Source organism: Labrus bergylta, chromosome 4 (assembly GCF_963930695.1).
Source record: "Labrus bergylta chromosome 4, fLabBer1.1, whole genome shotgun sequence".
Taxonomy (NCBI): Eukaryota; Metazoa; Chordata; class Actinopteri; order Labriformes; family Labridae; genus Labrus; species Labrus bergylta.
The window spans coordinates 28,150,746-28,294,924 of record NC_089198.1 but is presented as its reverse complement, the minus strand read 5'-3'; the positions used below and the strand labels follow the sequence as shown (position 1 = coordinate 28,294,924).

Below are 144,179 nucleotides of genomic sequence, written 5' to 3'. Positions count from 1 at the left end.
TGATCATGTCTCTGAGCTCGTCCTCACTGCCAGATCTGGAGCACAGGTTGTAGCCGATTGGCTGGTATCTCTGCCACCAGGGCCTCCAGGGACTGTCGAGCACAATGTGCTCATTGGGAGGGGAGATCTGAAAGAAAGAAAAAAAACACAGAGGGAAGACATTACAGTAATGATCACTTTCAAGAAGAATTGTTTGCAGATAGAGAGTTGATGGTGGATATGGTTATATTAAGTGTACTATTCTTTTATTATCATAAGGAGTACTATGTAGCCTGTGAAGAAGGTTGTAGCTCACTTTGGACAAAAGCATCTCCTAAATTAAATTGTAACATTGGAAATTATAGTTAAGTATTGTGAACAGTAAAATGTCACTCTGAAACTTTCTTAAATATGACAAAATCTCTAATGATGATGTCAGGTTTTGTAGTATTTAAGAGCTTTATTTTTTACATAGAGTTGGAATGAACTGTTTCTGATCTGAAAGGGCCATTTTTAAAACAAAAACTGCCCTCCATGAACTCCAAAATTAGAGAACTGCAATACAAACATTTCTGGACTACCTTTTTAAAATGAAGTTAAGGAGAAGCAACAGAAAATGCAACATATTTTAATTATGCCAACATTTGTAGTCCTTATTTATATATTATCACCTCCCTACTGACACTACTTTACTTATTTATTCACGCTAAAATATTTGTGTTTAAAATGAAAAATATTTATTCATAAAAACTGATGAAACTGAAGTTTAAATAAATATCTTAAACAGCTTACAACTGTTCTTGATAAAGGAAGATGAAATCCACTGTTACCTTTTAATATATGGTGAACTTCTCCTTAAAGAAAAATCTAATTGAATGAGTCTAATGCTTATTTTACAAGCAGCTTGACTATAAACCACATATTCTGAAAAAGAAAAACAATAAATGATCTTCCTTTTCCAAACCAAGAAACGATCCACCTGTTTGCAGACGTACCTGGACACCACCAAAGCCATTGGGACCCAAGAAGCGCTCACACTCTGCAGCGATGTCAGCCCAGCGCCACTCAAACAGGTGGACGATGGTTGTCCTGCCGTGCTTGGTCTGGGGGTTGTGCTGGGCGAGGCCCAGCCCGAACAGAGCCACCAGAATGAACAACTTCATTATTTCCCTGAATGAGAGAGAAAAACCACACTAACCTGCTGCCTCACCCCAAGTATTTATCCACCTTTTCTCGCTCTTCTCATCCAATGAGAGACCAGCTTTTAGGTTAAACAGATGGTTCTTTCTCACAAAGTTTTACCTTTTTTCAAAACTAGGAGAATCAAAAATAGCATTGAGGCACAGAAAGGTTTGAAACAGACTAATCTAAGAGCTTTAAGATACTGGATGCTAACATGGATACTCTCTTGTTCTTTTTACATTCTGACAGTAAACCATCTGTTGCATTGACTCTTATCCTGTCTGCAGTTATAAAAGGAAACTGAAACTAATGGATCACTTGGCAGACATTTAAACGGTTCAGCAGCAACGTTGCCCATATTAAACATTGTGTCCCAGTTTAAAAACATCATGTCCCTGTCTCTAACATCATACATCAATCATATCAGCTGTTAAGTATACACTAATTCAACTATTAAGACATACAAGCTGATATTTCAGTGTTCTTACCACTCAGAACACGACAGCTTGGGTCCATCCAGCTTTATTATTTGTTCACACAGTTCAATGCCACATCATGTTGTAATAGTCAGATTAATCAAACCTTGAGTTATAAAACTTTGAGTTGGAATGCAATTCGATTTTGGGAAATGCAAATAATTAACCTGAGGCTGGAAAATCCAGAATAATGTTTGTTGTATGATTATTGGGGCAGAGTTGGTCAACGTGGGAGGGCTAATACAGTCAACATTTAGTTTACATTTTTGTTAATGTATAAATAATTCAACACGTGAGTATGTATGTTATCAAGTGACTGTCCTTGACATGAAATAGTTTAACTGGGAATGTTTTCATGGTTGTTTTAATTCTAATTGTGACATGATGACTTATTTCTATATTCATATTTTGTCTTAATGTCGATGATATTGCTTATTCCAGTATTCATCACAGTGTGCAAAAATAATCTTTGGAAACAACCTGAACGTTTGAAGGCCTTTTGTTTTTATCAGGTATTACATCTGATTGATGTGTTCATACTAAGTTGTCATAGTAAGTTTTACACTGCTGTTATCACAAACTACAAAACACACGTCCTTGTGTAACTTCACCATGTTGTTATTCCTTCGTAATCGGGGAAAACCAATACAGAGATAAGCAGTGGAGTGTGGGGGGAGGAGGGAGGGGGGGGTTTAGGAAGTCAAACATGTTATGTGAAAAAAGTTAACTAACAAAGCCCTGACAAAACACAAGCTTTTTCCCATGAGGGGCTTCAGATATGACCCCCTGATAGTACCTGTAAGTAAAGGGTCAAGCTGCCATGTGTCAGGTAAGGGGATAGGCTAATAGGCTATACTGGTTATTACTCAAAATGGCTTTTAACACATTTTTGTATTGATTGGTACAGATGATTTACATAGGCCATTCCCTCCATTAGTTCATGTTGTAGATTTTTTTTTTTTTTAAATAGTAATGACGGACTTTAAAAAATAAATTAGAAATATTTAATAACTGAGATACTTTAGCTTCATTGAGTATTTCCATTTCATGATAGTTCACATTTCCTCTCAATTGACCTCAGAGGGCATCTGTATTCCACTTTATTGAACAGCTTCATTTATTAATTCAAATATCTTTTATTGAGCAATTAAATTGGACATACATTCAACAATATATTCCAGACTCATTTTCATGCTTATTACAGTTGTGCGTGTAACCTTGATATTAATTGAAGCTCAGATACTTTGATAGGTACCGAGGTAATTTTTAATTAAGAATAAAGTGCGATAACATCAAATGTAAAGAACAGAGAAACAAACAGAATACAAATAGCACTAAAATAAAAATGAACCCCACTGAGCTACATTTATTAGATGAAGATTTTTTTTTTTGTTAGTGAGATTTAAAGGATCAGTTCACAAAATCTGCAGTTTAAAGTATTAAGATCCCTGGCAGTATGTAAAGTCGCAGGCTTTGATTGGGCTGAGCATTTAAGTTTCATTCTCTGAGCATCAACAGGACGCGTGTCTAACCCTCTGTTGATTGAAAACTGAATATCGAGCAGGGGCGGGTTCAGCCGTGTAAAATTAAACAAAAGCAGTGTCAGCTGTGGTTCTCTGGGGTATTTAAGATCATGAGGCACGTTGAAGCGTCACACCTCATTGTGATAAGACCAAAACTGGGTAAAGACCAGCGAGTCCACTGAACCAGGAGATCTACTGCCTTTGCCCATATTGCATCTTGTTTACTGCCTAATGCATCATGCGCTACAAATCTCTGTCATTCATGAGAACAGAAAAAGACGCGCCTGTCATACAGGACGCAATCCTTACAACCTATCTCTGCTTAAGACTGCCTCTTCTACCCACCCTTCATTTACATTTGGCCTTTGGAAGTGTCAATCTTCTGTGAATAAAATTGAATTCATCCAAGCACTTGCAAAACTCCAGGCCCTCACTGAAACATGGATCCGTCCTGAAAACGCTGTGACAACAGCTGCTCTTTCTGCTGACACAATGCTTTCAAACACACCCCAGGGGTGGACGTGAAAGTGGAACAGGTATCCTCATTTCCAAAACCTGGAACTTTAATAACCGCTTCCAACTGAGAAACAACTCCTCACTTGAATATCACACAATCATGGTTACTGCTCCTATTCAAATATACATTGCCATCATTTGCCACCCACCAGGGTGTAATCTGGAGGATTTTGTTGTGTAACTGGACATGTCAATCTCAGATATCCCTGATGGTGGGACAATACTGATTATCATGGGAGACATGAACCACCACATTGATAAAGCAAAGACAACAGACTTCCTAGCGCTCCTTTCCTCACTGGAACTCAAGCAGGTCCCCATTCTTCCTTCCCACAAAGCACACACTGCTCTTGATATGATCGAGACTGATTTCAACAAAAACCAAGGATTCAAATGAGGATAATTCTTCATAAGAGTGGAGCTATATCTGTCTTAAAATACTTGCACCATCCCTAAAATTATAACTGCCAATCTTATTATGTGTTAATACTGCATATGAACTATGTGCAGCATGTCATAATGGTTATGAAGGGATGCTCTTTCATAAAACAATAGCTCCCCCAATGGTTCTGAAGAGAAACTGCTCCATACTGTTCATACAGTGCATCATTCTGTGTCACTTTATTTCCTATAACGACCAATTAAGTCTATGTAAAAAAAAGCTATATGTTACCTACACATCTTTCCTTTTTTTCATAATGTAAAATAATATTTTTTATTATAAAATAGTGGGAATAATTTAAAGGAAAAAAAACTCAAAACATGATTGATTTGCATGTTTTTTGCATTATGTACCATGTTGTTGTTGTTTAACATGTAATGCAGCATATCAATATAACAATAGTTCACAGCCTACAATACCAACAAAAAAAAACAACATTCCAGTTAAATTGCTGGAGAATCTAGTAAAAAGAAATAGGGCAGTGAAAGCCACACTGCCTGTAGGTTTGTCTAAATAAAGCCTGGTGTGCCTCATCCCACCTGCTCACTATCTGACCAAGCTCCTATCCCCCCCCCCCCCCCCCCCCCGGACAGCATGTCAAACGGACTTTCCTCTATTTCGTTTTAGGTCACTCCCCTCAGTGAGTGTGTGTGTGTGTGTGTGTGTGTGCGCGTGTGCGTGTGCGTGTGCGTGTGCGTGTGCGCGTGCGTGTGTGTGTGCGTGTGCGTGTGCGTGTGTGTGTGTGGGTCACAGGCTTGTAGAGGAGACGGTGCCCCCGACACGTTTGTTCTGGAAACAGTCTCTGATAAGTCATCTCAGTGCAGCCTGTGAGTGCTGACACATAAGGACTAAAGGGATAAAGATCTGATATCATAGAGCAGATTTTGTTCTTTTAGGTTGTGATGACCTTTTGACGGCAGCAGCAGCAGCACTGTTCTCTCTGGTTGAGAAGTGGTTCAGACAAGAAGAAAAAGAACACAAAAAGAGGCATCCAACACATTATATATTTCTCAAAATTACTTAAAAATTAAAAATCAAGTCATCCGATGTCTTCATGTATGTGGTGATAATAACTTTAATACATTTCCAGTCAAAACAACACTTGAAAATGTTTATTCCTACAGTGTTCTGTCAGGTAAATTCACTAAGTTTAAGCTCAGTCTTGGTACAACTACAAATAATATTTTAGACAACTGCTTTTTTTCGGCCACTTGGGAGCAGCAGAAACAAGTTACAACTCAAGATTGCCGTTTAAAGCTCCTGAGAGGAGTTTTCACCTGGTGATGAAACGGACTGAAATGACTATTGATGCATCTGTATGACCTGCACGACCAATAAAGTCCATCAGCATAAAGCTTGACTATTTCTGACTATTTTTATGACTATTTCTATACAGTTGTTTTTAATGTCTGTTACCGCTGATGCTGGGTAGGCGTCAAAATGAATTCCAGCACGCCTCTAAAACAGCCTTTCTTTACATTCTCCAGAGCAAAGACTGTGGACTGTTAAACCGCTTTGGTCACAGGGGGCTCCAAAATGAGTAACCAAATGTTCCTCACAGGAGCTTTAATGTTGACTTGAGACTTATATAAAGTTGTTTATTAGCAAAAACAAACAAATATTATAAAACAACAATGATATCAATCTATATTTTGTTTCTAACAAACTCTTTGGCTGCTAATTGATTTACTAGCTTCACAAGCCAGTTGGACAAAAGTGTCTTAGGTTTGGAACAAAGCAAGTTCTGTTTTAATCTACATTAACTTTTTTTATGAATTGTTGTAAAGTTCTGATAAAACCAAAGATCTTTCTGAACAAAATCTTTTAAAAAAAATAGCAAATCCTGACATTTAAGATGGTAGCAAGACAACTTTTGGCATTCTTTTTTACATTAAAATTACCAAACAACTAACACAATGGGAAGACAAATGTGTCATTTATTTATATACTGCCTTTGGATGATGAATCAACACATGATTTTAGCTCTACTCCTCCAAACTTGAGCTAAAAGTTGTCTCAAAAGTCTGTTAACAAGAGGTCAACTAAAGAGTAATGACATGTTTTAGATTTTTTTTGTTGACATTTTCAATTTCTAAACTATTTCTTAATTGGATGATAAGCCCTTTATGGTTTCCCCTTGAATCACTGCCATGAGGTTTCCATCCTGATGATGCAGCATGCTCTGTGGGTGGAGATGTCAGATGCAGAGTTAGGGCCCTAACTTGCTCATACTTTCCCATGGGCCCCCAAAAAAATTCCAGTCAGACCAAAGTCCTTTCCTGTACGGACAGCACAGGACATACCTCCAGAGGCGATGAAGGGTTCGGGGGACAAAGCTTTCTTTCACAGCTCCAGCTCTGAGACCAGGTGAAAGTAGACACGCTGGTCATTTGATTCCCGCCTCTGCTTCTGTCATGGGAAAGTGGAAGAGTCATAGCGAAGAAACGGGGAGGGTTTGACTGGAGACGGGGTGGGGGGAGAAAGTGAAGAAGGATAAGAGGGAGATAAAAAGACAAGGGGGAGGAATGAGGTCAGCAGGTTAAGAGTGAGTAAGAAGAAGAGCAGAGGAAGACAAATGAGGGAAATAAAAGAGGAGCGAGAGAGAGAGAGTGTATTAGATGGTGAAGGGGGGGTGCTGCTGTAGTTCAGGCCAAATGAGAGGAAACACAGAGGGAGTGAGTGGAAAAAGAGAAGGGGGAGTAAAAACCATAAAGGACGAAAAAAATAGAGTGGGGGGAAGGATGAGAATCTGTTTGTACCTCATCCTCTTACACTTCAGGAAGTCTTTAAGTCAGACAGCTCAGGTTTAAGAGCTGTTAGAGAACAGACGACACATGGCATGTTGAATTTAGAAATATCATAGTTGAGTTCAAACCTTGTCTTACTTGTACAAATGTTTTAACAGACACAAATCAAAAAGGGATCGCTACAATAGACGGTGCATTAGAAGAGGGTGTAGCCTCCTGGTTTCAAAGGTGAAACTAATGCAGAAGTCCATTGAATCTGCATTCTTTCTAATGGCCAGCAGGGGGTGGCTCAACAGGTTACAAAATAACATCAAATTGTATGAAACAGAAAATGACTCTTCACATAAACATAAACATTGTCCTCGTGACTTTGGGTCTCAAATTCTAGTCTGCTTCAATACAGCTTGATGTTTATTTTGTAAATGACTGCTCAACATGGAGCAAAATAGACGATTATACAGGGTGTATGCTTCAGGGCATGGTTACTATAGAATATATCACTAAAGTATTTAGTCATCCTGATATCACCCATTGGTTTGTTGACTACCCTTCTGAAGTTTTAAGTTCATCATTTTTGGTTTCCTGGAGCTTGTAGTAGCCAGCAAACCATATTTGGACGAGAGGCACTGGAGCGAAACGAGCGGTTGGAAAACCAGAGTTGTTACAACAAATCAGTCAGTGCCCTCAGTCAATTTACCAATTTACAAAAATAATTATATTCTATTTGTAACGGTGAGCAAAAGGTTTGTAAATTAATAAACCGAGTAATTTAATTAATCACTCATCTCACCACTCCTTAATTTTGATGTAAAGTTGTACATTTTTATATAGCCTTTCATGAGAAAGGATTTGCTTTTGGAGTGAGCCTCATGTGGCGAGTCATAGAACTGCAGTTTTCACACTTCTGTGTTGGCTAGATTTCAACCCTGGAAGTAACCTTGAAGGGTCATCTGGCATCTAAATCAAGGCAGCCTGAAAACTCAATATATTCACTCCTGGTTCTTAATAAGAAACAAGATGAACAAAAAAGCTACATTTTCGGTAAAAAAAAAAAAAAGGGGGGAGGTGGGGCTGGGCTGGGGTCACAAACCAATGAATGATGACATGGTGTTTGGGAAGAACAGAATGGGCAAATCTGCATCACTCACAGCTTCTGGAATCATAAAAATCTACGCTTGATTGGATGAAGAGGTGTCAAATGGAATCTGTAACCACATTTACGATGCGTTAATAGTCTGATGTTAAGCGTTTGCCGCTTCACCAGGCGCTGTAAAAATGTACTGCCCTTAACTTTGCTTGGCTTTTTTAAAGATCCCAGTAATGCCATCAAGAGCAATAACAAGTGAGTCACCACAATTTTACTTTACTGTTTGAAATTATCAGCAAATCTCAATAAATCTAATTTTGGTAACTTTTCAGGTTTCCTCAACTAAACTAAGAATTCCAGTGAGAAGCCGACCCGTAAAGTCAGATCCACGGCTTCTTCCAAAGGAAAGTTTCAGCCCTGTGTCCTCTCTTCTTCTTTTCTTTTTTTCTTTTTTTTGCCATGATGATATGTTGTGCAGATGTTGGGAAAAGTTTTCCATCTCACTGCAAAGAATAACAGCAGCAGCGGAAGTCCCCCAGGAGAGGTTCAGGCACTGAAACTTGCTACACATACACACACACACACACACACACACACACACACACACACACACACACACACACACACACACACACACACACACTTATGGACACATATGCACACTCCAAACCCTCAGACATGAACTCAAACGCCTTTACATCCTTTCATGGACACTGTCTCATCCTTTCTTTTTGCGCTGACAAACACACACACACACACACATCCTCCTCCATCCTATCAGAGAGGACATGTCATGTAGAGACACATGCTTCTCACATTGAGACATTAAACAAACACATGTAGACACTAATCTCAACCATACACGTTACAGTGTTTCTCAAATGCATCATGTCAGTCAGTCTTAAAACAGATCAAATACACTCAAGATAAAAAAAAAAAAACAGACGATAGAACTCATCTTTGAAACTTTTTCCAAAAGCAAGCATAAAAACACAATCACTCTAAAGTTCCAAGATCCCAGGCAGGAGTCCAATTTGTTCGACGAAAACTTTAAAATATGATATGAGAGTGATTAAACTCGCAGAGCTCCACAGTGGAAAGGCTGGAATAATAAAAAAAAAATGTCTGGAATTTGATCTGATAAATAACTTACAGATGCGGTTACTTTTTCTTTTACCCAGTCGAGACATCAGAAATTAAAAAAAGGAAAAGTATATCTAAAGTTACTGACATACAATCCCTTTTATAAATATAACACCTTTTAACAATCCACCCATATATGTTATATATCTTCAATGACCCTGTTTTGCTTTACAACTCTATTAGCTCTGTAGCTAATCACTTTGATCATCAGCTAGTCACCAAAACAGTAAAGTTGCACATCGGCAAAACCAAAACATTGAGCTAAAAGATAATAAAATACCTCATATTTACACTCACAAAGAGATCTTTCATTAATGATCCTGTGAGCAGTTTTTAGCTGATTATGAATGTATTGCTTATAATTTGTAATGCTTTAAACCACGATACCCAGAAGAAAACAGCCACTGTTTAACTGTTCACAGCAGAGATTTTCTATAAATGACAGGTTTGACTGTTAAAAGAAAGCAGAAGATTCTTTTATTCAGAAAACAACACAACTACACTTGTAGAGGAACACACATGCCATGATTATGCACATTTTTCATCACTGTCGGATTTAGCTCAAGTTGCCTGATTTAAGAGAAATCTATGTAAAGAAACTTTCTAAAAACAATAACCCTTACGTATCTGTCAGACATGCCATGTTGTACATGCCTTCAAGTGTATCTTAATAGAGCTTAATAGAAGGAATGCCGTCGTACTGCTTGTGACTGGAAAGTTGACCATAAAAATTACAGATGGAGTCAATTTTATGATCCTCTTTCACAGTAGTCAGCGGGAAATGAGAGCTTTGCTTTGCTTTCATGCTCTAAAGCTGAAGAAAAAAATCATGAGCTCCCCTGTACTGACTGCTTCTGAGGTGTTTGCACTTTCTCCTCCTCGGACATTTGTTACCTTTTATACAACAATAACAGAGAAATGAAGGGTGCAGACTTTCAGCTGTACTGCCTTTGGAAAAATACTCAGGGTCCACCTTTTCCTCGTTGTCTGCCATTCCTATAATTAGTATTTTCAAGAAAAACAATCCACACAGAAACATTGATGATTGAATGAATGTTTTGAATGCCACTGAAGAGGGGAATTCACAGAACCATTTCCAACCTGAGGAATAACTTTTCCTCAAAATCACATTTTGAGAGAGCAGCAGGAATCCCTTTGACTCCCACCCACACCTGACTGACTGTCAGCCTTTTCCATGATATCAACGCTGGCTTTGAGATACAGAGAGTCTCCTTTGTTTTGCAGCTCTCTGCTCCTGCAGCATGAGAGGGGAGGGAAGATGAGAGGCAGCGGGGCGAGGGGGCAGAGAAGGCAGACATCTTTCAAATGACACAATATGAGCCTCCTTTTATTAAAACACGTGATGGAGACCTGCGTCAACTCGGGGGGGGGGGACCTCTGGAAATTTGGCTTGCAATAGTGAATATGTGTATTTAGTTTGAACTTTGAGAGTCTTGTTTCCACAAAGATCTGAGAGAAAATAAAAGATCCAAAGATTGAACACACAGTTAAAAAATGACTTATTGGCTTTTCGCATTTCAATTGACATCTGCCAAGCCCCATGGACAGCAATGATTAATGTGACAATCAGTGTAGTGTAGTACTAACCAGTATGGTTCAGTCTGGTTCATTAACAGTGAAGAAAACCCTGCCAACTGAAAAATTACTTTAACCCGTTACTAAAAGGTGAGTAAGAAATGTTTTCTTTCCTAATCAAATTAAGTAGTAAGCACACAAATTAAATGTAAGCTAAGATGCCCCTATTTAGGTATGGGTGAAGGATACATCAAAGCTCTGCAGCTTTGGCTAGTGCTCTATAATCCCCAGCCAACGCTCAACAACTGTTGCTAAAAATAAATCAACAGCGGTTTCAAATAATTACAGTGGCCAAAATAGATCCACACCCTCCACATTGAAAACACCTGCAAATGTTAATATTTGCCCAGATGACCAAGCTAATGCTAACTGCCAAATGGCTGCTGGATGGCATTTTCCTTTTTACATGTTTGCTATTAAATGTGCGATTTTTGCAATCAATACTTGAGCATTATGACACTCTATTCAAACCCAATATCAGGAAAAATTACAATTACTTACATGGCAATATTTTTTTATGGCATTGACAGAAATTACTGATATTTGTTTAATTCTAAGGATTATTTACTTAAACCCTAAGTTACCTGGTTAGAAAGCCGTTTTAAGTTTGGTTTCAGAAGCATTAAGCTTTACTCTGCTGATTATCTCTGGTTTGTCTGAGGTTGGGAACTTCAGAAAAAACATCAAAGCTCACTGAATGTAAAGTGAGCATGAGGGACCACTGCTGTAGCAGCATAAAATATTTTGGTGAATGGAAATATGAGGGATTTGAAACCAAACAGCACCCTGAAACACTCACCATCTGAAGAGCATCCTCTCTGCTCTGCTGCAATGTGCGGGACAGATGTCTGTCTGTGGCACAGGAGGTAGCATTACAGCTCTGAAATCATCTCTTAAAAAACACTTCTCTCCCTCCAGAGAAAATAGCAACAAGTCTTTAAAGGGGGAAGACGCAGTGCTGTAGGTCTCAAGCTTATACTTAAAGAAGGATAATCACTGGTTGTATAGTTGGCACGAAGAGGGGAGACGTTGGCTGTAAAACATCGACCTGATCTCACACTAATGAGCTCTTTTTGTGTAAACGTGACGAGCCCCAGCCATTTGTTCTCTGCACACTTTGTTTTCAGTCGTAAACTATGTAGTCTAAGATAGTGTCCAAGTTGCTGTCTTCAGCTGGCTGCTTCTTTGGACTCGCTGCCACAACAGTAGTCAGGAACTGTACGGCACTGGCATAGACACACACACACACACACACACACACACACACACACACACACACACACACACACACACACACACACACACGTGGTGGACCAATGAGATCCATAGATAAAGATAGCCTAGTCTTACAATAGGAAAAAGGCTTGACTTAAACAAGGAACATTTCAGTTTAAGCAAACCTAAGTGGAGAAAAAAAAACATCCAAAATCTATAAAATTCTTGATATTCTTTAAGTTGTAATTGGTTTTCTGTTACTTAACTCTATAGACAAAAAGTTGCTGTGTATTTCCCCCTCCTTACAGACCATCTTTTAATGTCAGAAACCAGGCACAAAACTTTAAAAGTAAATCTAACCGACTCAACTACACTCAGAACACCACAATAAGCTGGAAACAACTTGTATCTTCTAATTGATGGCCTATGTGGGGACATCAGCAATAAATCTTTCATACATTGCACCTCCTTCAGTATTGTGTGTTCCAAACACATGGTGTATTAATTAAGAAACAATGCCCTCTTTCTCAGGGAGACACAGAGACAGACGGAGGGAGGACGAGGGAGAGAGAAAAGCAAGAGAGAGTGAGAGCTGAAGCACATCACTTTTCCATATTGTAATACGATTAACCTAGATTTTCATGAGAAATATTCAAACAGCAACAGGGTGCCAGATTTAAGGTAAAGACAGTGAAACTTTCTTCTTCAGCAAAAGAATGTGACATCAAACTGCGGATTCTTAGTCATAGTGTGAAAGAGTAAAATACAGCAGGATGATTAGTTTTGCTTTGTTTTTCCATTTCATACAGCAAAGTATATTCTAATGGACTCTGCAGAGAAACCCTTGTTGAAGTACTAGGTAGAGATTGAAGGAGGGGTATTGTAAAATGACACTTCTATTCAGGAATGTATTGGCCCACTGCATGCTGGGAGGTTTCCCAACACATCTTTCTTATGTACCTGAAATCAACCAATAAGAAGAGGGCTGGTCATGGATTCAACTCTATGATCATTTCCACCCCAATTAAACAAATAATTATTTAGAGATCTCAATAAACTAGCTGAGAATCGTTGTATCTTGATAACAGCATGCTAGCCTGGATTCATTGGCGGTATGTAAAGATTGAAAACACGTCTCCACCTTCTTCCATTGGGCAAAAGTGAATCCCCCTCTCTGACAGGCGTTGATATATTGAGTACAAGGCGCCAGGCGATAGGCGATAGGCGATAGAGGAGCTCTGGTATTGACCTACCGCCCCTTCCACTAACCAAAACACGTTTAACTTACCAGTCAAACTACAGAGATCCATCAGGTTGTGTAATGTGGTTTCCTCTCACCGTTCTTGTTCTATTCTCTTCTCCTAAGCCCTATTGGTCAACGGAGCCGTCAATCATGGGGCAAGACCCCTTTTTGTATCTTAAAAAAACGAATTAAACAAAATTTATCTGAAAAAAATAACCCCTCAAACATAGATCAGCATGATGAGTACTTACTATTATGATCGAAACCATGTTTGACAAAAAAATTTTGGGGTGTTTTTTTTAGTTTAAAGATCTATCCATGTTGCATGTGTTAACATGGAGGAGGCGGAGCTTATGTCCCATACTGAAGTCAGTCAGTAAGAGCTCCAAAAGATTTAACTTCACGTTTAGGGAGCTGTCATGTCATCCATCTTTTTAATGCAATCTAGGCCTGGATTAGATAAACCACCTAGTTTATTAGAAGTAAAAATATCTATATTTTATAGAACGATATTAAAGCAAAAGTTGTAAACAATTAAGCATAGTATTTTTTTCTGCTTTTTTCTTGTTAATCATTTCACAACCTTTCAAACTGATCTTGTGGTTTGTTGTTGGGGGTCCCACCCCCATGACTTTAACAATCACTGCATGTGTTCCTAACTCCCACTGTAAGACTATCACAATGATTGTGATCTGTTATCTTAATCTCTGATAATTGTTTTTCTTGTTTCTTTGACCCTTCACTGCCATTTCTGTCTTCTTTACACATGATTTGTCATTCATTTATTTTTCTTTCTACATGTATATTTTTTCTATAATACCCTGACAAGCACACACCGCCATCATAAAGTTGGCCAGAGTAACAGTTTGGTATGAGAATGGATGTAGACACAGAGGCCCTGTAGAGTATCCAGGAAGTTAATTTTGGAGGACGTCCATGAGGCATTCTGGGGAGTTTAACTTCCAGCCAAATCAAATTAGAGCCTCCAGAGTTGTGAGAGTTTACAGCTGAATGAGATTCACCCCGTCCAACCTGTCCCCGGGTGTCTATTTTCTATCTATTATCAGCTCATCCTGAAAACACACCGCAGTCACAGAGGCCCACACCGCACGCCATAAACACCACGCTTCATGCCTGTGAATGCATCTAACACTAGGGGTCTCTCTAAGGGTTTGATGAATGAAAGCCAAAGTGCTCAGCAAACAAACCAACAATTAGAAAAAAAAGCCCCGAGTTCCAAATTAAGCTCAACTCATCAAGCAGGAGGAGGAGACGTAATCCTGTGCTTGGTGACTCCCTCACTCCGGGCAGGAGGTGGGCAGAAAGTTTATTGACTCTTAAAGCTTTCAGAGGAGATATTTTTTCCCTGAGATTTCTCTGTTTCTCTTTCTCTCGCTCAATTTCAGTTTATACTTCACTCTGCTTTGCTGGCATACAATGTGAAATAAGTTGCCAAACCATATAGAAAAGAAGATTAGTGGGTGGGAAAAATTGTTAAATTTTTTGCATTGACTGCTGGTCCAAAAATATTTTGAGTAATGACTTACATACCTTCTTTTTTGTTATTACACATAGTCCTCAGTGATGAAAGGCTACAAAGGACACCTGATGTATGTCCATTTTGTACTACTTCATACTTCTACTCTGATAACTACCTCTAATACTGCTACACTTTTACTTTTCAGGAGGATTTTCATTCATAAAGGTTTGTTATATGTTTTGTATATTTGTCCTCCTGTCCCTTATGAGACTGTTTTAAAGCCTTGCAGCAGCAGAATGTGGACTGGAAAGTACCCCCTGTCTATAAAGATCTACAGTCATGTTAGTTTTCAGTAAGGCCGATGTAAATGTGCTATCATGCCAACAATGCTAATGTTAGCAGGTAAAACATTTTCATCTAATTAGTAAAGCTTATACGGATACTTAAAAGTACCAAATACAGGTTAATGGGAATGTCTTTAGGTTTGCAGGTGTTTGAGCAAAGCATTGGAAATATTGGAAATCTAGAAGTTGATGGTGGCATAGATAAAAAGTCAGGGGATCATGAGGATATTACAATGAATTCTGAGGGGAACAAGAAGGTCTGTACCAAATGTTAAAGCAATCTATTTTGTTTTTACCAAGATATTCCCTCTATTTCAAGCAAAAGAGGAACCAGAGAAGAACTCAGGCAAAAAAAAACCTGAGGAAACGTGACAAAAAACGGTAACATGTAACCACTTCAGTGGGTTATGTTAAATATGTGACATATTCTATTTGATACATACTGTATGCAATGTATGTAAATGTACACGTGCAACTTAAAAAAAGTAAACGTTGGGGCACCATTTGAGCTTAGAGGTTAAATCATGCGTCCCATGTACAGAGGTTGAGCTCTCAAAGCAGCAGTCCCTGGGTTTGACTCCCACCCTTGGCCATTTACCTCATGTCATCTCCTCACTCCTTCATCCCTGTCTCCAGCTCAATCCACTGCTCTGTCCTTTCAATACAGGAGTGAAAATCCCCCCCTCCCTCCCACAAAAAGATCTTTAAAAAGTAAGTTGAGTGTTGATCTTGGAAAAGAAATGGAACTTTAACCTCTCTTTGAGGTGGAAGCTTTGTGTTTGTTTGACCCACAAAATGACCCCCAACTCCTGCTTTATTGCTTTCTAAACTACGTCATCTGACTTTGTTTTTTCTCCCCCATCATTATTACTCTGGCCACCAGAGGCCATATGTCTATATATAGACATATTTATGGGTGGTAATTGGCTGTCACACATCCAAACCTAACAGAGGTCATTTTTCTTCAGACCGCATCACTATAAGCCATTCACCTTGCTAATTCTGACATTTGTACCCTGGTATTCTTGGTTTACGTTTCTGTTTTACAAGTACTTGTAACAGATCATACTTAAGTAATATCATCATTTCTGGACTTTCTTACCTTTCACACCACATCAGTCATCCCAGCAAACATGATAGAATGGTCAAATGCTGGCAGTGTATAACCAATCAACATTAGGTACAACCAATCAACATTACAAGCATGAAGCCAAATACAAGATAACTTCAAGTAGTGTTCAGTGGTGTGTTGTGCGAAATTTCTAGCACAAATCTGTCTACTTATCAGAACCTCAGTGTTGTTTGAAGTGCAGAATGAGGCAATAACAGTGGTCTGTCAGTCACTTGTATTTGCTTCTTTATTGAGTGTGATCAAGCTTTCACCAAGAGTCTGGAGCCAAAACTAAACCCAGACCATTATTAAATGTGTGTCTGTGTGTGTGTGTGTGTGTGTGTGTGTGTGTGTGTGTGTGTGTGTGTGTGTGTGTGTGTGTGAGAGAGACATATCTGGAGCCTGTCTGACAAAACCACCCAGTATTAGGAAATGTGGGTACCAGTTTTTAGTTTTTTTTTAACATTGCTGCTGAGGCATTGATGTGACATCATGTCCTCAATTACACTGAGATGATTGGGGGGCGGACGGGCCACTTGTCACATTTAAAAAAAATGGATGGCTTTGTGCAAACCCTTTCTATGTATTTTTTTTTCTCTCTTAAAAATAGAAAATAGTGTCTCAGGGAAGAACTGTGTCATGTTTTAAATATCAAAGAAGAAGATTCCTTCACACATATATCACTTCTGTCTCTTTTGTTATGCACAAAGGACACTTTCCAAACTCAAACCTTCAATCCCCTGTCTTCTTCCAGGCTTCTCTCCTCGCTGAACTAGTGCAACTTTTCTCAGAGACTGAACAATGTGCCCGCATTTCTCACCCACTTACACCTAAACAGGAACTTTCAAAGTATAGCTTTTTAACTTTGTGTGTGTGTATGTGTGTGTTGGATGTGTGCATGTCCATTCATGAGTGTAGCATGGGTGTGCATTTGCTTCACAGTTTACGCATGTATGTGATTTTCTACGTTATATTTGTTCCAAGGTATCAATTTTGTGAGCAGGGCTTGACTTGGTGGACAGTAATAAACTTCTATTCCAGTGCTGCCTGTGCAGTGGCTGTCACCACAGGCAACTATGTGGCAGGCCGCCCGTGCCACCACAAGGGGAGCCATACTTTAGACTGGTATGAGTCACTGCCCATTTACTAAAGCATTCAGACACAGAGCCACAAAGTGGCGCATCAAGATGTCAGGCTTCAAAGGAGCTTTGCATTTCAAGAGAAAAAAAAAATTGAGTGAGTTTTAAATTAGATTCAGATTTTTTTTTTTAGACTGGAACAAATCAATAAAATGTCCTAGAATGATAACACATGGAAAGCCATTGTGGGAATAACTGAATGTATACCGAGTCTAACAAATGGTTTGGCTGATATCTTGAAGCTCCTGTGAGGAGCTCTGAGCTTGTGTCCATTTTGGAAAACCCTGTGGTCAGATTTGTACTTTTTATCTCCATGTTGATTTTGTCATGCACAGGTTTAACTAGTGCTTTTTCTCCCTTTTATTGCGGTTAAATGTATTGCTCCCTCTATTTATGGAAAATATTACAAGCCTTTTTTTCACTTTGTTTGAAAAGTACCCTGCAGCAGAGGCTTCAGTTATTAAAAATAACCATAATATATTAACTTGTCACTTCAGATCTTATTTCCATTTGTAGGTCATTCATTTTAAATAAAAACTCTTCACAGCAGCTTTAAAGAGCCCAGACAAAGGAAAAAAATGCATTATCCTTCCCTAGTAATTGTGGTGTTTAAATAATGGATAAATAATTGGCTGTATAGAGTCCGCTCCTGTGGCGAAAAGAAAACGTAAATACATTAAACTAATTTTGCTAGATTTGTGAGTAAATGTGTACTGTGATCCTGTGATGGTGTTGTGTGATGATCATAATGTCACATTATAAAGTACTGTAAATGTAGAGCCGACTGTTTGTCAATGCATGTTTTAACCAAAAGATCTAATCAAATATCTACATCTTTTTTATAAAACATTTTTCAGGCCTTTATGCCTTGATTGACAGGACAGCTGACAAGAGACAGGAGATGTGGGGAGGAGAGAATGGAGTTGACATTAATCAAAGAGCCGAGGCCGAAGTCAAACACGCGGTCAATTCTTTGAGGGCTGTAGCCTCTGTCAATGGTATTTGTGTATCCAAAGCCTATTGCAACTGATTCCTCTGAGCCATACAGCTCATTTGTTGTCCAGAAACTATAAAAACACATGAAAGACTCACTCATTCATTACAATAAACACAGGCACTGTAGTTTATTTTCCGTCTGCTGCTGTAAAAGCTGAGGAGCACCAAATGTGTATTATTCCTCGGCTGAAAATAGTTCCACATACAGTAATTGCTCTATTTACACAACTTTTAACCTGCTGTTTTAGGAAATTACAGAGCCTTTATGTTAAATGATGAAACTACACTGTGACCTGCTTTTAAAGATACAGGAGGGAGCAGAGGGTTTGAAATTGAGAGCCGCCAAAGAAGTCGGAGAGAAACTGACAAGCACATCTTTGTTTTTGCTGTTTTCACGGGTTTTGTTTACAGTAAAGAGTATTTAGCATCAGCCTCTTTAATACTCTTCCCAGCAACTAATGTTATCCATACAGTATGCCTTTAATGGATTGACTATAGTGCCATGTGTTTCCCATTCAGTATGCTCTTAACAAAAGGTATCTTCGTTTCTCCAACGTTCGTTTTCTCCAGAAATTGCATTCCTCAGATCAAAAAAGTCATTACTTGGACGGCTCCTTGATTCACTCCCAGCATTCTGTATATGTTCTGTATAGCTGACAGACTTTTTTTTTTTTTAATATAATGGAAAAAAAAAACGCTACCTGAATCATGGTGAAAGCAGAGCTGTCTTTGGAAACAATGACACTCCTATTGGGAGGAATGATTCCACATGCAGGAATGTGTTCTCACTCTGTTTAAATGATTCCAGACACACCACTCACCCTATCAGCTTTACGCGGGTGCGCAGGCAGCAAGTGTTCACGTGCATGACAGGGGATAAAATACAAAAAGTGGACTACACACTCTCACCTCCATTTATTCATATAGGGCAACACAACCAGGTACTTAGTATGTGAGTATGTTGGCAGTCAGGGCTCTACTGATCCTAATGACTCGATAGCGACAGGTTATGGCATTATGCATGTCAGATCAAAAGTCAGCCGTTACTACAAAGATAAACCCATTTACACTGCCACCTCTGTGTTTCAGGCAGAGAACTGTAAGTGTCTCCACTGGAAAAGGCAATGGATCAACGTCACTCAAAAATGTCCATAATGGTCTTTAATGTTATTTCAGGTCCACCCAGTCTTCCTTATAGCCAGGATTTGGCATTCTTAGACAGCCAGATGTTGATCTCTTGGGTGGTGCCAACCTCTCTTATTAAGAACAGAGTTCAAGCAGTTAACAGCTGAGATGGGTTGAAGCGATGAAAATATTTCTTTAAGTAGCTAAAATACATACTTTTACATTAGCATGACTAAGGAGTTTTAAGTACTAAATAGTATGGACTTGTATAGCACTTTTCTAGTTTTCTGCCATTGACACCCATTCAAAGAGGCTGCTACGTAAAGTGTCCATCAATATTAGCTAATCCCATTCATACAAATGTACACCAACAAAGCAGCTGGAGCAACTTGAGGTTGAGTGTTTTACTCAAGACACATCAGACATGTGGCAATAAAACAGGGTGGCTAGCCCGCTGACTAACTGGCTTGCGGGTAAATGTCCTCCTCTTTCTCTTGGTGCAAACAGCCCTGTATCACTAAGAAACACACTCCCTCGTCCACCCCGGAACTACCTTCAGTTACTACCAAATACAGTGGATGCCTCCCTGATAAGCCCATATCAAGAACGTATACCCAGCTTACAGTATTCTAAAAGCTAATATCTTGACCACAGCAAATTTGCGTCAAAACCGGATCTTTCTCTAAGTCACATGCTCTTAAACCTTAACACAGGTGTAAGAAACATATTTTAGGGTTCAGTGTTACTCAGCACTTTTCGGGGAAACCAGTTTCTTCAACCACATTTCCATAAATCATCCTGGAAAAATAAACTCCTCATAGCTTCAGAACTTCCCTCAGAATGATCAGGTTCTTAAGTTTTCTTTAGGGTAGAAGTTATCAAGGTAGGATGGTTAAATATGTACAATTCAAACGTGAAGCTCTTATAACTAATCGGCTTACTTTAATCAACAGACAGTTTATCAAATTTTAAATAATTATTAATGGTGCGCAATTTGGAGTTCGCTAGCTTACTCAATGGGAACATTACACTTCCTGTTTACGTCTAAGAGACCCTTAATTATGGGAAATGTAGTTAGTTGATTACTAGCAATCAATAGGTGATCATAATGGGAGCTTTATTTGCCATGTAGCCAAAACCATATATATTTATTTAAGTATGTATGCTAATTTTGGTCTATGTTTTGTTTTACAAGTTGGCCTTTTCTTTTCTTACAAGTTCTCTATATCAACCTTAACATGTCATGTAGAGTATCCACTGAAGACACAAAGAAATCGTAAATAAAATGACTGTGAAACTCATTTATATGCTTTTTCCATCACCCTTCCACTCCTGTCCTGCCTTAAAGATTAATGGATTCTGATATGCTTGTTGCAGAAGCTTGTGGACACATCGGCACCACAGCTTACCATGCAATATGGAAATAATTCTCCATCCAGCTGGTGGTTGCTGAAACTGAAAACCACCATGTTGGAAATCACCCAATCCATACACTTTTGGGAAGTGATGAACATGGAAAATAGTGAGCGACTGCGGCTTCCACCTTTCCACTTTACTGTCAGTCTTAACCTTGTTAAAAGAAAATGGAACCAATGAAGAACTCCTGGACCAAGTTCATCGCATGCGTTCTACTAATTTTGCACATTTATTAAATCATTACTTCACTCAAATAATGCATTGTTACTAGCATCCATGAAAGATACAGTCTGGGTTTCATTTCTAGTGGAACAAAATGGCCCATTCATATTCTCAGTGTTGCGGGTGATATGAGCACAGTACTCAATAATCTATCTCATGTGTTTTTCCATATCTCCAGCCACAGTTGGGCCTTTGGTCATCCATGGAAGCACACACAGGAGTAATCAAGGAATTAAGTCAATGTGGTTTTTATTTCAACAAACGTTTTCTTATAACGTGGAATGGTGGAATTGTCTGCTGGCAGTTATCTTAAAGTGCAACAAATATAATTTGTTTGGCTGATAGTGCATGTTTTTTATTATTAAGTGTTTCTGTAAGCCTTTATGATCCATATCCATATAGAGTATGGCATATTATATTTGAATGAGCAAAGATGAAGTGAACACAAATCAACTGAGAACAACAGTAAGAGTAGTTGAGCAGGATTGAGCCTGAGTCAGAAAAAGTAAGGATACTATTTTAGCTATCTGATCCTTTATCTGCATACTTCCCTCAGTTAGACAACCTTTCAGGATATGACTAAGGACAAAACCATTGATACGCAAATGAGATATTTTGGTGCCAGCTCCAAACCTTGACTTCCACCGTGACTCACATTTCATTCTATTTTACTCAAATTCAATTTATTTTCAAGATGCAGGTCCTCTTAGTATTAACCACGAGGAAACGTGCAAAGATGTCAACTTCACTGAACATCACATAAAAGAGGTCCAGAAACATGCCTGAATGTGAAAAAGTAGGTCTTATTACGTTGACACTCATGCAGTATTTCACATAAGTGATTACATTCTTTTAAAACGCTAACAGCTTTGTGAGGCTGTACAAATATGATCAGGGGTACTTTGTAATGCTAATGGTAGCATGCTGACATACTCATCTAATACTTCCTTATTAAAACCAAAAGTAACTAAGTGTGTAATTTTTTTTTGAAAATTAATTAGAGTACTGGACAGATTCCAATTTTGACCTGATGTATTATGAAAGCTAAGGACCACTGAAGTTTTAACAAAGAATCCGGTGGGGAGCATCAATGAATATCATTTCACAGCAATGTACTGAATAGATGTTTAGAGTTTTCAACCCATAGGGACAACAACCCACAAATATCAACTTTGTGGTAGCAGTATAAATAGTCTGGACATTGCCAGAGTTCTTAAGCTTCATCATCTGAGAAACATGAATTGCTATGCAAATTCTATTCATCAAATGTGCAATCTTGGAGCAAAGGTCAATCTTTGGGGGCTTTAGGTTTGGGAAAAAGTACAAGCCAAGACTGTGAGTATGTTCATGATTACTGTGATACGGTGATATTTTGAATAGAGAACTGAGAAAGGAGAATGGAGTCAAGTTGAGAGACAACATCTAGACCAGACTGTTAGCTGCACTCATTTGCAGAGAGGGTTTATAATCATCCCATGAAGCATAAAGTTCTGTGATTGCCTTATAGCACATGCATTAGGTTTCTCTTCTCTCTTCTCATGGACAGTTCTATCTGCAATCGAGGACAACAGAAAAGCGGATGGATGATACTTCTTTGGTTACAAACAGACACCATGAAAGCTCTCAACACCAATCATCTTGTCCCATAGGTAAAATCTGCATTCTACCTATGGATGCATTCATATGTAGAATATAGAGATATTTTACTGTTTGGATTAAAGTTGTCGACTGACTGACAAACAGAGCAACCTTGCCAAACCAAGATGTGATGTCTTAACTTACAATAAAGAGTCTTTTAATTGCTTAATGAATATTCCACTTTCTGCCTAGCTGATATAGTTAAATATTGATGTATTCGTTAAATCAGTCCACTTATTCTTGCTTTCATTTAATTGCATCATACTTTCCTCTTCTTTTATTCATATAATACAAGTCATAGCTGTCCATTTATAATGGAGAAAATCCAAGACTGGTTTTCAAACTGATTTGAGAGGACAGTTGGACCTCAAACTATGTCTGGCTCATAGGAGTGTGTGTCCAAACAGTTTCAAGGACTGTAAATATTCTGCCAAAATTAGCCTAATACTTCAGCCCAGCACACAGCTGGCCTTGGTAAATATGCCTTTATGTATTTGTGTGGGACTGTTATCTTAAAAAGGGTGATGGCTGGTTGGAAAAGGAGTTTCTCCGCGGGCTGCTTTTATGACTGGAAACCCTGCAAGCATACCCACTCATTAAGATGTCAGAGGGAATATACCTGTTGCAATAAAAAGTTAGCCGGCAGACTTTTGCTTAGTCACTAAACTGTAAGCAGTGGATTCTAATTCCGGCATAAACTCTCACCCCTGACTGAGTATCTGGACAGTCTGCAGGAAAAACGTGGAAAGAATAACCCTCTTCCTGAATGTTAAAACTTTCCCGCGGGCATTGAACAACATTCCAGTTTCTAATTTTTTTTAGAAGTTTAGAGGTACTTAAAGAGGAAATGTTGGCCACTTGCGGTGCAATGGAGCAGTGTTTGGTTGAGTGGGTTCCTGTTTGATTTGTATCTTGTACCCACACACAAGATTGCAAAGACATGAATTTGGAGGGCAACAAATACTTCCCATGAGTAATGCCTGGTATGTATTTAGAGACTCAATGAAATTTCCCTTCTCTGGAATGTTTCCTTGCTGAGCTGAGATCGATTTTAGCCTAGGAAAATTGATTTGGCTGATAGGATGTATTTTTGAAGACAAAGATGACTTGGGGTTTGGTTATCTCTCCTTTCCATTGGTAACAGTTTTGGAAATGATTGGTTGTAAGCATGTAGGATGACGAGATAACATTTTTCAATAATTATTTAAATTAATTTGGGTATTTGACAATATTACCACAGTTAAACATAATTGAATCTATGCTCTACAGCTTTATAAATGACAAGTCAGCCAAAACATTATGACCACCTGTTTACTATTGTGTAGACGCCCCTCTTGTCAGGTTAGGGCCAAAACAGTCCTTGTCAGCCCTGACCTGACAAGACATCGACAAGACATTAGCAGTAGATCCTTAAAGGTATATAGGTTTTTTCAGGTAGGGTCTCCATGAATCTGAGACTTGATTGTCCAGAATGATTGGATTGTAAACAGAACAGTGTCCTTAACTGACTGCTCATCGGCTAAGCAGCAAATGTATGAAGACAAATTAAACTGCCATGCATTATGTGTTCTGAAACCTTTCTATTAGTGCTTTCAACACATGCACAAAACTACTAAAAACTTCCTGACGTTTTGCAGGATGACCTGCTTGTGTGAATGCATAAATATGATCGTAATGAAGCTGCTTCATAACGTTCGCCAGTATGATCTTCTTCTAGAAGTATATCAATGCTCAGACTACACAGAGCACTGATATACTTGGCTATAAAGGCAAAATTGTTATGATATGGTCATTTTCACACATGCACAAAACTCAACAAAAAAATCGCCTATGTGTGAGTGGGATGGGATGGTGACGTTTATTCCCTGCAATCAGTGCCAAACTATAGATTCCATGCACCCGACCGGTACAACCTCAATGCACGTTATGAAACTGCTGCATTACATCGTCTGTTCAGAAGTATGTTCTTATTTTTATGAAGGCAAATAGTGTCATTGTAGCGTCTTATAGTGAACTCTGTTGTCCTTTCCTAATTCTGTGTTACTGTAGTCTGGTCTTCATCAGTTAAAGAAATCAATCTTTGTCTAAAGCTTTCCAATGGTTTCACTTACATTTCTTCTTTGTCCATTTTAGACACGCTTTGTGCAGAAGAAAGTGTTTTCCAAAAAGCCCAATTTGGAAGATGTCTATCATCCATCTGGAGTTGTATTTCTGGCCTACAACTAATGTAAGTCCAATATTAAAATTTCCTTTTTGGCTCTTTCTCTGTGGTCGGTCTAAATCAACTCCCTAGAAGGAAAGATGTGTCTTTAACTTGATTGGTGTTCTACTAAATCTAACAGCCTTGCCCCATGCTGTTATGTTACAAGTGGATACTGACACAAAACAGTCCATAACTCTGAAGTGATTTTACATGCTATTCAAAATGGTTAATTACAAATGAACATAAGAAAATGTTTGAGTAATTTGCATTGAAACCCTTAACTAAGATCAGGTCAAACCAATTGGCTTCAGGTTAACTTGTGCATCTAAAAAGGGGGCAAGTTTTTTGGACTTCTCTTGTTTATCAATCAAACAGTCATGAGCCCAAATAAGTATATCTGAATGTAGGTTACATCACTGTTAAATGTGTAAAGGCCAAGGGGGGTGGATGCTTTTGCCAACTTTGTGATGTTAATAGACAGTAATAAGAAAGCATAAACTACACTGGGTTTATTTGAGCATGTTGACTCACTGTATAGAGCTGGTGAGAAGATTGAGATCAAATCATTTACAAGTTAGAAAAAAAGAAACAGACAGCTAAAACAGGCTATACAGCTCCAAATAACCTCTGAATATTAGATCAAATGTAAAAGATACAGATTAATAAACTCCACTAAAAGTTGCTGAGCTGCATTCACATGTGGGGATTTAACAAGGTTTCGTGATTTATTGTTTACAACGTTAGACTTTGCATAATTCCCAGACCCTCATCTCCCTCTTTAAAGACTGATCTACATCTGCACACACAAGAATGTTTGTAGGGATAATCTGTTTCAAAACAATTGCTATTGTACAAATGTCAAGAGTGTAACAAAATTCTCTAAATAAAAGTTTGTGTGCAGAGCTTCAAAGATGACACAGAGATTTACGCTTGACCACAACAAGCAGAGTAATGAAGAACATTCAAGGACTATAAAAACAGCAACTCCCAATGTGCTCAGAATCCAGTAAGGTTCATAAGAGTTCACGCATCTTCACTGCACAAGCCATGTGTCCTCATCTGCCAAGTTCTCTACTCTCTTCTCCTCTCTCTTGCTGTATCTCTCTGATCTCTGTTTGACTTTAACTATTAACTATTGAGCTAGATTCAACTTGAAGACCCCAGGTCAGTCAGTACAGTATATTTTACATTTGTACCTCAAAGTATGATGACATAAGTTGGGTTTAGGTTCTTTCTGTGGCTACACACTGAGTGTCAGTCAGTCCCTCTCTACTGTCAGATTTTACTGCTGACGACTGGAGACAGGACTCAGGGAGACTCAGGCTCATGAAATACGAGATGCTCGGGGCATGTTTAGATTATCACAGACCTCTCCACTTAACTCCCCATAACACTCTTTTCACTGCTGAAAGAAAAGACATTCATCACACACACTTGACAAGAAACATGAAAATATAAGACGGTTTCTTTTAATCTTAAACTCTACTGTTCTCTTCCTCTGGGAGTTTAGCTCTGTGATATCTGAACTCTCCTCTGTAACTGTACAGATCTACGTCTGTGCTGCTAGCTAGATATTGCTACATTTTTCATGCAGTTTTGTTCTTGTCAGTCTAAAGTAAACTGAATTTTCTCAGTTTACCATTGCAGCTAATGTTTACAAAGCTTGTATTCTCATTAGGTTTTTATCATAACATGTAAATCCATTGCTGTATTTTTTAAGTCCATATTTTTTAATATGTTTTAGCGTTTCAGTAAATGTACAACTTTGACCCTGTGTAGAATATCGACACAGATGCATGATTTCCTGGAGTGCCCAAAGAGTATGTAAACCACTCACTTTGGCAATACCCTGACTTTTCTCTCTGGGTTAAGTTACAAGTTTTATTTTAAGTAGTAGTATTTTAGCTGAACAACTATTGGATGGATTACCATGCATTTGGTACAAGGTTTTAGGCCCCCCTTTGGTTGAATTGGGGTCATTTGTGCTGTTTATTTCTAGGCTGTGTAAACATACTTAAATGAAAATGACAGCTATGACAAAGGAGAGACTAGACAAAGAGTGTTTGAGGGGCAGAGGAACTTTTAGCAGCCCAATAATGTGAGACTGCTGAAACATTTTTATGCAATGCATGCAATGGAAGTGCCTTGTATTTCACCAGTAGCATTTCCTCTAATGTCTTTATGCAAAAAACTTTAAAATCTAATTTAATTTGTGATAGGCTTTGCTCTGTTTTGTCTTTAGCTCAGATTATCCAGTTAGCATGCTGAAATATTTTACTGAACATGTAAATCTTATACCAACTAATCATTAGCATGTTGTCATTGTTAGTAAGTTATCACTCTGATATTAGCATATAGCTAAAAGCTATACCTAAAGAAAAGGGAAGTACATTTTCACCTTGAGTTAAATGTGTAAATACGACCACAAGAGCGTTTTTCAACAAATTTGTTTGTTTTGTTTTTTTGTTTTTTTTACCTCAGGGGAATCTCAGTGCTACAAACCTTTCATGTCAATATGTTTCATTCATTTTTGGAACATCTTCCAACACATGGGAGTACATGACTGTTACAGATTTTACATATTTGCTTCTTTGCATTGGCTGTAATAATGTTGCATAAAAAATTGGTTCTTGAGCCAACCGGAGAAGGGACTAGATTTATTTTGAATATATCTCAAATGCTCAGCTGTGGAGTTATGTCTGATGTAATGGTCAGTTTTTGGCGGGTTATTTAATCAGTACCTTGTTTTATGAAATGACTCATTGGCACATGCTTCAACAATATTGTCTCCTCTGGTGTTGATTTGTATTTTGTCTTCTGAAAACTATTAAAACAAGTGATCAAAACCAGGTCATTGAAAAGTGAAAGCATACCTTCCCACATGCCAACAAACTCCCACTAAAGGAGGCTATCTGTGTACCACATGCACCTTTAATCAGCGTGCCCAGACAACATACATTCCACTCAGTGGTTATGTGGTCTGCAGCGTCTAGTATGCATCCCTCTACTCCCTGAAGCTGCCACATACAGCCTTCTATCTGGATAAATCACTGTAATGAGTAGCTTTTGAGGTTTGATCTACTTATGATCTGGTAGAGCTTGTCTTAGTTCAGAAGACTGGATTGTAACTTTGTTCTTACTGAACATTTTGGTTCAACTAGAGACTGTGGGTCAATGGTTCCTTGACATCCAAGTGAAGCAACTGTGAGCGCCCACTGATTTTCTATGCGCTCCAGGGTTAGTGATATGAAGAGAAAGCAATTGAAGACCCATTTATATGTTTTTTAATGATTGTCATGAGGAGAATCCGTAAAAGAACATTTTCCAGACACTGAAAAGAGTTTGATATGCCTGAAAGTTAAATTTAATGAACGTATAGAGAAAAACAGGTTTGTCTTGCATGTAGGAAAACTACTATTCTTAAAGCAAAGCTCTTGAACCCAAGCGACTGTAAAGTTGCAGTGAGGTGTGTCAGTATAGAGTTACTGAAAAGCAGCAATAATTTTATTCCGAAACTTGAAAGCATGCAGATTACAAGCTGCCTCCTGTAGAAAAAACAGCCACCGGGCATCATTCGCAAGACATTTCTGTTTTTATAGCTGCTCTGGGCTGAGCCATGCAAAGAGGAGAGACCTATTATAGAATAATTATACAATGTCATCTTGGTGCACACTGGCAGTAAATGCATCAGTTGTAATCATACACTTCCAACTACAAAGAGGTAAGCTCTAAAGACAAGTCTTCTTGGAAATTGTAGACTGTCCCATACAAGGATCCATCAGGAGCCACCATCAGTACATTTTGACAGCTGTCCGAGTCCAGTCTGAAAGACAAACTAAAGGTTTTAGTTATAGTTGTTCAGACTTCATGTCTGCCAGCGCAGTGTCCAGTTCAACCAAACATTTTGGGCCTGAGTCCCAGGAACGCAACATGAACAAGGTTCTGACATCTTCTGCCAAACAACTTGAAACAAATGACAAAAAAAAACAGACAACTGCCAGAGTAACCAAAATCCAAGGGCAAGCTGCTTTAAAGAATGTTTTACTGCTAAGCATGCACAAGGTCATCACATCAGCTCATACAGTATGTAGATTAATCATGTGAGAATTAAGACTGCCCAACCAAAAAAGAACCTGCAGGGTTTGTACATCTCACCCAACATTTTCAGTGAAACATGTACGTAGTTTCTGTGAACCTACACTGGTTTCTGAAAAGGTGTTATGAAGACCAACGATGGCGTTCACCATTTTGGAAATGCTGACTCATACTAACTTCTCGCAATTTAAGGAGGGCTGACTGAAAATCTTATCTAAGTATTTTTAATCCTGCCAACCAGCTACCCATGTGCTCACGACTATAAAACATTTGATTTTCCAAGAAAAATTATACATATAAAATAAAAAGAGATTAGGAAACAGAGAAAAGGCAAAGGTACAAGACTGTGTACATCATTTTTTCTGGGAGTGAAGGGACTACACATCCCACATTGCCCCTTGATATAACTTGGGACGTTTCTATCGACTAATTTCTTTGTCACTTAAAGAGGTCATAATATGCCCTTTTTGGGGTTCGTATATTTAATCTATGTACCTACTTTTGTACGTTCACAATAGCTAAAGTCTGAAAAAAGTGTCTATTTTCATGTACTGCTCCTCCTTGCTCCCTCTCCACTCTGAGTCTGTCAGCTGCACTCTGTTGAGCCCACACTGTTAGACCCCACGTGGGCCAAGTCTGCTCTGATTGGTCTGCTGATCTGCTCTGTCGTTATTGGTCAGTTGCTCAGCACGCGTCTCAGAAATTTCAACATGAGCTGCTGGACCTGCCACAACGAGCCAATGGGCTTAGATCAGTGATCTCACACTGACAAATTTTTATCGAGGGGGGCTAGAACCGAGCGTTACATGCAGCTAATGCTACAGCTAACAGGAGGACGTAGGAGAAGCCGCGTTTCCGCGGACTTTGAATTTTTGCACATAGATGTGCCTAAACATGCAGGACACATGGAAAACACACTAAAGAGCATATAAAACCAGAAAAAGCAGAATATGGGACCTTTAAACAGAAATTTAAAGTCAGGCTAGTCGACTTGTCTAAAGTATAGAAAACACTCAAAACAATGTCAAAATTGAGCACAATTTATTGAGAAGGGCTAAACCCCGCAACACAGCATCTGTAGTAAAACAATTCCAAATTGGTTTGCAATGTGTGGCTAAGGTTAGCAGCTGGCACTGGAAGCCTTCAGTCCTCCCTGCAGGATAACGTCCATAAGCCTGTGCTGGTTACGCATTGCTCGTTAGTCTTGACACTTACTTTCTTCAACCCTACAGATCATGTAAGAAAACTTTGGAGGCAAAGGAACTAGTAGCTGCCCAGAGGCAACACATCTTCTGTTGTTCAGCCGAGCTGTTAAGTGACCAACAGTAGAAAACTGTGGTTATTCAAAGTAGAAACCAGATGTGAATTAGCTTGAAAATAAAAATGCTTAGTATATTTCTCTGGGTAAGTAAATGTTTAAAAATTGCACGGCCCCAATAAATCAGACCAGTGGTCCTGTGCTCCTCTGAGTCTGAAACAACTAATCGAAGCCACACTTACACGCACAACTACGTCTGGCTTTATTTTGACAGCAAGTCCAAGCATGTGGCCACCGTTTTTTGTTTCGACTTGATCCGTATTACACATGAAAAGTATTTATTCTTTAATTAGCCACACATGCACAGCGCTTTACATCACCTCAACATACTAATTATCTGTGAGGCCTATTATTCTAATTCCTGCCTTCTGTTAAAACACTTCAACACATTTTTTTTCTGTGACTGAAATGTGGTTTGTGTTTATGTGAGAATGGCTGCCATCACACTGATAAATCCTTCTTTCATCAGAACACAAGCAGAACCAAATCAAGGGGAGGACTCTATAGCTTCCACCTGTGCTTCCATTCTTTGTTCCAGTCATCTTTAACCATTAATTATTTTCAGGCCTCGGGAGTCCTGTTGTCCAAAATAAAAATCTGTGCTCCTTGAGGAAACTCCTTGAGTCTGGAAAACATTTCATCTTGGCCAATGAGGCTTTTATATTAGCCGTTGGCGAACGTATATGCTATTCAGCCTCTTTTCACATTCTTAAGCCTTCAGGAAATGTCTAAAATAACATCTCCACCCTCTGCTTTATTTGCATTAAGTGTGTTGCATTTAAAGCCTCTTGTGCTGTATCTCAAGCTTCTTGCCTGTTACTTAATACTTCCACTATTTTCTTCAAGGTTTATTTGGGGCAGTTTTACGTTTTGTTCTCTACATGTATATGAAAGAAAGAAACTTTGCTGGATCACATCTGAACTTAATGCTGCACTCAGTCCTGTAATTTGGTTCCACTGGTGATGCTCCGCTTGATGCTGCTCAGACCCTTTCCAAAGCAGAGGGGGCGGGTCCCGGGACAACTTTCCCGACTGGTGATTTGATGAACGGAGGATTTTCCAGTGTCAGTATCTTACAGTCGGTTCAGGTTCAGCGTTCCGGCGTTTGTCCAGCCTCCTGACGGTGCTCAACACTCAGGGAACCGAGTTGCTCTGCGCTTTTTTTTTTTTATGAAAGCCCTTTACCATCAGTCTGAGAGCTGGGCTTAAGGGGGAGCGGATCTGAAGGGCCCGGTCTGGCTGTGAGAGGCATCTTTATTCTGTCACACATGGCGCTGTAAAAATAAGGACGTTGTGTGGATTGTAGAAGGGACTGAATTTTGACACAAGTCGCCCGTTATTTGTTCTGCTGCGGGCGCTAATCATGGAGATGCAAAGGTGGGCCACCAGGTGGAAAACGAAAAGGTGGCTGTGGAATTCATCGCAAACCGCTGTCGTCACGTTAATTTTAATTCTACAAGCTGCCAATGTCAGAGCAGGTAAGACTCTGCATTTTGTTAGACTTGACAATAACTGTGCCAACTCCATCCCGGACAGGTCAAGCTTTTTAAGTGTGGCCGCCAGCCAGTAAGTGTTTGTGGGCTTAGAGGAGAACTAGCCACCGGCTATCACCTTTAATTTTCTACTCCATATACCATACCATACCATGTAAAGCTAAAAAAAGGCACTTTTTAGATCAAATAAAACAGTGATAAAGTCATGAGTTCAGACACTTTGTAATGTCCAGACTCAAATCCTTCTCTGTGGCTCAATAGATCCATTCACCTTACTTAAAGACAGATGTGTAGTTAATAATCAAGGTAATTTTATTTACTTTATCCTTGATTGACAAATTGAAACTATTTTAAATAAGCACACCTGCATCCGAATTCTAAGTATATTTTAAGTCCTGGTCATGAAAGATATGTCATAAGACTTTGTTGTTCCCTTTAAAGTTTTTTTGAAGTGCACCTTGAAGAATGATTAAAAAATCTGGCTGAGGTGTTTAAATGTGGATCATTTCCAGCTGTACTCATGTGATTTACGGTTTATTTTTGGACGAGACTTACGGAGATGCCAATCTCTCAAATTCCTCGAGCGTCAAAGAAGGCTAAGTCTGCCATCCAGGTGTGGTCAGCGAGAAGAGGCTGACTGTGTTGATTGCTTCTGACACAAATACTTGGTGGTGCGTAAAAAGTGTGTGTAATGCCTGTTTTATTTTATTTTATTTATTTTTTTTTGGGGGGGGGGGATATATTCCGAAGTTGAATATCTGCTTTATTGTCTTAGAATCTGAAGTCAAAAATATGTATTTATTTGTGTTTATATTCTACCCTACCACTTGGTAGTACGTTGGACTCACTGTAGGCTTTCACATAACTTTTGCGCACGACATCTGGTAGCATAACTAGTTCCTCACACTTAATGCTGTTAAGTTGTTTTCTCCAAAACATCAGTGGAAGTACGACAAAATAAGTCAATAAAATCATAAAAGCATCGAGTTGGCACAAATTCTGTGATTTGAAGCAGCCTACCTTATTACAGTATTATGACTCTTTGACAGCTGTCAACAGAGCTTATTGTGACACAGTGACATTTCAGGCACATAGGCTTTGATGTAAATATTGTGGAAGTTTAAAAAAATACAAGGCACGACTCCATGGAGTATTGGGAGTGAAATTCATACTCTGGCCTGAAGGATCACCATCTTTCCACATTATCTGGGCTCCCACTAAGTCCAAAAAGGGGCGTTGATGGAAAAAGGGGGAAAAAAAATCTGGAGTATTTTCTTTCCTTTAAAAGACAGATGTGGGTCACATTAACTTATTCTTTTATTTTTCCACAGAGACGCCCATACTGCGCTGTGGATTTAGCCAGGTTAAAACTTTACATCTCAAAAGTTGAAGCTCTTTTTGAATGTGTGTTGCTTTTTAATATTTGTGCTTTTGATGTCAGAGCAGCAACCTTTGAAATAGTTCTTGCCTTCCTGAGTCGGGAGCAAAAAGGAAACAATAATAAAGCTATTTAAAAAGTAGAAAATGTCATATGGCTCTGTGAAAATGTAGATCTAAAGTTGATATTGTATAATTAGTATAATGTATTGAATCCTTTCCAGACATTTCATGTCTTAGGTCCCACCCCTTTTGGATTTATGACCATCCTTTGTTTATACTGTACAAATCCTCTGATGCATAAAGACAATCATTCACAGTAGAGGGCAAATTTCAGAAAACTCCCCCAGAAATGAAGAGCCCATGAAAGCAAATACCACAGTGGCATGTCTTCCCCGTTCCCCATCTTTCCTCACTCTGACTGATACGTAAGCTAACCATAATTGCATGATGTGCTAGCAAACATTTACAGGCTTTCCAATGTATTATAATTGCTGCCTGTGCTGCCAGCTCTCAGTAGATGGCAGTGACACAGAAAAGATGCTGCTTGCTGCACGAGCGCTTGGCCACAGAGACATGAAGTCAGAATGTCACGGACTTAAACCTAAATCCCAGAGTCTAAACTTTGACATCAAAACATATGTCTGTGTTGAGTTACGAGATGAGAAGAGGTGGAAATGTGCGCCTGTTCCAGCTGAAAATGGTATATAAATGAATGAAGGTCTGCTGGTGAAAGTGCCTTAATGATTTTAACAGAGCTTTCTCCTGTCACTGCATGCTCCAACCGCCTGGGGGGAAATCTCACTCCTCTTGTCATGTGAGGAGCTTGTTCATATGGCATATAGTAGATCACAAGTCGTCGACAGGAGTCTGGAAGATGTGTCATTAAAAATCAGAGACTCTGACAAAATACCCCTCAGACAAGACAGACTAGACTGAAGCTGCGCCTCTCTCTTGTGGTTTTTCATCCTTATCATTAAGAATAAGGTTTATTTCTTTAACGGTAGAAGGATAGGAGCCTTTTTTCTTTTCAGGCATGCTGGCTCAAACTCCTGCGAGGCTGCAAAGCTTTTAAAAAGCCATGTCTATTCATTTGGGGGCTTTAATGGGTTTGGGATATTGCCTGTTTTTCAGGACTTCTGTGAAACCATGGCTGAGGAAGGAGAGAGGGGCTTAGGAGTCGGGGTGTGGGTTGGGAGTAGGTGGGGAAGGAGGTGGGGGTTCCTGGCCAATTCAGCACATCTGGAATATATGAGGCCTTGAGGTATGCAGTAATGCAGAAAGGCATTCTGAAACTCACAAAGAGACCTTTAGTCCAAGCTTTCTTTCTTTTTTTCTCTTTTTTAAGAACCAGTAGCTCTGTACTTTGGGACAATATTCAGAAGAGCCACAGACTATTTTCTTTTTTATGAGGCATTTGGTGAGAAGTTGAAACTTGGCGTTGGGTGCCTCGCATTCAAGTCTGAAGTCAGTCTGGTAAATTTGAGGAAAAACTAATCTTGAGTCTGTTAAATTGTGTCTAATTTCTCCCTATTTTTTGATAACGTTGGGCTGAATTTCTTGATTTTTGAGGAGGGCAGCCCGATGTTTATCTTGTAAAATTCAAACTCATGTGACATCTGATGATCTGCAGCCCATATCAGCATTGAGATGAGTCCATCCAGTTCTTTCCACCACTTAAAAATCAGATCTGCAGAACTTCAAATGAGCCAAAAAAAACCTTGATCCTTGAGCATTTGCCCGAATCAAGCTGGTTTGATTCACCGCTCAGGCTGTTATTTTTCTGGTCACAGGAGAAGCAGCTACAGGGATGGGGCCTTCTCAGTTTGGTCTCGTGTATGTTTTAGTTGTGGGGGGGGGGGGTTAAAGGGAGTGGTGCCAGGACTATAATGGGTTCAGCATGTGGACTTGTAGCTCCACCCATCGGACCCCCTCCTGGTCACAGAAAGTGAACCGGAAGTGCACAATCAGCACTTCTTGGCTTCACATGCCACATGACTTAAAAAACAGTAAATATTAAGAGAAAATTAGAATAGTTTTAAAATAGAATTTCAGTCGCATCTTTCAGAGTGGTTTTCAAATTTTTAGTAATTAGTGACGACAGAGAAAATTTGAAAAGCTAAAGTTCAGGGACTACATTTTGCATGAAAAGAACAAACATATGGTTCCTCCATTAACGGGAAAGAACGTTTATAAAACTAGATTCCTTTTTATTATACTCCCTCACATAACAGTGTGTGTTGATTTAGTCAGTCTATTGTTTCTTTACCAAACTTTCTTCTCAGTTCACACAATTTTACGGGGTTTTATACGGCAGCAGAGGATTTCCTGCGGCGTGAACTTTAAAGGCGGCCGTCTGTCTGATTCCTTTCACATCTTTTTCCCACAACGTTTTCTAGTCGCTATCAAACATATGGATCAAGGACGGGAGATTTTAAATTAAGCCTGTTATCTTCCATTCCATAAAGACCGTATCTTCACAGCTGACCATTCAGACTGTGTTTATCATAGCTGGCTCTTTGAAGAGGACACATCCTGCCTCACTGAAAAGACAAATGAGCAGTGTGATGTCTGGAGACGCTGGTGCTGGTTTTTTTTTTCCCCCTGCTGTGGTTTTTGTAACAGTAGCATTTAATATAAGGTTACATTGAGTTTGCTTTGGAGTGGAAACTTAACAGCTAAAACTTCTACTTTCTGTGTAGGACTTCTGTTAGCTTTCAATTCTCCATTCTCCTGTCTACTATTTAGATCTGATTTGTCATCAGGCCAACACATACTGTAGTGTTGATGTGGGGTCCTAACTTCTTTGTTTGTACTTCAGTGCAACAGTACAGAGATGTTATTGCATGTGGTTAATAGCGTTCAATTACAAGGCTGTTTGATCTTTATTTTTTCGAGGGAATGCCAGCAATTAAAACACAGACTTTAATTAAAGCACCCCTCACCCACATGGATGAGAAGATTTTTATCATAGCTATATTAATGACTGCTTATTTAAAGTGGGACAAACTTTGGATGAAGAAATATTTTTTGTCCCTATAACAAATACAAAGTCATTTTTCATAAGAAAGAAAAAACCTTTTGTAAATTCATCAAGTCAGTTTTTCAAACTAATATTTAATGGTGACTTATATTAGCTAGTGTTAGCATTTTAGTAGCTACTGCTGTGTTACATATTTTGGGGCTTTTTATGCCTTTATTTAGAGAAAGGAAAGTTAATAGGGACAGAGAGAGTGGGGAATGACATGCGGGAAAGGAGATACAAGGCAGATTTGCCCGCTTAGAGGACTATAGACTCTGTACATGGGGTGCTTGAACTAACCACAACTAACTATACTACTGGCATCACTATTACTGATATTTCTGATTCATTTGTCTTCATTTATCTCCAATGAGTAACCGTGTTAAAGCCATTTACAGATATTCAGATGTATAGAAATAAGTCATGTAATATTTCTGCGCCACAATATCAACAAAATAATGTCAGCTAATTGAAGGATATCAGGTATCGTATCTGGTTAAAGTAAAAAGTTCACCTGAAATGTTTCAGCAAGTTTTCAGCTTTTAAGATTGCCAACTGGTCATATCACAGGCAAAAAAAAAACAATCATGCATACTGTATGAAGATTGTTATTGGGTTTTTTTGTCCAAAAACTGACACTTTTTCAGTTTTTTGTTGTAATTGCAACACAGCACTGTTTTTTCATTGAGATTGAGCAATGAAGCAGTACTGTACATGTATTTTATAATGAATGGATTGGAATACATCTTAAGAGCTACACAGTCACAGATTGTAAGTAATAATGATAATCACTTCTTCATGACCATTTCTGAGTCTACAATCTGCCTTTTTGTCTTTCACAACCCTCGTTATGACCATGCATTTGCAGCCTCCTCGTACTGTATATTGTTAAGAAAATTCAGCCTTAAGCAAACAGCACCCTGTGCTGTACATCAACACTCCTGTTTATCGCTAGCATTAAACAGACTCTTATTAGGCTTCTTAAATCCCCCATAATCACACTGTAACTGATGGTGTGCCCCAGGGAATGAGACAGGAAGTGGGTTATATAGAAAAGTAGTTACAGAACTGGAACAGAGACAGCTAAGGAGAGTGAAGAGTAAAAGTCTCAGAAATGAAGTTAAAGTTGGACAATTGCAGAAGGGAAAAGAAATAAGAAACATTGTTTATGACTGCACAACTTTGAGTTCCAGGTTCATTGATAGAAAAAAGTCTGACGGTGTTAAGAGTCTAGTAAAGCTGCCCCCCTCTGCGCTCTCCTTATTCAACAGAGCCAGTGATCAGCAGCAATGAGTTTTATCAGCCCATACATGCTGTGGCTTTTGGCTGTGGGGGTAACAGTGGAGGAGGGGAGGGGGACAATTATGTCTTCTGAATGGTTGCTAACATTTTTACTGCTCCTTTGCCAAGCTAGCTCATAAACGAACAACTGCTCCAACTGACAGATTTGGCCAACAGTCCCTGCACAGGCGAGGGGGGTAATGGGTGTAAATGTTGACTTATCATCAAAATGCCAGATCCTATTACATTTTCTGTTAGCTTCTGAAATATGCTCCCATTATACTGACAAATAACATGGTGCTTTTATAGAAAGTATAATAACATACAATAATAAATCATTGTGAGAGGCATTTCTATCTTCTGTCTTAATCATTATTGAAATGGTTACATTGTATTCATTATTTTTAGTTTCTAATAAAATAATGAATATTGCAATTTGTATGGCTTTTTTTAACTAACTGATGCAGTCAGGCTGCGTTTTAAGCTAAATGAAAAATTGGTTTTATATTTACGCATTGACTGTGTAATCACATTAAGTTTAATCAATGATAATTCATGTTTTCCCATTTATACAACTGAACATAAATTCAGCTTCATAGAAAACTTATCAACAACCTACACATTGAGTTACATTTTCACAGATAATTGAAGTAATACTTTATTTAATACTTTTTTTTATCGACCAATTGAAAGAATTGGTCACTTTGATCACACAAGTGTCAAATATGTCTGTTTGTGTCCAGTTTCATTCATGGGAAACACCCAAATACACACTAAGTTATCCATACCTGGAGTGGGGTTTGAACCCATGTGGACACTGACCCATTGGATCTTAAGTCCAATGCCTTAACCTCGGCCATCCTGGTGTCAAATCATTGAAAACATCACCACCACAAGAAACATATGGGGAAGACTGACTCACCACTGAGTCAAAACTATAACAAAAAAAAAGCTTGTTGCTCTGCAGATGTTATGACATTGTGATGCAAAATATCGTTGGGTAATCTAATTCATTCTTTGTTCTGCCTCCTCAGCTGAACCAGTGGATGTACTTAAGGTGCTAGACTTCAAGAGCTCCCCTGAAGGAGTAAGAAAAACACCAGGCTTCTGCACAGTCCGGAGAGGATCCAAACCCGACATCGCTTACCGAGTGGGAAAACAGGCTCAGATCAGTGCTCCAACCAAACAGCTCTTCCCAGGTAATCTCACTCCTTCACCCTCTTTCCGGTATAAATACTGAAACGTTCGGTAATGACCATCTGTTTACCTGGGCAATTGAAGAACTCAATGACTACTTGAGATGTTAGTTTGTGTTTGCACTGTAAAAAAGCAAAACAAAGGTTTTAAACTAAAGCTAAATCTGTAAAGCTAGTAGGTTTGAAATTTTAATCTGGATAAGAGACACAGAGATATAGGTCAACGGAAAAATCCACATTGATATTTTCTGGGCAATACATGTATGTGATAACTAAGCCAGATATACGTCTGATATGTCTTGTCAAAAAGACAGTACTTCTATCTCATATTTTTCCAGTAGACACATGTTGTCTTGAAGAACATTCATCAATGTTTTTGTGAGTATTTGCAATCAACTTTTTCTTTGGTTTACGATGGTGTAGTCTGAAAACTCATACAACTCTAATCCCAGTGTACTTGTTTATCAAACATTGAAAGGACATGGCTTTCATTCAACATTATGAGGAACAGTCCATGTATGGTTGACAACTAAGTTTAAGCATTAAAATCAGTGTTGGGTTCAACACTAAATGCAAATTCTATACATTGTGTGCTTTATACTTATCTCTACAGTTCTTCTAAAAATTGTCACCCCTATTTAAACAAGTTATTGTTTAGATCAAATTGAAAGCTTCAGTTTAATGTCTTGAACCACTTAAAGGCATCACAAAAACATCTTCAAGATATTTCAATTGCTCAAGACTAAAGCTTAAAACATTATGAAACAATTTACTGCAAACACCTGTCTTCTTAAATTCAGTGCAGACTTTTCAGAAATTGTTTTTCAAAAGATGAACATGAATGCAGGGATGTTTGAGAAGGCCCAAAAAGCCTGTAGGGGATTGGAGTCACTAAGCACATGGTGTATGAAATATAACATAAACATGCAACTCAAGTTAAAAGGGCAACACCAGATATTTATTTGACTATTTTGGAAAACTCCAATATCAATGCTGACAGCTAATGAGAGGAATACTTCTTTTGTTGTTTTCTAAACTGATTTGAAAGTATCTGTTCAAAAGTTTGATTGCTGGCAGACTGGAGTTTCCTGTATTTGGCTGATATATTGAAATCTATCACGGTTTTCAGACTAAAGGTGCATTCACTGACTCATAGTCTGCTGCTCAGCTGTTTGTGAGTAATACAGACACATTGGTTTTATTAGGAAGTAGACACAAACGTTTTTTTATTGGGAAACCATTTGGTTTGCTTCTTTCTTACACTTAATGCTACCAGTGAATTTAAAGTTAAATAATAATTATAGAGGACAAGATCTTTGATGAATTCCATAAATCAACATCCCAACAGGTGTAAATTGCCTTTTTGTTTCCAATGTTTCCAATCTTGCCAACTGCATTTTTTTTTCACCTTAAATATAAATAAAATTGTATTTCAGCACAAATGTGACGCGTTTCAGAACATAACAATAAAGTTTCCACTTGATAACTTGACATTCTCTACATATGGGTAAAAATGTTCACAAAGCCACCAGTTTCTGTATTACTCCAAACACAATTGCCTACAAATTGACTGTCCCAGTCTGTGCAGCAGTAGATGTTCAGTTTGGCAGGATTTCAACATAAAAAAAATTCAATATACAGTGAAAATACCAGCCCAATAGTTATGGGATTTTTGACGTAAACTGCCAGTCCACCTTACCGTTTCAGTGTTGGAAACTTAAGGAGTGTAATTAAACTTGAGAGGTGAGACGTTGGAGGTGTCAAAATGTCCTCAGTCGGAATAATTGGACTTTTATTTCATTAGGATTAGTTATTTTGCCATTGAACCAAACTATTAAGGTTCTAAAAATATGACATTTGTTTGAGTATTTACAGCCTTGTTAAATTAAAGTGTCAAGATCAACAACATTGAGTCCTTTCACAGGATGCCAAGGTCTCCTTCAGCTTCCTTCATAAAAAAGGCTACAGGTCCCGTTGTCTAGACACTGAGCTTTAATGTGAGGTGCAGAAACTTAAAGAGCTTATAAAATAGTCAGTATTCAGGTTAGTCTTTACAATGGGATTGCCCTTTAACGGCATCAGTAGAAGATGGATGTTAAAAATTGGGTATGAGGTGAGTGACTGCATTTAATTTCTGCTTTAGATATGATGCAGATTATTATATAAATAAACTTTTCAAAACCGGATTGCTTCATATTTTTTGTGAGTTATATAAAGAAAGTCACGGCAATGTTATAGGAATAATTATGGAATGTGGGAGGTTTAGATAAAAAGATGGACCAGTCTCATCTCAATACTAAATATTTAGCTAGCTAGTTAGCTTGGTGGGCTTTAGCTAAAAAACTGATGAAGGGGCAAGGGGAAGACAAATAGCCTGGTTCTGTCCAAAAGTGATAAAATGTGTTTACCAATACATCAAAAGCTCACAAATAAACATGTAAAATCACATTTTTAGCAGTATAAAAAGGGGCATATTGCGGTTTTACTCGTGGCTTTGTGCTCAACTAAGCGAATTCCTAGCAAGTAGTTACTTCTTATTTACTGGAATCTGATCTTTACGTCCAGATGGCAACAATAATGACTGGGTTTTCTCAAAATGTCAAATTTTTCCTTTGACTTAGAAAAAGGAATCAAGGTGATAAACATTGCTTGCAACATGAGAAATGTAGAAAACAATCGACGAGTATTTTAATTATCATTACTGTGGTTAAACTGAGCCAACCCCATGCGTCTAACTGTGTGAATCAGAAGCTGAGCTCTGACAAAAAATGTGCATTTACCCACATTTTGTTATCCTTTGGTCCCTGCTAACGTGCCTGCTGCTTGTTCCACCTTCAGGGGGAGTTTTCCCAGAAGATTTCTCCATCCTGTTTACCATCAAGCCCAAGGCTGGCCTCCAGTCCTTCCTGCTGTCTGTGTACAACCAGCAAGGCATCCAGCAGCTCGGTGTGGAGGTGGGTCGTGCTCCCGTCTTCCTGTATGAGGACCAGCATGGCAAACCTGCCCCCGAGGAGTACCCCCTGTTCCGCTCCATCAACCTTGCTGACGGCAAGTAAGTGACTGACTGCTTCTCGGGAGGGCTACAACGTGGTGGAGGTCTTATGAGGGTGGTAGATTTTTAGATCCCCTGGAAAACTTCTTTACTGTGTTTCATTTTCAGGTCAGAAATTTCATACCTCAGTTTTGTTGTGAGGTTTGTGTGATTGGCACAAAAACCAAAGCGGCACAGCTAATCTCGAACACTTTTTTCAGATTTATAGGTTATCTTTTATTCCAAACAAAAACAATGTGCCGAACAGATTTTCTCAAGTATTTAGAACATACTTAACTCTTCTTGCATGGTAAACTGACACACAGCTCTGGGGATTTATTATAATCTTGTGTTTTCTCAGTCATAAAAACCATATGGAACGAGGCAGACAGTAATGGGAAATAAATTGCAGGCAGATTTGATGACAGCCTTTGTTTTCCTGATTATTTACAGCAGTTGTTTACTGATATGCAGTAATGGACATGATCTACATGAATAGCATAGCTGTCCAGTGATGCTGACACAAATCAATGTTGTATGTTGTCATCTATCATGAAAACAAATGCTAACAGAAATGCCTTGAAATTATTCCAAATGTCTGTTGTTAATTTGGGATTTTTTTTTTACAGTGTTGATATACAGTACTTTACTTTAATTTACTTAAAAAACATGCTGCATACTGTAGCTAATGTCGCTTTCCTTAGTGAAAGTGCAGTATTTACACTTTTAGAAGTTAAAATATACGATTTTGTAATCAATCAATTTGTAATAATTCTGTTGCATCTGTTAACCCAACCATTATTGATCAATTCTTTATTCGAAAATCAACTAGGATTGCTTAGGCTGTATTTAGACTTTTATATCAAAAGCACTCTATCAGTTAATGTAATATATTTTCCCGTAATCCAACAAAAGCCTATATGTTACCTGTAGATGTAAATAGGAAATGTTAACGCATAGGGAAAGCTGGCCAGGCAAAACAAAGAAAGATCATTCCAGCTTCCAGCAGCCTTGAGTTTTATTTGTTTAGTCAAAAAAAATATGTGATGTTACACAAAGTCTTTATTTTCAGATAAATTACATTCTATAAATCATTTCATCACAAATAAAAATTCATTTTGTGTTGATTCAATCTATCAAAAGAAGTGAGCATTAAAAACTAGCCGCAAATTTGGTTACTTTCAAGCAGAGACAGGCTAAATAGGTCAGCTGTGCTTCATGTCTCTATATGCTAAGCTAGGCTAATCAACTGCCAGAAGCAGCTTAATATTTATTTTTTAAAATAATTATATCTTTACTTACTGTCAGCAACATTTCCCAAATGTCTACTTATTCTTTTAGACAAAGAACCTTACTTTCTTTCAAGAATGGTATTTCTGACCTCCTGCTGTGCTTCCTGTTTTGCAAAGATGGCATCGTGTAGCTATCAGCGTGGAGAAGAAGAGTGTGACCATCATTGTGGACTGTAAGAAAAAGCTGACTCGGCCGCTCGGCAGAAGTGACCAGGCCGTCATCAACACAGAGGGCATAACCGTCTTTGGAACTAGAATCCTGGATGATGAAGTCTTTGAGGTAAGGCAGCCATATTGAACCCCTCTTCACTTTAAGCTAGCTGGGTTGTGATGATTGCTGTATATAGTGGATTAAAGGAATCGCTCGCCATTTCTGGGAAAATCATTTATTTGCTTTTTTATTTTATTTTTTTATACAAGAAGATTGATCATAAGTATTAAGTAAGAGCTGATGAGCGATTAGCCGTGATTAGCATAAAGACCAGAAGCAGGCCTCACTGCTTATAGCCATAGCTGTGACTTTTTATTTTCATTTTACTTTCCTGTTTGTGTACAGTTTAAACTTATGACATGCAGCCAGAAAGTAAATGAGCTTGGGGAAATTGTTCTAAAACTTTAAGAGTCTTCGGGCTGAGCTAGACTGAGTCCTACTTGCTATAGCAACATACCTGATGTAAAGATCTAGGAGAGTAACTATCTTCCAATTTAAATAACTTCAAATAAGAAAATAAGTGTGTTTTCCAAAACACGATATATGTAATAGTTCCCTTAATGTTTCCTTAAGTAACATTAGTGCAGAGAACATTGTTACAATAATGACAGTGAAAATAAAATCCTGGTAAGCATTGACCACAAGATGTATCCATCATCCACGCAGGAGTATCTAACAAATACAGCACATAGCACATAGTGCTGTATATATATATTTACTTCTTGTTTACAGCACATAGTTCTGTTTACATCTGTTAGTCTGATCACTGTCCACTTATATCTACTCTTATATTTTGTATTTTTAAGTTAAGTCTAAGCTTTAAGTTGTATTTAAATTGAGGTTAAAATGTTTCGTACTTTTGTTAATTGTTAATTTACTGCTCTGTGTGCCTTTGAATTGCCCCCCGGGGACAAATAAAGCTTTTTGAATTGAATTGAATTGAATTGAATTGAATTGAATTGAATTGAATTGAATTGAATTGAAATACAGAGCAGAGATTCACCACTACTTTGAGGTAATTGAGGGGGTTTTGGAAAGCTTACCTTGATGCCAGCAATTTCTCCCCACTGACTTAGAAAGGTTATAATCGAAAACACATTGTGAATCTTACCCTCAATGAATCTCATTTACCATTGTGAAAAGGGACAATTTTAGTGTCTAATACTTTAAGTCCAGATGCTTTAAGGCCAGACTTTTTATTTGTATTTCATTAACTTGCTCATACGGTGAAATTTATTGGCCAGAACAACAATATTGGCTTTGTATACTTGGCAAGAGCCAGGAGCAATGTCTGTGGAAAGACTACTTGCACAGTGAGTTGTTCAAAATGTGTTCTCCCTCCACACTGGTTAGATTTGTTTAAATAGTTGACTTACTTAATAAAAGAAAGACTGAGATCTAATAGGCTGCAGTTGGTAATTTTGGACAGCCTGTGGTTTGAAGTGCATGAATTCTGCCACAATGTGCGAGATAATAATATATGATTCTCTTAAAAACTATGACTTTAAGAGCTTTGAATCAGAATTTACAGCTGGCTTTGGTTACTGGGGTGGCAATTTAAGAGTGGAAGTCCATGCTAACAGGTTTAGCACAGGTATAATGTGAGCTGAATGCTAGCTCTGAAGACAATAGGCTCTCTTTGATGTGTGCATGTGGAATGCTTGCTAAGTAGAACAGCCTGCAAAATCTTTGCCTTCAGGTCAGAGATGACTTTCCACAGAGGAGACACTTGAAGTTAGGTCTCTTATCTTCCATAATGATTCTTTTTTTGGCAAGAAGAACCCATTGTTGGATTTAGTGGTTAAGTGATCAGCAAGTTTAGAACATAAGCAGACTCAATCAACTTTACTGGAACCTTTTGGTTCATTTGTCATTTACTTTTACCTCAACTAGCAGAGCCGTAATAAAATAGCTCTGTAACACTTCTAACAGTAAAACACAAGAGTGACAGCAGGAGTGATTTGAGTCAGGATTTTAATCAAGGTAATGAGGTGTTGATTGGGGATAAAAGTACCATTGCACTTTCACCAAGCCTACTCTGTTTTTAAAACCAGCCATTTGGCTCTTGCGAGTGCTCTTTGTTTGAGCCTATTTTACACTAAATGGTGTTGAATTGCAGCGTAATTTGTTTTGTTCTCTTCCCTAAAAACCTGGAGAGGAAAAAAAAGGATCGCTTTTGTTCCAATGGTTGGATCCTTGTGCATGTTGCAAGGTGGTTTTAATCAGGGTATCAAACAATAGCATTTCTGTGGTGGCCTTGCGATAAATGCTGCCATATCTTGAGCTGTAATTATTTCCACTGCGATCTTAATAACCCCAGATTTGATGATTGCAAACTGGCTACCTACAGACACACTGCGCTGCTAATGGCAAAAAGTTCTTACTGGCCCAGGGTGTCTTGGATAATTACTGTATAACCTTTTAGCTGGGAAAGAAAAGGTTTGGATGTAGATGTAAGCCATGTGTTTGGTTTGAATGTGTTGCTTATTGGATTATACTTTGGCAAACGTGATTCTTCAGCTGTTGTAGTTACACTACAATCAGTATACATTGGAGGCTATGGAAACTTTGGGAATACTGTAGGACTGTATTATCTATTGTAGATATAAACAATGTGAAAGTTTGAAGCATTGGTCATTGACACCTGTTAAGGTCTTGTGTATATATATAGACATTTTTTTAATGCTAACATTATAAAAAAGATTCACCTAACTATGGTTTAAATTAAAGTGTAAAATCTTGATTTTTAAGATTCTCGCCCAGCTGTATAGCTTTCCATCAAGTTATTTCTGGTTTTATAGACAAAGACCTAACAGATCATATAAAATACATATCCAATTGAGATATTTCAGCTGTTTAGTGTCCAGAGCCTTAGCTTCACAATTTTGTAGCCAATCTGAAATTCAATAATTGAAGTTGGCTGTGAACTTTCTCTCTAAAAAAAGACTTTGAGCAATGGGCACATGGCTACCTTTCTGCAGAAGATTGCATAAGCAGGTGTCAAAGCTGGAAGCAGAGGGACGACTGAAGGCTCGAGGAAAATATGATCAGTGTGTTCTTAGTTTTGGCTCAGATTGCACAGCTGTTTAAAGGATATGGTCACTGACCGTTCCTCCAAAGGCCTTTTTTTCCCCTTTGTTTTTCGTCTTTTAAATCAAAACCCTCTGAATATTTGAATCATCTCTCTTCTTAAGGCAATTCTTTTTCTTTAGGCTTTAAAAGATAGGACGGGATTCTGTGTTTTTGCAGTTATCTGAGGCTGTATTGTCATAAACGAGTGCATACAAAATGTGTGTATGTCTGGTAGGAGGATAGGAGGAGAGACAGGCGAAGATGGTTTGTTTATGTGTCTGTCATTACTGCATAACAGATTGTTCCAAAACGCCGTCCCTCAAGCAGGACAGACTCTGGCAGAGGACTCTAACAAGGCTCTGATGTGCTCTAAGCCTTAAAGTGATTCATTGTTTATGGTTGTGCTGGCTGGAAGAGAAACAGTGGGACTGTTTCTCATCTGCCCCAGTCACTTTTCACTCTCCAGGACTGGTCACAGAAAGTTTTGGTTAGCGATGTGTAATAGGAGTACAGTAATTAACTCACGAGTGTTTAGGGACTGGAACTGAGAAGTGTCAGTCACATTTCATCATGTATTTACACGAACAAACAGATGACTGTTCAGTATCTTTTTTCAAAGACCCTTCAATTCCTAGTGCATGATATTGCAATGTACTTGTCATATCATTTGTTTTTGTGACCTCTTTGTCGCTTGTGCTGTGACCGTCTTTAACTTGATCCGAGTACAACCAGGAAGTAATGGACCCACGTTGCTCCTAAGAAACTTTTTAGATGAAAAATAGCAGAGAGAGGAAAGAGATAGTGACATAAAGAAGGGAAAAGAAGTTGAGATTGTGCAGGGTACTGCAAAGCAGATGGTTCAAACGCTTTCAACAGTTTTGTGAGCTACTGGCAGCCAAAATGTTTTTAATATCCGAAAGGATGCAAGACATTTGTATGCCCCCAGTGCATGAAAAGAAACTTTATCCTGCAGGGCTGACCACAGAGGCTGCGTTTGATAAAACGCTGGGAGAAATCTGGAGAGTGTTACACATTTTTCCTCTTCTCTGCGTCTTGGTTAATTGTTGTCCTTGTACAGTTTTGAAATTCCATCTCTCTATTTGTTCATTCAAGATGTGATCCCCTCCCAAAGTTTGAGAAAGCTGACATTTTATAAGATGTCAAGTGTGTCGAGTTTGTGTGGAGTTCGGCGCATGAGATCAAATAATGAAAATACAGAGGTAAGTTATGGCTACAGAAGATTCTGCAGGTTTTGCACAATATGTATTTTTTTTTAAGCAAAAAACATCTGCACGAGACTGTTGGATTTGAGCAGCTGTGGTCTGCATGGCCTTTGAGCTGGTCACATCTGGCTGACAATGCATCTCGAGGTTCAGAAAGACAGGTCACAGTGACAACATGAAATGTTTAATGAAAGTTGTTTTTTTAGAAAGGTCTGTTTATTGTAATTGAGTTGGGCTGTTTTTTTCCCTGGTAAAGCAGAATGTTTATACACATTTATACGCTGTCACCTTTTAAAAAAAAGTAGCAGTAGTAAGGACTGTTTTGTACTTACACCAGGATGATGTCTCTAGCAAGAGTTTAAAGTAAAAATGCATCACTAAATGTGTCTCTCCCACCTCTGCATGTATGCTTTTGGGTTTTACTGGGTCAGACTGCAGATGCTTCTGGCACATTTCCAAATGTGTCTTCCAGGTGCATCTATATCCTGCAGCTGTTTCAGGTGACCTGCTACACCTGGCCACAGACTATTACCTTTGAAACACCTACTTACACACTTAAATGATGTTCTATAGACATGAAAGAAAACTACATGTCTATTGTGTAGTTTTAAAGTATGGCTTTTAAGTGAATTTGTTTCTGTTAACCAATAATCTGATATTTAAATCTATAAAAAAGTCCCCAAATAGTCAGTTAAACCTGATATATTGTCCCAGAACACATGACAGGGAATTCTAATGTATTTTTAAATCCAATTACATAACAAAAGAAGAAAAGGCTATTGTCATTCTATGCAAGAATACAATGAAACTTTGTTCAGTCCTTTACAGCAGCATTACAAATGTGGTCAAGAAGAAGTGGGTATTACTCATTTAAAGGAAGACTGTGCGACTTTTTGATCGAGTAGATGTCGCCCTTGAGCACAAGCATGATACTAAAACAAACTGCTGTATACCCATACTGAATCCTCCACTCTCCTCCAGGGACACACCTCCAACCCCTGTCCACTCACGTTCACACAAAATATTTTAGCACAAGCAACGGACAAAATTGTCCTTGGCTCAAGCTGCAATTGACTGTGGCCGGCATTCTTGTGTTACCAGGCTAATGTTAGCGCTCTTTAGTTAGCTCATAGCTTCACATTGCATGTAAATGTACAGTGATTTAAAAAACGTGATAAGCAGTGAGTATGCTAGTCTTCTTTTCTCTAGTCCTAGACTAAAACAGCTTTAAACACAAGGCCGCCCCGTCCATGTAAATATGATGTTAACACGGCTTCACCAACATCATAGCCAGCAGGACTCGAGCTTCTCACTCATCGTGGACAGTCATGAGTCAGAGAGTTATTCACAGAGGATATACTTGATTTCTGATGTGTCAAATTTCACACATTCTGCCTTTAAATATTATTATATCTTTATAAAAATATAAAAAAGATCTGTAGCAAAATTAATGTGAAAGAAAAATAAAGTTAATTTCAAAGGTTTGAATAAATAGATAAGGCGCTTATAACAGAGATATTTGTTGAAGTGAAGAGGTCCGTTAACAGTTACATGAATGTGTGGATGGATTAGTCGACAGTTGTTCCACAGTTTTTGAGTAAATAAATAAGCAGATGGTGAGTCAATAAATAAGCAGTTGGTGCACAGTCAGTGAATAAATAAATAACTAGTAATTGCAGAGTGAATAAATAAGGACAGTAAACAGTTATTGTTCAATGAATGAACAGATAATTGAACAGTTTTTAGACGGTAAATGATAAATAACTGTTTTTTTCACAGTATGTGGATACATGATTTTAACAGTTATTTCACTGTAAAGGAATCAATTGGATAAGCGTTGCACAAGAGAGGTAGCTAGGAGTCAATATTGCACTCTAATGCTTGTTGTTGGGAGGGTTTACGAGGTCAGCAGTTTGTCCACAGTGGGAAAGAAGCTGTTTCTCATATTGTATCATATTGTAAGGTATCATATAATATCATGAGCTATACCCCTGATAATAGTGCATTCAGGGTAATCCTGACACGTCACTGAAATGTGTGACAAGTGAAAAATTGTAGCATTTTACAAACCCCCAAGGCCGAACAAATCCGCCAAACACTAGGTCCACCTGTCAAGAATGCTTTTGTTCATCCATTGGTGAAGAAACATGTGTGAGAAGTATGGATAGAGCGATATAGATGGTATTAAGTCAAACTCTAAAGGAGGCCGGGTTTGAGTGCAGCTTTAGAAGAAGCTCTGCCTGTAAGGCCTGATTTAGGACAGATGTTCTACTTAGAAAACGGCAAGATTTGGGTTCCCCTCCAGAATTGGACACTTTAATGTTGATACAGTATGGTGTTCATTATACGGAGTCATACACAATCTGCTGCTTTGTTTATGGCTCCAAATTAGTCCAACAAATGCAGGAACTGTACACCTCCCCCTTGCGCCGCCTGCCATGTTTGATCCGTTGCCAGCAGGAGATATCTGCCTCCCATCAAAGTCATGTCTTTATCTTTGAGGTCAGTCACCTGCTCTGTTTGCATGAAAAAGGTATCGCTTGCTCATAATTTGATGTCATCAACTCACTTGACCATAATCCCCAGCCCACACACAAACATCTGTCCCCCTGCTTGGCAATCAGAAGCTCATATTTGACATTTTATTAACAGCGGAAAAAAAAGCCAAGGACATATTTCATGGTCTGCTGAGGGCTTGTAAACCCCCCCATGAAGAGATGATCATCCATCTGCCAGTTATTCTCCTTAAGTGACTCCGGCTCCTAGTGGGTGTGGGCTGTGTTTTGGGAGGGATGCCCTTCATTACAGACGTCAAGGTCACCTCGCCCAGGGACAATCCAGTGCTGTCGGTCTGCTGTGTTTGCATTTTTTAGCTTCGAATCAGATGAGTTGGTATGCTTGAGGAAAAACCAGTGGTGCATTTCTTCCAAATACAAAATAAAACCAGCCGAACTCTGAAAATAGTTATCCAGTGGGTGAAGCTCAGATTTTTGTCTTTTATTTTCTCGTAAATCCTTCAGTTTCAACCATCATGGCTGGCCTTTTTATGCATTTTTATCCATCCAATCATTGCAGTCTGTGATGAAGGTTAACATGTGTCCAGGCACATTGTATTTACACGTTCACATTGTACACAGACCCATTAATAAATCATTGTGCCGATGCTTAGATGGATGATTTATCCTGCTGTGACTGTGCCAGCTCTGTGCTGAGCCAGGGCAGTGCCGTAGATCATTCCTGGAATTCTGAGGAACCTCGGCAGACGCCAGAGCGATGTGCAATTCAGTCCAGACAGTAACATCAACAAAGGCATCGAGATTCAGACGAGGGAAACACAAACGGTAAAAGAAGAGAGGCGGGAATGGTGAGGGAGATGCCAAGATGGGAATATGGGAGTGATTGAATCACTGACCGGCTTTTGAAATGGGTTTAGTGTGTGTGGTCTCGACATGACATTTTTGGACTCTCCTGCAGGTCTTCACTGCACAATTGTTTTCTTCTTGTTGTAAATACACACCTTGTTTTTTAAGTAAATATATATAAACACTAATCCAAAAGATGAACACAAGAAGGAATAGTTATTATAGCCCATGTGCACAGGAAGACATAACCAGGAGGAAGCGGACATATTGCCATATGGAAACTGTCTGTGTTTTAACTAGCTGTAACTGTGGATCCATTTGTGCTGAATAATCAAATGGACGTACAATATAAAGTGGCTGAAATTAAACTTCTGTTTGTCATTGCAGGTTCTGTCATATTAGGATGTTTAAAGGTTTAATTAGCGGACCTTGATTCACACTTAAGTTACACACATACACGCACAGTTACAGTTGGCTAGACTTGGGCATTAAAGGCATTGCATACAGAGGAGATAGTTCCACTCTCCCCTCACAGATGTTTTCACAGTCTGGTGATTAAACCTGCAACCTTTAGGTCAAACTTTTGCTTCAGGCTATATCTGCAAACTGCCATGTTAAGTATTTGACAATGGACATTGTTTGCTCTTAATATACTGTATTTCTGTTTTGGATTTTGCATTTCCTCATACAGCTTTCAAGCATCCAATCTGATACAGACATCGGCTAAAATGTACAAGTATCCAATAATGGGTGATATAATTTGAAAAAAAGTTTCTCATAGTCATTTTGTCACATTTCATCACCTCCCTCTTGGGCATGATCTTTTCTTCCCTAATGAAACCTGATCTACATTTTACTCAAATACCCTGAACACTTGTAGTCTATCCTTGCTTTATACCTCTTAGACAGTGGTGACTTTTGAAGGGACCCAATAGAGGAATTCTGTATAATGCCCAGGGGCGTATAAATCATGCAGTCATGAGTGACCAGGGCCCCACATTAAATCTGATTGGCCACCCCAAAATCCTTGGCAATGATTGGCTATTTGCCTTGTCAGAGGCGGGACTTTGGGCTGTATTGCAGGCTGTGTGTAGCTTTCTTTGCATTTCAATGTGATACATTTCCATCTGTTAGAACGTCATGACTAAATCATGGCTTTGGTCAAACATCTCATGTCATTAAATATTTCATCTTATAGGATTTACATGTTAGATAGATATTTTATTGTTCCCGAGGGAAATTTCAAGGCCTCTCTGTTTGTTACTTTTTAGAATTTTAAAATTAAACACAGTAATATATCATCTTTGAGATACTTGATGTTTGAAGTTTAAGTAGATACTGTGAGAGGGTAAGTGCTTTAAATTTGTTTGTGGGGACATAAGGTTTATGCCAGTCCTGCTAAAGCGCAAGTCAGTGCTCCATTTTGGCTACTCTAGTCATAAAAGTCTGATTTCACACTGATTATTGCCTATGTACATAAAATCTTTACACGTGCATTAAGGAAGACAGACCTGCAAGTGAGTAATAACCAAACAATAGCTAGAAATAATATCACAGCAGGGGACAAGGTTGACTGAAGCTTGCTCAGTATGTAGAATTTAAACATATGTTGATTTGGGTTATCCTATACCCAGCTCATATATAATTGGCATAGGGCGGTGAATATATAACGTGTTCCAGAGGACTAAGCTTGTGCAGATGTTGCCTCCTGTAATTTAATGCAATCTGCATGTATGTGCTTCCTCCTTGGGGGGGCCACCATGAGCACAGCCTTCTTTCACCTTTACATATTATTTTCCCTTCTTACTCCAGGTTGATTCTGAAAAAGGTCAGCTGAGGTGCCCATATGTGAGATTGCTATAGATAACATTTTCTACATCAGGCACATAGGGGGAGAAATTCCTTTGGGGATGATTGTGGAAAAAAGATCCTTTGGCTGATGGAAATGTCGGGAGCATGGATCTAATTTCCTCTCCCAAAAGCTTGTGAAAAACACACAGCCTCAGATAAGTACAGAGAGGGGTTATTTATCTGCTGTGTAAGGGAACTTGCCATACCTAATGGCTGAATGAGAGGGACTATGCAATAGTTCATTTTTAAAAGCTTAGAGACTCCCTTAAAGCTGGGAATCATTCCATCTATCCATCCATCCATGGACCCCCTTAAAGCTAGGAATCATTCCCATACATATTTGTATTAAACAGTCAAGAAACATGTGTCCCTTGTACTGAACAGCATCTGCCTTGTTGTTGTTGTCATACTTTATCTCCACATTGGTGCAAAGCTTTGTAATGAAGCCCAGAAGAATATAAGCGTACCTCATGGAAGTAGACATTTGGTTTCTATTTGTAATCACAAATGAAGAAATGGGCAATGTGAGTTATCTCCGGAGTAAGTTTTGGGTGTCAGGGCTCAGGAAATGAAAGTTCATTTTCTGCACTTAAAATGTTTGCTGATTGGCAATTGGCAAACGTCCAAGGCTTGGATTGGCTTGAAAAGCTGGATGAATCCTCAGCACAAAAGGTTAACAGCTGTTTCAGAAAATACCTGTTTCTTTGAAAAGAGTCAAAAGTCAAACATGGTTTCTATAGAAAGTATTTAGAGGGGACAACTAAAAAACCCCGGGCAGCAGATCAATCGTATCGAAACTTAAAAAAAATCTTGTTATGTCTGAGTGCTAATAACGGCAAAATGATGTAAAGATTACCTTCTGTAGAAGCCTTATACTACAGAGGGTACATACTTTCAGATTAAAGATCAACCCCAGACAAATCCAGCTGTTGCTATACCTTGTTTTGTTCCAAATCACACTGGCAAAGTGCGCTGTATGAGCTGCAGATCTTATTTCGTGCCTCTGACTGGCTCCCTCTCAACAGCAACAGTGGCTAAGTCTCCGCTGTTTTGTAGCACTCAGAGCCATTTGCCAATCCAAACTGGAAAATCCTGATTTCTCAGAAGCTGAAGTTGAAATGAATAAAATTGATGGCTATAACGTAAACCTATAGTGCTCTAAGTTATCCAGCAGACTGCCTGTTTTCTTTTGGCAAACATTGAAGAAAAACTCTGACATGGGAATTTACAGTGGGGAAAAATTACCCCCAATACGTGTCTCGAAAGTCCATGAAATTTGTTGACACGGCTTCTGCTGACATTCTGCTTCATTTTTTCTTCTTCTTCTAGGGTGACATCCAGCAGCTGCTGATAGTGGCAGACCCCAGGGCAGCCCATGACTACTGTGAACACTACAGCCCCGACTGTGAAACCCCAAACCACCACGACACTCCCCAGGCTCAGGAACCTGAGGAAGAGGTCAGTATCTAGAGGGGGAAGGAGGCATGCTGGGCCACAGGAGTTGTTGCCTGTAGGGGAGGGAAGAATAAGTGAGAGTGGGGGGGGGGGAGTAGGGAAAGGGATTTAGAGATGGTTGGATAGAGGAGAGGAAGGGGGAAAGGAAAACCAGGAGGGAGAACATATTGTATGAGCTGGAGTTTGAATTAAGGATGATAAAAGGAATTTGGAATGTGTTTTTAAGACCTAGTTGTTGTTAATAAAAGTAGCAAAAGATGAGGTCAGAGACTAAATTAGGAGGACTGTATGTATGAAAAAGGCATAAATCAAAGACAAAGTTGAAATATTTCACCAGAGGTTGCAGCTTGGTCTTGACCCTGGATAGCTTAAAAACAACTACAAAATATCCCCCACCTTTCTTAACTACAGTAGCACACACATCATTTGCCATTATTAACTTGAGTTGTGTGATACAATTTGTTAATTTAGTTAGTTTGAGTTACATTTGAAACACTTTAACCAGCAAGCTGGACTTTATGTGGAAATGGAAGGTTAATGGTCGGATCAGACTTCATTTTTTGTTTAGGGGTCTTGCTAACATAAGTAGCTAGTATGTCCTTCGTTTGGGCAATTGAGGTGATGGGTAAATAATCTGGCTGTGGAGAGTCACAGCGTCCTATAAAAGAGGTTTAGGGCTGGCTAAAGCCAAACCAAAGCTGTACCAGGATTCTAACAAGTGTACTCTCAATTCAAATTAAGTGTATTCAAGGCTGGATATGTTATTATTATTATTTTTTGTCTATGTCCTGTACATGTGATTGCTCAACCTAGATCAAAGTGTTGAAAATTAACATTAGTTATAAACTCTGTGTAGTACATTAGTTAGCTTCATCACTACCACATGCAATTGAAATCCCTGGTCAGCCCTTCACTCTCAGTATTCTGTAGATATCCCCAGAAAAAAACAAATGGAGTAAAGCAAAAACATGAGAGCTAAAGTGAAAGAGACATAGAGTAACAGCTGTTATTCTTCTTCTACTGTCAGCCTGCGCAGGTATTTCTTCAATCAAATTAGTAATGACATCCAAAAACAAAACTTCACACCCCTGGAGAACAGAGCTGTGAAGAGCACTGTCAATGGAAAAAAATAACGACAAAAAAAAACATTTTAGAAAAGAAGGAGTGGTTTGAGGATTAATAAGTTATGTAAAAATATGTAGCTGTGGTACAACCTATTTGAACACCACCTGCCAAACACGGCAAGTTTAACCTTTTCCAACCCCCATTTTGAACCTTTTTCTCCTGAACACCAAACACAAACTTTTCATAAACGTCTATCACAGTGACAGATGTTAATAATAATAGTAGAAAACCTTTGACCTGGTTTTATCAGTGCAGTTTCAGTCTGTTAGAAACACAAAAATAGTCAATGTTGTCTGCAAATTGTGTGTTCCTTAATGTTAACTAACAGATAGAAGCTTCTATCACCTCTAATCCACTCTTTCCTAGTTCAGTATTTTAGCCGACTGATCAGAGCATTGTGGCATTTGAACTCATCTTCTCAAATTCCTTTATTTCCACCGGCTCCAAAACATTGTAGAACTCCTTAGCCAGATCTCGTCATTGAAATACAGTGCCTTTTTTTTCATCATCTTCTTTTGTTATTTTGCTGTTTTATGCTTCTTCTTTTTTTTTTTGTCAGATGACATTTTGCTTCAGTACTTCACTGAATAACTGATGAGCTCACACTGGAAACTTTTTTCTCTTTTTCCCTGCCACGAAGTCTGAGCCCACTTTGGAGTGGCCCCGTGATTTATATCACTAACGAGTTCTGCAGACTCTGCCCAGACTCCCAGGGAAATATAAGCTTTTCCTTCCCCAGCTAGGCTCCCAATACCTGGAAAAGTAGACATTGGATCTAGAAAAAAAAAAGAAGAAAATCAGGAGCTGGTTCTGTGTTTGAAATTATTGGCTGTACAGTGGGTACCATGTCCTGGAAAGTATTGCTTCATCATCCAGTGACTTTTCAAAGCCAAGACAAGGAGCTTGTCGATTCTTAATAGACAGTAGGGAGCAATTTGGACGGAGGAGCGCTGAAAATCTGGATAATTCATACTTTCTGCAAAGTTACAAGAGGAATGTATTCTTACATTCCAGCTGAGTATTTTAACCAATTAATTTCCTGATGCACACAAAGAATACTTCCTCTATCGGACAAATCTTTCTTTGTGGGGTTGAAATTACACAGCTTACTCTTTTACCATAAAGTGTTTGTGTTTACAATGTGGTCCTGACCTACCTCCTCAATTTTATTTAACCAGTCCTCCACAATTCCACAAAGCGTGGAGCGTGGCTTTGACCGTAGCCTCTGAAGATCTTCCTTGACCTGAAGGCTGCCGCCTGTGCAGCCACATGTCTGCAGCTGGGTTCAAAAGAGGAAGAGGGGGTGATGCAGGAGGAGGAAGGGGGAGCTTCTTTTTTTTCTTTTTTTTATGAGCACACTTCAATATTTAGGCCTTTCATCCGAGGCTGTGGTGAAGGCCTTCAGCTCGGCCAAGCATTTCAACGCCATAAATCATTATAAATCCTTCCTTCCCTTTCTATCTTTTTCTCTATATTTCTCTCTGACCCTCTCCTGCTCTCCTCTCTGTGAGTCTAAAGTAAGTCTGGCCAGGACTTCTCTCTTGTGTGACCTCTCTCTCTCTCTCTCTGGACCACTGAACGAAGGCCTGGCCAGCACTGCAGCAGGTCGGAGGATCTTGTATTATTTTTATGAGCTTAGCAGTTGTCCAGGGACTAATATTTATCCCTGAGCTGATAGAGCGATGCATATCAGGGGCTGGTCTGTTAACTTAATCACAAGCTCTTTTTTCTTTTTGACAGTGTTAGTGGCAGTAGAATAAAAAGGAATGTCAGTATGAATCTTAAGTTCTTCACATAGTGTCATGATTTAAAAGAATAATGGAATCTGGGGTGTGCTGTTTTGGTCTTACTGTTGCTATCTATCTACACAGTATAGGAACCAAACTATTGTTTGATTATTTGTCATCATGTGTGGGGTCTCTCCCCTTTCTAACATCTGTGAAGATTTTAAAAATCTTTAATCTAAACTAAGCTAACTGTCCTCCTGGCTTCGACTTAATAATCACAGGCAGGATCTACCTGTGGTTTTGTTCCTCTTACTTAACTCTCATGAAAAAAGAGATATTTGCTGACTACTATGTTGAACTATTATTCTGACATCGGTCTCATGCATGGTGTTTATTATGATGTCTCCTCTCTTGTGGGTCAGGTAAAAATGTAAACTGCAAGATAGATAATAGAGAAAACAGACCACATAATAACTTGATGAAATGCTTTGGAGCTAAAAAGAAAGAAAAAAAAAAGAGTAAGGTAACACATGTTTTTACAGAGCCTGGTGTAAACCAACAGTGGTTCTACCCTCTGCTAATAGTCGGTATGTTCCCCGTAATTTACCAACATGGGATTAGTCAGGGGATCTTAATGTAAATGTTAACGGGCACATTAATGAAACCCAGGGGCCATTCTTGGCTTACAAAATTAAGTGGTACAGGCTGATAGGTTTTCACTGGCACCACATTAACCCTGAGACATCCTGTTAGGAGCAAACCAGAGCCTTAATGACTGTACTCTTTGTTACACACATGAACCTTTCAAGAGGTCATGTGGGGGTTGCATTACTGGGTTTCTGTTGTCATCCATATGCAAAACTGTTCAGCTACCTGATATGGATGTGACATAATTGTACCATGTTATTTCTAAAAAGCAGGATGACACAAATATTACAATAGTTTACAATTAGTGGTAAACACTTTGGAGAATAAGCTCCCATGAGCGATGTAAATAACTGACCTTATTTACATGATTGCACGCATTAATGGGTTGGTTTCCGTCACTGTTTCCCTACAGTACACTAACTATGACTATGGTGAGTTCTATGACTACTCTGAAGGAGGGATTACCACTGACGCTCCACCAACTGAAGGAGCCAAGGCTGAGGTAACACTGACTTATACAGTCATGCAAACGTATCCATCCCTTTCCTCTGGTTTTAAGTCTTCGTTTTTTTCTCTATTAATCTCATTTTATCCACCTTTTGCACGACTTTTCCCGTATGTTTCACATTCAACTTTTCTTTACCCTGCTTGCAAGCGGTGCACATTTTGAACATATCATGACTTTGATATCATATGGTCTATATCAGTGCTACTCAACTGGTGGGTCGGGACCCAAAAGTGGGTCATGAATGTATGCCTTGTAGGAAAAAAAGTGCCACAAAGTATATGAAGCACTTTTTTTTTTACATCTGTCAAACTGCACGGTTAATCAAACAACTCTGATTAGTTGAAAAATATCAGAAATTTGGGTCACTATTTTTCATGCAGGAGTTGGTGACAGGTCCTGAAGCTAAACCAGTTGAGAAACACTGGTCTACATTCACTAAAATGCATCCCTCTCATATCTGTTACCAGCTTGTTTATCTGGAAAGTCACAAACTTGACATGTGCTTTAGTTAAAGCTCTTGAATGCAGCCTAAACATTAATTTACCAATCTCTGATTGAAAAAAATTCTGTTTGTGTGCTATTGTCGCCAATTTCAGACGAATGTGGGTGGAGACTTCTACACGGGTGAGTATGACTACACCACAGTGGATGGAAGTCAGCCTGAAACTCCGACTGAGAACGCCGAGAAAGGACAGGTAACTTTTTTAAATTGATTGTTTTTCCCCCTAAAAGATCAGGAAATAATTATGTCTTCATTTTGTTAACAGAGATTTTACCCGTTTACATGAAATGAGTTGAGTGATCGATAGTCATTTGAGGTTTCGAATATGCCTTGTGGCTCCTTCCCCGCATGTCCTTCCCCAATCCCTTAATCCTAAAATAATGATAATAATTAAGAATCTGATCTCATTAGAGTCACACGAGAGTCACAAGCTGTGAAAATGATGAGCGCTATAGTGAATCTCTATTTAACTTAATACCATGTACAGATTGTATTTTATTAACACTGTCTTTCATTTTTATAACTAGACATAAGTATCTTATTTATTATTCATAAGTATCTTATATTGATTTATTTGACAGTGACAGTTTTTTGACCACAGGCGCTAGTTCAAACTCTCATGGTGGGACAAGCTTTTTTAATTTTAGGAACATTTCTCTCAGCATTACAGACTTATATTATCCAATTAACATTCACATTCCAATGTATGTACTTTCTCTATTATTATGGAATTTCTGTAAAACTCCTACTGCTTCAAAACAACCAAATTGCCTCAATGAGGTTGAAAGCCAACAAAGCCTCAGTAAGAACAAGATCAGTCTTCTCCTTGATTTCAATGGGAAACTGCTGCCATCAAACCAGAGTATGGATTAAAAACTGAAGCAGGAAAACTTTGTCTGTTAATGAACTGTGACCAATGGAAAATCAGTAAACAGACTCATCCCCTTTGTTACTGCCTTATCCTGAGTTTGGCAGATCCTCTCCCAATTTTTTGCTTAACCATCACATAACACACAGCGTAATGAGGAACATTTGGAGGCTAAACCAAAACAATACGGCTGTGTGCTCTGCTAACTTAATGTCTGCAGATTTGCATTGTGATATACCTTGAGGTGGATAAATCAGCGTCAGTCAACTCGACAGAATGCATAACCTAACTCCACCAACAAACAACGATGATAAGATCCCATTAAGTGAACAACAGCTCTTTGCATCCTGCTCGATAACAAGCTTTTTCTACAGAGATTGCACAATTCGAATGTGTGCGCAGCAACTTAAAACTGACAGAAGAGTGCATGCCTAGAAATGCTAGTTTGCATAAAAGTTTCCCTCAAGAGACTCTCAGTATTTATTTGCTTTTGGATGTAACAATGATTGACATCTTTCCACAAACTAAGAGATGTTTGATAAACAACCAGTATCATGTTAATCCCATTGCAATTGCTCCTGTGCAATTTCTCATTGCCTCGAATTGTGTGGAAACAGAATTTTAACTGCATAAACACTATGCTTACAGTAACTGTTTCACTCGATGAAAAGCAGCGTTTTATACAAATTTTTCACTTTCTTCGAACTTATATAGTCCTTGCGAGTTATTGTTTGCATTTGACATCTTAAATAAGATTTAAATATTATTAGTTATGCTGTGTAATTTACTAATCTATCATACTGTGATTTTACAGCATACAGTTTTTCCATGCAGTCAAACTATTTACTTTTTACTTTATTAGAACTTTGTTGTTCGGGACAGACAATCTTTTTCCTGGAAACAATTCTTATCGTTTATGATTCAAGTTAAAATTCTGCTGAGGAGTTTCACTTAGTTTTGGTACAATAATTTGGTATATTTTGGTGTTAGATACTAATGTCTTTACTGTGACTTATGTTATAGAACAACATGTGAATCATTTAAACTGTTCACACGGTTTTGTTTCACTAACCAAACTTCCATATTCATTCCCATCTAACCCCCTCCATCTCTTCCCGATGCCTGGATCCTCCCAGACCTTTGAAGAGGAAATAGTGGATGATTACATCACCGGTGTTGAACAGGTCGGGGCGGACCCCACCGTTGCCGTGGAAACCGCTGCCCCAGTGGAAACCGAAGAGAAGGTGGATCCTGCCACTGACGTCTACGAGTTCAAGGAATACGACCTGAAGGAATATGACAACAAAGAGTTTGTCGATAAGCCATACGAATATGGTGATTATGGCGAATACGGCCCGACTGACACCAAGCCCACATCAACATACGAGGAAGAGTTTGGTCCTGGTGTACCAGCGGAGACAGACTTCAGAGAAAGCAGCGTAAGTACTGGAGTGGTTTGGATGGGGGGTGGGGGGGGTGGGGGGGGTGGGGGGGGGTGGAGTACTGAAATTGTGGTCAGGAATGTGGAAAGATGCTGGTGGCATTTCTTTGATGGGTTGTTTGTGGTGCACATTTAGTTTGTTGTTTCTCATGGTATTGGGTTATAGCTTGGAGCTTTCTGTGTGCACATGCAGCAAACACAAATACACCAGTGAACACAAGCGTACACCCTGTCGATCTAAGTCTCCTACAGATAAACAGATGTCAACCCATCTGTCAGTGCATTCATGCCCTCCATAACCTCTAGGCCTCAGTGACCTCTGCTGTTTATCAAAGAGATGCTCCGCCCTGTGTTATCCCACCAGTGATCTGTTTAAACTACCTGATGACTAACTAAGTCATTTGCAAATGTTTTTTTTCATCAAATCCATCAAGATCCATTTTTTTAAAACTAGACAGCAATATCTGCTGACTAGTGTCTACCATGGCTTGTTTCCAGCCCTTCTTCCTTGCCTCAGGATCCAGATTCTCAGAGACAGGAAGAGACACAGTCCCTGTCTGGATGTTGGCCTGCCATCTGTCTGTTTTTGGTTAAACTGAACCACTCTATTAGAGCTCTCCACTTTAAAACACTCAGGACACCGCAGCCCTTACTATGACTTTAAAAAAAAAGAGTTAGCTCTTCAGGCTAAACTGTGACAATCTAGTTGGTTTTTGGACACACTGCTGTAGGTGGTTTGTGAATTCCTCTCATGTGAAGTCATTGTATGGATAGTGTCAGGTGACGACCTCTGTGCTTGTGCACAGTTGGGGTCTTTTTTGCAGTTCCTGGCTTTAAGAAAGCTTAATAAGTAGGAGTCAGGCCAAAGTCTAAATTATAGCTTCTTGAAAAATGAGTCTTGAGGTTTATTTTTCCAGAAGCATAAAAAAATTGCTTCTCGACTTGTCAACTACATAAATCCTATAAAGCATGTAGAGCACTAGTCAGCATTTTGCTGAGCTTTTCTTAGCTGTTTTGTTGGTGTATTAAGTAACCTCTATAAAAGAGAAGACACCCAACAGGACGGGACATCTGCTGCTACCCACTATCCTCAGAATTTCCATTTTTGGTTTTCAGACTATGGGTGCTCTGACTTATAAATGTCTGTCCTCTTCCTGTATAAAAGCTCACCCAGTCTCTTTGATATCCATAGGTGACTGGAGGTCAAAGTTACCTGGGAGAAAAAGGAGAGAAAGGTGAACCTGCCGTCATTGAGCCAGTAAGTGATGCCTTAGGGTGTTTTTATGAAATGTCATGAATCTAAACTTAATATCTCACTTTTAAGAAGGAAATGCAAGCTTTCTTCAAGACATTGAAATGTTTAGGAATATTTAAAATTTCCCTATATAACTTGCATGCTAACATGTACTTCCTTGCAGTTGTTCATGTTAGAAATATCAATTATCTATCTATCTATCTATCTATCTATCTATCTATCTATCTATCTAAACTTTTCTAGCTTCCTATTTAATGAGTTAGCTAGCGAGCTATGGAACAGCAAGCAAGACAACTTGATGTAATGGCGTAATTTGCTTAAAGCTTGCATGCTAGTTAGCTTTCTCAACACTGACACAACAAACAAAAAACTAACAAAAAACACAAAACATTTAAAGAGAAACTCTTTCTTATTTAGTAATTTAGGTCCAGATTTATTTAATTTTGATTTATTTTTAGTTTCACTGTCACTGGATTTAATGAGAAGGATGTTTATTTCACCAAAAGTAGTTAACAACCAAGACTATCTTCCCTCCTGATGATTAAAGACATCTTTGATCTTATTTGTCTACACAAAATCCAACAGTACACTGTTTTTCAAAGAGTAAAGCTATACAATTCACCACTACAGGCTAAACATTGACTGAAATAGCAGCTGCAGTTAACGTCTCTCCTCCCATACCATATGTACCACCACAGGCTCTCATCCAAATCTTTTACCACACACCCTCATTATAGAAGAGAACATCAGATAGCTGAGGCATTGTTAACATCTTGTGCTTGTAGCTATAAGTAAACTCTTCAACCTCAAACGCAAAGCAACCATTAGCTCTCATTTTCCTCACATTCTCCATTGCCTGTGGATTCACAGGCTGCTCTATAATGCTACTGTATCCACTTTTTCCTTTTTCAGGGGATGCTTATAGAAGGACCCCAAGGAGCTCCCGGCCAAGCAGTGAGTATCACGTTCTCCCACCCTCCTGTCTGCCTTCCACAGATGGAGAACAGCTAAAGAGGGAAAAAATGTCTTTATGGAAAGAGCATCAGCCCTGATCGCCAGTGAAGCTTGAGTTGGGAGAGACAGTCAAAATGTGTATTTGTGCGTGAATGTGTACCTCTGTGTGTGTGTGTGTGTGTGAGAGAGAGAGAGAGTGCAGGAGAGAGAAAGAAGGGGGGGTCTTGGGGTCTGTTTTATTTTGAAGCTTATTTCTTTTTGAACCCGTGTCTTTGCGTCTGTCTTTGTTGGCCTATGCACAGGAAGTATTGGGCTGTCTGTGGTGGGAATGCTGGTTAGCAGAAGTGTGGGGTATAATATTCTAAGTGTATGTGCGTCTGTGTGTGTGTGTGTGTAATCTCTCAGGGTCTTCCTGGTACCTCAGGATTGCAGGGTCCCCCAGGTCCCGCAGGAGATCACGGAGAGAGGGTGAGTAAAAGTTGGCCTTGTTTCACAGCTGATAACAGATGTTTCTGAAAAGATCTGCCACTCGTTCTCTGTTCACTGTTTTACATTAAAAATGAAACAAAACATTTTACTTGACTAAAAGGTGAATTTCCCATATTTGATCCCACATATGTTGTTTATGCACCAAAACATTTTCTTATTTTCTATTGCTAGAAGTGCTCAAACACATACCATAATACTATCACAACTTTAGCTTTTCATTCTACTTATGGAGTTATGGGAGTCAGAATATAATTTAATGTATTCAGAACTTATTTTTGTCTGTACTTCTTAATTTGAGAGCTGTGAAAAACTATCCAAAGTCCATAAAATGAATAATACAATTGGACTCAGCTTACTGCTGCAGCAGCAGTAGGGGGGATTAGCAAAGACTGGTGCAGGGAAATTAGATGCCCATAAACTGTCAATATACCAGCAAAGAGAAGTTCTGGGAACCAGCTGGGTTGTTAATGCTACAGAACTTGTGAGCAGTTCAAGGAGTTTGCTATAAAATATGTAGAAGCCTAGAGTTTCTCAAAACTTTTTTTTTTCCCCCCGCCACCGTGGGATTCCTCTCCTTTACTTGATTGATTGGATGACACAGACTAAGTGCCTGTCCCCTCCAGAAGGCTGGATGTCAGCTTGTTTTCCCCAAACGTGATGCCCCACACCCCTCTTTCATCGCCCTCTTTGCACATCTATTTGGTCTCTCTCTCTCTCTCTCTCTCTCTCTCTCTCTCTCTCTCTCTCTCTCTCTCTCTCTCTCTCTCTTTAACCCTTTAATTGCCAACCAAAAATACCTCAACAGGCCTCCCCCAGTATGACCAGCAGACATCACCCGTACAAAAGGCTTATTGTTCCACATAGTGAAGGTGATCAAAAGAAAAATATTTGTTGCTCAAAAAGTCTCTCCCCCTCCCTTCATTTCCTCCCATGAGAAGCCGTCCTGCTGAGGATTGACAGAGGGATTAAAAGTGTCTCGTTTCTGAAACGTTGTGGTTTTTCCCTTGCGTAGTATCCGCCTTAACATTTGATCGGCTCATTTCTCTCGTAATCACCGTCTCCCTCTTTTCCACTCAAACATCACTTTCTCAGCCACGTAACGGCGTCATTAACGCTAGATGTCGCTCTATGAAGGGTATTTATCACCTCGTGGAAAAAGGAGATGGGAACACATGGCATCAATTTTAGCCAGCAGTCTTGAGATTTCAGAACATGACAAGACTGTTAAATAGATTCTGGAAACACTGGGCACTACTCCCTCTTCAGCTTCTTGTATACCATCTTTTGTCTTTATTAAATCAAAATCTAGTCTCTGTTGTTATTCAGCTGTCTATTTGTTTTACTCCATATGCCAACGTTTCATGCCATGATTTGCTTTGGCTCCTTTGATGCACATTAGTTTGTCAGGGGAAAGTCTAAAAAAAAACTAAAAAAAACTTTTGGTCCAATAAAAAAGGTATATGTTTAGAATACATCTGTTAAAATAGCTGCAAAGAAGAGTTTTGGCCTGTGCTAAACTTCTGTTTAGGAAAAGTTGGTCCTTTGACCTTTTATGCCAACTAATGATTCTAACATCCTACTATTTACATTCTTAAAGTTAGAGTCTTTTTAAACATGTTTACATAGTAATTTTTATATATATAGTATATATAGATAGATATAGTTCCCCTTAGACATTATTAAACATGAATGTAGTCTCAGGGGCATCACCGATTGGTTTGTAAAAAGGCATCACGAGGCCCAACGATGGCAGTCGCACTTATTGGAAATGCTGACTCCACATAACTTTTGATGAGACTAGAAACAAAGACGTGGAGTTGAGGCGAACCTTAAGCCTCCTGGCAAACAGCTACAACATACCCACTTGTCAATCGACTACTTATTAAGATGTATGCATGCCTTAATACAATCAAAACTGATGCGTTAGGGGAAAAACTAAGAAGGAACTAAACTAACTCCCCTCCCCCGCCAAAAACGTCTTATGAACCAGGCTGTAAACATGTTTCTGTCTGCTGTAAAAGTTATCACTAAGAATAGAAAATCAACATTTCCCTTTAATTCTATGATTATTATCTCACAGGGTCATCCTTGGCTGTGTGTTTTCATTCCTACAATAAAGACAGTGCTATCCAGCAGGCAACATCCCAAAACCATCTTAATGGAAAAACCCAGTTTTTGCTTTTACTCATTGAACCCTCCCTGTCTGATTCTTCTCAGCAGGATTAGTCTGCTAACTATTTAAAATAAACAACATCAGCGTAGGGCAGTACCTTCCTGTTAAAACTATTGTTGATGAAGAAGTGCTTTCCTGTGAACACATTAGATTTTGATGTTTGTTAGTACTGTTATCACTTTATTCTTCATTGTCAATGTGCACTGCAGCACCAGGGGAGTTAAATCAAATTGTTGATTTATAGAAATAAACAAGATTTGTTAGTTCACCGTGTCTAATCAATTGCTGAGACAACAAATAAAAGCCAATAATTAAATTCAATAATTACAATATGTGTATGTTCACAACAATAATGTATAAGCCCTTTTGTAGTAATAATGACTTTTTACAAAACGACTGACCTAAAGAATATTGGTGTTCTTAAACATGCAATATTACATGATATCTGTGTTAAGAGTAAAAAAAATCAACTCTCTCCCTCTGTTGTTGCTCCAGGGTCCTCCAGGGCGTCCTGGTATTCCTGGTTCAGACGGTGTCCCTGGTCCTCCAGGTACCATTCTGATGCTTCCAGTAAGTCCTGCCGCTTTCCACAATGCCATCTGTCCTATTTCCCCTCGCATACTGTACACCCTTCATCTCAAGCACACGCCGCTGAACTTACTTCATTTAGTCAGTTTACCTCATAGCATCACCAGCAGGCCAAGGGATCACAACCTTATTTTCTTTGGGTAACAAATCACTTACCTTGTAAATGTCAGCCAGTGCAACGGAGTGGAACCAGTGACTGAGGCTTTGAAAGGCCCAGTGGCACATATTTGTCTGTGTGAGCTGCCTGCGATTGTGTGCCAGCGAGTGTTTGTGGGAATGTGTGTGTGGGAATGTGTGTGTGTGTGTGTGTGTGTGTGTGTGTGTGTGTGTGTGTGTGTGTGTGTGTGTGTGTGTGTGTGTGTGTGTGTGTGTGTGTGTGATACTTGGTGACAGCTTTACAGGCTTAACTAAGAAAAAGGTTTGAACAAACTCACCAGGGGAGACCAAATGATGTCTCACTCTGTAAAAAGAGACAAGTGAATTTGTGTTTAACTGTGTTTCTTGTTTTGTTTTGTGGTTCACAGTTCCGTGCTGGTGGTGAGTCACACAAGGGGCCTGTGGTTTCAGCCCAAGAAGCTCAGGCTCAGGCCATCCTTTCTCAGGCTAGGGTAAGTTTGTGTGCTAAAAGTGATCCCCAATGTGATCCTTCCCCGTTTAGAGGAACTTTTACAACGTTTTTCTACATCTCCATCCTGTCTCATTAGCTGTAATTTTACTCTAACAAAAATCCAATGAATGATGGAAGGAGGAATCCATATTGACAAGTCCCACTCCCTCTATAAATCTTCTTAATTCTTAAATATGGACCCGTGTTAGGTTGGGTAGTATATAAAAACAGACCAGATGTTCACACTCACTCAGGGGTCCTGATAACCATAGCAGCGTTGAAAAACAGGTTGAATTATGTGGCTGTAAGCAAGGTGTGATCTAAAGCAGAACACATGGAAATAATTATGAGTCGCACCAACACTCAATATTCACACATTCACAACACTCTATGGAGCTGGACGGCTGCCAGAACTGCTGAACTGCTGTTTAGTAATGTCTTGAAAGCACTTGTCACCTTTCTATATTTGTCCTCGGTGCCAGAGGTTTGGCCCGAGAGAGGAAAAAAAAGAAGAAAAAAAAACATGGCAGAAGTTGTACTTTTTTTTATTGTTTAAAGGAACCAAAGGGACAAAATTGTTGATCTTGTTAAACTATTTGATTCTTTTTATTTTATTTAGGAAATGTTACCTCATGCTGTACCTGCAGTTATCCGCCACAATTCCAATATGCTAACTTATACGAGCAATTTGGCCTTAAATGTAGCTCAGGGCATAAATTGCTTTCCTTTTTAAATGAGCAAATTCGCTCATTCTCTAATCAGGCTGCATATAAATTCCAGACAACGTTGTTGGCAGATGAAGAAAAAAGACCAGAGTGGTGTGAAACCCTGAAACAAGAACTAAGTAAAGTTTGCACATTATGAGCTTCCTCGCTATAAAAAAAAATTAATTAGAAGCTTTATTGATCGTGTTTTCTTTTCTTAATACCCTTTGATTTTAAACTCAGTCAGTGGAATTCATGTTACATCACTTAAAATAACAAGGATTACACAAAGCATATAATATCCATACTAGATTTTTTTATACTTTAATACACAGACACCTTATGCTGATCACTCGTTTCTCTTAAGCTATATATATTTACTGTTTTCTTTTGTTTTTCTCATTTTTGCTGTTTTTTTGTCGTTCACTTAGTTTGTCTTTTCCAGTGTTGCAGGTCATCATATCTCTGCATTATCATGTCATGGTTTATCCATCCCTTTCCCTTTACCCCCTTTCCTTGAACACGCAACATAAATAATACAAAATAAGGTATCCCTGAAACAATGTGAATCTGTTCATGATGCTTCTTGATTTTGTGATAAATAAAATCTATTAATTTTATTGTCAGAAGTTTGTGAAGTTGTCGTCCTCATATTACTTCCCCTGGTTACTAAAACATTGATGACTGACCAGTGTTGTACTTGTCCATCTCATCCACAGCTGGCTATGAGAGGTCCTCCAGGTCCAGCAGGCATGGCAGGAAGATCTGGTCCTGTGGTGAGTTTTTTTTATTTTATTTTATTTTTTAAAAAGCATTCTTCACACACACACACTAACACACAAACACGACTGACCTAATTCATGTAACACCCATTCATTTCACAGTTGAAGAAAAACACATTTGGCAATTAGTGCTCTTTCCTGTTCAAGCTTCCCCGAGCGTTTTATCATTTCCCATCATGCACCCTTACACACGCATGCACTCAGCCATGCAGACAACACACTCTTCCTGTCCCTCTGTGAACACATTTAACTGTTAGAAAACAGAATCACTTTATTGACATATTCCACATTATCTGTGGCTGAAGCTTTCCTCTTGTTTGGGGAGTGTCTTCCACGCAACCCCTGCCTCCATGGCGTTCTCGATCAACAAATGAATCTCACACCAATCCTATTAAGTCTTTGATGTTGGAGGAGTTTTTTTATACGCATATGAAGATGTTCAAGAGAGTCTTTCTTTATTTTGTATTTTAACATCCAAGTTTCAAATCTTAAATTTTCTCAGTCTGGATTTGATCACTAGGCAAACCGTGATTATTTCCAGTTCTTCAGCTTTTTGTGCCGACATGTTCATTCGCTATTTTTACGTCTATTTTTCATAGGGAGGTCCTGGAGCTTCTGGTCTTAAAGGTGACAGTGGCGATTCTGGACCACAGGTGAGAAGAGATTTTTTTTTTTGTCTCACAGGGAACCTATTTCCTTTTGCACATTTCTTCACTTTATATATTGAAACATGTTGCAGTTCTTCCACTGCTGTGTCAGTCTACAGCAGGTTTTCTGCTTTGTTCATTAAAACAATCATAAAATGTTATTTATGTTTGTCTCCATAGGGACCCAGAGGTCTCCAGGGTCCTACTGGTGTACCAGGAAAAGCAGGAAAGAGGGTAAGATTTCTTTCCAATGAAGCTCAACCAAAAGACTTTATTTTCTTATTGATTCATCTCCAGATTTGAAACAGAAGATTATGTTTGGATTCACCCAAATTGTAATAAATCACGCCAATAAGATCAATGCTGCATTCGCCCAAAAGAAAAGAGTCTACTCTCAAACATGGCTTGATTTCACCGAAGTCAGCTGTTCTCAATAAGGGTCTGTGCATGATTTCTAATCAATAGAGTCATGTTTGTTTAACTCTAAACTAGTTAGAACAATATAGCGTCTCTTCTATAGCCATCTGAGATAATTGAATATACTTCTATTGTGATCTGTGTGTGTCTTTCAGGGTCGTAATGGCGCTGATGGGGCTCGAGGAATGCCAGGCGAGGCAGGGCCAAAGGTAAAGCACTCACCAAGAAGCCAGTGAGAGTCAGTTGGATGCTTTTGAAAAAGGCTGCTTATCCCAAAGTGAGTGATGGAGCTAACCCTTATTCTTCTGTCCCTATTCAGGGTGACAGAGGTTTCGATGGCCTCCCCGGTCTTCCCGGAGAGAAAGGTCACAGAGTAAGTATGATGAGAGGTTATCTGTCTCCAAAAATAAGATCTGCAGTCTCTAATTTCTTACACACATTATCCTCATTGATCACAGACCTAGTCCTCTACAGTAGCATCAGGACTGATACGCCGGTTCAAAAGGCCACCTCCCATTCGTCTTCTGTGCAGATTTCTGACTCATTAGGACGTTTGACCCACTTGTAAAAAAAAAGGGTTGGACTGACTCCAGACCCACTTGGGCTGCATTTAGCCCGGCATGGAGAGCTGAGTTTGGTGTTTGTGGAATTTAAGCGGGCATATAAGAACCCAAAGAGTGAGAGGACGGAGATCACAGAGTGGTATTTCTAGACGGGCTGTCCTGCCTTATCCTATACTGAGTAATTACAGGGCCACCAGAGGTAGGCCAGTCCTTATAGAACACTAAAAATAGTGGAAACCACATAGGTCCATGCCAATTGTGGTGACTATGCCTACTGTAGATTACAGGCGCTCTGGGTGCCATTTTTCATTTCTGTCTTTTATAAATCTGTATATTTAACCCATATTATTAAAAAAATAAATGACTGCATGTTGAGTCTCTTGTGACCTGCCCCTCCTCCTCTTTGATGATATTTCCGTTTCCTTCAATCTCGTCTCTGCAGGGAGAACTAGGATCTACAGGTCCTCCAGGATCTCCAGGAGAGGATGGCCCCCGAGTGAGTGGCACATCCACAACCTCGTCACTTTACTCTTGTTCTTAAACGTCTGGAAGATAACTCTGCATTCTTTGAAAACTCACTCTTTCTCTTTCTCTCCAAAGGGAGAAGACGGCCAGGTTGGACAGAGAGGTGTGGCTGGAGAGGGTGTAAGTGAATTTAAGTACTAGCTGGCAAACGATTGTAAAACTGCATCCTTCTTAATCAGGAAAAAAGATTAGATTATAATGAATATATGTCCATCATGTTACTTAGTTCATCTGCTACCACAGGCCCCACCCCCCTTCATTCCTTCCTCTTCATTCGTTTTAGCGATTATTCACACAGCCTAATGAAGTGACATTCCTCTCTGCAAGGACCGATGCGTTTGTAATCTCAACCTTGCCAAGAGAGAATGGCTCTGAATAAGCGATCAGAAAATAGAACTTGTAAACGTGCGTTTTACTCTCATTACCCTCGAGAAACTGACTTAGTCCGCTTGGTTCTGTCCTAATGGGCCGTAGAGTTGCATGAGAAGTGGTAACCCCCTCTCATACTCAAAATAACATTGTCCTTTTAAAGAAATAGTTGCACAGCATTTCATCATGCAGAGTGTCCATACAATAATGGAGCACAGTCATTGCAGTGAGTTAATGTGCTTAAGATGTTAAGATAAAAAAAAAAACCTTTTTATGCTTATTCCCTGAAATGCACCTGCAGTTACTGTAAATGACCACAGGGGGGCAGTGTTTCACACACGTTTGTCAAACCAGATTTAGGGATGCACAGAATGTTCAGCCAGTGTTTTATTGCCTGCCTATTTCTGAAAAGAGCACACTGTTTCAGACAGTCACTTGAAAATACTACCTGTTTATGTGTCTTCATAGGATTTAATTTTGCATCCTTTTGTCCTAAAACACAGGGTCCTCGTGGTCTGCTTGGCCCCAGAGGGACTGCAGGTCCTGGTGGACAGCGTGTAAGTACACCCTACACCTCCTACCTATACACGTTAATACTCATTTGGTATTTTTTGTAATTTCTTTTATGGCTCAATAAGATGGCTTCTTTATAGTTCCTGTGAGGAGTTTTTAACTGGTTATGAAACTGACTGAGATTTATACTGAAGCCTCTTTATGACCTACAAAAGCAAATAAGACCGTCAGTGATAAAACTTTTGGTATTGTAATTTTGGAAGCCTGTTACCGCTGCCAGGTAGGTGTCAAACTTTGTTTTTTTTAATTTTCCACATCACAGATTCAGAAAAAGCGATACGTTTGACTGTTTAAAGAGAAGCAGGGGAAGATATTTTCTCAGAAATCACCTATGCATGTACAGGACATAATCAGCAAAGAAATAGGAGATTCTTTTTTGTCCACAGGGGGAACAAAAGGTTCCTCTCAGGAGCTTTAATTGTGCAAATTCTGATCTTTTCAGGGTCTTCCTGGAATCGATGGACAAGCTGGTCCTAAAGGAAACATGGTGAGACATTTTTGCTTTACAAATACTCCAACATTTCGCGAACACGTTTTTTAAGATGAGAATGTGAGAAAGGGAGTTTTCCTGCCAACATATGTCAAGACCACCTAAGCAATCAAGGGCGTAATCCAGCCTGCCTGAGGCTGATTGCAGGTCAGTGACCTTGTAACCCTGGGTAACATGAAAAGAATGGGGTTCAAAGATCATTGGCTGATTACAGATGTTAGATGGAGGGAGTGTCTTATCATAGCTGACAGATCAGACCGTGATGAAGACGTCTTTTTTTAGCAGAAAGGGCTGAAACAGTGTAAGCCTGTCTGAGAGTGGTGGTCCCTTTATGCACGCTGCATCCCAGAGGGGTCTCAGTGGGACGACTGAATGGGAATAACAGATCATCGAGTCAGGACAGCTGGACAAGCCCACACGTTGTCTGTGGTCACTGAATCACTGAGTTAAAGAAATAAGCAGTTGTTTGAAAGCAGGAACACAGGACAATAGGAACATGCTTCTTTTGAATTCCTCTGAGGATAGTCTTGATGACGGAGTTAGGGATACTCCATGCAATTTATTTCCCTGAGGATTAAACAAAAACTTTAACTCAGACTAGTCCCCCTCGTGTAAAATAAATAAAACACTTAGACAGCAGGCACACTTTCGCACATTTAGTTTAACATGGCAGTTCATCACATTCTTCAGTAATGGCATTTACAGCTTTTTTAAATGCTGCGGAAATGTGTGGCACTCAGTGACGGACATCGCTCTGTGGATTAATACAATGTCACTTTGGTTTGCCAAGCGTGGCTAACAGTAGCATCGCTAGCACCTCCGACCTTCAGTACTCGTTGCAGGTTAACATCTGCATGTCTGCGTTGAATTTGATTAGGCAATGCTCGGGTTGAATGCTAGTTTACTGTCCTCTGTGCTGGTTTACATCCAGGCAGTAGAGCTGTGAGAGCAGGTCCATTAACCAGAGCTACAGCCCCTACTAGTGGCGGGTGGCTGCGTTACAGCTTAATTACAACATGTAACCAGCATTGTGTGCCTACATTATACAAACATGCATCATTTGTTTAACTGACTAGTAATTCTGGTGCTGACTCTGAGAATGTTTAATCACTTAGTTGACTAATCACAGACACCTCTAAGTCAGGATATTCTGTCAATCAAAGCACAACACTTGAAAGTCGTATTAGAGCCTCAGAAAGGGTACATGTATGAATCTTTGAGGCAACACTCCAATGTCTTCCCCTGACCACACGTGTATCTTAGATGGCTGCTCAAATTTGCCTTTTCCGCACTGAAAGAAAACAACGACAGCAGTTGGGCAACCTAAACCTCTCTGAATCCAGCTTTTGTATTTAGTGTTTGTTGTAACAGCTGGAGCCGTCTGCGTCACAAGGGCTCTTGTCTTGTTTTTTGTATATTTTTGGTTTGTGACACACGAATACCAAACAGCCCACCATTCAAGTTAGTCTCATTAGCTTTAATCCATACCCAGATGGTCTGTAGCCCAACAGAATGTACTCAAAGAAAGCTGCGTTTCAGAGCCAAACTTGTGACCAGACGTCAAAATTTTTTCCAGGTGGATTTGATTGGACTTAACTTTGGATAAGGCCAGAATATAGACAGCTCTGTCTGCCACATGAGCCAGCGTATCACATTTCTCCTCGGTGTTTGCACCTTTTTGTTTCACATTCTTGACATAGATTTGATAAAGCCAATTCAACAATCTCTCCAAGCAAGGTCAGACAATGATTTCCGTGACATCAGAAGCATAGTTTTGATGTTGAAAAAGGACATTTTCTCCTTAACTTCATGTGAAGACAGTTTTTCCTCAATGTCTTTATCTTTAGATTTAATCAGCCTTTGTCTCGGTCATCTAAATTATCTGAATTCTTGGACAATCTCGTTCTTTTTTCTCATCTAATAGAGACAAACAGAGGGGAACAATTGTACATATTAATTAGATTTCCTCTCTTTCTTTTGTTTTGAACAGGGTCCACAAGGAGAGTCAGGGCCTCCTGGACAGCAGGGTTTGCCTGGTCCACATGTAAGTTTCATTTTTCTCTTCCTCTTTCTTTCCATTGCTCTTTTTTTTTCTAACTTTATCTGATCTCCTTAATTATGTCCCCCTCCCCCCCCCCGCTCTCTCTTCTCTTGGCATGCACCACCCTCCTTAGCTTTTCTTTAAAACAGGTAAAACTTTGAACTCTTTGCACACCTTTTTTTTTCTAAATCAAAATTTTTTTTCCTTATTCTTTTTCTTCATCCTTTGTTACATATGTGGTCACAACTCATTTAGGAAATTCCACAAATATAAAAACCCCCCAAAATAGAGTGAGAACTTCACGAGTGTTCGCTCAAATTTTATGTTTCTCTGCGGTCACAAAGAAAAGAAAAACACCCTCCCTGTCCTGCTGAGACGGGACATGATGTACCGATTTGATAGCACGTAACACGATTACATTTAACAGTTGGTGGCAAAGTCAAATATATTCCATTTGAAAGTCATATTTAATACAAAACAGTACACCCGAGATTGTAGCCAGGGATAAGTGACCACTGCCAGGTGAGATTTTCAGTCCTGCTGACGCTCAAAGGACAGGATGGCGTCATTCATCTGGAAAGTCTTAGCAGGAAACCTGTCCTGATGGTGTGCAGGTTGGATGAATAGCTCCAGTTGGGCTGTACCTGGCCTGAGGAATAGAAAAAACAACATAGCACACTTATTAGAGCTGTTAATAACCTCTTTTTTTAATTCTTCTTCATTGGGTGGATTTAAATGAAGCCTGCAGGATGTGTGTCTTTGAAATGACTCCTGGAAAAGATTGAGCCTCCCTTTGCACAGATGAATGAACACCTGAATAAGCAGCATGAGCAGCTTAAGAGCAAAACAATAAACGGTTGAAGGAGTAGAAGGAATACATAAAAAAATATATGCAAATGTCAAATACGCCGCGCCACCTAAATGACGGAATATGCTTTCCAAAAAGTGAACACAACAGGTGTTCTTTCCCCCCAAACTGTTCACTTTTTATCACCACCCAGTTTGACGGAAAAGGCTGCATTTGTGTGACTGCTTTTCTAACAGACTTTTCTCCACACTCTTTCAGGGTCTCGTTGGTCCTCAGGGTCCGATCGGTCCTCCTGGTGAAAAAGTAAGTAGAAAGAAGGGGAGGAACCCAATCACCCCTTCAGTCCTCCCACCACAACTCTGCTGCATCGATAAGTGAACACTTCAGTCAGGAGCTCATAAGTGATTCAGCAGAAACGCTGCCGTCTGAGGTTATAGGCTTTTACTGGCTTCTCTGAGGGCTTAAACACACAGAAATGACTCTCTCTCTCTCTCTCTCTCTCTCTCTCTCTCTCTCTCTCTCGCTCTGTCTCTCTTACACACACACCAGACACACACATGCTATCTACATAAAACCAAAAAAATATCTTCTGCTCAGGCACTTATTTCACCTTTCTTGAAAAAGTTTTGTTAATGATTTTGTGGATATTCAATAATATTTTAAGAAGATGCATTTTTCGGTTGTTTCGTGGATGACCAGGGATCGAATCAATTGTGGACTGTCTTGTCTCTGTTTTTATATCTGTCTGTTTGTCTGTCTGTTTGTCTGTCTGTGTGTCTGTCTGTCTGTCTGTCTGTCTGTCTGTCTGTCTGTCTGTGTATTTATCACGTATGTTCTCTTTGTAGGGACCTCACGGGAAACAGGGATTGGCTGGCCTTGGTGGTGCTGACGGCCCTCCTGTATGTGACACTTGTTTTCTTTTTTACATCATTCAATCAAAAAGAACACAAACTGACAAGATGTCGCTAAGCTAACCATCATGGACTTCCTTTTATAGGGTCACCCTGGAAAAGAAGGTCCTGCAGGAGAGAAGGGAACAGTTGTAAGTATAATGTGGATTCATAGTTTATTTGATTTTTAAAGAAAGGTTTATAATTGAAAAGATTCACGAACAGTTTGAGAGAAAAGGCAGGTTCAATCAGACTTCGCAAATACTTGAAATGATCATTGAGTTAGCCCAAAAAGTGTGCCAGGAGGTTGAGGTTTAATTTTGCAGCATTATTAAGATGATTTTCTTTAAGCTTCTTCAGAAATGAACAAAAAGTAAATTTGTCGACTTCTTCTTTCCTCTGATTGGCTTATGGGTAATATTCGGTCCAAGACCTCTTTTAAAAAAAAAAAATCAACCAGCTCAAATGTAGTTGTAAACCTACTTTGCTTATGATTTGGATATGTTCACTTTCAGCTTTGGATTTATTTTTTTTTTCAAGCTGTTTGTTGTGCAGTTCTGACTATAAAGACTATGAGACTCTTGGGTGCAGTTTTTCACTACCTGATGGCGAGTTTCTCAGGATAGATCTCAGAGGCTGGAGGTAGAAAGCACTGAGCTTACATGCAGCTACCTTGAGATCAAGTCATGCCCATTATGTCATTTTTTGTTTGGTGATGCGTTGCACAATAATACAATATTCTTATACTGATACTGTAAATGAGATAAGACTTGAAATGCTGCTGTAAGTGTGGCAATTGGAGTAGAATCTGGTGACTTACAAAGGTAGATGTCTGGGTAAAATTCAGTAAAAACGTGGTCGTTGAATGAGACATTTTGAATGTCTTTCCAGCGGAGGCCATAGTCGTCTTTTAATCATCTTGCGAATTGTCTTTTCAACAGTAAAATGCTCGCTGGGTTAGTTTTATACGCTAAGCAGTGAAATCTTAAGGGATACTGTCTGGAGGGTTTACTGTTGGATTAAAAGCTTTGGAAATGATTGAAATAAAAGCAAAAATGTATTGTCAAATGATATAACACAGATGTGACACATTAAAATAAATCTTAATGAATTTTTAGTTTTACTGCAGCAATCCCATGAAACTGTTCTCGATCTTCTAGGGTCATCCTGGTCCTATGGGAACCATCGGCTACCCTGGGCCTCGTGGTGTGAAAGTAAGTTCTTACTTAGTCATACAATACCAGCCCACCATGATTCCATTTCCCCTGTTTTTCATCCTGACTTTTCCCCCTCTCTCTCTCCTCAGGGTGCTGAGGGAATCAGAGGCCTTAAAGGTGGCAAAGGAGAAAAGGTAAACACCTCCCTAGTCTCCCGTTTCCAAACATGATTGACAGATGTCATTGTTCTAACCACTGACAGATCTAGAGTTGCGATCTTACTTAAATGAGGCTCTTTTGGAATCCAGCGAGTGGAAAAAAATCTCTTAAAGGCCAATCAAGTTGTCAGTTAAGCTCTCGTGCCACAAGGCTTTAATGGACTGTGGAACATTTAACCAGAATGAGGCTGTTTGTCGGGCGGTGTCAGGGGACACTGATCTGTTTCTATTGTTTCCTTGGACCGCTGTGGCTGAACGCTGTCTTTTGCAACCTCAGTACCACAGGATTGATTTCCTCTGAACTCGCAGGACTTTTTTAATCTTGTCAAAGATGTTTTAGAGCTCTTCTATCCTGACACTTCTGTCTTACTTTAAATCATGTTGGACTGAGATTTCTCCAATCCAAACTTGCACAATAAGCATATCATAGTTTATTGTGTTGTGATTTATTCTCTTTGTGGTTTCATGCATGAAAGTGTGACACAATGTGCATCAGAAGCCCTCAGCTGACAGATTACGTTTGTGCAACTGCATCCTGATTTTTAACCACCAGATGTCAGTAAAACAACACAGAGAGAAGGAGAGGCAGTGAGGCATATCTTTTCAAAGAGCAAATTCGAATGCTTCATTGAAGTGGCCACTAGGTGACAGTGTTAAACTTTCCTCAGGAGCCCTTGTACTTCTGCCATCCATTAGAGCTTTAAGACTGCAAAGATAAACTTTTGCTGTCATTTTGTCACCAAACTTGTCCATCAGTTTCCCCCCCCCCCCCCCTTTTTGTCCTTTAAAGTATTTTAGGATGCAAACTTTTTCATCTGAATTGATCCATTTTTCCCCGTTTTGTGATACTTGATAAAACGCTCGGCTCTTAACAACGACACCTTTCATCTCTTTCATCTTCAGGGAGAGGATGGATTCCCAGGCTTCAAAGGTGACATGGGTCTCAAGGGTGACAAGGTGAGCAATCGTCTCTGCTGAGAATACAGATGATGAGCAGACGCCGATACACAAACTGCAGCAGCAAAGACAATAACAACTTTTCTTGTTTGTTGTCTTCGCATTAAGGGTGAATCCGGTGTGCTAGGACCAAGAGGAGAGGACGGACCTGAGGGCCCCAAGGGCAAGTCAGGACCCAACGGAGAGTCCGGTTCTATTGGATTAGCTGGAGAGAAGGTGAGTGACCCAGTTCTGCAAAGAGCGAAGTGATTTTCATTTTGATCAATGTGTTTTATTGACGTCCTAAAGTTCAAGCCAAAGTCAATTACATGGGATGATTAGACACAGATGCAATAGAAATGTTTTACAGGGTGATAAGGTTAAAACACACAATTGAATACTCAAATACGACCGGATCCAGTCTGGGTATCTTTCACTATCCAGGGTTAATAACAGAACGAAAGACTTGTCTGCTATAGTTTTGTAGCTGTCCTGAACTTAAGATTTTCTCCACCTCCCTCCTGCTCCCGAACAAGTCCCCTTTAATTGGCTCATGTTGTCAACACTTCTCCACGGAGCTTTGATCTCTCTGCAGAATATCTTGCTCCGTGTTGCTGCAGTATTTTGTACTCTCAATAAATTAGTATTAAAGGTTACAACAAGATCCAAACACTTCAGATTAAAGGGCTAGAATATGAGTGATGATGTTGAAGAGAGCTAAGGATATTGGAATACTTCAGCAGAGTTTTGTAGAGTTTATAGGCTTGTAACAAAATGTTTTGACTAGATTTGTATCATAAAGGCACAGTAATGATCTCAAACAGGGGGGAGTGTGATGTAAGCCAGTGGTTCTCAACTGGTGGGATGGGACCCATAAGTGGGTCGCGGAACCATTTTCAGTGGGTCGCAAAAATGTGACTGGAAAAAAAGAAAGTGTAAAAAATCTATGAAGCACCCTTAAAACATGTGATATGAGACTTGGATCACAATTTTCGTAAAGAAGGTGGTTGTGCATCCTTAGACTAGACCAGTTGAGAACCACTGATGTAAGCTATAATGGTAGTGAAATACTTAAAAACAAACAAAGTCTAAACTTATTCAACATGATTTTCTTTTTATTGATTTAACTTGTATTTGACTCATTGTTTGCCAAGCTGCGGAGCTAATTGTGCCTGGCACAAACCGAGTCATTTAATTCCCCTTCTGATGCTACTTTTGCTGCCTCAGGTCTACACTTGACATTTTGCTGACATCCACGTCCTCATTTGCTTAAAACGAACGTTAACAGTATAGTAGAGGTTTATTTTACCAGCACTGGAGTCACTTGATACATGAAACTATGACGTGACTTTAGTTTCAAATCACACAGGGTTGATACATCAGAATCATGTGCTTTTTCATGACTGTATCTTCACCCTCTGAAATGACCAAAAATGGGCCAGAGTGAAAAGCAGAAAAAGCCTCTGCTCAAATGATGCCATAGTCACAATGTTCATAAACATTGTAATAAAAAAAAAAAAAATGTCCCTCACTGGAAGTAAAAGGTTATGGTTACATGTTTATTGCCTTTTGCAATGCTTCAGTGAACTTTTACTGCTTTCAGCAACAATGTCTCAGGCAATACAAAGAGAATTCATCATCTTTGTTTGCTTTGTCTTTGCTCCTTTTTTCTTTTCAGGGCAAACTCGGAGTCCCTGGATTGCCTGGGTACCCTGGGAGACAAGGCCCCAAGGTATGTGATGAGAGTCGTAATGAGTTCTGCTGATAAATGCAGAAAAGAAAGTGTTACCGTGCAAAGCTGCTCAGCAAGGAGGTCAGAGGTCAGGGCCAGCTATAGGTGTTCAGTATCTTTGTAAAGGGCAGCGCCTTAGAATAGGTGTTTGTCAGATCAGTAATGAGGAAATACAAAAATAATCTCAGTGTTCATTTACTATACTGGTTTCTGAACGTAGTGTTGTGCTCAGGTTCAGCTGAGTATTATAGACTGTATATAAAAAGTGGACGTAGTGTCTTAGCATAAAAAAAAAGCAATGAGTGCCTGAAGCCTGCATTCTTTATGATTGATTGTATTCTACCTGATGGATAAATTACCCTATTTTTTTTAATGACTTAATCATTTTGCTTATCATCTTACTATCTCGAATGCTAGAAACAAAAAACGCTCATGTTTACATTCGTATTTATAGTCACATAAGATAAGCGAAGGTATGCTTCAGAGCGTAGCTACCTGTGATTGACAAGTTATTACTTTGGCAGCCCTTAAACAAGTATAGAGCTGTAACAATCCACCCTGCTGTCCAAATAAGTTCACTTCTTCCAAAGAAGCAAGATGGCTACAGCAAAGATTTTGAACAAGAGGCCTCAAAGGAAGAGTCCGCAAAGCAATGAGTGACGTCACAGTGGATATTCCCACTTGTTATATGCAGTCTATGACACTTTTACATCACTCAATCAATCAATGAAGCAATCAGTCAATCAATCAAACAATCAATCAATCTTTATTTGTCTAGCGCCAATTCATAACAAGTGTTATCTCAAGACACTTTACAAAAGAGCAGGTTAATAGACCATACTAATTGTTATGTTACAAAAAGCAGGTAAAAGACCTTACGTATTGCTATATTAAAAAGACCCATCTTAATCCATCATGTGCGTAGCACCTTAGCAAAAGAAAAAACTGCCTTTTAACAGGCAGAAATTTACGCAGTGTTTCCTTATAATATTACCTAGAGGAAGCATATATAATATAAAGAGAATTGGTCCAAGCACTGAACCTTGTGGAACTCCATGGCTAACTTTGGTGTGCATAGAGTACGTATCATTAACATGTACATACTGAGATGATCTGATAGATAGGATTTAAACCAACTTATAGCTGTCCCTGTAATTCAAAAGTAATTGTTCTAGTCTCTGTAATAGGATTTGATGGTCAATCGTGTCAAATGCAGCACTAACAGGAGGAGCACAACTCGTACATATGTACTGTATTTGTGTATTAATATGGATTTAATATGGATTTATAATCACAGGATAGCTCAATATACAATATGTTACTATACGATAGGATACGATACATGGCCCATGATAATGATAATGTAACGAAACAGTGACTCTGCGATTATTGGTATATTGCAAGACAATATAATTGAAGACATCCGATGAGCTGAAGAATACAAAACAGCCCAAAAGGGTCAAGTGTAGTATTGATGTACAAGTATTTACTCTCTGCAGTTTCACCTCATGTTTTTTCTTTTCCTGTGAAAATATGTATCTCAAAAAATTGTATCACACAAGTCAGGATGACAACATAATTTGCTGTATTGAAATTTGGTCCCACCCATGGGATTGAGTCCGTCCATGTCCTTCTCATCAACATCCTCTCATGTCGCTTGCTCCCTTTCTATATTCTGCTGACCTGCTGACTAACCTTTCCTCACACAAACACAAACTCAAGCAGGCACCTTCTGTACTCCCGGCCCAACCCCTTACAGAGAGCCTGAGCAGCTCAGTCACCTGCTGGACTCGTCAGCTGTCCGCCCTCCTAAAACTCCAGCCATTATCTAACAGGCTGGCTTTCCTTGCTCCGTAGCGCTGACCACTGTGCCTCATCTCCTCTACGGAGATGTGCTGCTGCAGCTGCTTGCCCTCTGCTGCTGTCAGCACTGACGGCTTGGCAACGGATAGGACGGGTCAGATACACCTACTCCCGCAACATCCTGCTCTGTCTGTTACTGTCAGCAGGGTCTGAGCTCAGCATGGCACGCGGATTAATAAGAGCTCCGGACAAATTGCACAGAGTGAGAGAGATGCAGGGAAATGAGATACGCAGTCAGAAATCCAATAAACACTAACCTTTATGGTATTCGCTACTAGTTGTAGCACTTCTTTTAATTACTGGATATTTTACACTAGAATAAACCTTTACCAGAGGAGGAAGTGTAAAAAGAATATTGATGCACAAAGTCTATTCCTTTGCCTGTATGCATACATCTTTTTAAAAACAAAGGCTGCCCACAGAGGTTCCCAGAGGAGCACGAGATCAGATCGTCTTTTTAGACTATATTCTTCAAAAGAGAAGTTTTTAGACAGAATATAAAGGCATGCTGACTTTGGCATTCAATAACAGTGTTAGTGTTTTCTAAAGCTGCTTTGAAGAGTTTACTTTTCAGGAAAGATTGAGATATATATATATACAGTATTCTCAAATAATGACATCAACTCTTACTTAAGAGTATGAAACCGTTTTACCGACTCATATTGAGGATGCTTCCATAAACACAATCCAGTATTATTGTGTTTTTGGAACTTACTTTCTTCTTAAATATATTCTAAGACTTCAAGAGACTGAATCCTGTTTACTCTTTGAGATAGAACAAAATCAAATTGCGCCGCATCATCCATGTTATAGAATGTGACTCGCGCGTCCTCATCAGTGGGTTCAGGGTCAAAGCCCTGCCTCTTTTTGTAGACTTTTACCCCCCCCCCGCCACTCCCCACCCACACACACACACACTAAAAATCATCCTATGCATGAATCCCTTCTGTCGGCTGTGTTTTTGGCTGCCGCACCCCATCGCTCTCTGTTAACAGCTTTCCCACGCCGTTAATTCTGGATGCCTGTTTTGCAAAGGCTTCAGAGGACTGTCTTATCTCTGTGGCGCAAGTCAGGCTTGTCCGGCCGCAGCGCTCCTTTCAGTTCACCATAACTGCACCTCTGTGAAAAACAAATTAGGCAGCACAGATCTCCCTTCCTGGCATGCTGTCTGTACAATGTCGGCCTGTTTCACTTCTTTGCAAATTCTGCCCCTTGCTTATGCTGCACAGTATCTCACCTCGTATACATATTATGCATGTGAGCTGTAATGAACACTAGAGATGGGGACTGCATAAGAGGAAACTCAAAACACCCAGACGTGACCTTCCTGTGCAGCCTAGAGAAAGAATTATTGAATACAGATCGCTTGTGGTTTATGCTTATGCAACCTGCTCCTCTTTTTCCCACGACATGTTTGTTTGAATGGCACCATTAGCAAAGCCGGCCAAAGTCCAATAACGAAATTGCTGACGCGTATCAAGTGGGATTTGCTTTTATCCTTCGACTTTTCTTTATTTGCCATTCTTATCATCTTATTACGCTTCCTAACTGTGTTGACAACCTAACAGCACCTCCGTCTGTCTCTGCGTCCCAGAATCTCTAAATGTTAAGCAGGAGACTTTCCCTCCTCCAAGGTTACTCCGACTCTAAAGGGTAGCCCTATGACAACAAACTGTCGGCTCCTATACGTCAGGGCTTCACAGCTTCTTTTATTAATTAGCCCTGGTCAGTAAAGCACGAAAAAGAAAGTTGGTATTCTCTCTTCGGCTGCTGTCACAATGTTCCTGGACATGGTAGACGTCTCTTGTTCTATATACTCTCCAGCTCTGTGATGTCTTTTTTTTTTTCCCCCTCTTTCACTTTTTCTCTCACTTGTCTTGCAGGGCTCCAATGGTTTCAATGGATTCGCCGGGGCAAACGGCGAGAAGGGGGCAAGGGTGAGACACAAAAATGCATTATTCTCTATCCTTTTAAATTCATGTACACTCGGTGGTTGTGGGATTTTTTTGTGTGTAGTGGATGGGTTAGATGTATGAATTGTTGAAGAATAGAATAGAATAGATGTTTATTGCCATTTGCACAGGTACAGGACAGTACAGGTACATTGGAATTCTTGTACGTTTCTCCCTGAGTCAGCTTCTACAAAAAAAAGTTAGAATTATATATAAAATAGAATAGCATTGTAAGAAAAAAAGAGTAGAAAAGTACAAAAAAAGTAAAAGTAAAAATAAATAAGTTGTAGTAACAGCTAAGTGATTAAAATAAACTGTACAGAAGTTATACACTGTATTAAAGCAAAGATAATCAAGGGGAACACTGTACAATGAAATTAAAATATAAATAATTTTTCTTATTGCACTTATTATCTCTTAATGCACCTGAGGTTATTGCACACATTTTTTTTCACATTATATAATTGCACTGTTTTTTGTTTTTAAGGTTAATATTGCACACTTGTATTGCACTGTGAGGTGGTCAACTGTCCATTTAGTCTGTGAGGTGTAGGGGTGAGGTACTTCCTTCCCATCTTAATGTCCTGTGCTACAAGTCTCACAGCAGCAGGGAAAAAGCTGTTGTGGTAGCGGGCCTTGTGGGTGGAGATGCTCTCTGGTCTGAATACTGAGAGGCAGCATGGCTAGAAAGCATAATTCATCATCATGATATTGCCAGATTTTGTTAAATGAAAAAAGTCTCTTACGTTTCATTAGTCTGTTGTTTGACATGAAGAAGATAATGTTTTTAAAAGAAACTTCAGGAAAACATGTGCATGTCAACTCTTCAACAAACAACGGGCCTCATTCACTAATATCTTACTCGTTTTTTCTTTAATTTCTCCTTAAGAAGTCCCTTAGAAAATTCTTGAGCAGATGTGTGAGCCTTTTCTTAAACTGCAGAATAAATCACACGTGTGGTTTTAGATTGTTGAATTCCATGTCCTTGTGTGTTGGAATAATCTTCCTGATTAGTTTCAATGCCAATTTAAGGGCGTGAGACTGCAGGACCATGTGAACACACAGACGTAACACAGATTTTGAAGGAGAAGTTGAGGGTTGTCTGGAATGCCCAGGACTCCAAATGGAAGAAATACTTTAGTTATCCTGAAATCCAGCAGTGATGCTGGAATTGACACCAAAATGGCCCGGGTTTTTGTCCCCAGCAGCGTCAGTAGTAAATATACAAACCGATACATTGGATGACATCACTCTTTCAGATTTTGCTTTCGTCAGAAAAGGACTCTACTAGACTAAGGGTGTCAAATGGCATAGCAGTTAGGTCGCTCCCCATGAGCTGAGGCTATAGTCCTCCAGGCGGATGGTCTGGGTTCAAGTCCGACCTGCGGCTACTTTGCAGCATTTCATTCCCCACTCTCTCTCCTCTCAATTTCCTTCTCTTGTTTGATCTGAAATCTCAGTTTCTAAAAAAATGACAGAGACGGGGACAGAATGACCATATCTCATTATTTATATAAAAAAAGTTCTGTAATATTTTTTTCAGTTAGTATTCTGCATCTCTTCTTCATTAAGGCCACGATCATGAAAACAAGATCCTAAGGATCAAACGCTTACTGTGCTGCATGCTGTGCTGCGCTCATTTTGACCACCACTATCTAGTATCTTTTTTCATGTATTGTTTGTTTCGCAAAGTGTTCAGAGGTTTGATAAATACTTATGATCCAGATCTTGTAAAATCTAGTACTCGTGTTTTATAATCGTGATCTCATTATCAATCAAAAAAAGAATTATGATTATAATTTTTGCCATAATGGAGCAACCCTAGTGTGCGTGAGCTCGCTCGCAAGTTTGTAGAGTCTGTGCTTTGCTAACAACAAATCCTGAATAAGAAAACGTTGAGTCGAAGTGGCTTAAAGATGATATATCGCCTTAAGAACGGTTGGTGAATGAGGCCTTCTGTTAATACACACACGTGTGATTTTGAAAATCGTATCCCGAAGCTGTCTGCCGATATAGAGGCCTTCACTCTTCGTACAAAGCTTTCTACAGGTCTTTGGAACCTTGCTGCAAGGACTTTCTCCCTTCAAGAGTGTAAGTGAGGTCGGCCGCTGATAGTGTGCAATAAAAGCTGTCAGTCCTTTTTCATCACAAAGGTGTTGGCTTTGGTCGAGGTAGGGATTTCACCTTGTAGTTGAACAGAAAAAAGGAACTTCCTCAAAGATTAGTCAAATCAAGCAGGATTGCCTGAAGTATCATGGCTTGTTGTATTATCATTGTAACTTAAGACTTAAGAGCTTGAACCATGAAAAAAAAAAAAGTGCAAAAAGAGAGAGAACATGGGAGTCAAAAATGTATTCAGCTGTGTAACAGTAGAGCGGTCCAGCTGACAAGGGTTACAGATGAAGGGATTTGAGGTTGTGGTTTTTTTTTAGAATAGTGGGGATGGTTATTTACGACAAGACAGGCTCGTCTCTGCTCTGCTCTGCTCTCAGACAGACATGGAGAGGCACACACACACACGCCCCGGCCCCAGCGTGCTACAACTGACAGGTAGTTCAAGCTGTCAAGCGCCTGTGGGTAACCACTTACCGCAGCAATTTGATTATTTATTTTCGTCAAAAGATGCTCAGCCCTCGCTCAAACCCCCCTCAGCATGTCTGTCTGTCTGATGCCTCAGTGTGTTTGTTATTATTGCAGGCTTGCTTTAACTTCTAAAAAAGAAAAAGAAAGAAAAGAAGACACAGAAGAGCTCACATTGCCTGATGGTACAAGGAATGATTCTGTCCTAAATCAAAGCTCTTGTTTTGCTTTCTCAGGGAATCGCCGGCAAACCAGGCCCTGGAGGGCAACGCGGCCCAACGGTAGGCAATTCAACCGTCTGCCAACTCAGCCTGCAGCCCTCCACATAAATTATTTACTGTGTTCAAATGAAAATCTCTTCCATTGTGTAGTCTTGTATGGGCTTCATTTCCCTGTCTTTTGAAGGGGTTATTTACCAGGTGGGGTATTATAGAGACGGAGAGAGAGGGCACAAGACAATAATATCTGCACTTTATATTCTAACTTCTTTGTGTTTGTTAGAGTTTTGTTATCATCTTTTCATTTTAAAATGAATGCTGAAAATGCTGCTTCTTTGTGCTCTATTTCTTACCTATGCTGTGTGTATATATATGTATGTATGTAGGGTCCACGTGGTGGCCGCGGTGCTAGAGGACCAACAGGAAACCCAGGTGCAAAGGTGAGAACCAGGGCTGTTTTCTTTTTAAATTTATAATGGTGGGAATATGTCAACATGCTCGAGATAATTCTGAGAAAGCACGAGAGGGAACAGCACACAGGCACATTCAGAAAATCCCAATCATTTGCTGTGAAATAAACCCTGGAACAATGGAGGTTGATATGCTCACATATGGATTAACATACAGCACACAGTTAGGCTCAGTCTGTCTAATGTAAATCATATGAAGAAGATGTATATCTATGGAATTTACTCTATTTTCCCACAATAGCGAGTACTTTCTGGTAGTATACTCAAGATCTCAACTTTTTACCTGGACATCTCAAGATAACGACGCTAGTTTTTTGTGTGATCACGAGCTAACTTCAGTGTTTTTTTTAGATCTCTTTTTTTTTTTGCTTTCTCCAGATTTTTAGGGCACAACGTTTTTCTCCCAATTTTCTCAGGATAACAGGGAATGTTTTCCCATAAAAGAACAATATGTCTTGTTTTTCAATTCGTTCACAAAAGTCAAGATCCCGTGAAAACAGTGCAAAATCATGACCACAGAAAAAGAGTTCATATAATGAATGGGTTCATGTCTGATAAGGGTTTCTGTTCATATCCGACTAATTTAACATAATTATCTTAAAGTTGTTCAGTTACAAACAAGCTGGCTTTATAGCCACGAATAGGTTTTTATTAACAATTGGTACTTTGCCAGTTTTGACACCATTTCTCTCTCTCTCTCTCTCTCTCTCTCTCTCTCCTCAGGGCACCTCAGGCAATGATGGACCTCCTGGCCCGCCTGGAGAAAGGGTTAGTATCAAATTTATTTTTTTCTTTTATCTGTCCCTCCTGAAAATGTGAAACTTGTGTGCTCTGAGTTAGTGACAGCCAAAGAACACCAGGTGCATTCCACTTTTTAATTTGAATTAAAAGTGAATGAGGTTTATTTATTGAATTAGACTACAGTTGCTGCTGATTTCCAATTTCAAATGAGTAATTATAGGTTTTTATTTAATTTACCTGTAGAGACCAAAATGTCTACATCAAATTACATTTTTGACCCAAAAATTTGAACGTTTATGTCAAATAAATTGGTAAATATTTTCCTACTAATCTTGCCAAGAAAGCTGGATTTGGCAGCTTAATTTGAGTTAATAACAAGTCAACACCACTTTTGTCTCATCGTCTCCTCTCTCTACTCAACTGTATAATGTATTCTTTTCATTTCAGGGCCCTCAAGGACCCCAGGGACCTGTCGGCTTCCCCGGACCTAAAGGACCCAATGTGAGTAGCTCCTGTCAAACTGTCTGTGAGTTTGCACCATCCACAACAACTCCATGTTGACACTTTCCTCCAGAGCTTTTCAAATATTAATACACTCGCACGACCCAATGTCTCAAGTTTTATGAACTGTCCACCTGTTTCTTCCCCCCCCCCCCCCCACAGGGCCCACCAGGGAAAGACGGGCTGCCCGGCCATCCTGGACAGAGGGGAGAGACGGTGAGTGGGTAGTTTCGTCCATGGATGCATCGCGTCAGGCTGTGTGACCCTGAGCATCATGCATCAGCGCCCACACACTCCCCACTCGCTCTCTTTCACTTCCTCACTTTTCTCACCCTCACAAAGGTTGCAGATAAAATCAGGCAACAAAAGGGGATTACTGTTATAGCATACAAATTGTATTTGTATTGACTTTCAGATATTTTCGGGGAAAAACATATAGAACATAACAGAAATATTTTCCTTTCTCTATGTTGGTGAACTCTCTTTAAACCCATCAGGCTGCCACTTTGGTCTTTCACAAACACTTACGGATATTTCTAATCAGTTTCTGACTTTTTTTTAGACCAAACAGCAAATCGTTTAATCGGGAAAAAAAAATCAGAAGAATCAACAATGCTATTTTGTGATTTAAGATTTCTGAGGCCAATAAACACAAACAGTAGTGATTCTAGAGTCTGTTGGGGCCCTAAGCAAAATTCACTGGGGGCCCCTCCCACTAGCATTGATCGGCATTATGTTAAAAAATAATCTGACACTAACGGCAACTTTCAGTGACACATTTAAGCTTTCACATGAACATTGGAACGCTTTGTGGTTTAACAACAATACCACCTTACGATGTTTTCCTACTGTCATTTTAAAATTTGCACATTCTGAGCCACTGCTACATATGGTTTAAAGTTTGTCAGTCCTCGTTTGGGCCCCCTACTGGCCAGGGGCCCCAAGCAGTTGCCAGCCTTGCCTGTTGACAAGCAGCACCTCTGAACATAAAGTACAGCATATTAACAAGCTAAACTTGTTACTGTTCTTAACAAGGAGGGTAGAACCTGAATGTCTTTATCATCAACCAATAATAGTGATACCACCTGCATTGAGACATACAAACAGCATTCACTGATACGTCATTGATACTGATTCTCTGTTTGGCTCAGGCCCTTTACATAATGTATCACACATAGTACATACTCAATAACCCTACCTGTATACACTCAACATAGTCTCTGTTTTCTCCTTCAGGGCTTCCAAGGAAAGACAGGACCTCCCGGACCTGGAGGGGTGGTTGGACCTCAGGTAGATATACAACAACACAATACTCATCTATAGATAGAATCTACCTCCTGACTTTGTTTTCTGGGTCAGCTGTTGAAGAATCATGAATAAACAGATATTTCAGTACGAAGCTGTTACAACTGCAAAACAAACCCAGCACACTCAGGATGTAATCAAGATGCACCAAAGGTTTTGAAAATAATTTTGGATTCGTTCAGTGAGATCGTTGTGTCATTCAAAAGTAGTGAAGCGTGTGCTGAAGATACAGTTTTCCATCTCATCAAATCTTTATTTACATCGACAATAGAAAGAAAGTAGATGAAGATTTAAAAAATAAATTCTGACTTGTATCAGATCTCCTTCTGGACACGTTTTCAAGCATGTTGACCTTGTCTGTTGTGCCTGACAGGGCCCAACTGGAGAGGTGGGACCTGGCGGAGAGCGAGGACACCCAGGCTCCCCTGGTCCACCTGGTGAGCAAGGTCTACCTGGTTCTGCTGGAAAAGAGGGTGGAAAGGTAAATGAGCATGTACTTTATATGTGACCAAAGGCGTAGTGGTTGCGTGTCGAATGCAAAAGTGTTTTGCTCTTGGTAATTGATGACATCAGAATAACTCACAGCTTTTTTTGTTTTGGTCGTTGGAGGTTTTTTGACATTGTCTGATCTTTTTTTTATTTTTTATTCATAGACTTGAACTACCTGTTAAATTTTAATGTCACAGATTACAACCTGCGTCCCTGAGTGGATATGGTTATCTGTCTTCTTCTAAGAAGAGGCAGGGCTAAGGGTTGAAGAGGGAGGGGTTCACTTGAAAAATGTATGAAAAGTGTTCGAGCCTCTGAGTGAACCATGAAAAAGCTGCATGACGCGTCATCCCTTCAGTGTAAACACAGAGCTCAGAACAACAAACCCAGAGGGAGTTTGACTTCACTCTTTTTTTTTTAGAAAACAATTACTCAACAATATATTTAGTGAGGATATATTCGATATCTGCGATAGAAATGTTTAAAATATTAACTTTTCCTTATACATGGGTTCACTTTCTAAAAAGGACTGAATAATGATGTAACAGTAGTTATAACTTTACAAAAATAAACAACCAACATAAAGCCCAAAACAAAACAGTTCTGTTTTCAGTGATTACCTGTCGATACATCAGACCTCTTAAAGTGTTTTCAATTGTTTGCTCCCTCTGCAGGGTGACCCAGGTTCTCAGGGTCCTGGTGGCAAGTCAGGACCTGCTGGACTGAGAGGCTTCCAGGGGGCAAGAGGTCTTCCAGGGGCCATGGTAACACACACACACACACACACACACACACACACACAAACCCTCACACACATTTACCCACTCATGCAAAAACCGACACATGTGAACATCAGGAACAAGTGTGTCATCCTGAGCAAACACCAAGTTGAATTTAGCTCCAAACACCAATTACTGAGCTAACAACCTGCTGTTAAACCAAATGTCAGGCCTGGCAGTGGACCTGGCTGAAAGGTGGAGAGCTGGCTAACATTGTCGTAAATGAGAAAGTCGAGGCAGGCATAATGTTGACATATTTATCATCATAAGTCTGCAAGGTTGCAATATGTTGTCAAAGTGGCTTTGGCAAATAAGTGAGAGCAGTAAAATGTCTATGAAACCAGCTGTACTCTGCATTTTTACAGGCTTTCAGTTCCACATTAGTCGCAGATTACTTTTGTAGGAGGAATCCTGTTAGGTTTTCGATCGGAGAACGAGTCAAAGCCCTTCTGATTCTGATCCAAACCCTCGGCTTTGTGAGTGCATCACAATTCACCCCCCCCCCACCCTTTCCCCCCTCCCTGCTGAGTAACCCGAATTAATTTTCAAAAGAAGTGGGCGTGGGTGAGAAAAAGTTCAAGGTGAAAGCTGTAAAAGGCTGTTAGAGGCTGACTGAGGATCCGCTTGAGAGACTGAGGCTGAGGCTCATTTCAAGGCTGACCATTAAGAGAGAGCACACGACAGCACAGCCCAGACTTATTACCACCGTTATGTTTGTCCCATGTGTGCAGAGGGATGGCTTTCTCTTCATAACAACAGCACCTGCACCCAAACAGGCGCAAATAAAACCTCATATTCTCTCTTAAAGGGATCCCGCGCGGAGCAGACACAAACATACACCAACACCTTTCCTATGAGCAATAACATAAAAGTTAATCTCAATCTGTTTGCAGAGTGAGAGCCGGTACAAACACACATAGTTTGTTTTCCTTTTTTTGGAGACACACACACACACACACACACACACACACACACACACACACACACACACACACACACACACAGTCCTCATCCCTCCTCTCAGTCTTGAGGAAATGGCCCAGTAGCAATATACGAGCCAATAAATAACTTTTTGTGTGTCCGGCAAAGAGAGCTCCTTCCAGCCTTCTAATGCTCGATGGTGAAATGTGGAAGTCGAGGGAGCTGGAGAGTGTGCTTGGCAGCGTCTGTGCTCCCCCCCCACCCCCAGCTCTGTCAGGCCCGTAAATTAGTTATTATAATGAAAGTCTTTACAGCCTCTGGTGAAGCCCGTATTTCCATATGCAATCTCAGCCTCCTGATGCTGTGATTCAGAATCATGGATGTGTCATTTAAGGCCCAGTACCGTGTTGCAACAGGTATGCAGCAGTTCAAACACAGTCTAGTTTGAACGTATGCGCTACTAACTTAGAAAAGTGTTGACAACAGAGCTAGTGTCACTACTTCGCTTTGAGGTGTTGCACCAGCTTAAATCGTATACATAGCTCCTATTGGCTGTTAGATGTGTTCTCATTGATTTATTACATCCCTCAGAAATGAACAATGACTTAAATTGGACTCTCAGAGAGATTTTCCCTTGTCCAACATAAGAGCACCATTACATAATCTTGTGTTTGAGTTGACAATTTCACCAATTTATGTCACTGTCATTGGTTCTATTTCACACAAGCTGTAGATTGAGGTTGTAGCTGTTGTTTTCACCTAATCATAATGCCTTCATAAGGCTTTGTCATATACATCCATATTTTTCCCTGATTGTGGATTAACCACCGTTAACTTAAGTTATTTTCTGCCATTCGTCCTTTTATTGACAAAGATAAAAAGAAAGATAAACTTTATTGATCCCCCATGGGGGAATTTCTTTTGTCACAACAGCTCAAGAAACAGGAAACAGGAATATAATTATCAAAAATAACAAGAAGTTAAAAATCAAACATATGTACCTCACAATAAGGCAATAGAGGCAACACTGTAAAAAAACACTCCATTGAGAAAAAATGCTTTTCACTGATTGGTCACATATGTACACAAACAAACGTAATTTCTGCGACAATATTTTTGGGTTAGTTTGGATGATCCTAGTTATGGTGAAGCTTACATCCCTGTACAATGACACAACCTGTGTTAGTACTTAACTGATTTCGACGTAGGGGTTAGTGTGGACTTGACAGCCAAACTTAAGACAGAACTAACACATAGCTGGTGCAACAGCCCACTGAGTCTTGAGGAGATGACATTAGTCCAGGGGTAGAGGGACTAACACCTTGAACCTTTTTCTCACCTGTTGGCTTCAGAATCTGTCCCCCACCTTTCTCTTCAATCTCAATGAATGAGACCTTCAGTAATGGCCACATTCTCTCTGTTGAAGAGCCATGTAGCAAATTGTTTGACATCTTGGTTTCCCATTAACGATGTTTGCTGTGCAGTATCTCTTGATCACTGTCTGTTTGAATTTGAATTGCCTTTGAATTGCCCCCCGGGTACAAATAAAGTTTTTTGAATTGAATTGAATTTTCTGAGTTGAGTGATATTTGATAGTTAAAGCCTATTAACAGGTTACAACTGAGACGGCCTGATTAATCACGTAACCAACCCCCTGTGGAAGCCAAAAAGTTGCTTCAAGGATTTATTGAATATTTAATATATGTTTGAGCGATTATTAATGAGTGACAGCTGGTTGGAGACGTCTGTCTGCTCTCCAGTAAGGCTGATCCGTTTGTTAGATGTGTGGATTTTGGAAAATAAACAACAGAAAATGAAAAGTACTTGCTTGGGTGCTTCGAAAATGAACTCATATCCTGTAAAACCACCAGAGAAGAAGAACAGATTTCAGTTTAAGATCAAAACCACGCATCAAACCACAAGGACAGATTTTTCTTTTTCTGTGCCAGGTTCTTAAGATGTCCATCTTGGAGATCTCTGCCTCCCTGATACAATGGATGTGAAAGGATTTCTATTTGTGGTGTTCACAGCGTTTGACATTTCAAAAACTCTCCAAAAGCATCTTCCCCTAAGAAACATCTTTCCACTTTCTACTCCATAAACTTTACGGCCCTCCCTCTGTAAAGATTTTTTCTTACAGGCTATTTCTCCACCACAGTATTTTTTTTTTTTACAGAAATCTGTCTTTTTGCATATTTAAAATAGAGAGCCATATACAAAATCTCCCCCATCTTTATTGCAGTGCAGTTAAATATATCACACTTCTTTTAACAAACCTATACAGGAAAAATGAAAGCTAAATCACAGCTATGATTCAAAAGGACTGAGAGGTTTTTTTCTGTAAGTTAAATCCACCCTTTGGAGCAATTCAAAGAAGGCACTTTGCATACTTTCCCTTTCTTTACTTTGGTATTCATAAATCTTGAAGGTTAACCTTAATGGCTGTTTAGAGAGCTCTACTTGGGAGAACAAGAACCCAAGTATAACTACGAGAATATATTTTTTTAAAATGCCAGTGTCTGTATGCCTGTCTTGAGCCAAGCCCTCCAAACACACCTACGCCTTAACATGTATACAAATATCGTCACACTAAATTGCGCACCAGACACACACATTAACATTTCGAGGTCCATTTGACAGCTGTGGTTACTGCTCTCAGAACAGCAGTGAGCAGTGGCCCACGCTGATCAGAGATCTAACCCTCTCTTGTCCTCTGTTTTCAGGGTCCAGCTGGCTTAAAGGGAGGAGAAGGGCCTCAGGGTCCCCCCGGTCCCATCGTAAGTAGCCTGTTACTATGGTAACCCTGTCTCTGCTGCCACAGAGATTGCAGGGAAAAAGTGACTTTTGGAGAATGGAGTTGCTGTGTGCAGTTATGCTCTCCAGGCTTTCAGAAACATGTAAGCTGCAGTGAGAGGTTTGGTGGAGTAGAGCCGGTGGGAATGATTGAAATCATGTTTTTTTTCTGGATTAGGTAGATAAACGAAATTGATATAACAAACAAATTCAAATGACAGTTTTACCCCTGCTCATTTACTTTAAATATGAATTGTGTTTCTACTGCTGATCTTGTTATACACAAAGTCCTGCAGACACACAATAACCAAAATAGACAAAGTGCTATGATGACTCAATTACACTTTTTTCAAACTGTGAATCATCTCTCATACAGCTTTTTTTTCTACGAAATTGTTCAGCAGAAGGTAATCATTTCATATAAAGCCCATAAACTTGTTTACTATAGCGTCTGTTGTGGCTCAGATAAACTTTGGGAGTGTGTGTGTTCATTGTATACCCTTCGTTATTTAAGCAGTGTCACATGGGAGGGAGTGATGTTGCACTGAATATTAGCACTGCTGTGATTCGGTCATGGGCACGAGGCCAGAGGCGGAGCGATGAAGATAATCACTGCAGTGCTGATATCTAGAACAACATCACTTCCTCCGTGTGTGACATTGCTTCTATGACAATCATACAAAACTAATCAGTGAAACAAACAGGTGATGCATTGTTTTGCTCCACAAAATCAAATAGTTCCACATCTTAATTGAAATGTACCTGTTTTTCTGAGGTACTGTTGTTTGTCTCCATGGTAACCACGCATTTATTTTGATGTTTGAGTTGATCACGCAGCAAGGTAAATACCAGTCTGTTTAGTAAATCAGAGGTGCCAGCTAGATGAATCAGGACAAACGCTGTCTTCTCTAAAGGTAACTAACAATATTCAGGTAGCTAGATTTAGAGTGATATCGGCCATGTCCAAAATCACACATTACTCACTGTGTAGGAAATTAGCTGAGTACTATCATGACTTGTATGGTGGACTCTTTGTATCCCACAATGCATTGCAAAGAGCAGTGTACAAGCGATGGTAATTTATATATATACCATCATGCAAAGCTTTCGCAAGCAGAAAGTAACGTTTGACTACTCTCAATGCGAATGGACAACAGAAGCATTAAGAAGTTTCTTTCTTGGGGACTTGCATCTTCTGCATTAATGCACCGTCCTGTATCACAATGAAAACGTCCTTTTAGCTGCTTAAGCTGCATTCACATACGCACAGGGCTTTAACGTCGTTAAAGGTGCAGGACTCAGGTAAGGTGGAGGAGTGGCAGGTTAATCTTGAAATAAGTGGAGCACTTTTCCCCTGCTTTTGTCTCTGATCCCCCTCAGTTAGTGATATGTGCAATGAAGAAAAAGCCTCAGGAGCTCCGGTGGTGAATCTGTTCAGAAAAAAGCTGAGTGACAGGCAGCTTTGAACCGTCTGACATTTTGTTCAAGCGTTAAACGCGGGCCCCGATAATTGCCCCTGCTCACCAGCGACAGAGCAACACCAGATTAGATGACAGCGGATATGCCGAGCACGGATGAAAAGATGATGAAAGCTTGAAGAGGGGTGTTTTCTGAATGAGCGAAAAAAACATTTCCAGTGCTGGAATGAGATAGTTTTCTTAAATTGGCTTGAAAGTGAGCCATTTGGATGAAAACATGTGATAGACTGTTTTGGTTAGGGCTTTGAAAAACTCTATGAAAAAGAGGACGGCGGCTCCATCGATTTCCTGCCACGGATTGAGCTGCTGTTAGAAGGTCTGTGCGTACGGTGCAATTTCATAGGGCTGTAGCCTACATGTGTGTGTTAGTGGGAAAAAGACAGACAGAGAAAGCAGGAAATTGTGCAAAAAAAAAAAAAAGAACAGCGAGGATAACTGCTTTGGAGTTTGGATTCGTGTTTTTGTGTTGCAGTTTAGATTTTTTTGGTAAGATGGTGCAGTGTAAATGTGTAGGAGAAAACCATGGATGTTAGAGAGGGAGGGGAGCAGAAAGAAAGAATGTGAAGTTGTGTGAGTCAGAGAAACTTGTGTGTGTGTCCTGGCAGGCAGGTTGGCAAGCCAGGGTTGACAGTTTGGAGCTCTGTGTGTGTGTGTGTGTGTGTGTGTGTGTGTGTGTGTGTGTGTGTGTGTGTGTGTGTGTGTGTGTGTGTGTTTGTGTGTTTCACCGGCAATGCCTGTCATGAAACGGGCCAAGGCATATGAGTGCCAGGTGGCAGCTCCCCACAGCAGCTGAATCAGTGTGTGTTTGTGTGTGTTTGTGTGTGTGTGTTGGTGGTGGGGGGGGGGGTCTTTGGCTTGTAGACATGCACATGTTGTAGTTGAAAGCAGCCGGAGACCTTCCCTTGGTGAGAGGATGCAGTGAGGACCTGCTGATCAAGGATTTAGTCACAGCTTATGTGATGTGGTTCCTTCCAAAGTCAGCCGCACCCACCTTAAATCAATTACACGCTGCATTATTTTTGTTTTCTTGCAGCTTTTTGCAGTAATAAAGAAGAAAATAAATATTTTAAAAGGTCAAAATCTTCTAGTTCTTTATTTTGCTTGTTGCAAAAATGCCTTAATTAAATTAGAAATATTCAAATATTGTCGGGAAGCGTTTTATTAATGTGGCCTTGGTCTGTTAAAAAGGGAATTTCTTGAAACTGTCTTTATTTAAAAAGCAACTTTTTCTCATAAAGTCAAACTTTCAACGCTTCAAGAGAGGCAGAGAACACTTTTTGCAGAAGTTTCACACAGTTCTTCAGTCAGGAATCGACTTCTCTTGTTAGCTAGAGCACACTGTGCAGCTGTGACTGATGGGTCTTTGTTCTTGGGTGACAGGGTTCTCCTGGTGAGAGAGGTGCTGCCGGCCCTGGAGGTCCCATTGGTCTGACAGGACGCAACGGCCCCCAAGGACCGCCCGGTCCTGCAGGAGAGAAGGGAGGACCTGTGAGTATTTCAGTTCAGCTCTCACTCAGTGAAAGTTTGCTTTAACCCTCCGTTAACATGCACTTCATGAATGTTTAAATTATAGTTTAACATGCTCCTAGTTATATATCTTAACATATATGAGTATTCTTTGTCGAGTCCTCCGGTATTAACAAAGCAGGCAAATCGATTTGACTGTTTGTAATAACATCTGACAATTAAGAACTTTGAAATTTTGAGGAAATATATGAATTTGACTGCTGGTGATGTGACACTATTCAATGTATGTTGTGTTCAGGGAGAGAAAGGTCCCATGGGTCCTGCTGGCCGTGATGGAATTCAAGGTCCCGTTGGTCTTCCTGGTCCTGCTGGTCCTCAGGGTCCCCCTGGAGAGGACGGCGACAAGGTGGAGTAAAGACGTGTCACACTAGAATACTACATTTTTAAAATGGGGAGTTAGTCCTTACAGAGTCGCTGTGATTGGTTAGCGATCCCGGATTGTTGTTTCACACATTTATGGAAAGGAACATTTTAGTTTAATGTCATTAGTCAGATGCAATGATCATCATTTTTTATTTTAAACTACAGTTTAAAGAATGAAAAACGTAATGTAGCTTTAACCCTGATTTGAAGATGAAACTGACAGAGTTTATTATATGTAAAAAAAAGATTCAATATGTTTATAGTCACTGCAATTATATATAAATGTGTGACACTCTTTTGCTTGGAGGCTACATTAAAAAATGGTAAAGGTTATATACTGTATACAGGTAGTCAAATTTAATGAAATCAAATAATCACAGAATAAGAGAGGCAGTTATGAAAATAAAAACAGGGATGTTTGAGGAATATGTACATTTTACATTTAGGGCTAAATATATACATTCAAGGCAGTATGCAGAAATATACATTCAGGAAACGGTTGGAGAGATCAAATGAGTTTGACTTCAACATCTGTACCATCACCTCCACCACATCCACAAAGTTCTGATTCGTCAGGACATTCAAGGGTATATATGTGTAGGCACTTTTTGTACATCTTCTTACAGCTTCTTTTATACTTCTGTTCTATTTTTAGCTATTCAACGAGGCTGCTGCACTGTTTCCATAATAATAATGTATTTCAATGTCAAATGTACTGACATCTCTTTGTATAGAAAATACAACATCTTGTGCTGCATGAAGAAAATACTTTTTTATTTCCTCTTAGCTCCACGCAAACAATGGCAAAGATAATGATCATAATGCTGCATTCACTTAAGAAAATAAGCACACACAGAAAGCTTTTCCAAATACAAGCGGACAACACAAACAACGACATGTACTGAAATAGCCACAAGCTCCCGTACTGTTTAACCTCAGGCCAGCTCGTCCCGCATCTGCAGATGATAAACCTGAACCACAGATCTGCATCTTCACATTTGTAACCATCATGGCGCTCAGTCACGTCCTAGTCACGTCTTCCATCACACCGTTTTGTCAATCATCGTGCCAATGGGGTTAGACAGGGAGCCAATCAATTAATTGCAAACACTCGCCCAAGGTCTTTGTGGGCCAATCAAATTAAAATCTCTTGAGAAATATTTACTGCCCGAGCGTGGTAAAGGTGACACTTTAAGATATTGGACTTAAAGATGGAGAGGAGTGATGTGAGCTCTGCTGTTTGTATTGCACCACAGGGAGAAGTTGGCGGACCTGGACAGAAGGGGAGCAAAGGAGACAAGGGTGAACTCGTGAGTGGCTTTTCTTTTCTTCTCCTCTTCCTCTTTATTTTTTTTATATATAAGGCAATGAGTTTTGAATGAAAAACCAAGCCCGCTGAATTCTCATATGAGCAGAATAAATCAAACAACACAGGTAACTTTGCAATGACTCACCTTAGGTTATGCTGCACCAAACAGTCTGCAGAATATAAAAGATGGACTGAAGTGCTACTGTGCTTCCTAAATAGTTACTTAGCTTTCAGTAACAACACCTGTTTACTCCGTCCTCACCTTCAACATCTGTATTTTTTACACTGACTTTGGTTGGAGACATCAAATAAGAAGAAGTCCCAAGATTAGAAATCCCACAAAGGGAAGTCAAATTTTACACTCTGTTGTTGAGGCATGTTACACACACATAGGCTGAAATACACACACATGCACAAACAGGATCCTATGGACATGCATTAATGGCGAGATGTCAGAGTGAGGTGGCTGCCCACAGTGAGCGCTCCTGAGGGTTGGGTATCTCATCTGGCACCTCTCCAGCTACTAGACAAATTTTCAGACTTTGTCCGCATGAGGACTTGAGCCGGTGACCCTCTGGTTCCCAACCAAAGTCCCTACAGACTGAGCTACTGCCGCCCCAAATGTTGAAACATATCCCCTGTTCTTTGAGAAATAACATTCCTTCAGGTAGACAATCTGTATTTGGGGGAAAACCACTTTAACCTATAGACGTTTTCATTAACTTTCATTGATTTCTAGAATAAATGAAAACAGTAGTTCTAGCCTGTGTGTGTGCTAATGGACCGCAATAAGAGCATCATTTTCTCTCATGCTTTCACTGTTCTGGATATCAGTGAGATATGAGTATCAGTTCTTTTTTGTTAACATGATGATCACAGTGAAAGTTTCAGATGCGGCAGCAAATGGTGATGCCTATTAATCTTTTTTTTTTGTTACTTTTGCTTTTAGGGTCCACCAGGCCCAAGTGGTCTTCAGGGTGTGGTCGGCGCTCCCGGTCCAGCTGTAAGTATCTCTTTCTCTGGCTGGAAATATTTGTATGCAGTTTCAGTTCACCTTTCTTGGATGTCAGAAAATTACCACTTGGAAACCCCTTTGCATCAATTTTAACAAAGAAAATGTGTACATTTTCATTTCCAAAAGATTTTTTATTTATTAATATTGAATTGCCATTAAGCTCAAATTGTTTTGTATCCAAACTTTCAGATGATGACACTTCTCTTAGTGTCATCTCACATTCTCACAATGCTTATCTTGGCGTTTTCTGTGTTAAAATAATGTACAGTAATGGCAGATCAGGTTTTAAATGTAAGGCTCCATGATGACAGTGATTCATTAGAGAAAATGAAACTGCCTGTGGGCTTAATGACTTGCTGTCTTCATAAAGTGTTCCACAGAAGTGACAGAATCATGTCACAGCCATGCTGTCATTGTGCTAACTCTACACAAGTTTTATCTTCAACTTTATCATAATCGTTTAATGAGCTGTTACAGTGTTTGGATGCATTAAGAAACTTGACATTTGGTTCTTAATGGCTCACTGTTGAGGACTCCTGTTACAACCAGGTCGACTGTTTTAAAAACTCTGTTTTATTCCCAGCGTAGGCTGAAGTGAAGCACTGCTCCAGCCGGGTCAGGGATATATTATGCAGGCAGAGTTACTTTTAACTGCCACCTCTGTGCTCCAAAAAACCTTTGGCTGTGGTCCCCATTCGTTTAAAAATCCACCATTTTTTATTATTTTAACGTTACACCAATTTCATTTTAATCACGACTTTTACTTCAGGCAAAGTATTAATATGAAGGTAACACACAAGAGTTTTATTTCATCACAGTTGTTAACAGCTTGTCCTTTACTAGAAACGTTTTTAGCACCCAGACATTAATTATATTGCAGAGACTGATTTTGTGTTTGTATTGCTTTGTGATTCTTACATGGGATTAAACTTGTGACCTCCAAGTAACAAAAAAAAAGGCTCACAGACCTCAACATCACACAGATAACACAGTCATTTCCATACAAAACCTCATATGGCACCAAGTTTAGCTGCAAACACAGCCTTGTTTTTCTGCAGAGCATCCTCCACTCATCCATCTCATTAACACAACAGGAACAGTCCTGCTTCTACTATAGCTGATGGCCTGAGGGCAGCCAACAGCTCATTGCTGTAAATTATCAGACCTTAACAACCATTCTAGCAAAAAACTCAGCATCTGCAGGGCTCTGTGGGGGCTACAATAGACCTGGAGAGACGGATTGCCGTAAGCAGGTAGTGCGCCCAAGCTGAATAACAAATTATTTAACAGTTGTTTGTCCTGTTGAGTCAGTCTGCTCATGTGTATTCATAGCTTCAAAAGTGAGGCGTGTCTCGTGCTGCGTACTTTTAACCTTTATCTGCACTCTTGTATGATTGCAAATCTTAATGCCATCATCAATTTCAAGTCTCCAAGTCTTAATACCCACCCAGCCTCTTAAACCAGAACAGATTCTGATGTTTGTATAAGAAAATGAATGATCTAATTATCGTTCATCTGAGGCTGAACGAGGTTCGCAACAAATGAGTCGGCACATTTTGTTTGTCAAGATGAAACCAAGTTTAAGCAACACCTTATACTTATCCTTATAAGGACCATACTAAGCAAAGCATATTAAGATCATAACTCATGTACAACAACTTCCTAATGTTCTATCAATAAGCAGGAATCAAGTGAGTATTGAGGGAAACTTCTTAGCTAACGGCCTATTAGCTATGGATTATGGTCATATAGAATAAGGTATTAATACATTCTTAATAATGACTAACTAGCAGCTAGTATGCTACTGATTAGCATGCTAATAAGCAACTAGTTAATGGAGAATATTGTTACCTTTAACTGTTTCCCCAATTGGAATGAAATACTGCTCATCTCCATCAGAATGTTTCTACATCTACCAATATCTATATAAAATATATAAATTAAAAAAATGTTATAAATGTTATTTAAGAATATCTTTGGGGGCCTTACTTGGCGGGACGAAACACTATCTTTGTCTCACTTGACGTAAGATAAATAGAATCCAAGAATAGCGACTTAGATTTGATTAGATTTGAGACAACATGTCACAACAAAAGTTATTTCTCTGCCTTAGGACAAATAACAATCCACAGTTTTAGTACAAGACATTATACAATGACTTGTGAGGATTTGAACCCCAAAGAAAGCTCGTTTTCATATTAGATCATGAGCATTAGTTGAATCCACATATTTTTGGCGTTCCCTCTGTCTTGTAATATCCATTCAGGTAACGATGTGTTTTTTTTTAGAATATTCTGCAGAGGTCCAAGAATACAAGTCATTCATTCTGAGTGAATGACTGTCAGAAAGTAACAGACTAGTTTCCCTTTGTGACATTTTGATCTGCTGAATATCTCAATGAGGAGAAGTCTAACTTTTTTAAATCACTTTTGAGTCTTGAGTTTAGACAACATTTGACACAAAATGAATATATAAATACCATTTTTCATGTATAACTTCAGTTAGATCCTGCTAATTCTTTATCAACTAATCTTAACATAATGGTGACACTGGTTCTTCGCAATTTGTTTTCAGAGTGACAGATTATGTAGAAATTACTTTAAGCACTCTGAATCTACTCCAATTACTGTTTTCGATGGCCTCTAGGGGCTGTTTTGGCCGTCACATTTGTGACATGTTTTGTTTAAAGCCTCTCTCAACTTTAGTCCACCTTGTCTCCGACTCTTTACTTCAAAGCTGAACTCGTGCTACCTGTAATCAGCCAGCATTCCCCTCCTAAACTGCTCTGCATTCAGAACCAGCGCCAGAGGCTGCCTCCATGTCCCTGGGCTCAGCGAGAGCTCCACAAGCACTTTCAAGTGCTGACATGTGTTTGAACTGAAAACTCCCAGTTTGTCAGCACTTCACTCCTTCCCTGTAGTCTCCCTTTTCTATCCTCTGTAGCCCTGTGCACCGCTGGCTTCACACATTTAGTCAGCATCTTTCACAAACTCTCTGTACCATAACCCTGTGGCTATACTGCACTGTATCCTGATCCCCTCACGAGAACCTCTGGTATTCTAGCTGATGTGTCCCCAGGTAGCAGCACACAGGGTCAATGGCTAAAACTGCTGCCTCACCGGTGTCCAGTTTTTGTTTTTTGTTTTCCTCCGTATACATTTATTGGCTGACCTCCTTGAAAGATTTGAAGGCTCTCTCAAGGCCCTAAACAGCATGTGAGGATAGATTTCAGATCCTGAGATAGACTGTTGACCACAGACTGTATTAAAGATACAATGTGATACGATACAATACGCTACGATAAGACAGAACTTAATTAATGCTTAATTCTGGTGCCAGGCTACTCCAACATAACAGTACACAAAAGAATAAAACAAAGAGCATCAAATATAAGTGAATATAATATACCTCTATATTAAGTATGAAGTGGTTAAATGCAAAGATACCATGCCTAAAAAAGGAAAAAAATAGAGTTATCATAAGTCAAGTAACAGAGTAGGTGAAGTTCAACGGTAATGGCATTATTGGCAATAGTGTTGGAAGTTCATTGTAGTAACACTACACTGCTACTACAATACTTCTACCTAACTCATATTGAAGAGGACTGATGTCACCCAGTGGTCTGTGAACTTCATCAACCTTGGGAGTTTTTGGCGGTCACCATCTTGGTTTTTTGGACCAGTGGTGTCCATATTTGAAAAAGAGGGTCCATACATATTGGCACTCCATCACTGGTTTACCATCGTGTCAGTCACTGGCAGGGGCAGATCCAGGGGCTGGCAAGGGTCTACCCCTGAATCCTCAACAGCCTACATAGTGGCCACATAGTAGCACTTTACTTAAGCATACCCTACTTTGTCATAAATCTGCTGAATAATCCGGCATATCATTTTTCAAATTAAAATCATTCAGTGTTGGAGAATACTTCTTATCTGGAATTGAGACTATAAACTCGTTAAATGTGGCTTTTTTTTTCACAAGTGTTGTCTCCACCTGCTTTATCATTACCAGTGGAATGCACCTCCACATTTGTTTCCCTTTTATAACCACTTTACTTTAAAGTCCATGTTGTTGACCTAACCTGTGTGCATGCTGACACAATCTCCATCCCCTTAATGGCCCTGAGGAAGAAACAGGGTTGTGGAGGTTTGATGGACGGATGAAACTGCCATAAAATGACCTTCAGAAAAGGCATTAAGGTAACTGTCTGTCCTAATCTGTGTTTGAGTTCAGGCATCGACCCAGCCTCTACCATGTGAGCTTGAATATACCCCTCCATAACCTTGAAAAGGATTAAGAGGGCAGAGAAATCCTAAACAGATACCAGTGTTTGTGGACTGTTTGTTGAAGCTTCGGCTAATTGGGATCAGAATAAAGATGTTTGGGTTTAATGAGCTCTGACCTCCCACAGGGCAGTGATGGTGAGTCTGGGCCAAGAGGACAGCAGGGTATGTTTGGCCAGAAAGGAGACGAGGGATCCAGAGGATTCCCTGGTCTACCAGGACCCGTCGGACTTCAGGTGAGTCAACACCGAATCTGCCTCTTTACCCACTCATGTTTACTCTCTTCTCTGAACACACGACATCTAGATCATGTTGAACACAGCCTGGTACGTATGCACATCTCTCTCCCGCTCAGCCGGAGCAGAACGCGTTCCTCACATCCTTAAACCGACAACATTTCACCTCCCCTTACATCATTTACATTGCATCCAAACAGAGCATAATTTATTAATGCAGCCTCAGCTCCTAATAACACTTTGTGTTGCTCCTGGGCAAATGATGCTCTCTCCACCCTCAAGGACTTTCCCCAGCTTTGACAGTGCTAAAAATCCATCACCATTGCAAACATTTTGCATTTGGCATCGTGCCTCGGCGTTAATGGTGGAGGGAAGGCTGCCGTTGGTTTTTCACTCAGACCAAATCATTATCATGCAGTAAACTGCTTCCCTGCAGTGCTCACAGGCCTGAATAAGAGACCAGCTGCTGAGGTAGCCTGCATTTGATCAGATTTTTTAGGCAGTTACTGTTTTGCAAGAGGATGCTGTTGATACAGGACAGGACACATTTCATGTGCTGTATCAGACGACAAAAGGCCTCATTGTACCACTGTTTGTGTCTCCTAAACATGGAAAATGGCTTTTATCAATAAATGACCCACAGTTTTATTTTCCACTTCAACACACATCAATCCATGGCCATTTATCTTCTTCTTTTTTAAATGGTGGTAGATCATTAATCTTTGGAAGCCTTTTTCCTTGAATCCTGCAAAGAACAAAAACATTTATATATTTTTTAAATGACCCGATGTAACCTCTGTGAAAAGAAAAAAAACATACGTTCCCCTTTTAAATTAAAAGTTTAAAAAATAACCAACAAAAATCTGCCTTTTGGTTGTTAAATATACTTACACCACCTCACTTTATGGGCTTTAATATGTAGCTTATGGTAGCTAATTAAACTTGTGTTAGGAACTGTGGGTGAATATTGTTGTTTTGCTGATTGTTGAGTCATTTCACAATACACCTCTGTTTTCAAAACAGTAAAGTCCCCCATTTGTGCAGGCAGTTTTAATTGAATTACTTTGGCTACAGAGACGCTCTATGTCTGTCATTAAAAGTTTTCATCAACCCTTCTACAAAAAAAAAAAAAAAATCCAGTAAATGGAAAATAAGGTCTCTTCTTCACTGGGGCGACTTTTGTGTCCTATCCCTCTCAACATTTGTAGTCATCAATAACTCTCATTTGTGCTCATGGTTTTATTATAAAAGACCTATATATCACTTTGAGAAACAATACAAAAATGTTACATAATATGTAATATTGCATAACATTTACAATATTTATACAGAATATTTGATAAAGCCCATCACTAAACCTTGTTTGTATTATAAGGATAAGATAGTTTAAGTTTTGCTCTATTCAGCTCCTTCTTCCTCCAAACTGCAAGTGAGAAAAAGGAGAAAGCATTTGATCATTTACCCAATCAGCTAAATTCTAAATGATTTGCTTTGGTGGCAATGAATAAAATAAAAAAACAGCTCATTTTAGACAATCTCAAAGTCAATTATCCAAGGACTCTCTGAGGATGCAATTAGAGCGAAGCCCTGCTGGTCAATAGGGTTAGATAACATTGTTATTAAGTGCAATTGGCTTTTAATTGGGCATAATGCACTCCATCTCCTCTCTTTTAATTATGTTTGGCTAAACGGCCCTTCAATAGATGGCAGCAGCCACTGCGAACTCAGCTCTTCAATGCAATTATCTGCAGAATTAATGATTTTTGACTATGGGGAATGAATGGCTCTGCTTTGAAAGGCTTCCATCATTTGGAGCTGTGTTTGCTGTGGAGTATTGGAGTCGACGCTGAGCCGATGAATTCTCCCGATTAAGAGGTTAAGATGTGGACATAGAGGAGAGTAAATACCAAATTTGATTACACCAGAGTGTACTTATAGTTCAAGGCTATAGTGTGGAAATAAAGGGGATTTCCAAATCCCAAGTAAACTCCTGATATGCTCTGACATATGTGCAGTTGTGTATTTAACTGCATGGGGTGTGTGTGAATTGAACTCGTCTTTCTGGCCCTGTGATCCATTAGATTTATTTTTATTTACAAAGAAGCCCACCATCCATCAAGCGCTGCCATATTCGAACATTAAACATAAATAAGTTGATGCTTTATTTATTTTCCCATTCCTAACACCGCCATGCTTTATTACAATGACTGAATCCCCCATCAGAACACGTTATGAATGAGCCCTCGCTGCCGTCGACACAGGTACAGTTAATCAACCAAATGGGCTGAAACTACACATGTGTGATTTCAATGATCGATATCCATGTCACTGTGATTTTACAGCAACTTATCATTACCGCTGCTTTCCACCCACCAATTTTATTATGCATGCTCCATCACAGAGTATAACTAACACAACAAATTACTGTAATTATGGGAATAAACAATAAGCTACAATGCAACGTGAGAGCTGCTTCCCTTTTTTTGCTCTAGTACGCTAAAGTTATATTCAAAGTGTTTTAGTCAAACATGACTGGATCTCAAAAGTGTATTCTAAGCATCGCCTGCACTGCCCCCTTTGTTTCCACTTTCCTGTGGACGTAGATGGATGGAGCTCCCATCCTGTAATTTACACAGCCTGATTATACCCAAGACTCCCATACCCTTTAATTACAATAGGTGTCCCTTTTGACTAATTGTGTGTTTACACTCAGGGGTTCAGCTTGCATTAATGCACTCTCCATCACACTGCATCCTGAACCCCCTGTGTTCAATACACATCACATGAAAGTACCTGTTAATGAGCTGCACGGATGTATTTATGCTCCCGTCTGTGGATTATTGAATGTGCCCTTTTTTGTCTCTGATGCCGCCTCACATGACCTTTTTCCCCTTTGTTCTGAACAATATTTGTCTTCTTCGCAGGGTCTGCCCGGCCCTCCTGGCGAGAAGGGAGAGAACGGAGATGTTGGAGCAATGGTGAGTGTAGATTTCAGCTCAGCCACAGCGATTCACATTGTTTTCACGTCCAACCCGGCGAGGTGGGAAGTTGTTGCTGATTGTTCTGAAGTTTTTGGCTGGTGGCTGAGTTTGGCAACTCCAGCAGCCTCTTGACAGACGCTTCAGAAGTCTGTGGAAGATGTGTTGACAGAAAGGGAAAAAAAACATTTGTGCTGGTGGAAACTTTGCATGCTCCATTTGCATGCGGCATTTATTTATTATTTTTTTTAAATCAAAATTTTCATGATTGTTACGGACAAAAAACCCAATCTCTAAATAGAGAAAGAAATGTGTAGCATGTACAGATTTTGTCTGGAGGATTGACATTTTGACACACAATCACACAAGCACCTGAAGTAAATAGAGACTCATGCCTTTATGGTTTTGAACATTCACATAGTCAGTTTCTGCATGTTGGCTTTGGTACATATTGAGTACCTGAGTGTTACTGCTGCACAATTTACAGCAATTTCATGGGTATTGCGATTTGAGCATTCACATTAAATATATCACAGAAGACTAAGTGCATTGCAATAAAAAAAAAAATATGTAAACAAGCAGTGTTTTCTTACTCAGCCAGTGCACATATAACCTGTTTGAAGGAGGTCTGAGTACACTGGCCATGCTTTGACACCAGTTTGAATCAGACGATTGAAGCTTGATCTATTATCAGCTTCCCTCAGATCTATTGCTGCTAATTTGGAGGTGCAAAAAAAAATGCTTTAGGTTTTATTCTGGATTAGTAGACACATGTTTTAAGCACAGTTATTATGTAAAAAAAAACATAGGAACAGCAGATACACATAAAAAGCCAAACGTCACTCTTTAAATTGTGTTTTTTTTAATCACACTTCATATCCTTATCGTAATATTGAACAACATAAATGCACGTTGCATGTTTTTCTGATACCGTGCAGGACTCAGTGTTGCATTTTTGGCTCAAGTCTCAAAGACTCATGCCAACATGCCATGTGTTGGAAACATTAGCACTCAGATTCAGTGATCAGTTACAACCCCTGTTTTAACTAAACAGCAGGAGTAATCAAACAGATCTCTTTTTTAATGTTGTTTAATGTTGTAGGGACTCCTGGCTGCACTGTTAAACTGTGGCTCAAACATTACCTTACTGTTTCTGCCAGCACACTTAATTGTATATTTATTTGTTGTGTTTTTTTTTAAAGTAATATTATCAATTTAAGTATTGTCAATTGTTTAACTATATTTTCCATGATTCATTGTCTTCAGCTATCTTATTTTCCATCATGTTGTTAATGCATCCCTGTTTTTCTGTCACATACACCAGAACATATACCTTGTTCACATTTCTTTGTATTTATCCAGAGAAGTTATATAAAAAAATATAAACTGCACCAAGGGATTCTTTTGGATTTATTTTTAAAGTGTTAGCAGGGTGGAGAATATATGTAGTTTGCCTTCTGTAACATACATACATAACAGAGAAAGAAAGTTATTTTGGCATTTCTGCAGAGTGATTGAATTTTTAATTTTTTCGCTGTCAGGGTCCACCTGGTCCTCCTGGCCCCAGAGGTCCTCAGGGTTCCAGCGGAGCCGATGTAAGTTTGAATTTTGGTTTCTCTGTTTGACAGTTACAGTTAGTGCTTTAAAAAACTGCAGTGTAAAAAAAAAAAAAGTGTATCTTCACTGATTCAAACTTCCTTAGGGTAACCTCTATCTGACCTCATTGTGATTCATCCACAGGGTGCACAAGGTCCTCCCGGTGGTATTGGTTCAATGGGAGGTGTTGGTGAGAAGGTAAGAATACATTCCCCTTATTTTCTTCTGTATTTCTTTCCCAAAATATAACAGTTTTATTGACTCTTTTTTTTTCTCAAGAAAAAACTACTTCAAATGTGATGCGCCACATTTTCACATTTTCACACATTCACCTTCTTTCTCTTCGTGATCTAACAGGGAGAAAGCGGTGAGGCTGGCAACCCAGGATCACCCGGAGAGCCTGGTATTGGAGTAAGTACAGAATCATTCTAGAGTACTCCTCTCCTTTTTTCAGATTGCATTTTGTGTTTCCAAAATGAAGAAAACAGGCAGTTTATCAAGGTGTGAACAGCACTTTTAATGCAGGCAGTTGGCACAATCTAGTCGTGTGCACTTTTGTGCTCAATTGTGACTGTATGTGCCTGTGAATATGTAAAGAGTGTAGCTAGGATAATTATGTTTTTATTTGACACTTGTGCTGGGGAGGCTGCTCTATCTCCTGAGTATTTTACCTCCATGTTACTGTAGCTTGAAGTTTAGCTGTGCTGGCAACCTGAGGGCTTTACAATGGATAATTAGCTCAGGCACATTTAGACACCTCCGCTGTTGGTGCTGTCATTTTCACCTCCCGAATGAGGCAAGTACGGGCAAAAGTCAGAATAAAGAAGGAACTGTTTTGGATAAGAAAATGAATTTCTCATTATAATTATGTTGTTCAATGCTGAAAATCCACTGACTTGACTGTACAAGCTGGACAACACATCTCCCCTCTTCCTATTGTACAAAAGTGAAGCCAAAATAATGATGACATATTGAGCTGATGAAGTCATTTGAACCCAGAGTTGACTGCCACACTTATGTTACTCTTCCCCTTCCGCCAACCCAAACACTCATTTAACTTACCGATGACATGGCAAAGATCCGTCAGGTCGGACCACAGCAGTCTGTATGGATCGGAGACTAAAAGATTTTGGTGTTAGTGTTCATTATGTTTCTTCTCGCCTTTCATTCTCTTCTCTGCCAATCCAGTGCAGTATTATCTGCATTTGTCAACAGAGCTGTCAATCATGACATTTTACATATTTTTAGTGCATGCAGTAACTAATCAAAACAAAAGTCTTTGTATAAAAATGTAACACTTGGACATAAATCAGAATGTCAAAAATGTCCTTGACATGTACTTCTGTTTCATAGTTTGACACATGTCCCATCTGTTAACATAGAGGAGGAGGAGCTTATGACCTATAATGCAGCCAGTCACTAAAGGGAGCCCCATATGTTTTGGCTTCACTTTTTTGGGAAGCATCAATATGCATAACATCAGCTTCATGGTGCTGCAAAGGTGCAAAATCTTGATTAACTAATCAAAGTACATTTCCTGATCTTTTAAAGTGTCCGATCAGAACAGTGCCATCTATTCCAGGCAAAGCAGTAAACACTGCCCTGGCCTGGTCTGGTCACAACCGAGGCAGACCTCACCTGAGTTATGTGTGAGTGTCAGCAGGTGGTATTGACGTATCCGTCTGCAACCGTGTGTCTGTTTACAGTGACAGATAGAACCAGTGTTGCACGTCACATCGAGGTCAGTCTTCAAGGTGGCATGCTGGCATCGACAAGAGAGAGCCGCTCTGCTCTAATGGGCCGACTAACGATTCAGAGCTTGTAATTATGCTCCAACTGCTGCTCTGAGTCATAGCCAACACTTTAAGACACAGAGGCTTCTAATACAAGAGCAAAACATAATGATAATGTATTGGTAAGACTGTTTAGCATTGATGTAATTGCTATGAGGAGGAGATCATTTGAGAAGCTTTATTTCCCTTCAGCTCGATGAATCACACTCTGAGTTGTTCGAGGCAGCCTTACAGTTGGAGTGACATTTGGATGACACATATGTCTTATTTAGCACGTAACTGTCAAGGTCTGTATGTCTGCCTTCATTTTGACAAGCCTGTGATGTTTTGTTTCCCTTTCAGGGCCCCAGAGGAGAGACTGGAGAGAAGGGAGAGACCGGCCCCCCTGGAGCTGCCGGACCAGCTGGTGCTCGAGGACCCCCTGGAGATGACGGTCCCAAGGGTAACGCTGTACGTCAGCTCCGCCGCTCCACGCACAGCCGTGACTGATGCTCTATTAAAGCTGTCAGCGGCAGAATCTTTGTGTCATGTTCTTTTCAGTTTGAGCTGTCTGCTGCCAGACTCGTTGTTGACGCGATGTCAAGCGTTTTGAGTCGAGCTCAGTCTTCTCACTGTCTCCGTCTGTCTGCAGGGTCCTGTGGGCTTCCCAGGAGATCCTGGTCCCCCTGGTGAGCCTGGTGCTGGTGTAAGTGCAACATTTATCCCCCGATGCATCACACACTTATTTCAAAGATATCATACCATTCAGGGAATGCCTGTGAATTGACTCTGTGTGTTGTATTTAGGGTCTTGATGGTTTAGCGGGTGACAAAGGAGATGATGGAGACGCCGGACAACCTGTAAGTTTGAAAAGATCTCACATTTTAACTTACAGCTACTCAGCTAGTTCTATAACCCGAAATTGAATACCAGTTTGAAACCTAGAAGAGTGTTGACGTAACACGTGCATAATGTGATAAAACTTCATTGTGTGTTCTATTTGCTCACTTGCTTTGGTAAAGTAAACATATGTCTCCCATGTCAGTAGAGTCCATTTGAACTGAATTGATATTGCTTTTTAGATAAAGAAAAATGTTTTTATTATGCAACAAAACTCTTTGCAGGTTGTAAAATTGAGTCTTTTATCTGCTTTGATTTAGGGCCCTCCAGGTCCCTCTGGTGAGGCTGGAGTACCAGGACCTCCTGGCAAACGGGTGAGTGAATTTTAAAAAGGATGCATGTGATGTAACCCTGCTGTTTAGCGTCCATACTCCCCTTCAGATAAAACCCTGCGTACCTCGCTATACAACTCAAGTAGCTTCATATGTTTTGCATTTTCAGAAAAAAAAAAAAAAACCTGTTTGTATGTGTGATGTAAAAAGATGCCCGTAAGTTAAACTGAGTGTCTAGAAAAGGCAGTAGGAGCAGATAAGAGACGATCCTGTGAGAGAATACTGATGTTTAGTCGTACTATAAAAGCAGTAAGACTGAAGCTTCTTAGGCTGTCGCCGTTAAGGCTGGAGCACTTGTTCATTTATTTCAAGCACTCGATGCCCTTCCTGTCAAATGAATTTTGAGCTGAGATTATTGAGTTTTACTAGCTAAGCATTTTAATGTTGCCTTCCATTCACCGTCATAATGTTTCACAGCTAGCAGTAAAACAAACCATTAATGTGCTTTGTAAAAAGGGCCGGTACGATATGGAAAGAACCTGAATATTTAAAGTCATCTCCTTTAGTTTGGTTGTTGAAGTGGCAACGTAGTTTACCGTCCTGAACGTTGCCAGACATAGGAGTATCATCAGGGTGTATTCCTGCCAGAAATGCTTTCTTTAAAGCATCAAATGGACCAGTTTGCACTTTTTCCTGCAATTCTGTGGCTTGAATAAAAATGCAGGCCTAGACGATTGGTTTTACATTTTTTTTAAAGTTGGTAAAGTAAGCACTTTTAGAGCCATAATTTGTATTCCAAGGGATAGAATCCAGGTGACAGGGGCTACAGAACAAATTAGGCCCCAGTTCCATGTCCATATTAATGGACTTTGAGATATGAGTTTTCATCCTTCACTGAGGTAATTCTGAAGTTAGTCTCTCTCCCAATATCTCATCCAAATTGACTCAGGTTCAGTGCTCATTCATGCATGAGGCAGCTTGACTACATTAGCGCACATGCACACACGGGTGGACACGCACGTCCTGAATACACTTTTCACTAATGCACACACACAGTTGGCAGGGCTCATAACCTACATTGAAGACTGGTGGCTTTTGTTTGGTCTATTTGATCATGGTTTCTAATGGCCAATGACAGCCCACTCACTCAGGTTTTGACCAGAGGCTGTTTGGTTGAAAACGCTGATGTGCTTTTAGCTCAGTATGTTTGAAATGTAGGGCAGTCTGCTCACACTGATGATTTCCCTCCATACCCCTCTCTCTTTTAAAACGATTCAAGGTCAGAGCACAAATTAGTTAAACAATTAGGACACATACAGCATAAGCTGCTGTTTGTCAGCAAATGTTGGATTATTTACCCTTGATTTAAAAACTGCTTTCTCTGTTCCCTTTCTAAAAGGTTTATGTTAAAGGGTTTAACACGAGGGAGTGTCGGCTTTTGTGCGTTTGTTATTCAAACAAAAAAAATATGTTCACTTTAAATATTCTTGCAGAAAAACGTGGATTGTACTTTATATGTTTGTTTGTTTTTCTTCTCAGGGACCCGTTGGACAAGCAGGTCAGGAGGGCAGACAAGGAGAAAAAGGATCCAAGGTAAGTCACCACCTGTCCGGTATTAGCTTGACTTTTACTGTACAGTTATGATCTGTTATTTGAATTGTAGATTGTAATCCTGCATGGATGGGTGTTTAAGAATTACACAGAAGCAAAGAAAGGATGTGTTTCAAGTTTTGTAGGAAATGTTTGCCAGCATATTGTAGGGGTAGGACTGCGTATTACATCATCGGTGTGCGCACATGTGTGGCCCTGCTCATAATGGGAGATGCACAAACAGGAAGCCACACATAGAAACAACTTACTGAAAAAAATTCAGATCAATTATCTGTTACAACAGATATCCAAAGTAACACAGATTGCACAGCTGTGTTAGTGTTATGTTTTCCCCCTCGGATTGTGTTTAAAAGAAAATCAGTAAGTTAGTCAGACAGAGGAAGCAGCAGGGTTTCTGGAGGCTATCAGCAGATTTGATTGATTTGTAAAAATCCATAACATGCCTGTGTTTGCATAGCTGAAGAGCATCAAATAGGGGGAAAAAAATCTTTATAAGCCCCAAAGAAATTGTTTGTCTCTAAATCTGTTGGTTCAAAGAAAAGTACAGACAGAAAACCTGACAAATCTCAGACAAAGCTTCGCTCCTTCTTTTGTTCTGACTGTCTCAGCCACACACACACACACACACACACACACGTATACAAAGTGCACAATCTACCCACAGCGAGGTAAAGGATTAGAGTTGATTTGATGGAGACAAGACAAAGCCTGCGTGGGGATCCCTGAGTGTCAAATCCAGGCCTAATTGGTTGTCAGAACAATTTAATCCCCCTCCTCCTATGCGCTCAGTCAATATGACATGTCTGGAACTTCAATACACAAAAACTTGATGTTTCTGCTCGGAGACAATAGACGAGATGTGGTAACATCTGATTTGTTTGGCTGTCGCTAATCCTCGAATGTTACCTATCTGAGGAACATATCGAACAATGTGGCTTTTCAAGACAGCTTTGCATTAATGATGAAGTTTGATAACGGCCTTGCTGTCGCTCGGGTCATGTTGTTGACATCTCTTTGTTTTGTATCTGCTGTGCAAAGACATGTACAAACAGTATATGCACACACAATGATCAAGACATCAGGAAAGGAATGCATTCAGCATGCTCACTAAGCAAAGATGTAGAAATATAATGATCAGGCTGGATAAATGAGTTTTATAGAGAAGACTTTTTAAAGGGACACGTGGTAACTTTGTGCTGATGTGTTACAGGGGGAAGCTGGAGCAGAGGGGCCTGTTGGAAAAACTGGACCTGTGGGACCTCAGGGGCCTGCTGGAAAGTCTGGTCCCGAGGGACTGCGTGGAATCCCTGGACCTGTTGTAAGTAACATTGTTCATCTTGTCCCAAGTTTCACGTTTGTAGCTTCCCCTCTCAAAATACCAGATTCAAAACTTTGATTGTAGTATCCAAGATACTTACTAAAAAGACAAGGTTAGACATCCCTTGATTATCCAAATATGTTGACATCCTCATTGGATTTGACAAACACTTTTTCTCCGTTTCCAGGGTGAGCAAGGACTCCCTGGTGCTTCTGGTCAAGACGGCCCTCCTGGACCCATGGTAAGACACTTCTTTTCACCTTCTCAGTTAAAAATAAAAAAAAACATATTTTAGAGCTATGACGATACATCGATCAACAGAAAACTAATCAGAGACTTTTAGGAGTGGTGATGGTTAAATTGTTGTTGTCTTTGTCTTAGCAACAATGACAAAAAATGGCTGTGTTTGAGCTTGTTAAGTGTGACCATTTTATCATTGTTTGTCATGAATTGGAGCACACCTGAAGCACATTGTGTTTTTGGACCGGTGATCAGTAAACTTGACACATTTGAAAGCGTCGCCTCACGCTGTGGAAAATTATTCTGAGCAATTTTCACGTTAAATGGATTGATTGTTAAAGTCATTGTTCAATTCACTCTCTGAGTTTTTCTTCCAGGAGCGTCTGCAGCGTCTCTGCAGATAAACACATAATAGTCAGAATGAATGCAGGGCTCTACGATGTCTTCCGCTGTGAAATAATATGAATTGGTTTCACATTCTACTTGACAATTTGATCCCTCCCCCCCACAGGGACCCCCTGGACTGCTCGGCATGAAAGGTGACTCTGGACACAAGGGAGAGAAGGCAAGACATTATTACGATGCTAATCTCAAATGGCTTTATTGTGGATTTCTCATATCTCCTTCATGGCCTTATCTAAGGCGTCCACAGTCAGCTCAAATCTCAGCCTATGGCTTCTATATCTCTGCTCTCTCTTGCTCCCAGTTAGATGAAGAGAGGCTCTGCTCTGTTAGGAGCGTGCACACAGTGATTTAATGCCCTGGATGAATATGTATAAGTCCAATAACATCATCTTTGTAATGGTCATTGGTTTAATGCCAGCATTCAGTATGCAGCAGCAGATGGTCATAACTCTGCCCAGCAGCAGGTGTCCAGACAGAAGCACCATTGTTAAATATGACGACCGCCATAAACACGCTAATTATTTGTATGAAGAAATAAGACGGTACTGAGGTTGTGTGTGCATAAACACGCCGGTCATTAGCATTTATTTGTTTTTGCTTTGAATAACTGCTTTCATTATCTGCAGATGAGGAATGAGTAGAAATTAAATAGAAAATAGTTTTTTTGTCAAACAGATAATCAGAACTAATATTGTTTTGCTCTTTGAATTTACTCTGTCCCCCCACCCCCTGACATTGTTGTTATTTTTGTATTTTCTTGCTTCAGGGTCATCCGGGTCTAATTGGACTCATCGGACCTCCTGGCGAGCCCGGAGAGAAGGGTGACAGAGGTTTGCCTGGACCTCAGGGCACTGCAGGTGCAAAGGGAGAAGCTGTAAGTCAGTCTCTGTGTCGAGTGTAATATTTTAAAACAAGCCCTCCATTTCCTCCAAAGGAATGTGAGACGGTTCAAGCGTTTCATAAATGTTTGTGTAGCGTGTTACTTTCCTCGACTTTTGAGGGTAAACTGAGGCGTGAGCTGCATATAGTGATGGAGGAGAGATTGTTTTATCACAGCTTTATTCTCATTTGACTATAAGTAGTGCTTGGTGTTACTGTTAACCTGCTTTTAGCAAAATTCATGATCACATTAGAATACTTCCAATCTTTACAAATGGCTTTTTTTCACATTTAGATTTTCTAATTGGTGTAAAGAATAATGTTTCACTGGTACTGATGTCATCGTGTCTGTTTTAAGGGTTTTGGTGGTTCTCAAGGTCCCCTCGGTCCCCCTGGTCCTCCTGGTATTTCTGTAAGTTCCATTTATTAATGACCAAACACAAACTCTACAAATATCTCACTTTGGTGCTGTTGCTCATCACTTAGTTTTACTTTTCTCCAACAGGGCGCTCAAGGACAGAAAGGCTCCAAAGGATCGACTGTAAGTGGTGTTTTGTTTCCTTTTTCCTTTTTCAGTGTTTTTGAGCCATTAACCCTCCATCATGGGTTTGATGGGAAAGTGCCTCCTCTTAAATATGTCCTTCATACTTTTGTTTTCTGTCAGGGTTCAACAGGACAGAAAGGAGACACCGGACTGATTGGACCACCTGGACCACCTGTAAGTAACCTGTGTATCGTTGTTTAATCCAGTTAGAGACAACCAGGCTGTATAGTGTAGCTTTAGCTTTAGCTTCCTCAAAAGGAGATTTTCTTTATGTAAAGGAAAACTGAACAGTTTTTGTTTTTTGTCTGGAGATATTTAGAATTTCAAAGAGAAATTTTAGCGTACGCAAATAATAAATAACTTTTTTTACTGAACCATGATTGCCAAATGTATGTGTTGGATTCAATATAAACTTAAAGTAAACATTGACTCCATACAGACCAAGTTCAGACCATAGTTTTTACTCTGAAATTGACAAAGGCTTTGGAATAATCTCCTTGACATATCAGTCCAATAGCTGCAGTATAATGTGCCTGACCGTCACCTCCGTGTTGCAGGGTCCTCCTGGTGATTTCATCCAGCCACTTCCCATGCAGCAGCCTGCCAGGAAGACCAGGCGGCAGGCTGAGATGCAGGGAGACGAGGCGATGTCAGATTATGGCGTGGATGTGGGCATTGAGGGGATGGAGGATGTCTTTGGATCCCTTAACAACCTCAAGCAGGACATCGAGCGCATGAAGTTCCCCATGGGCACCCAAGACAATCCTGCCAGGACCTGCAACGACCTGCGCCTCAGCCAGCCTGACTACCCAGATGGTAGGAGTGAGACAGGGTTTATCCTGCTGTCACTAATCAGACAATCAGTCGTCTCTACTCTTCCCACTCCTCCCTCTGCTGTCCCAGTTTAAGATTTGATGTTCTTGATGGAAACCTCACTAAACAGGTTCCTCCTTCTGCCCGGATGCCAATCTCTCAAGGCGACAAAGAGGAGCTGTTAAAATAATAACATGATTAATCAAGTCACTTTTCATCTTTGTCATTTAAGCTTTACAAGCAGCAGCCCTGTCATAGATGATGAGGTCATTTTGGCAGTGTTAATAGAAGAGTGAAGGCACTGCTTAGTGTCAAAGAAAACACCCTGCTTTGCATTTTATTTAAAAAAAACTGTTGATCATGTATTTAGGTGTGAGATCTTAATCAAGGACAAGAAATAAGTAAAGGCTTGGACATAATTAATTTATTTTTTTATGTCACTTTTTTGTTTCTTGCTACTGGAAATGAAAATATATCTTGACAAAGGAAATAGCTTTACCCTATTTTTCTGTGTGACCCCAAAAACGTTATTGTTATTTTAATTGACAGGAGGGTGCAAAATTATAAAACATTGTTTAATCTATAAAAATTACTCCATTTAAAATAAAATCCCTTCAAAATATTATTTTATGATGTCTTCAAATGTTGGAAACTCCAACTTTCTCTATAACTTGTTTTCACTTGAGCAAATTGTCACATTTTGAAACCTGAAATCATCAAACATTTGAATTTTGTTTTTACTTAAACGATAACTTAAATTGTTGGTCCATTTTCAAAATAGTGACAGACTTTTCATTAATTAATTACAAAAAATTATGATTGTTTCCATTCTTAATGAACGTTTATGTCTATGAAAGCAAACATCAGTTTTCTAACCTCCCTATGGAACCTGACATTCATAATACATGACTGTATATTATATAAAAGTTCTGTCCAGGATGAAATGACCCTTAAATAACAGCAGACGTTTCACCACAGGAGGCAAAAGCTGTTAGTTCATAGCACCACCTCTTTCCCTCTGTCTGATGGCCTCTCTCTCTCTCTCTCTCTCTCTCTCAGGTGAATATTGGATTGATCCAAACCAGGGCTGCATTGGAGACTCCATCAAAGTGTTCTGCAACTTCACAGCAGGCGGAGAAACGTGCATCTACCCTGATAAGAAATCAGCAGGGGTGAGTGCTGGACGCACAGTCAGTGTTGCAGCATCGGTCCCGACAGAAAAAGTTCATCTAAGACGCTTAAAGAAACCGCCATGCTTTAAAACGATTTGCTCATTTTTCTTTTAAACACCCTGAATAATTCGCTGAGGTTAAAGACATTTTTTTTCCCAATAGTGACATGTTTCAAAAGGTGTCATCATATTCATTTTTGGTTTCTTTTTTTTTTTTTTTAATCTCAGGTTAGAATATCCAACTGGCCTAAGGAGGCTCCGGGTTCCTGGTTCAGTGAATTCAAACGTGGCAAGATTGTGAGTCAACCCATATCATTTCTTACTTTCTTTTCTCTTCTCTCCCAGCAGACAAACACACCTGCTTTAGATCATTCATCAGAACCCATTTACAGCTACTGTTTCCCACGTATCTCTCTTTTCTACGCTCCTGTCCTCTGCCTAACAAGCCCCCTGCTTCACCTTTTTCATATTTCCTTTATTTATTTCCACTTTATATCCTCATCTTTCTCTCAAACTCCTCACTCCAACCTTTTATTTGTTGTCCCTTTTTATTTGTTCTTTTCTTTCTTTCCTGTTCTAATTCTCTTTGTCGTCCTCTCTCTCCAGTTGAACTACGTGGATGTAGCAGAGAGCAGCATCAACACAGTGCAGATGACCTTCCTGAAGCTGCTGAGCTCCTCGGCGCGGCAGAACTTCACCTACATTTGCCATCAGTCTGTGGCCTGGTACGACGCTAAGGCTGACAGCTATGACAAGGCGCTGCGCTTCCTGGGCTCCAACGATGAGGAGTTGTCTTACGACAATAATCCCTTCATCAAGCCGCTGTTGGACGGCTGCTCGGTAAAAAAAAACTTTTCTTCACTTTGCAATCTCTTTTTCTTAAGCCATTTAAATCCAATTAAGCCTCACAAATATGTGGACTGATGTAGAAAATGTCTGACAACAATGTTTATACAAGTACAGAACAAAGATCAGAATTTGGTTAGAAAAGCATTTCCTGTTCACGTTACTGTTACATGCACCAGATTTAAAAAAATAATTGTTTAATTAATATAGAAACGAGTTGAATCAACGGAAGATTGACCTTCAACTTGTTTTTATTATGAATGAGTTCTATTATAAATTTAATTAGACATATAAGATGAACATTCACTTGATATAGCTTCTCAAATGTGAGTATTTGCTGGGATTCTGAACTATATTGAATGAAATGAGTTCAGTTTTTTAGTCTGTCTCAGACAAAACGAGTTATGTAATGACATTCTGGTGACCTTTTGGAGAAAATGTTTAGTTAAATAGTTAGAACAGTAACTTACAAATCTACTACTGCTCTTCTTGACTGAAGTACTGTACATCATGGTGTACACTATTTTGATTACTTGACAATTGTGATTTTGATTTTTGTGATTTTCAGTTGTTGAGTCACCCTCTTTTAAGCGATTACTGGTTTTTTTTGTAGATATAGTCTGTACAATCTTAAAATATAGAGAAGTGCTTATCACAGTTTTCCAGAACTCAAGTGGAAATATATTTTTGTGGTTCAATCAACTCTCTAAAACCAAAAAGTATTGAATATAAAATGTTATTTAAAACAAGAAAAGTAGAAAATTATCACATGAAGATTTTGTTGCCAGACTTGTTGTTGTTTCAAAGTCTGTGAAACTACAAAACCCATGGCTCAGCACTAAGTGGTGTCAACAACCCAACAGGGTTTTCTGCTCCTCTAAGCTAAGCATGGGACAGGATATCATCTGTCAAGTCATTCTTTTTCTAAACCTTCTTTTCTGTGATGTTCAACCTCTAAGAGTTTTTTTAATTAAACCCCTCTGATAATAGATTTCTTGAATCGTATGTGCACACCTCACTAAACACGGCCTCTTTGTCGGCCCTTTGTGTCCGCAGCTGAAGCAGGGCTATTCAAAGACAGTGATGGAGATCAACACTCCCCGCATCGACCAGTTGCCCATCATTGACGTCATGCTGAATGACTTTGGGGAATCCAACCAGAGGTTTGGCTTCGAGGTCGGCCCCGTCTGTTTCCTCGGCTAGACACGCCCCTACTCCCCGCTGAAGGACAGGGTCAGAGGGTACATATTAACACCCACACGCTGTGATCTGACAACCTTTACCTTCTCTCCCCGCCAAACTTAAACAACCTGTGTTTTGTTTTATGCCAAGAAGATCCACTCAAGCCAGAAGAAAAAAAAAGAGAAGAGTGCCCCCCCCCAGGCCCTGTCATGAAGCGCTGACCAGGGGAAACTACTCCTCGCCCTTGTAGGGCCCCGAATCACATGACTTTAACTTACACGTACGGATGGGAGTGACATCAGGAAAAGGACATTTGATGCCGTGGCGGACAGTAGCGCACTTTCAGCAACAGAGAGAGGATCCACTCACCCCGAGCCCCGTCCTCCCTCGTCCTTCCCCTCCCACCACGCCTCCCTCTCTGGGTGCTCCAGGTGCTGCTCTGAATACAACCACAGAGGTGCTTTTGTGCAGAATCACAAAACACTCAAGGTGCTACAAAAAAGTGCTTTTTTGATAAAACTGTAATTATTATTATTATTTTGTACAATATTGTTCCGAATCCACTCTAAAAAAAAAAACTTGCATGTGCCCCAGCTCTTAGAGTTTAAATAAATATTTGCTAAACTATATAGAAAATAAATCCAATGAGTATATTTGATGTGTGTTTGAAAAAAAATGATTTTGCTAAGAGTTATGTCTTTTGAAAACATTCCAATTTGTAAGTATAAAAGTATCCTTTTGTAAATAATATAACTTTCAATATTTGATATATGAGAGCAAGCCAAACGGGAGCATCACAATTTATTCTAAAAGCATTCATGACAGGCCAGTTGGTCCGCCTTTCAGGATATCAAGCCATAATAAGACGACATAGTAATATAAATATTGTAAGAAAGGGCTTATTCTTCAAACTTGATTTTTTTCCTAAATGCTACACCTCGGTTTCTATTTTTAACAATGTTTAAATTTGAACATTATTTGTGGTGGGTAGCGTTTAGAGAAAATCTTTTTCTGTGAGGTAAAAACTCATCAATAGCTGTTCTTGATAATTACATTTAAAAAGAGAGCCTTGTTGATTTTCTTCTTTGTAACAATGAACAAAATGTTTTTATGTGCCTTGAATTGTTCATTCAAAAATATTAAAACTGGATTCTGAAAAATGTTGGGTTGAATGTCTGTATTGTTACAGAAACCATTGGTGCTCTTTTTCGTGATTCTGCGCTGCCTTATCCATATTACCTTCCTCTTCCATGATGATTTAAGATTAGGAGGATTAGTGGCTCCGAGTGTTCGGGGTTCATGTGATTGATTGTGCTGAGCCCAGGCGCTGTGATCTCCTCTCTCTCTGACTTAGATTTGACTTTGATCAAGATCTGTTTGCATCTCCACCTCCTGAGCTTGAGGCTATGATAGCACAGACTTCAGAGCCGCTTTCAAACCTGTGTAATTACAGTATGTTTACAACCTATGTACAACTGAAATAAATGTTTGGTGCTTTGCCAATTGCACATTGCAATCCTTTGCATTTACTTTTAGATTATAATTATTTGTAAATTGCGTCTATAGAAGCAATGGATCAAGCCAAAATAAGAGTGAGATCAACTCCACAATTCTACTCTTTATTTAGCAGACGCTTTTATCCAAAGCAACAACAGTCTCTCCAGGAGTATTCCCAGTACAGTCAAAATGGATTTTACAACCTTTGACCCAAGAGTGGCCAACTTTTAGCCCAGTTATTAGAAACTGTAAAAATCAAAACACCCAGACTTTTAACAATTTATACTAATTAATTAAATGAAAACACTTTATTGGCATTAAAGGAAGAATGTGTGACATTTTACACATAAATACAGCAGAAATCAAGTATATCCTCTGTAAATGTCTGAGTGAGGTTTAAATGCTGGTGCTCAAGGGTGATCTAATGGATCAAAAAGTTCCTTTAAAATGTCAGGAATCCTCAAAACAAATGGTCCAAAACAATGTGTTATGAGTTTCAAAAGTTAGTTCAATGCAAAGCACAACTAAAACTGTATTCCAGATAATTCACTTAATGTGCAGCTAGCTTAAAGTACAGGAGGAATGTGTACATTTCTGCACCTTTCGTGTGATTTCTTGCTTCCCACTTATTACATTGAAATGATTTCCTTACAGGTGTCATGTGAAGTGTAAAATACAACATAATCAACATGATGCAGACATAATGATGGCTTACAGAGCCAGAGAGTCCTACGGAAATGCAAATTAACAGCAATTATCTTTTATTCCAAGAGTGTTTGTCATGTTAAAAGCGGTGAGTGTTGAATAGATAGTAGTAGTTAAGAGTAGTTAGAAGGCTGTGAATGTAATTGTCCATGCCTTTGAAAAAAGTTTCTAGAAAATGATCTGGTACAGTATTTCTTGTGCAAATCTCAATGCAACAAAGCAAGTTTCATTTTTATACGTGTAGGTTTTAGCTTCACATTAAAATAACAAATGAATTCTGAACATGTCCTCATGTTTAAATATTCAATGTGACTTTGAGATATTTATTTCATCCGGATACAACACCAGAAGAAGAGGATTTTCTTTTCGCTGTAAGATAACCGTGGCAACAAAATAACCCCAGGTGATGAAAAGGCTTGTTCTCATGTTCAAAACATTTCTATAGTTGCTGTTAATTGTTCAATTATCACCCCTTTAGAATTTATTCCATAGTATAATCGAAAGTAAACACATAATGTCGCCTGCTATTAAATGTTTATGCACCACTTTTTAATATTAAGTGTTCAGCGCAGCAGAACATCACTTTAAGTGGTTAATTATAAACAGTCATAGGTCAACAAAATGTCTAAATAATGCTTGTTCAATTTTGTGCCGAATTGATTTTTTATTTTTAGACTTTTTGAGTCTTAAAAAAAATATTCCATTCTCCTATTTCATAGTTGGTATAATTGCAGAAATGTACTGATGCAGGCATGTGTGAGAGCCAGACAATTATGAAAGCTCTTTATTTTATCCGACAGATTCATCTAGTCATCCTTACATTCAAACACTTTTATATCTGACCTGATTCAGGTCAGGCCAATCAAAACTGTTTATCTAGTACTGTGCTGTTTGAAACTCCATCTTGGCATTTTCATGAACAAAATAAAAATATAAATGAATAAAAAAAAAACATCTGGTCATCTACCAACATAACAAAATAATCTTTCTCAGGGAAGAGTGGATCAACCAAGCGGCAACCCTTTAGTGTTCAACAATTAAGCCAATGCAGAATGACAAAAAAATAATAATAATGCAATTCCTTGATTGTCCACTTAAGGCTGGCTCCAGAACCCAGAAGTCCCATATACAAGCCATATTAAAATGTCTGTTTCTACAGCAGAAATTAACATGTAAAAGCCTGGCCCAAAAACATATTCTGGTCTGATAGGTTAATGCCTTAATTGGCACACACTGTAGGGGGGGTTAATTTTCAATAACTCCTCTGTTGTGATTTTATAAAGGATACCAGTCATGCATAATTAGGGGCGTGTCAGATCTTACTGCAAGCAGCCGTGATGTAGTGGTTTGTCAGGAGGCTTAAGGCCATCCTCAGCTCCAGCTCTTCACCTGTTGTTAGGTTGACCCAACGATTTACAGAGTCAGTATTTCCAAAATGGCAACCACCAAGGCTGGGCTTCTAAAACAGCCCACCCATGGGTGACACCACTCAGACTTCGTCCATGTTTATATACAGTCTATTGTATCAACCTAGCTAATTAGCCAACTAAAGAATTATCAAAAACATTGACAACATGTCTGTAGCAATTTTCCATTCACTAGTGATTGGCTCCTATCCAGCTTCACCCTCTCATCAAAATATGCTTACTTCTGGCTCAAAAACTACAGCTCAAAAACCAATGGGTGCTGTATCAGAGGCTTGTTCACTCCTTTTTTCTATTCTTAACGCTAGTCTGGTAGCTAGCCTATCAGCTCATTGCCACATCACACACTTTGTTGCTCTAAGCGTCCATTCCAGTCCACTCTTGGAAATACAAAAATTGAGCTGTGAGGTTCCAGACTAATTTACATTTTGAAATTGGTCTGGCAATCTCGGGCTAAGCAAGGCCCACAGTGGGCTATAGCATTACAAGACCTACAGTATTGTACTCATGGTGATGAAAAACATGTCAATCTGTATTATTTTCATTGGTGAGTTTTATTCTCACATAGACAAACCTTCATGTTACAACCTCATCAGCCACCATGTCTCACCACAGAAAGAAAAAAAACAATTTCACTTTCTCGTTGTCTGTATAATATTGTGTTATCAAAAATGGTTTTCCTTCTGCTGTGTGAATCATTACATCTGTCAGCAGAGTTCTGTGTGTACTGTACTCCTTCAACCTGAATGCTATCATCATGTGTGGTCAGTGAAAGCACATATGGTGATGACTAATCGTGAAGTTTGTTTTGCTGACAATTTTTGCTTTGGCTGATGGCCAGTCATCATTTTTTGTTTTTCTCGTTCTCTGCCTTCAAAGATGAAAGAAAAAAAAAACAGGTGGGCTTGTTATTACATTTTTTGCTGTTAGGTGAAAAATGCTGCAGAATCAAAACAAGGGGGGGTGGGGGGGGGGTAAGGTTGCAGTCCATGCAAGGAGATGTTTGTGAGGAGTTACGGGCGGCTTTCTTTCTCTAAAGTAACCAACTTTAAACTCATGCCTAAACCCACCTAGTCACAGCCAATCTGTTGTGACGCCCTCTCTGGTAAACATGCCCAAAAGATGTTGTCAACACTCCAGGCCTGCCGTGGGCTGGAGTCACTTCTGATGAGAGGCAGCTTCCAAGGAAAGGGAAAAGAGGGGAGGATTTGTTTTCTTTCTGTCTCCCCCTGTTTTCACAAATTTGTTGGACCTGTTAAGGCTAATCATTACCAGGGACAAAAAGGGGGCTGGACACTACCACAAGGAGCCATGTCAAAGCACAGAAATCCACAATCTGTCGTCTGGAGACAGATCCAAGTCAACGTGACATTTACATTGGTCAAACTTGTATAGTTTAAAAAGGTTGGTTGAAGATACAAAACATTCAAATAGAAAACAGAGAAATTAATGTAAGGCCATCCTAACTGCTTCATCTATCTATTCATCTACAATACATGTGATGCTCCTTTCTTACTTTAAGCCTCTCTATACACCCAAAGGTGTTTTTAGTTTCTCTAGCTGATATGACCAGGACAGATGAGAATATGTGGAGCAATGGTGAGGATATAAGAGTTAAACGTTTATTGTGTCACAACCCAGGCTCAGTGAGCTGGACAAACAGGGAGAACACACAGTTTATTTATTAAGTTATTTAAGCAATAATTTATTGAAAACTAAGGCAAAACATCCCAATTAAAGAATATGCAGTCTGTACACCAGTGGTGAATGTGTGTGGTGTTGTGGAGGCTAATCAAAGACCACAAACTGAATTAACTGGCTCCGCCCTTTACTACCTGAAGGCAACCTGAGTGTGGAGAGATAAAAGGCAACAGGAGGAGCACTGACACAGTCAGGGGTCGTCACACTTGGCACCAACAGCTATGAAAACAGGTTCTACAAAATGAACAGGTTGGTGGAGCTGTCAGTCAAAGAAACTTGTCCAGACCTACATATTCCTGAGAAGGGGTCTAATCACTTAACCTGTGTGGATGTACATAAACTCTGCGCATCAACCACTGGGCCACTTGCCCCCCTGTAGTGTAAATCTAACAGATAACTGACGTCAAGCTGCTGGCCTATTGCCTCAACAAATGGAGCGCCAAGTGTATAAAACTTCTGATGTTGTAGTGGAGTGAAAAGAAAACCTCCTTTTTAAAAAAAAGGGCAGAAAATAACATGTTGACTTTCCTGGATAAAGGAAGATAACAACGACTTGTTTAAAATAGTCGACACCATGTAATTTTCATCTATTTGAAGAGGAACACTGGAAGCAGCCTGTATTGACTGCCTCTTTTGTAGCAACATAATTGCTCGTTCTCTCTGTTGATATTTTTCTTGAAAGACAAAATTCCTGCCGACACAATACATCTGCTATGTTTACAACATTAACGTATTTCAGTACATTGATTATTTTCTCCACTTCTGTAAAAACATTGTTTGAAGCAAGTTTTTCAAAGTGTATATGAACTGCAAAAGATACCCAGGGCTGGTCATACGTCATAGCCAATTTAAACTGAGTAGCGCCACAAAGCGAGGAGCAGCAACTGTTATTACTGGAGAGAGTCTCATCGGGTATGCAGGTCAGGGCATCCGAAAAGCCTTTGTTCAAGTACGCCAAGAAACTTCTGCCTCCCTCTCCTGTCAGAGACACTCCTTGAGTTAAAGTATTCCCTGTTCAAACAGTTTCATTGGGAAACACTCCAGCAGTGTTGTGCCTCGTTGCCCAACCCATCAACTCTTCCAAAACCTGCTGCCGACTGGTGATCTGCAGAGGGCCTGTAGACACTCCTCATGTCTCCACTATATACCAGCTGTTGTTAAATTGGCACTGCCTTAAGCTTCTGATGAAGCTGACCAACTCCAGCATCCAATGTGTGAAAAGAAATGTGTTTCCCAAGTCCCAATCTGACAGCACAAATGGAAAAGTAATGAGAAACATGTTCTTTGCTACTGTACTGAAGTTAAACAGTTCAGGTATCTTTACATGCATGTGCATATGTCGGATATGTGCATATGTACCACTTTTTCTTTTACCTCCTACATTTTCACACAGACATTTGTACCTGCTACTTAAAATTGTAGGACACAACAGGTCATTACTGTTGATATATTTGAAGGGAACTGTCAAATGTTCCCATGTTGCATCAATGTAAGCTGCCTCCCAACATCTAGACCAATTTCATCCTCAGCGGTTCTATAAAATCTTGATTCCTTGACATATAAACTATTGAATGTAACATGCAACAGAAGAAAGACAGGGAAACTTCAAGACTTCCCAAAATCTTGACTAATTTCATCATTGGGGCTGGGAATCTTTGGGTGTTTCACGATTCTTTGACTTCGATTCTTTGGGTCACGATTCGATTCAGAATCTATTTTCTATTCAAAACGATTTTGGATTCATGGATCCATGGATCCATGGATTCAAAGTCTATTTCTGAATTAGTACATATTTCAGGATCTACTCCAGTCATCTGTGTGACTGGCTGAATTTCTTGCTGCTCCATTTGGCATTCTACTGATTTAAAGAGCTAGCCTTAGCACTTAGCAGGGAGTGACTGACTATCTAAAGAAAAACGATTTCTGGAAGTTATGAATTAAAATCTCAGATGATAAGAATCTTGATTTTTACAAAAATCTATTTTTTTGCAATGCATATCATGCCAAAAAACACGAGAATCACATAAAGATGTATCCAAAAGAAACCGACAACAGACGGACACTCAACTTTAAAAATAGGCATATAGTGAATGTGGTATCTGAGATTGAGGGGGAGAACTTATATTCAAATGGGCAAAAGTGGAGCATCCAATGTGTATGACAATAACCAAGCAGATTTAGGGGTGAGCCAGATGATTCACTAGTTTGTGTATTTTTGAATAGGAATGATTTATATAGAATAGTGCCCTGAAAATGACTTAGCTTTGAACAAAAACAGCAGGTAGAAATGTCCCTCAGAGGGCTCGTTTTTACTTGACTACTGTGGGTTCATTTCAGAGCCTGTAGCTCTGAATCAGCTCGTTCTTTCTTTTACCAGAGTTTTACATAAGTATCTGTTCTTTCTGTTTGAGTTAAGAACGTCTGTACTTTTGCAACTTCTGCCTGACAGTGCTTTGCCTCTCTGTGTCTCTTTTGCTGTATTTCCTCTGTCTGAACAAAGACGGCCAGAACAATCTTTTCCTTTTCCTCTACAAGGAACAGGTGAAACATTGATTGGCATAGCGATGTAAAAAAAAGGCTTCCCACTGGGGTGAAGGTGACTCCTGCAGTCAAGGACATGCTCTTACTTCATTCTCTGGAGGGAAGGTCTAAATTGCAATCAAAGTTCAGAAGACATATGGCTGAGGCTTCAGTCGAGAGCTCTTTAGGAGAAGAATGCATACATCATGGGCCTGACTTACATCTTCAAATCAAACATGACCATTCAGGGATCTAGTAAGCAAAAGAGAAATTCCTCTAAAAAAGAGCCAATCTAGGAAGCCATCTGATATCTATAACAACGATTCAGCCTCTAGACGTTTCTCATGGTACTTAATTGGGATAAATGATGGACTTGACAGTGCTTTGCCTCTCTGTGTCTCTTTTGACTTCCTTTTCCTTGAAATCATCATTGTTTATAGTCTGACACATTATTTGTCATATCTATGAACAATATCTGCTCATAATGTGCTGAATCCCTGGGCATCTGGCATGATTCCTTGAGTCAGAAGTGTTATTGTTTTTGTTTGTTGTCCTATATCATCCTCTGGCTTTTCTTTGTATGCAGGGAACAGCACCAGAGGAGAACAAATGTCTGCATGACAGAACAGCCACCAATCTGATCTTAAACCTCTCCAATCTGTCTGTCACCTCTCAAATCCAACGTCACTCTCGTTTCTAAAGTTGCTCTTCTGACTTTCTGGCATGAATTCATAGAATTGAAATTGCAGTGTTGGGCAATTATGGAACCACTAAACTGACAGGCAAGAAAGGCTTTTAACTGATGCAAACTATGGAGAAGTTGCTGCTCTCTGTTGCCGCCTGTTTTGAACGAAGGACAGTTGTTGTTCAAGTGGCTGCACAAACCTACAGCTGAAGTTTTATCCTCGTTTCGCTGCTGTTATCAGATGATGACAACAACATTTTGCATCTCTACGTTTTGAAGAAATCACCAGTCAAGCGACTGAAAGCTATGAATGGGAAATGTTGGCCGGATTTCTTTTATCACTTACTACTGAAAGCACTGGAAGCCTTACATGTTTTCATACTGGTCCCACAAATCCAAGGGGTTATGAAACTGTGTTACTTAAGACATGAAAATGAAGTTGGAGTAGGAAGACAACATCTACAATCACATTGTAATTTACAGAGATTTACAAAAAGATAAACTTGTGCTCAAAATGATGGCTGAAGGGTTCCTGGATTACATTATGAATGATGCTTTCTCTCTTTCATGCTCTCCAAATTGATTATTTCCAGTATATACAGGCATGTTTCAGAGACTACTCAGAACTACAAAAACAGAACACTTCAAACACTCAAAATCTCTACTATAGATTCTGTATTCATGTTCAAAGTCTTAATGTGGAGGTTAGAAAAGGGCCACATCTGCTTTTGTCTAAATGATTATTAGCACAACAGCTTATGTTGAGTGTTATAAACATCCTTTGTAGATGTAAATAAATAGTTTTCTAACTGGGTTATCTCATAATCATGAAATATAATCTCAGAACATTGACATTTAACTGATACCTTTTTTCCAAAATTGTTGCGTAGGATGATCAAAATTCTTCAAAAGCAGCAGAAAACTTGCTTGTACAACTGTGGTAAAAAAAAAAAAACATTAGTAAGGAGAAATTAGATAAATGTCAAACACAAGGAAAGCCTGAAGCACTTTGAGCAAAATATATTTTAAGTGTTACTTGAAAACAGCGAGCGTCTGAAGGTGTATGTTCAGACAAAAATTTGCCAGTGGTCTCTTACAAATCTCCATGAAATAAAACAGCTTGAGCACGAAGAGTTGAATAAACAGCTCTGTGTCTTATGCTCCTGCAGAAACTCTGAACTCTATTTTGTATGCATAATGAGCGCTCCTCACATTGTTTAATACCTTCACTAAATTATTATAAGCCCTGAAAATATGGTGTCATATCAGAATACGTGACTAATGGCTTTAGCCGGTGAGGAACATTATAACAGCATTACACCGGGGAGAGCTTTGTGTCATTTGTTTCACTAATTTGACAGATTTTAGATTCCTGTGTTGAATGAAGTCTGGGTTATCAAGAAAGTTTCCTCTTGGGTAAAAGGGTTAGTTCACTGAAAATACCTCAGAACTTTTTTTTTGTTTTGCTTCCTATTGTTGGTGACAATGCAGTAAGTTTTGATTTGACTTGTCATTGTTTTTGAGATATCCACAAAAGATTTCTGCTCTCATCCAAGTACAAGGACAGAAATATAAAAACTTAAAACAAGATTTAAAGGAAGAATTTGCAACTTTTTGATCCACCCTTGAGCACCAGCACTATGGGGACAAAATTGTCCTTTGCTCGAGTTAAAATCACCTGTGGTCTGCATTGGTGTGTTAGCTGGCTAACGTTAGCACACTTTGGTTAACTCATAGCTTCATAAATTGACACAGAATGAGCGTGATCTAAAGACCCTTATGTGACATCCAAATAAGCAGTAAGTAGGCTATGTTATTCTTCTTTTCTCTAGTCCTCGACTAAAATAGCTTTGTACACAAGGCCGTCCTGTCCATGTAAACATGATGTAAACACGGCTCTGACAACAATACACCAGACTTCTCACTCATTGTAGACAGTCTTGACTCGGTGCAGATGATAAAGCGATTAGGTTGCACCCACTCCCTCACTAGTTTCCTACTCTATCCACGGTACTATCAAAATAAAGGCATAAAAGCCCCCCCCCCCCCCCCCCCCCCAAAAAAAAAAAAGAAAACATTACTTTTTCTCCTGATTATCCTTGCGCTGAGCAGATTTCCCAAGGACTAAAAAAATGGCTACAAAACAAAAAAGGTCTCAACGAAAAGAAGTAACTTGTCTTCTTGCACGCTCTCTCTCGCTCTCTCTCTCTCTCTCTCACACTGTCTCTCTCTCTCTCTCTCTCTGCGCGTGCACTCGGGCACGATAACGCAGCATCAGGAGCAGCTCAGATCTCGCGCTTCCACCTCCCAGTTTCCGGTAAACACTACCAGCTGCAACTTTTGTCCCCACACAGCTGCTGGTGGTTCCTCCTGACTCTCTCTCTCACCCACACAACAAGCTGGATTTATTAAAAGTGGAGTGGGCAGCTGGGTGATGTCATATCCGTGAAGAAGGGTCCCTCGCGTAACGTAGACGCAGCACGGAATTTCGCTGCATGTATCCCCACAAACTTTTTTCCTCCTTGCAGTGACGAGGTTTCTCCCCGCTGCCTGCCCCACATGGCGTGCGTAACGGCGGGGGCGAGTGGGTGGATGTGTCCTCTTCCTCCCCAGGAGAATACGGTTTCCACCTTCGCGTAGTGGACGAGGTGGCGCGAGCCCACGGGAAGAAACTTGCGTGATTTTTCAGTATTTTTTGTTTCCCCCGGTCGTGGAGGAGGAGGAGGTGGTGGAGTAGGGAAACACCGAAGCAGCAAGCAGAATGTGGTCGCTGTCCGTGGTCCTGAATCCGCTGCTGTTTCTGCTGCTGTTCGGATACTGCCCTTCGGTGGTGAGTTCACTGCCCTCACATTGCTCTTTAAAGAAAATACATAGGCTGCTAAACTTCAGCGAGAGCTAAGCCTGACGTGTAATTCCCCTGTTGTAAACTTCATTTAAATGGTGTGTGTCATTACGCAGGGTGGAGCTGCAAAATGACCAACACAAAAATGCATGCGAAATGTTTCCGTTTCAATGCATGTTCTGTTTCTTTTTTTTGTTTTTGTTTTTGCAATAGTATCTGCAACCTTGTACAACATTCGGCAACTATATATGGCACTCATGTGCAAAAAATGTTTGGAATAAAAACAGAACTTAAATTGGTGGCACCCCCCACAGCACTCATGTTTATTGCTTTACTATTGCTTACATCAACCACATAGCACTCCTATTGATCCTGGAGTATTTCCAGCCATATAACTCACTTTTAAGGGGAGGGGGGTTCAATCAATGTAAAGAAAAACATTGGTGAATTATATCCAGATCCCCACCCAGAGAGAGAACAAAAAAAACACTGAACATCTTGATAGAAGCAGGTTTTCTCTTTCCCTCTGTAAAAACTGGCTTAAACTCAAATGACTCATTTCATTTTGATGTGTTTTTTGTGGAAAGATAATTGCATTCTCTCCGTTTGTTGCTATACCCATCATACTCTGTTTTTCCAAATGTGATATCCTCAATCCTGCCAGTCTGAATCAGAATGCATTCGGTAGCATTGTCACAAAGAAGAAGGAGCAGCTTGCAGATCACCAAGCCATTTGGACAAGAACAATGGTCGATTAGGTTCATTCCACCCATGCAGAGCACAATCCCTGTGCCAGTGTCTTGATTGCAAAGCAGTGTCCTCACATATTTCCACACCACCTTGCTATAACTGAGTGTTGTGTGCAGAATTAATGCATCCAGGAAACGTTTACAGGCTAAGTCGATGCTCGAAATTGTAAAAAAAAGACCGGTTTAAAAAGTCTAAACCAAGGACAAAAACAAAGGAGGAAGCAGCTGTCTGGATTATTTAACGAGAGAAAAAGTCTTTGTGCAGAGTTCCTCATACATAAAAAAAAAAACCTCAGTGGAGAGTGCATCTGGCTTGGCTGAATCACAGATTCATTTTAATAAGAGGAAATGTGAGAGTGTGAAGAGGGGAAAAGGATGTGCGTCACTCAAGAGACAGAGGAGAAAGACCTTTTTAACAGATTAGTGAAACTTCTTTTTAGACGCCTCCCATTACATAGTAAGGAGAGGAAGAGCTGAGGGTGTTCTTCTTCTTCTTCCTCTGACTCTTTTATCCCATTCAGCTGTGAGAGAGAGGCAGATTCCAGCTTCATTCCTGGTGCATCAGCAACTCTGAACAGTGTCACACATTACCTCCAAATGCCTCAATGCAATTTCCCCTTTTTCTTCCTTTTCACTGTGGTTCTCCTCTGATCAGAGGTGGCATCTACTGTGAAATCTAAAATAAATGAGAATGTCAAGTAAGACTTTTAAATGAACATTTCTATAAATTCTGAAATATTTGTATCAGGACCAATCAAGCGTCAGAGCATCTATAGGATAGCTTTTTTTATGGGGGGGGGCAAAGTAGAGATAAGACAAAAGTCGTCCTGCTTAAGATACAATTAGTGAACTCTGGTGACGAATATCAACGTATCATGATTGGAAAATGCAGAGCTTCAATTAGTTTTCCCTGCTAATTTGAGTCACTGCGTCACCACTCTGTGACTCCTCGTGGTGGTGAATATAATATAATATAAACAGAGGTTAATTGGCTGAGGGGGAAGGTAATTATTTAAACTTCGGACAAAGTCTGACAGTGTTGAAAAGTAGTTGAAGTATGGTGCGTGATAAAAGGTGAAAGTGACACTAAACTGTACTGAATTAATTAATTTAAAGTCCTGCACTTTACCTTTATGGTTCCTAAATTGATTTGAATCTTTACCTCTTTGAGGAGATAAGTACTCTGTTTTAAGAGTATCCAAGGCCCACACAGTGAGCTGTACAGAAGAGCTAAGAGCTAAGTGTGTTGATGACAAAACTCATTACTTCCTGTCAAAGTGAGACACCTAAGCTAGTGTGTGTGTGTGTGTGTGTGTGTGTGTGTGTGTGTGTGTGTGTGTGTGTGTGTGTGTGTGTGTGTGTGTGTGTGTGTGTGTGTGTGTGTGTGTGTGTGTGTGTGTGTGTGTGTGTGTGTGTGTGTGTGTGTGTGTGTGTGTGTGTGTGTGTGTGTGTGATAAAGACGATGCACATAATATCAGAATATTTGTGTGTACAGAGAAGGCCTCTTGTCTTTCAAAAAAAAAATAAACACAAGTACATGTTTTTTTTTTTTTAAATGACACACTGGCTTTAATATTTTTCTCAGTTCCATAAAGTAAAAAATATATACTGGGGCGCAGATGGCCTAGTAGTAGCACACCATGTGCTGAGGCGATAGTCCTCCAAGCGGACTGTTCAGGTCCAAGTCCAACCTGTGGCTCCATTCGTATGTCATACTCCACTCTCTCTACCCGGTTTCACTGTCCTTTCTAAATAAATTCAATTGTAAGAACATTACTTTGGATTTGTCACAACCCCTGAATTAAAGACTTGTTTTCAGGGTGTTGGACATAAACCAAAGAGTCAGAGGAAATCAAATTTTGCAAAAAGAGTTATTAAACTATCACATTGAACATTGAACGAAAATCCACAAAAAAAAGAACTGCCAGATCCATTAGTAATTAAAATATTACAAAGTGAAACAACTGCAGGAGCTGTCAGGAGGATTACAGAGAGACAGAGAGACAGAGAGAGAGAGAGAGAAGGCCAGATTCTGCCTCCTTATATTAACATGCAGTGATCACTCCAACCAGACACACCTCAGGGAGAGAAGACTAAACCACAAGTAAACAGATAAACATATACACATTCTGACCAGCAGGGGGATGAAATAGCATACAACAGGATTCAATTATCCATTTGTTTCTGATCCGTTGAATCAAATCGTATCGAATCGTTCTGTATTTGAATACATCGTCTCTGAATCTGATCGTAGCTCCAGAGAAATCAGAAATCAGATCGAGCCATCTTGTAAAGGAGAGATTCACACCCCTAATTAGAAGTCTATTGTATTTTGTAGTATGTAATCTTGCCCAGAGACGGTCTTGTGTTTTTAAATTGTTTTATACTGTTTATAGTGTTATTATATTCTAATGATCTATGTCAAAATGTTTGGCACAAGACATTCTCTGAGAAATGCCTTCTCATTCTGCTTTGAACACTGCTGCGTTGCAAAATCACTATAAAGTTTGATATGATTTGATGCAAAAGCTAAAGTAGAAAAGACAGAGGAGTGGGGAGTTTTAAATCCTAAGTAGAAATAATATTGAACGTTTAGAACTAGGGCCGGGCGATATCTCTAAAAATGTTATCATGATAAAATAATTCATGTCAGTCGATAGCAATAATTATCTCGATAAATGTGAAATCATTATATCTTTATTATTATATCTTTATCTAGATTTAGAGGCTGTTTTTGCTCCTGAGTGAAAGTTGAAGACACCAGATGATCAATTGTGGGATAACCTTCTTTTCTGTCAGAACATGACAGACTATACTTGAACATTTCACCTTCATGAGCTGCTGGAAAACACTGAGAAAATGTATATTGCAATAATTACCACTGTCATTTTATTGGCCGATCATTGTCGTTTCATCGCCCAGGCCTATTTTGGACTACAATGCTAATTAAAAGTGTGGTCAGTGCAGGACATTTGTACACTTAAAAAAACATATATTATCAAAGTTTTCACCAGCAGAAAGCACTCTCTGAATAGTTTCAAATGTTCTCCTCCCTGGTCTGATGTCTTTGCATGCTCAGAGGGGACGTGATCTTTCATGGCTCATTCCTAACGCTCTGTAAACTCTTCAGGCTTGGCAGGCGAGGATGAATGGGAGGAAGTGGAGGAGGAAAGGTTCTCCTGCACTATGAAAACTCTTTTCTATCCATGAGCTTCAAAGGCTGCCGGAATCTAAAGTTCATGTTTTTTCACAAGTGATTCTGCAGTCGGATAGACTTCAAGAATGTAAAGGCGAATCCAAATCAAAAGTTGGTTGTCTGCCAAAGGAGCTGGTAGCACAGACAACATTTCGCCATCATCAGCGGTTAAAAGGTTGCCAGTACTTGGCTGGAGGCTTGTGTTAATTTCCCGCGCTGACAGAAAACAGCAGCATTGTTCAAACACTGAGACTGTTTCTATGTCTGAAAGCTATCAACTTTTCCAACACTTGAGCACTCTTTGATCAATATTTGGAGACAAACTATTTTTTACTGGGTACACTCTGACATTAGTTGATGGTGACGCATTCAAATATCTTATGATGCATAACTTTATGTTCTTTAAGCTTTATTCTCCAGTGCTGGGGAGCAGATTGAGCGTAATAAAAAGAGAGGGGAAAAGCTCCCACAAATCAGGTTTATCTGCAGCTCCCAGCAGGACTTTTGAGTTTCGAGCACAGGAAGAACTAGTGTGTAGAAACAGAAATCAGCTCTCGGGTTATTCATCAAGGCCTGGAAACTATTTACTGTATAGAGTGGAAATTCACTGGAGACTACGGAGGAATATCTCACGGCAAAAGCACTTTGAAAGACTTTTTAGAAGTCAGTGGAATTGGTTGGTGTCAAAGCATTGGTGTCAGAAGAATAGACGACTCGCAAGAAAGAAATTAGGAAACTTACAGAAACAGCTGTGTGTCTGCTATTTTCATGATATCATCAGTGCTGGGTGTATTCAGCCAGTCTGTCTTATCTGTGTGTGTGTGTGTGTGTGCTGTATGTTAAGGACTGTGCCTGTGCTTCTGTATACAGACCATCCGGCCAAAGGAGGGGTGGCAGGTGTACAGCTCGGCGCAGGATGCAGATGGGCGTTGTATCTGCACAGTGGTGGCACCCGAACAGAATCTGTGCTCCAGAGATGCCAAAGGCAGACAGCTCCGCCAGCTTCTGGAGAAGGTATGCACACACAGCACACAGAGACACACACACAGAGACACACACACAGAGACACACACACACACACACACACATTTGTGTTTACGTGACTCACTCGCACACATTCACTGTAAGCTACAAGCCCCCCTTAACTTCATATAAATTGATTTCTATCCTTATCCATGCTTCTTTGTTGCCATAATCTTCTGAGAGATTGCACCAGCCAGGTCCATAAAACCTGTTTTCCACTTCTGCATTCATTACATGGATGACATCAGCTCAATGGTTGCTTAGAAAGATGAAAACACCCCTGTTTTTTTTCTTCCCCACAAAAAACAATGCAGGCTACTGTTGACTGTTGATTTGGTGTGTTATCAGGCTTTATTATTATTTCTCATCCACCACCAAGGATTTCTTTTTTTTTTTCTCAAATAAAAGAATGCAGTGATATGATTTATTAAATGCAGCAGCCAACAGTGGGATTCCAAGTAGAAAAAAAACTTTTAATTCCCACAACAGAAGTGATTAAAAGCATTATCTACAAATAAACAAACAGCACAGCACCAGAGTCACTTTCCTCAATTAACAGTCCATATAAGGAAACGTTGCTTCAGCCTACATTTGAATGTTGTGTGCTGGAGGCTGTTCTCCGTCTTTCACTGTGGTCTTTGACACTAATGTACTAAGCTGCCTCAGGGCTTCAGTGAGGCCATTTCAGGATCTCTCAACCAGAGCCAGAAAAGTATGCAGAGCACAATGAGTGAGGGTTATGCCACTTTGCTAGCGATGTGCTCTGGCTAGCTACAATTAGAGCCAAAGAGTGGACAGATAGAAAGGACCACAGTTCATATTATGTATGCGTGGCCCGTAGACCTAGTTATCTTTTGTTGAACCTGAGAGAGGCTGTACACTGCTCCAACAAAATAAGGAGGGGGGAAAAAAAGCAAAAGAAGCTGTAGAATATCTTTTAAAGCAAGCAGTTACCTGCAAATAGAACAAGAGAAACCACATAGACTTTTTTTTTCTCAAAACAAAGACAAATATCCGTCAAAAAACCCAAATATGACTTCAAACTAGCACATTCAGGCTTTAAGCTTTAACGGGACTTTCAACAATCGTCCCCATTACCTCGGAAAATGTGCCTGAATGAAGCTACTAGCACCCTTGTCTTGGAAAAAAAAGCTGTTATAGTTATATATAAGTTATATTTTAGAGCCAGGACAGCTAAACGATCAGATCGCATCAGTGGTGTCAATTTCAATCAAATTAACATTCTTACAAACAAATTAAAAAAGTAATAAAATAAAGGGAATTATAATTAAAATGAGAAATTTTTGTCTGGCAATGAAAACGGAAAATAAAGTTAAAGAAAAGAGTCTAAAAAGTAGCACGTCCAGACATTTGAATTTGTTGTTTGTCTGACACAAAAAGGGTTTCTCATGGTGGTGCAGTGGTTAGTATCATCTCTTCACAGAAAGAAGGTTCGATGTTTGAGTCCCTGTTGTGTGTTGAGTTTTATGTTTTACCCTCCGTGTACTCCGGCTTCCAAAGACATGTTAGGTTAATTGGTGACTCTACATTGTTCGTAGGTGTGAATGTTTCTTTGTGTCTGTATGCCTCTGACTGACTGGCGACCAGTTCAGGGTGTACCCAGCCTCTCACCCAATGACGGTTCAGATCAGCTCCAGACCCGAGCCCCATAAGTGGTATAGATAATGGACGGATGGAAAAAGTGAATACCGTCATGTTTTCTCAATGCGCTTAAATACAGAAACTGTTAACGCCATTGTCTCAAAGTTAGGCTGTTTTGGGAAGTATAACTTAAAAAAAAAAAAAATTAAACTTACTAAAGAAACAGTGACTGTAAAAATACATATTTTGAAGTGTACATTTAGGTTGACCTGCTCGGTATTTCTTGTAATTCAAGTTAAATTAAATTGCTCAGAAATATTAATGGAACCCAGTAATACATTTTATTATAAGTTCAGCCTTCAAATAAAATAAAAACCAATACATTGGAAATGTTACTTTAAATGAGCAAAATTACCTGGCAGTGTAACAAGAAAATGTCATATGCCAAGTAGAAAAAAAAGGCAACATATTGAATGTCAAAGAACCCCTTTAAAAAATGACATAATATTATTATTATTATTATTAATAAGAATAAGAATAAGAATAATAGTTATTATTATCTTGTTATGAATGAACTGGTGATACTTTGGTCTCAGAATGAAGTCATGTAAGGACACATCTTCAGTGACACATTATATTGTATGAAATGTAGTGACATGTTATATTTTATTAGTATAATTTAACATAAAAGAGGTTGAAACAAGTGAAAAGCAAACTGTTGAGTAAGAAGAATTGTTGCCTTGATTTTAGATTTCATCTCTTTATATGTTGCTATTTTGCAGTGTAATGTGTGGAATCTGAAAAAGACATCAGATGAAATGGTGCATGCATGATGTTTGTTGTGGTTTTCATCTGATAAAGAGAAAAGTATGTTTAAAAAAAGGAGAGAACAAGAGCATGAAACAACCCCATGACTGAGTGAAATCCATTCCAGGCTCTATTCAGCCCACACATGGATGGTTAAAAGACAATCTCGTGGAGGTCAAAATGTTGATTTGTTCCTGGAGAAGTTAGAGCATGGCAGGCTACCGAGCGGCTGAACATGGAGGACATTTTAATCTGGCTGTGGACGGGAAAATCAATGACGTGCTGTTTCATTCTTTTCAAAAGGTGCAGAACATGTCGCAGTCAATCGAGGTGCTGAACCTTCGGACGCAGAGGGACTTTCAGTACATCATGAGGATGGAGAGCCAGATCAAAGGGCTGCGCTCCAAGTTCCGTCAGATCGAATCGGACAGGAAGACGCTCGTCAACAAAAACTTTCAGGTATGTTTTTGTTTGATGTTCAACTTTGTGTGAAACATCACAGAAAAGGGGCTGTGAAAGGATCTCCTCTAAAGAAACCTGATATGAATCTGAATGGATACCTTTACGAGATCAATACAAGTCTACCACTGCCAGCGAAGGACAAAAACTGTCTCAAAAGTCAGACAGGCTGTGAATGCAACATCCAGTATGGACTACTAAAACGCTCCGGCATGGAGGAGATGTTTAAAAAAAAAACTTCTTAACAGCTCAGCAGTTTTAAAGTGCATATCACATGAAGGTGTAATATGGTAATGCATCAAAGAGGACTTGACCTTTGTTATATATCACTATTTTTTTTAACTTATCTCAAGTGTTTCCAACAGATATTTCCACAATTTATTTTAAATTATTCAAATAAAATTATAACATTTGTTTGCTTTGTCACCTGGCTTATATATCAGCGTGAGGGACGTCGAGGAGCTGATTCTGTATGCTGATCCTACTTTTGACTTTTTTATTCGAGATAAAAGATAAAACAAGAATGAACTTGCTTGATGAAACCTGCTCATGTAAAACTTTTAATACCTAGTCATTGTAGTAATACCTAGTTAAATTATTCTAGTTTAATGATTGACAAAATGTTATCTGCAATGGTAGGTGCTTACAATAAAAACAGCAACTCCCATGATCCCACACTACTTCATAAAGTTATCAAACTACATCATCTTTTATCAAAGTTTCTATTGAAGGAGCCCTTTTAGCAGAAGTAACATCCCGTGCCTCAAATGTATCAGTTTGGATTACATTAATCTCTAACATTATGTTGAACATCATGTGTCCTCAACCTGTCAGAAATATGACCTACTGACTCCTCATTATGGACCCCACTGAATAAAAAGTCAAAGTTAGAAAAAGATGGACTGCCACTGAGATAAATTTAGCTTTTTTTTCAAAGAACAGAGGGGATTTCCAGTCGACGTTGTAAACACTGTCAGTAAATAACAGCAATTATAGGAGCAAATGATAATCATCACCATTATCATCCATCAGTGAAATTTGTTTGGGACTTACTGGAGCCTCCCTCCTCCTTTCACTGGGTGTTTTATTATAATGCTATTTTTTTTTTTTTAAAGTGTAATTGTGTTTTTTTTTTTTTTTTTTTTTCATTTTTATGTAAATATGTAAGACTGACAAGTTGAACATCTTTTCATGATGATCAATTTGGCAGAAACAAAAAATAATAATCTTGATGATATGCAAAACAGAAGATGGCAACATCTGTTCATATTAAGTATTGACCTGCCAAGAAGATACAGGTTTAGTCATATAGCAACATATCTGGCATTGATTTGTTGATCTTTGAGTCTTCTCTTTTGAGTTTTCTGAATTCTTCTTTGGTTGAACATGTTGCCAATGGAATAAAAAAAACAGGACTGACCATCCTGCCAGATTGAGATATTTGATGAGACAGATTGTTTATTCTTGGTGCTTTCTAGGAGCTAAAGGGCAAAATGGAGTCCCTGCAGCCGCTGATCCCCGTCCTGGAGCAATACAAGACAGACGCTAAGCTCATCTCCCAGTTCAAAGAGGAGATCAGGAACCTGTCTGCCGTGTTGATGGGTATCCAGGAAGAGATGGGCGCCTACGACTACGAGGAGCTGCAGCAGAGGGTTCTAAACCTGGAAAATCGGCTCCGCAACTGTATGAATAAACTCAGTAAGTCGTTGCAGGCGGAGAAAATGTAGGCATGGTGACCCTAGATTATGCAGTGACACAAGGGATCATAGGCACATTTATTGCAGCTGCCAGCAGATTGGAATTGTAGATAGAGTATAGGAGCACAATGAAACTGTCAGTGGAGGCAGAAATAAGAAAAAGCTCTATTACCGGAGTCAAAGAAACGTTTTCCATGCAAGAGCTAAAAGGTGGTGGTATCATGAAACTTTGTGTGATGGAGGCATCGACAAAATCAAGATTTTAATGTTTACTTTATATGCCTGTCTTTTTAAAATTCTTATCCCTTTGGTTCCTTCTTTGCCATAATGCAATTCGGCGCTGGAAAGCAACGCTTCCTTTTCTCCACCCACTGAGGTTTAACTCATCTAATAAGATCAATTTATGCCTCCAGAGCAGCTCTGCCTCTGATAACGGTGTGCATGACTAAACTCCAATTTGCCAACTGCCAGGTTATCAACACTGACGCAGCCTGTCAAAGTGTCAACGTAAATAGCTGACACGTGAATGCTAATGGGATGTGGCTGGAAGTCTGTCTGAGCTTTGAGATGATTACTTGAGCCTTGGTTGTGCATAAGATTTGATTGATTAGGTAAAAGAGCAGTTAAATACTTAATAGGGGAACTTGCAAGCTTGTGTGGAAGTGATAGCTTACTGTCATTTGGCACAATTAAAGTGTCTGGTAAGATGAATTAAGTGCAGCTCGAGTACTTCAAATATTAAACCATGTGGGATAAATATTCATACTGCTCTGACACATAGTAAAAAGGGTTTTACTGCTAGTTTAACTGGGACTGCTTTTCTCCTCTCTGTTTCAATTCTAAGCATGTGGTGTTCTCCAGATACTGAACAGTCCAGGGGCCAGTTTCACAAAGATATTTTAAACTTTATATTTTAAACAATATATATCATCGCCCTTACTTGTGTACAACAGGTGCAATAACTGAATTGCTGATACCAAAACTTGAAATTTTGATTAAAAAAAATACAGCCCTCTAATCAAATATCCCTTCGCAAATTGGCTCAACGCGTCACAACTTTGACTCCTCACGGTGATGCTCATGCTATGAATGTGGTTAACATGAAGATGGAAATGAGCTAGTACAGCAAAATATATTTTCTCTTCTGAGACTAATGTTATTTTGGATACTGTTTAAATTCTATCCTAAGAAAAAGTGTTAAGTGCTAATGTTTAAGAACCATCTTAAACATGCCACCGTGCCCTGAGGAATTCATGAACACACACGCTCTTTTTCTTATTTGTTTGTCTCCCCCTCCACAGCGGCTTACATAGTGCTGTGAGCAGTCATTGAGCTAATTGAAAAAATCACAAATTCCCTGGACCAGAAGAATTATGCAGCTGGTGTTTTTATTGATCTCAAAAAAGCATGTGATACAATAAATCTCGACAGATTAATTCATAAATTAGAACGGTATGGAGTCAGGGGGGTTGTATTAAACTGGCTGAGGAGCTATCTACATAACAGGCAACAGTTTGTGAAGTTGGGTGAATACACGTCATCTTGTTTGGACATTGCTTGTGGTGTCCCCCAGGGGTCAGTGTTGGGCCCAATTCTTTTTATTCTCTATATAAATTATATATGTAAAACCTCAAATATTCTACAATTTGTGTTATTTGCAGATGACACAAATATTTTTTGTACGGGAGAGGATTTGCAGCAGCTACTGGAGTTAATTACATCTGAAATGAGCAAATTAAAAAGGTGGTTTGACAATAATAAATTATTATTGAATTTAAGCAAAACAAAAATCATGTTGTTTGGAAATTGTAATTTAAATAATGACGTAAATGTTAAGATAGATGGTGTTAATATTGAAAGAGTGTATGTAAATAAATTCCTGGGTGTGACAATAGACCACAAGCTCTGCTGGAAACCTCACATAAAACATGTTAAATCTAAACTGTCACGTAGCATCTCAGTCCTGTGTAAAGCAAAGCATATATTGGATCACAAATCATTGCATATTCTCTACTGTTCAATGATCTTACCTTATTTAAATTACTGTGTGGAGGTCTGGGGGACCACTTACAAAAGCTCACTG

At 39.5% G+C, this 144,179-nt stretch overlaps 3 protein-coding genes across 6 annotated transcripts in view; 2 read left to right on the top strand and 1 right to left on the bottom strand.

The window, feature by feature from the left end:
• The window catches only part of amy2a (amylase alpha 2A), a 4,534-nt gene extending 3,357 nt beyond the window's left edge, over positions 1 to 1,177 (bottom strand). Inside the window, exons 1-2 of the mRNA XM_020629740.3 lie at positions 975 to 1,177; positions 1 to 127 (exon numbers count right to left, since the gene is read on the bottom strand). The exon at positions 1 to 127 is cut by the window's left edge and continues 20 nt beyond it. Of these exons, the coding sequence (XP_020485396.1) occupies positions 1 to 127; positions 975 to 1,142 (295 nt within the window). The 5' untranslated portion in view covers positions 1,143 to 1,177. The remainder of the gene's footprint in view (positions 128 to 974) is intronic.
• Positions 1,178 to 31,306: 30,129 nt separating this feature from the next.
• On the top strand, positions 31,307 to 122,705 carry LOC109981185 (collagen alpha-1(XI) chain). Of its 4 annotated transcripts, none has more exons than XM_029276412.2 (68): positions 31,307 to 31,714; positions 38,444 to 38,608; positions 41,444 to 41,657; positions 43,046 to 43,208; positions 53,977 to 54,105; positions 58,015 to 58,104; positions 58,707 to 58,805; positions 60,617 to 60,919; positions 62,114 to 62,179; positions 63,089 to 63,130; positions 63,536 to 63,598; positions 66,288 to 66,362; positions 66,905 to 66,988; positions 68,411 to 68,467; positions 69,073 to 69,126; positions 69,301 to 69,354; positions 69,693 to 69,746; positions 69,857 to 69,910; positions 70,543 to 70,596; positions 70,701 to 70,745; positions 71,498 to 71,551; positions 72,010 to 72,054; positions 74,048 to 74,101; positions 75,165 to 75,209; positions 75,752 to 75,805; positions 75,904 to 75,948; positions 76,957 to 77,010; positions 77,103 to 77,147; positions 78,075 to 78,128; positions 78,237 to 78,344; positions 79,786 to 79,839; positions 83,586 to 83,639; positions 86,471 to 86,515; positions 86,839 to 86,892; positions 87,646 to 87,690; positions 88,111 to 88,164; positions 88,327 to 88,380; positions 89,401 to 89,454; positions 89,843 to 89,950; positions 90,633 to 90,722; positions 94,382 to 94,435; positions 97,310 to 97,417; positions 97,695 to 97,802; positions 99,076 to 99,129; positions 100,078 to 100,131; positions 104,555 to 104,662; positions 107,587 to 107,640; positions 109,182 to 109,235; positions 109,381 to 109,434; positions 109,594 to 109,647; positions 111,372 to 111,479; positions 111,661 to 111,714; positions 111,815 to 111,868; positions 112,169 to 112,222; positions 113,720 to 113,773; positions 115,002 to 115,109; positions 115,297 to 115,350; positions 115,861 to 115,914; positions 116,521 to 116,628; positions 116,992 to 117,045; positions 117,139 to 117,174; positions 117,298 to 117,351; positions 117,735 to 117,993; positions 119,050 to 119,162; positions 119,390 to 119,458; positions 119,768 to 120,001; positions 121,064 to 121,240; positions 121,343 to 122,705. In XM_029276412.2, the coding sequence occupies exons 1-67, from the start codon at positions 31,600 to 31,602 to the stop codon at positions 121,208 to 121,210; spliced, it is 5,466 nt and encodes a 1,821-aa protein (XP_029132245.2). In that variant the 5' UTR covers positions 31,307 to 31,599; the 3' UTR covers positions 121,211 to 121,240; positions 121,343 to 122,705. The 4 variants fall into 4 exon arrangements, with proteins under 4 accessions (XP_029132245.2, XP_065810380.1, XP_020485530.2 ...); XM_065954308.1 differs by having other exon boundaries at positions 121,340 to 122,705; XM_020629874.3 differs by having other exon boundaries at positions 121,064 to 121,248; positions 121,340 to 122,705.
• Positions 122,706 to 131,978: 9,273 nt separating this feature from the next.
• The window catches only part of LOC110004153 (noelin-3), a 16,706-nt gene continuing 4,505 nt past the window's right edge, over positions 131,979 to 144,179 (top strand). Inside the window, exons 1-4 of the mRNA XM_020659734.3 lie at positions 131,979 to 132,551; positions 137,379 to 137,522; positions 140,244 to 140,399; positions 141,878 to 142,097. Of these exons, the coding sequence (XP_020515390.1) occupies positions 132,483 to 132,551; positions 137,379 to 137,522; positions 140,244 to 140,399; positions 141,878 to 142,097 (589 nt within the window). The 5' untranslated portion in view covers positions 131,979 to 132,482. The remainder of the gene's footprint in view (positions 132,552 to 137,378; positions 137,523 to 140,243; positions 140,400 to 141,877; positions 142,098 to 144,179) is intronic.

Coding starts and splice junctions, on each gene's coding strand:
- LOC109981185 (XM_029276412.2), top strand. CDS start 31,600: ATGGAGATGCAAAGGTGGGCCACCAGGTGGAAAACGAAAAGGTGGCTG. Junction 60,920..62,113: donor CAGACTTCAGAGAAAGCAGC/GTAAGTACTGGA, acceptor TGATATCCATAG/GTGACTGGAGGTCAAAGTTA. Junction 88,165..88,326: donor CCGGACCTAAAGGACCCAAT/GTGAGTAGCTCC, acceptor CCCCCCCCACAG/GGCCCACCAGGGAAAGACGG.